Source organism: Vulpes lagopus, chromosome 19 (genome assembly GCF_018345385.1).
Source record: "Vulpes lagopus strain Blue_001 chromosome 19, ASM1834538v1, whole genome shotgun sequence".
Lineage (NCBI taxonomy): Eukaryota > Metazoa > Chordata > Mammalia > Carnivora > Canidae > Vulpes > Vulpes lagopus.
In genome coordinates, this window is record NC_054842.1 from 37,812,582 (window position 1) to 37,914,140 (window position 101,559).

At 46.2% G+C, this 101,559-nt stretch overlaps 2 protein-coding genes across 13 annotated transcripts; one reads left to right on the top strand and one right to left on the bottom strand.

Moving 5' to 3' along the window:
• Positions 1 to 1,265: 1,265 nt before the first annotated feature.
• Positions 1,266 to 34,317, bottom strand: LOC121478685. Its single transcript, XM_041733891.1, has 7 exons — positions 34,218 to 34,317; positions 29,823 to 29,919; positions 29,216 to 29,540; positions 26,995 to 27,143; positions 4,505 to 4,646; positions 2,954 to 3,097; positions 1,266 to 1,740 (listed from the first exon to the last, which is right to left on the bottom strand). The coding sequence occupies exons 1-7, from the start codon at positions 34,315 to 34,317 to the stop codon at positions 1,738 to 1,740; spliced, it is 960 nt and encodes a 319-aa protein (XP_041589825.1). The 3' UTR covers positions 1,266 to 1,737.
• PXYLP1 (2-phosphoxylose phosphatase 1) lies at positions 28,522 to 100,953 on the top strand. Of its 12 annotated transcripts, XM_041734151.1 has the most exons (9): positions 28,576 to 28,615; positions 40,189 to 40,250; positions 48,336 to 48,457; positions 57,814 to 57,909; positions 64,844 to 64,975; positions 82,120 to 82,278; positions 83,231 to 83,357; positions 93,355 to 93,494; positions 98,636 to 100,953. In XM_041734151.1, the coding sequence occupies exons 5-9, from the start codon at positions 64,897 to 64,899 to the stop codon at positions 99,574 to 99,576; spliced, it is 1,446 nt and encodes a 481-aa protein (XP_041590085.1). In that variant the 5' UTR covers positions 28,576 to 28,615; positions 40,189 to 40,250; positions 48,336 to 48,457; positions 57,814 to 57,909; positions 64,844 to 64,896; the 3' UTR covers positions 99,577 to 100,953. The 12 variants fall into 12 exon arrangements, with proteins under 12 accessions (XP_041590083.1, XP_041590092.1, XP_041590088.1 ...); XM_041734149.1 differs by lacking the exon at positions 40,189 to 40,250 and having other exon boundaries at positions 28,522 to 28,615; XM_041734148.1 differs by lacking the exons at positions 28,576 to 28,615; positions 40,189 to 40,250 and adding an exon at positions 28,964 to 28,983.
• Positions 100,954 to 101,559: the final 606 nt, after the last annotated feature.

Below are 101,559 nucleotides of genomic sequence, written 5' to 3' on the forward strand. Positions count from 1 at the left end.
TTTTTTTTTTTTTACAATGTATTTATTTTAGAGAGAGAGGGAGCTGAGGGGGGGAGAGAGGGAGAGTCTCCTCAAGCAGACTCCTCGCTGATCGCTGATCGCAGAGCCGTACGTGGGGCTTGATCTTGCAAACCATGAGATCATGACCTGAGCTGAAATCAAGAGTTGGACCCTCAACCAACTGAGCCACCCAGGTACTTGGGGGTTTTCTTAAAAATGCAGATTCTGATGGAGGGAGTCTGGAGTGGAGCCCAAGATGCTGCATTTCCTTTGTTTTCTTAAAGAGTTTATTTATTTATTCATTAGAGACAGAGAGAGAGGCAGAGACATAGGCAGAGGGAGGAGCAGGGTCCCAGTGGGGAACCCCATGAAGGATTCAATCCCAGGACCCCAGGATCATGACTGGAGCGAAGGCAGATGCTCAACCACTGAGCCACCCAGGTGCCCCAGATACTGCATTTCCAATGAGCTCCCTGGAGAGGCCTGTGCTGCTGGAGCAGGACCTTGAGAGCTGGGTTTTGACTGAGGAGTAGTGGTGTATTATTTTGGAATCCATAGCTCTGCCTGAGGTGGAAGGAATCTGGGGATCTGTGTGGGATCTGTACTGGGCAGAAAGGAGAGTAGTGGAAAGGGCAGGAGGGTGCCCTGTGGACTGGTATCCTCAGCTCTTCAGATTGGGGCAGAGAGGAGGAGAAAAGGAGCGGGCTTCTCTTCCTGGGGCCTGCCCTCCCCTCAACAGATGGACAGTCACTGTCCTCCCGCCCCCGCCCCCCCTATACATGTGTCCGCCTGCCAACTGCTACCTCCATCTGTCCTCAGGGAGGAATGCTGGGACTGCGGAACGGCCCAGGGGCTGGGGGCAGCTGGTCCAGCACGCAAGTAGCCCTGGGTTCCTGTTCACTGAGCAAGAATGACCCTGCCACTGGGTTCCCCAGCCCTACAGCCCAGCTGGGGCTGTGCAGGAGCTGTGGGATGCCCGAATGTGGTCTGGTGCCTGTTCTGCCGCCCACAGACAGCACATGCACCCCATCCAGACAAAGGCCTTCAATCCCCTTCTGACCTCAGCAGTAGCCTTCCACCTTTGGGACCCACCACACTTGGTCACCTCTCCTAGACCTCACTTGAGGAAACCCAACAGGGGGAAGAGGGCAGGTTTTTTAGAGAGTCTGAATCACAACAGATTTTTTTTTCTTTTTCTTAAGATTTTATTTATTCATTCATGAGACACACACGCACACAGAGGCAGAGACATAGGCAGAGGGAGAAGCAGGCTCCCCACGGAGAGCCCAATGCGGGATTCGATCCCAGGACCCTGGGATCACCCCCTGAGCCAAAGGCAAATGCTCAACAACCATAGACGCTCAACTACTAAGCCACCCAGGTGCCCTGACAACAGATTTCTAAGCAAAGCAGGTCCGTCAATACATTTTAAATTTCAAGAACCACCACCTAAGGGGACTGCCTGATCATGACAAAGCTCCTTTGGCTGGTTTTAAGTTTTTAGCCAATGCACATGGCTGATAGAATGTCAAGGAGCACAGAAGAGCTTGGAAGGGAAGGCCCAGCCACCCTTTCCACCGGTTCCCAGTGAGGCCATTCTGAACTCTTCCGGGTACTTTTGCTGGCGGCTCATTCCACATCTTCAGACGGTATGATGCTCTTCTCTATATTTAGTTGTGGAGTGTGTCCTGCCAGTCTTCGGATTGCTCTACGGTTCACTTACTTGGGTGTGAGTGATCACTAAGTGTAAACATGGGACAAGGTGAGCTCACTCTGCCATCTTCCCAAGCCTCCTCCAAAACAACATGACTTTAACTTGCTTTCTAGCTTACCAATCTTAGGCATTACCTGCTACCTTCCTAATTAACCCGAATCCAAATAATCACATGCATTCCTCATTTGGATGTCTTTGTAAGTACTACCTTTATTTGTTGACTCTTAGGCTCACCAGCCCTCCGCAGTGTATTTTGACTCTCCGTTTGTCAGATGAAGATATTAATTTCTCCCCCTCCTATTCCTTCCTCCTAACCCTGATCAGGTTTACTTTATGTTTTCAGGACTGATGTTCTACTGCACAACTACAAATAAGGTTTCTGTTCTTTGTTTACAGGCTGAATCTAAAAATTGAAAATCAGGAAACAGTGTTTACATGATTATGACTAGGCAAATATTGAGGGTGGCTCAGCCAATTATGAGAACCTACTATAAGTGCACTGTCTTTCTTGGAAGTTGTTTGGGAATTTCTATTTGTTTTTCCTTTCTTTGTCTTATTTGCCTAACTCATATTCCAGTTTACCTTCAAACTTCCCATCATATCAGATATTCTAACAAGCAGAGAAATATACCAAAAATATTTAATCACCCACCAACCTAATTGAATTCAGTGTGTGGGGATGATTCATACAGAGAGCAATCAAAATGGACTAAGCACTAGCCATCAAAGCACAGGGCGGTCCTTGAAGCCCCCTGCTGTGCCAAGCATTAACTCTTCAGGCTCTGGACTGTGGTGAGGTCCAGAGGACCCAACTGGGCAGTGAAAGAAGGGTGGCTCATGTTAACATTTCAAAAGTACTTCAACTGGCACATCCTGGCTAAACATCAGGCCTCCGAATCATTCATCCATCAGTTTCATCTAACTGAGCTGCTTTCCGGATCTGCTGCCCATCAGCCATTCTGGACCTTGTCCACCCTGCTGTGCTGTGTGGTCCCCTCTGGCCTGGATCCCACGTGTCCTTACTTGCTTCACCCCCTTGTTTTATTAAATATAATACCCAGTTTTGCCATTGGATCTTAAATTCAGGGGATGGTATTAACCATATTTAACCACCAATGAATTTAAAATGCCTAGTCGCTTGACATCTTGTTACAAAGTCACACAAAGACCCTGATATTTGAAAATCTCACTTTTGTAAAAATTAGCATCGGTGGACATACTGTAGTTGAAGTAACACACCTGCAATTGCTTGAAAGCCAGCAAATGAGAGTGGGGGCTTCTGAGGTCCATTCCCAGTGTAGGACTCCCATTGTCCTCCCAGGATGCCTCATGGGCCAGGAGCAAGGCAGGATTGTCCGATCCGTCAGCTGCCTCATGATCAATCTAGAGATAATTAATTAATTATTATTTAATTAAAAATTAAATGCAAATGGAAGCTCTAAAATTGTCCTCCTGCATTCCAGGGGATCGTCTGGCACACACCCTGAGGCGCCCAGCTGCCACTTTGGGCACCACTGCTCTGTGCAACAAGCATGGGGGGCCTCAGTCTTTCCATGGAAGTCAAATAGGAAAATACCCACCACCAGAATTTATAATGCTGCTGGTGCTGCCAAGGGAGACTGCACTCAGGGACCCGTTTTGGATTTAGCATCCTGTACTTCACCCACCTGAGTGCTCACATCTGTGCCACTCCATGCGCATGATCCTTTTCAACAACCGGCATAGGTATTGTCATAATCACGCCCCTTTAGCAGATGAGGCTACTGAGGCTCCCAGGGGCTAAGGCACTTTGAAGGGGTGGGGGGAGGGACAAACAAACAAAAAGAAACTTTGAAGGCGTTTGATTGGGATTGCGATCTTGTAAACTTGGGCAAGGCATCTCCCTTCTCAGAACCTCTCAAAGATGTAAAGATAAGATGAAATTAAGCCTGGAAAGCATCTGCAGAGGTAATGGGGGTGGGGGGTGGGGTGATTCTCTTTGCTGCTCCAGCCAGGAGTTGCAGAGGGGATAGTGTTGATGTTATCCATCAAGTTCTGCTTGGTAGGCTACGGTGCTGTGACATATGGAAGGAAGACTTCAATAGCACATTTTGGAGCTTGTAATGTTTAGAGTGACCAACATAATCAGTGAAGAGCTGCGGCCTGCCCCAGCTCAGAGGGAGCAGGGCTCCCGGCCCCTTAGAGCTCCCCTCCTCTGTGCGGCCCTACAGGCCTTTGCCTTCCCCCGCCTGCCCCCTGGTGGTGAAGGTGGGCTCGGCCTCCGCCCCGCCCCAGCTCCATCCAGGGGAGCCCGGCTCGCAGCTGCCTCGCGACACCATCTGGTGACAATTGCTAACACTGCAGAGCAAGAAAGGGATACCAGGAGCTGAAGAAATGATTGAAAAGGCCGTGCCCTGGACCTCACTCCCCTGCCCTATCACCCCCCAACTCCCGTGCCATCTTGAGCGCATGGCTCCTTAATTTCCACATTGGCAAAAAGAGTAATGCACCTGCCTCAAAGAGGTTTTGCCATAAATAAGGTAGCTGGGGTAAGACACCTAGCCAAGAGACAAGGCTGCCTGAAATTTGGCTCCTCTCCTAATAAAATGAAAAATTACACCGCATGTTTAGATTATTACAAACCGGATCCTTGGTTTCATAGCAGAGTAAAGGGTCATAAGGCAGGCAGGTCAGTTCTGGAGGCAGGGAGGAAAGGGCAAAAAGGGAACTGGTAGGACAATGCAAGGCTTGGGCCAGGGCTCAGGAGCGCAAATGTGGAGTCCAGGAGACACTGAAGACCCAGCCGATGACCTTGAGAAGCAACCTGTGCTGTGTCCTCAAGGACGCAGAGGTGTGGAGGTCACAGGACAGAGCAGAGCAGGAGACTTGAACAACAGCAAATGTTCCAGTGGGGCGAGGAAGGATATGGACCAGGCCAGTCAAGGAGGGCTTCCTGGAGGAAAGGATATTTAGTTAGGGTAGGAGTGAGGAAGGGTAGGGGATGAGGTGCTGGCTCTAGATCAGGGAAGGGGAGAAAGAAAAAGCAGGAGCAAAGGGCCAGGGGCTTTGTGAAGGAGACCAGCCAGAGAGAAGCAGGAACGAGAAGTCAGGCTAGGCCACCCTGGGACCAGGAGCTTCACCTGGACCCTGTGGGAATGGGAGAAGCCGTGAAAATATTTGAACACAGACTGACATAGGCAGATGCTGGGCACGAACTTGGCCTCTCTGCGCAAGGTGAATGGCAAGAACAATTAGATGGGTCAATGCACAGCGTTCAAAGTGACAGTCCCTGAAACTGGCATTGTTCGGTGGGAACAGCTGTCTCCTGGCACCAGCACTTCTCGGCAGGCTCTGCTGGGCCTACTGCTGGGTGCGGTTCTTTCATACTCAGCCAGACCCCCATGCAGGGCTGCAGCTGCCTCATCAGGCTCCCTCTCCCTGTGTGTGTGGGGGGGTTGGTGGTGGGGAGGGAACAGAGCAGGGGTGAGTGGCAGCTCCTATCTCTGAGAGCCAGCAGGGCTTGATGCAGTGCCAATCCTGGACCCGCTGAGCCGCAGAATTAACTGGGAATCCAGGGCACCTGTGAAAAAACAAACTCCCCGACTCCAGCCCAGAGCAACTGAGGGAGAATCTTTGGGGTTTGACTCTAGAATCAGAATTTTAATTTTTCAAAAGGTTTTACTTATTTGTTTGGGAGAGAGAGAGCACAAGTGGGGGGAGGGCCGAGGGAGAGAGAGAAGCAGACTCCATGCTGAGTGTGGAGCCCAATGCCAGGCTCGATCCTGTGACCCTGACACCAGGCCCGAGTGGAAAGCAAGGGTCAGACCCTTAGCTGACTGAGCCACACAGGCACCCTTAGAATCAGATTTTTTTTTTAATATTTTATTTATTCATTCATGACAGACACAGAGAGAGGCAGAGACACAGGTAGAGGGAGAAGCAGGCTCCATGGAGGGAGCCCGACATGGGACTCGATCCTGGGACTCCAGGATCATGCCCTGGGCTGAAAGTAGGTGCTAAACCGCTGAGTCACCCAGGCGTCCCCAGAATCAGAATTTTTAATAGCTCTGCAGGTGATGAAGATACTTATCCAGGCTTAAGAGTGCTGGTGAGCAGGGAAAGAGCAGGGATTTGGAGTCAGACAGGCCCAGGGCACATCCCAGGCCTATTCCTTTTCGGCTGTGCTGCCCTGGGCCAGTCACTTTACCTCTGTGATTCCCAGTGTCTGGCCTATAAAATAGGCATGAAAAACTCTCCCCAAAGGTTGGTGGGGGCTCCGAGCACAGTGCCAGGCACACAGCAAAAGGGGAAAGGGGGAGGTAAGGGTACCTGGGGGCTGGATGGAGGGAGGAAGAGCCCTGAAGGGGCATGAGGCCCCAGGGACAAGACCTGTCTACCCCGCTGTTTCTTCCAGGGCCAACCAGCTGGGATGGTGTCATGCGCAAGGGAAGACTCAGGTCAAATCTCAACATTTGCTTTTTGGAACTGCTGCAGCAGTGCCTTCCTGGGGACTTCCCTTTTCCCCCAAAGCCACTTCCAGCCACTTCTTGGGGAAACTGAGTTATCAACTCATAGTCTGTGTGTGTGGCTCAGGTAAGGACAATCAGGGCCCTCAGGCGTCCCTGGGCTTAGTCTTCCAGCTACTAAGCACCTGCTGTGTGCCTGGCACTGTGCTCGGAGCCCCCACCATTCTGCCCTGAGGCACACAGGACAGTGGCCTAGACACACAGCCGTGCTCTGTTTTTTCTTCCCTTAAAGAAGTCCAGGTGGGCATCCAGGGCACATGTTGAGGCTCTCAAGATCCAAGATCTACCCAAGATCCAGACTGCTCCCATCTTTTTGCTCCACTACATGTGACTGCCATCCTTAAAATGACCTCATGATCCAGGATGGCAGGGGAGTCAGGCATTACAGCTCCTACCAGTCAGTGGAGAGGAGGAAGGGGGAAAGCAACATGGGATGAGACTCTGAGTCAAGTGACCTTCTTTTTAAGTCGTCCTCTCAGAAGTTCTCCATGACATGTTCACATCTCCTGGCCAGAACCAAGTCACGTGGCCACAGCCACTTGCAAGGGAGGTTGGGCGGTACCTTCTTTATTGTGAGCAGCCATGTACCCAGTTAAACACCGGGGATCTGCTACTATGGAAAGAGGGGAGAATGGATTCCAGGAGGCACATTGGCAGTCCCTGTTATAATCACCACCCCAAATGCCCAGAACTTTCCAGGGAGAGGTGAGCCTTAAGAAACAATGGTTACTGACTGCAACCTTGCTCAGAGAAAGTACAGAGTGAGAAGGTGCCTGAAGACAAGCCTTGCAGAGGGACCATTTCAGGGACAGGTGCAGAGGAGCATGAGGAAGAGCTTGAGGACGAGCAGCTGGGGAGGCAGGAGGGCCCTCAGCGGAGGAGGAGGAGGCAGGCTAGAGAGGAAGAGGGGCACATGAAACCCAAGGCAGACCTAGAGAAGCAGTTGCTTCAGAGCAGAAGCTGGCTGTCACTACAAAGCAGTCACTCGAGATGGCAGAGATGGCAACGGAGCAGGTCTCACTAGGGTGGCACCAGAGGAAGCCAGCTGGAAGAGTTGGAACTGAGAATGCCTACACCAGGAGCAGGGACGACTTTCCCACATCTTGGTGGCAAATGAGAGGAAAAGGTAGGGCAGTAGTTGGAAATGGAGGAAGAGATCTGAAGAGGATTTTGAGGGGTTTTCTTTTCCTTCCCCCAAGGATGGAAAGGGAATTGAGAGTATTTAAATACAGATGGGAAGAAGCCAGTGGAGAAAGCAGTTAAAACCTAGAGAAAGAGGAGAAAAGTAGAAGAGTGAGGCCCCAAGAAGGCAGGAGGGGAAAATTCTAGACCTCTGTGGTTTGCTTCTCAGAAAAAGGGATCTCTCCCCTGGAAACTGGGTGCAGGGGCAGACCTAGGGCAGGGGGATATGGACACAGATGTTACAGAGAAAAGAATGGTTTTGTGTTGTGGTTGTTTGTTCTTTTGAAGATTTTTAAAATTTATTTATTCATGAGAGACACAGAGAGAGAAGCAGAGACACAGGCAGAGGGAGAAGCAGGCTCCATGCAGGGAGCCCGATGTGGGACTCGATCCCGGGGGCCCCAGGACCACCCCCTGGGCTGAAGGTGGTGCTCAGCCCCTGAGCCACTCAGGCATCCCCCCAAAACCCTCTTCTGTTAAGTTAACATATATAAACCTTCACTTCAGGCTATTCTGTGTTTTTCCCATTACTGGGAGCTCCCCTTGCATGGGTGAAAATGAGCCTTGCCTTTTCTTCTGTTAACTCACAGGCCCCCAAGCACTGGCCAGAAGGCTGGAAGAGGGAGGGTTTTCCTCCCCATGTTGTGCACAGGCCTGGAGGCAGCAGCAGGACCGGAGGGGGTGGGGGTAAGGCCAGGAGGCCCCCTGAGGCAGGCACTGGGGACCAGAGCCATCCAGGTGGGGGGAGGAGCCCCAGGAATGTGCACACACTCTTGGGGAGAATGTGGGGAGGGGGCAGGCTGCATGTGATCCCCCTCGGACACTTGAGGAGGTGCTGGCAGGATGCTGAAAGAGCCCCTCTGGGAAGTGGGGGCAAAGCCACCTGCGGAGTGAGGGGTGCAGGACTGGAGTCCACAGAAAGGCTTGCAAAGGACTGCTGTGGGCGCTGGGGAAAGAATTCCTGCTGGCATTGAGGCCCTCGCTGAGGTGGAGCCCAGAGACCTAAGGTGTCTGCCCTCCCGAGACCTCAGATGTTCTTCTGCAGCTCTAGGCCCCGTGGAGGCGGCACACAGGAGCAGACAACCGGGATTCCTCAGGAACTGGGGAGTTGGGGGTTGGGTAAGGTAGCTTGACAGAGGGGCAAGGAGGTTGAAGTCACTGCAAGAGGGTGGAAAGCTTGGCATGAAGAGCAATGGAACCTGGAGGGGTTGCCAGGGAGAAGCCCAAGTCACATCAAATGCTTCCAGGTCTCATGAGGAGGTGCAGTGAGAGTGAGGGAGGGAGAGCCAGACAGACAAGGACTGTGTCTAGAGTGGGCAACGTGAGGATTCCAGATGCTGATCGCAGGGCCCTGTGGCTCTGTGAGGGAGAGGTCCGGATTGTGGCTGTAGGAACCAGCAGCTCAGGGAAAGACGAGGGAAGATTCTGGAAACACGGCTGTCTCCCATCCTAGAGGCCAGGACACCAGATGGGTCAGGCCTAGAGGCACTGGAGTGGGCAGGGGGTGAGGAGGAGGGCAGTGAGAGAGGGAGGTGCTTGGGAGGGTAACACAGGTCAGCTCTGAGCTGGGGAAGAGGGTGACGTGGTTATAGAGCAGAACCCCCAAGGGAGAGGAGGATTTCATGCCAGGTGGTTTGGGAGTGGCGTGGGGATTAGGGAGACCTGGGGCATAAGGCACGAAAAGGGAGGCATCCCCAGGATTGAGTGGCGTCCTGGGGACCAGTGAAGGCAGATGGTGGAGGAGGCCTTTGGTAAGAGGGTTAAGGACAAAGGGGTCTTTTCCTGATGAAACAAGGCCTTGCAAGGGCTCATTTTGAGGGACTGGCTACTCCTCGCGGCCGAGTAACTGCCTGGCTGCTCTGTCCCTCTCTTAAGACACACATAGCTTGGCATCACTACAGTCTTCCCTGGGGAACTCTGAAGGGGCCTCCGGGTCCTCAACACAATTTTTCTGGGAAGTGGCCTCCAATGGATTCAAGCAGGGGTGGACGCACTACAGGCCCAATCCGATCCGCCACCCACTTTTGTAAATGAGGTTTGATTAGAACACAACTACCCCATTCATTTACTTATTGCCTGCAACTGCTTTCCCGCTACAAAGGCAGAGTGGCGGAGTTGTGACAGAGACGATGCAGCCCAGAAAGCCTAAAGTGTGTACTATCAGGGCCCCCTAGGAAAAAATGTAGCTCAATTAGAGTCTAAGATGTTAAATACCCCAGCTCTCCCCGATTTTGCTCTCCTGCTCAAGACTAGCTACATTCTTTATATTTTTCCCTATTTGTTTTGCTTTTTTTGATATTAAAAAAATTATGAGTTGTAATACATTGCAAAAAAGTGCACTACTTTCCCATGTACAGCCAAGGAATTTTTACATATTAATATACTCATGTAGCCACCACCCAGATCATGGTAAAGTATAAACTCAGCCCCCAGAAGATTCCTTTGTGCCCCTTTTCATTCAATGTCTCTATTCTGAGGTCACCTCCACTGTTAGTTTGTCTCTTCTTAAACTACATATGAAGGAAATGACACAGCATGTAGCCTTTTGTGCCTGACTTCTTTAATCTAACGTATGTCTGTGAGATTCATCCACTGTTGCTGCATGCACCAGTACTTATTCCTCTTTACTGCTGTGTAGTATTCCGTCATATGGCTATCCACAGTTTTAGGGGAGGCTTTTTGTTCTTTTTTTTTTCATTTTTTTAAAGATTTTATTTATTTATTCATGAGAGAGAGAGGCAGAGACATAGGCAGAGGGAGAAGCAGGCAGGGAGCCCGACATGAGACTCGATCCTGGGACTCCAGGATCATGCCCTGGGCCAAAGGCAGGCGCTGAACTGCTGAGCCACCAAGGGTCCCCCCCCCTTTTTTAAAATAATTTGTTTATTTATTCATGAGAGACACACAGAGAGAGAGAGAGAGAGAGGCAGAGACACGTTTTTTTTTTCATTTTTATTTTTTATTTTGTTTGACTTTTTTTTAACCTACAGAATTTTTTTTCTTCCAAATTTTTACTTAAATTGTAGCTAGTTAACATAGAGTGTAATATTGGTTTCAGGAGTAGAATTTAGTGATTCCTAACTCACACACAACACACGATGCTCATCACAACAGGTGCCCTCCCCGGTGCCCATCACTCATCTAGCGCATCCTCCACCTGCGTCCCCTCCAGCAACCCTCCGTTTGTTCTCTACATGAAAAGTCTCTTATGGCTTCTTTCTCTCTCTCCTTTTTTTAATTTCCCCCCTTCCCATATGTTCATCTGTTTTCTTTCTTAAATTACACAAATGAGTGAAATCATGGTACTTACCTTTCTCTGACAACTTATTTTGGTTACCATAATACCCTCTAGCTCCATCCACATCCCTGCAGATGGTAAGATTTTATTCTTTTTGATGGCTGAGTAATATTCCATTGTGCCTATATACACTACCACTTCTTTATCCATTCACAGGCTCTTTCCATAATTTGGCTATTGTGGATAATGCTGCTATACACATCGAGGTGCATATACCCCTTTGAATCTGTATTTTTGTATCTTTTGGGTAAATACCTAGTAGTGCAATTGCTGGATCATAGCATAGTTCTATCTTTAACATTCTGAGGAACTTCCATACTGTTCTCCAGAGTGGCTGCACTATTTTGCACTCTCACCAACTGTGTAAAAGGGTTCCCCTTTCTCTGAATCCTCACCAACACTTGTTGTTTCCTGTGCTGTTAATTTTAGCCAATCCATTCTTCTATTGACGCCCAGTTGCTGGGTTGTTTTTTGTTTTTTGTTTGTTTTTTGTTTTTTTTTTTCAGTTTGGGGCTATAATGGAAAAGGTTATGATGAACATTCATGAATATACATCTTTTGCTAGATGTATGCATTTATTTCTCTTGAGCAGGTGTTTATCTTAAGTAAATATTCCCAGTTTTCCAAAACTGAATCTGTTTATACTGATCTACAGACTGCATTTAAACAGCACAAAAGCCTTAGCTAATGGAATGATGGCTTCTAAAAGTGAACTTTCAGATATTAGTGAGTAAATAAGGGAAATGCCAGACCCAAAAGTCCTAGGAAATCACAGCATGAACATGGTCATGCCCAACTGGTACAAATAAGAATCAATTGAATCTCCTTAATGCCATACAAAATGGACGGTGCCTCTCTAGGCCACCATAACCTGGAGAATCCAGGGTTTAGCGCCGCCTTCAGCCCAGGGTGTGATCCTGGAGGTCTGGGATCGAGTCCCACGTCAGGTTCCCTGCATGGAGCCTGCTTCTCGCTCTGTCTGTGTTCTACCTCTCTCTCTCTATGTCTGTCATGAATAAATAAATAAAATCTTTAAAAAGAAGAAGAAGAAGAAGTGTTTGAACTCAACTAGGATACATAAAGCAGAAGGCTAAGAAGTTAACCTCAGGGAACACATCAAAATTTTAAGGCAGAGGGAACAAAGTAGCAGGATCTAGAAAGAAATATTTCCTTTTTGAAAATAAGAATATACTCCTCAATCCTGCCAGCATGTAATACTATTCAACAGATTGGAATATTTATTTCAGAAGGCTTTGTGCTATTAGTATTGGTACCTAGAAGATCTTCCCCATGACTTAGGTATCAGAAGGACTTTGCACCAGATTCTGAGATCTCTGATTGTCTACTCTGACTACAGCCATCCCAGAGAATTCTTTGAGGGAATCTCTTGGATTCTGCTTCTGCAAGACCAGAGAGCAACATTTACCTGGACATCGCCCAGCCAGTGTGAGATATGTGACTGCAGAAATGAGACCTCAGGATAGTAGAGGAGATGGTGATTTAGGGATGGTACCCAACTCTGTGTGGAGAATGAAGATTAGACCATATGAGGACAGTGGCCATGGCTGCTTCATCTCTACTTTTCTATTGCGATGTTTGGCTCTGTCAGGTGCTCAACAAATATTTGTTGAATGGATGTATGATATGAGTGGATAGATAAATGAATGGGTGGGTGGATGAGTAGATGGATGGATGGATGGATGGGAGATGGATGGAGGGTAGGCAAGGTTTCAGTCACTTGTTTCCCGATATTGTTACGTCTGCTGCCCTCCCTCTCCCTCTCCCATAGCCCAAGCCAGCAGGACCCCTCTAAGAAAACACAGAGGTCTTATACTCAGTCTCTCAAACTTCAGGGATTGTAATACAGATTTCTCTTCTAACCCTGAGGTTTGTGTTCACTTAACAAAAATATTGTAGGCGCACCTGGGTGGTTCAGTGGTTGAGCATCTGCCTTTGGCTCAGGACATGATCCCGGGGTCCTGGGATTGAGTCCTGCATCGGGTTCCCCACAGGGAGCCTGCTTCTTCCTCTGCCTATGTCTCTGCCTCTCTCTATGTGTCTCTCATTAATAAGTAAATAAATAAAATCTTTTAAAAATATATTGTACATGTAGACTCAAATCTTACCAGATAAAAAGGTTGAGGGATTAATATATGTGAATATATAAAACTTCTATTATATTTAAGTGGCCTCTACTAAAACACAATACAGAGAGTACCATTCAAAAAAAGAAACTACCATCTTAATGGCAATTAAAACATCTTAGATTAGCAATAATGTGCCATATATAATTCATTCACATTAAAACATATTTTAAGGATCTTCCTTCTCTAAAATTAAAAAAAAAAAAAAAGTAGCAGTGGGAAGATTCCCACAGGTCCACTTACCTTGCTGCAAATACTGTGCATCTAAGAAGCACTATTTTTCATCTCCAGACAAATATTTAAAACTTTTCTGACATTATGATCTGGGTGCCTAAGTCATAGCTGGAGTGACTCACCATTCATCCTGCCTCTGTTATAATGGCTCCTGAGTGTGGAAAAAGGACCTAGAAATCCAACCACATAGACCAGCATTTTCAACTAGAGAAATGCAAAGTTGAGGAGGAATTCCTGTAATGGCTCCATCTATTTTACAGAGTTTCTGGGAGAACCCCTGGGGAAAAAAAATGGATGAGGAGCTCTTTGCAACTTTCGAGACTCTGTGTAGCTTCATGCAATTCATATTGTATGTACTAGAAGAGGATCCTTCCTGAGAGATCCATAGGTCAGATCACATCACTCACTTGCTCATAAGGCTCTGGCACCTTCTCTCACATGGCACATATAAGCAAGCCCTACCCACAGCCTGCAGGGCTATCTGTGATTCAACCCCACCAACTCTCTGAACTCAGCTCTTACAAATGCTACCTCTACCAAGGGATTCAACTTGCCAAACTTTATCCTACATCAGGACCTTTGGACTTGCCATTCCCTCTGCCTGGAATGCTCTTCTTTCTGATATTCCCACTTCTTCAGTTATCTGTTCAAATGTTTCTTCTGCACAGAGGACCTTCCTCCCCAACTCTATCTGAAATACCATCCATGGGGAGTTCATTTGGTAGAATGTGCGGCTCTTGAGCTCGGGGTTGTGAATTTGAGCCTCACACTGGGTGTAGAGACTACTTTAAAAAAATTTTTTTTAAGATTTTATTTACTTGAGAGAGAGCGTGACAGCACAAGCAGAGAAAGAGGAGGAAGCAGACTCTCTGCTGAGCGGGGAGATCCCCCAAATCCTGGGGTCATGACCCAAGCCCAAGGCAGACATCCAACCAACTGAGTCACTCAAGAGCCTCCTAAAAAATCTTTTAAAATACCACCCACCTCCTGTTCTATTCCCTCACCTGGATTTTTTTTTTCATGGCAATAATTTATTAATTTATTTATTTTCTATCTCCTCAACTAGGAAGGAACATCCTTAAAGGCAGGGAATTATCTGCCAGGTGTCTGCATGGCACTTAGAACATTAGTAGGGTTTCAGTCAGAATGGCTAAAACTAACAAGTCAGGAAACAACAAATGTTGTCTAGGATGCAGAGAAAGGGGAACCATCTTACACTGCTAGTGGGAATGCAAGCTGGTATAACCACTCTGGAAAACAGTATGGAAGTTCTTCAAAAAGTTAAAAATAGAGCTACCATACTACCTACCAATTGTCCTACTAGTTATTTACCCAAAGGATACAGACATAGTGATCTGAAGGGGTATCTGCACCCCAATGTTTATAGCAGCAATGTCCACAACAGCCAAAATATGGAAGGAGCCCAGATGTCCACCAACAGATGAATGGATAAAGAAGATGTGGTATATATACATACACACATATAATGAGTATATATATATATATATATATATATATATATATATATATAAATTCTTACCATTTGCAATGATATGGATGGAAGTAGAGGGTATTATGCTAAGTGAAATAAGTCAATCAGAGAAAGACAATTATCATACAATTTCACTCAAATGTGGAATTTAAGAACCAAAACAGAGGATCATAGGGGAAGAGAGGGGAAAATAAAATAAGACAAAATCAGAGAGGGAGACAAACCATAAGAGACTCTTGACTATAGGAAACAAACTGAGGGTTGCTGGAGGGGAGGTGAAGGGAGATGGGGTAACTGGGTGATGGACATTAAGCAGGGCACATGATGTAAGGAGCAGTGGGTGTTATATGCAGCTGATGAATAACTGAACTCTACCTCTGAAACTAATAATATACTGTATGTTAATTAAATGAATTTAAATTCTGAAAAAAGAACATTAGCAGGTGTTTGTATTAGTTATCTATTGCTGCATACACAAGGTAGTGGCTTAGAACAATATACATTTATTATCTCAGAGTTTGTGTGAATCAAGAATCCAGGCATGGCTTAGCTGAGTCCTCTGCTTCAGGATTTCTCACGAGGCTGCAATTAAGGATTTGGCTAGGGTTGGAGTCTTACCTGAATATCTGATTGGGGAAGAATCTACCTCCAAGCTCTTATGGTTATTGGGAAGATTCAGTTCCTTGGGGCTGTTAGACTTAGGGTCTCAGTTCCTTTCTGGCTGTTGGCTAGAGTCTGCCCTCTAGCTTGCCAGCGGGTCTCTAGACTCATTGCTTGCCAATAGATCTCTCCATAGCTTAGCTCACAATATGACACCTTGCTTCATCAAAACCAGCAAGGGAGGGCAGCCCCGGTCGTGCAGGGGTTTAGCGCCGCCTGCAGCCCAGAGCGTGATCCTGGAGACCCTGGATCGAGTCCCACGTCGGGCTCTCTGCGTGGAGCCTGCTTCTCCCTCTGCCTGTGTCTCTGCCTCTCTCTCTCTGTCTCTGACTCTACGAATAAATAAATAAAATCTTTAAAAAAAAAAAACAGCAAGGGAGAGAGTCAGTTAACAAAAGTTACATTTTATGTAATGTAATCACAGAAGTGTCATTTGTCACCTTTACCATATTGGTTAAAAGTAACTCACAGTTCCTGCTCACATTCGAAGTAAGAGGGTTACACAAGGTTGTGAATACAAGGAGGTGGAGATCACTGGAGGCTAATTTAGATTCTATCCCGCCACATTACTTGCTCAATATACTTGATCTTAGCCCAAAGGCCAAAAGTGATTATTACTTGCTCAATAAACACTGAATATTTTTAAACCAATGTCCAAAGTTGACACTGGGGAAGGAAAGCTGTAAGATTCAAGATTCTTGCAATTTATTTCTTGCACTACATAGAACTTCTGTGAAATTTACTTATTCTTTTTCCAACTTCCTTCTGATGTCCTGTGACCAGCCTAGTCTGTATGTCTGCATGAGCTGCCCCAGGTTTTGAGGATTCAGCCAAGAGAAGAGACCCGCACACAACCTAGACCCTTCAAGAATCTACAATCTGAAGATCACCATTCATAGAGCGTATTCCTTATCCACGGGGATCCCTGGAATTGGTGAGTTGCATCCTTATATATTACAAGCTGGAAGGAGTGTTCTTGAATGGGCACTTTGCATTTATGAGGTCTTATTGTTACCCAAGTTAATAATGCATCTAATAAAAAGAAAGAAAGAAATACATTTTTCAGTCAGGTAGATATTATTAATATGAATCCATTTTAAAAGGCCATTACTTCAGAGTCTTGATGTCTGGGATGCTGTTAAAGATTTTTTTAAGAGTTGCCATGACAACAGCAAGAGCCCTGCTTCCTCTGAATTGATTGCAGATTTGTCCATATAGGACAGCTTATTGGGAATTCTCTTCTGTTTTCTTTGGCAAAAGCCCTGGCTTATTGTCCAGAGTGAGCAGAAGTCTCAAACCCATCAATATTCACTGATGAAGTCATCACCATTCATTAACAGAGACTTGATCAGCAGGCATTTATTGATCGCCAGCCACGTGCAAGGCACTCTGGATGATTCAGAGACATTTGCTGCCTGACAAACTGACATGTCTACTGCATGACAAGTTCCAGTCCCTCGAGGCATCAGGAGTATGTGAGGGGAGTTCTGGGTGGTACAGACCCTGCCCAAGGACCTGGGACCTGTGCAAAAGACCCTGGTGAACAATTGTGATGTCATGATGTGTACACTGGAGAGTTCTGACTTGTGAGGGGGTTCTTGGTCTGCGGGGTAGGGTTGTAGGGATGAGAGGCCTAAGGAAGGGAGTGAAAACCTACTCTGGGCCTTAATTTTATACAAACTCAAACACCAAATTGCTGGGTCATCTTGGGCATGTCACTGGACCTCTCTGGCCATTACTTTTCTCCCTTACAGGAAATAGGATAACATTTCTTCCTCTGAACACAAAGTGATCACAGTGCAATCTGTTGCTTGTTAGACCATACAGGTCCCCAGACAGGTCTTTGAAACTGCTCAGGCAGTGATGATTCAGTGTTATCTTGCTTCAGTGATGCCAAACACAGGGCTGGGCATGTCCTAGCACTCAATAAATGGATGAAAGAGAATTGGAGCCTTCTTGCAATCACTTCATTCTTTGCCCACCCTTCCATCCTGCCACTGTGCTGGCCTATCACTCTTTCAAAGGAGCTTGGGTTGGTACATCTTTGGTTCTCCAGGACAGCAGAGAGCACCTCAGTTGTCCCAGACCTGCTTCCCACCCCACCCCAGCGTATGGCTCAACTCAACTTTTCAGCTTCCTCTGAAACTTTCCACCTTCCTCTGCCTTTCTCTTTCTGTGTGAATAAAATCTTTAAATTTTTTTTTAAATTTATTTATTCATGAGAGACACACAGAGAGAGAGAAAGAGAGAGAGAGAGAGAGAGAGAGAGGCAGAGACACAGGCAAAGGGAGAAGCAGGATCCATGCAGGGAGCCCGACGTGGGACTCGATCCCGAGTCTCTGGGATCATGCCCTGGGCCAAAGGCGACGCTAAACCGCTGAGCCATCCAGGCTGCCCTAAAATCTTTAAAAAAAAAAAAATGTATAGCAGTAAAAGCCTATATTAGAAAATAAGGGAGGTCTGAAATCAATGATCTAAAAAATTTTACATTTAGTAATCAGGTGGACAAAAGAGCAAAGTAAATAGAAGAAAGTGAATAATAGGTGTAAGAGCAGAAGTGAATGAAACAAAAAACCAACAGAGTAAACCAACGAAATCAAAAGCTCATTTTTGAAATGCTCAATAAAATTAATAAAATATGGCAGAGAGAGAAAAGGTAGACAAAATACACAAACCACCAATAACAGGAATGAGAGAAGAGAAATCACTACAGATTCTACAGATATTAAAAAGATAAGGGTGAGGACACATGGGTGACTCAGTGGTTAGGCACCTGCCTTGGCCGGGGGGGTGTGATCCTAGAGTCCCGGGATCAAGTCCCACATCAGGTTCCCTGTGTGGAGCCTGCTTCTCCCTCTGCCTGTGTCTCTGCCTCTCTCTCTTTGTGTGTGTCTCATGAATAAATAAATAAGATCTTTAAAAAAAAAAAAAAAAAGATAAGGGTGGGACAACCTGGGTGACTCAGTGGTTGAGCATCTGCCTTCAGCTCAGGGCGTGATCTCTGTCTGAGGATCAAGTCCCGCATCCGGGTCCCTGCAAGGAGCCTGCTCCCTCTGCCTATGTCTCTGTCTGTCTCTCTCTCTGTGTCTCTCATGAATAAATAAGTAAAATCTTTTAAAAAAAAAAAAAAAGAGTTGAGAGGCCTGGGTGGAAAAATAGATGTTTAGGAAGCCTAAACATCTAGATAGCATTTTGAGCTATTGGGCTGGATGAAATCATCTAGGAAATGAATGGGAAAAAGAAGGCAGGATACCAGCACTGGGCCTTGGGGCTTCAACTCCCTCCCTAGAGGTCAGGGAACATAGGAAGAACTACAAGGGGACTGAGAAGGAACATCCAGAGTGGATGGGGGAGGGGTGACGTTGGTAGGGTTGGGGGGGGTGCAGGATGGTTGTGATGGTAGAAATCTGTAGAAAGTGGAGTCAGTAGAAAAGGGAACATTGAGAACAACTTCATGCTAATATGTTTGACAACTTAGATGAAATTGACAAATTACTTCAAAGACACAATCTACCATCACTAGAAAAGAAATAGATATTTTGGACAATCATATCTATTTATGAAAGCAAATTCATTGTTAAAAATTCCCACAAAGGAAACTCCAGGTGTAGGTGGCTTTCATGGTGATATCCACCAAATATTTAAGGAAGGAAGAACACCTGTTCTACACAACATTTTCCAGAAACTAAAATAGGAATGGACATTTCCTAATTCATTCTATGAAGCCAGCATGGGTCTGACAGCAAAAACAGAGAATTACTTTATAAGAAAACTATAGATTAATATTTCTCATGAACAAATATATATATATATTACTCATGAACATAGATGCAAAAATTTTAAACACAATTTTAGCAAATCAAATCCAGCAATGTATTAGAAGGATAATGTATCATGACCAAGTGGAATTCATCCCCTGAATCCAAGACTAGCTTAACATTTAAAAATAATGAGTATAATATACTATATTAACAGAGATAAGAGAAAAATTATTTATCTCAATGGACGGATAAAAAGTATCTGACAGACTCCAACAATACCATTGTTGATAAAACCTCTCAGCAAATTAGAACTAGAAAGGAATATCTTCACCCTGATAAAAGGGGCTGAAAAGCTCACAGATAACATCATACTTAATGGTGAAAGAAAGACTCAAAGATCCTTTAAAATCATAAACATTCTCAGCACTCTTGTTTAGCATTTTACTAGAAGTTTAAATCAGTGCAGTAAGAAAGAGATAAAAGGCATCCAGTTGGAAAGAAAGAAGAACTCTTTATTCACACATGACATTAAGATTTTCCATAGAAAATCTTAAACGGATCTACCAAAAGCTACTAGAACTAATAAATGAGGTTAGCAAGTTCACAGGATACGAGAGCAATATACAAAAATCAATTGTATTTATATGAACTCTACTATCAATGAACAATTGGACTTTTTTTAAAGATTTATTTATTTATTTATGATAGACATAGAGAGAGAGAGAGACAGAGACAGAGACAGAGACAGAGACAGAGACACAGGAGGGAGAAGCAGGCTCCATGCCAGGAGCCTGACATGGGACTCAATCCCAGGACTCCAGGATCGTGCCCTGGGCCAAAGGCAGGCACCAAACCGCTGAGCCACCCAGGGATCCCCACAATTGAACATTTTTAAACAACTCCATTTATAGCAGCATTAAATATATGGGACCACTGGCAGTAGATTCAACAAAAACTGTGTATAACACCTGTACGTTGAAAACAATAAAACATTGTAAGAGAAAGTAAGGAAGACCTAAACAAATATGGTGCACATGTTTCAGAAGACTTCATATTAAGTTCTTCAACCTCCTCAAAATGATCTATACATTTGATGTAATCCCAATCAAATTCCCAGCAAGTGTTTTGTAGAAATTCACAAGCTGATTCTAAAATTTATATGGAAATGGAAAAGATCTAAAACAAAACAATTCTGAAAAAGAAGAACAAAATCAGAGGATTGTGCTACTTAGTATTAAGACTCATTATAGGAATGTGAACTGGTACAGCCACTCTGGAAAACTGTGTGGAGGTTCCTCAAAGAGTTAAAAATAGATCTGCCCTACAACCCAGCAATTGCACTGTTGGGGATTTACCCCAAAGATACAGATACACTGTTGGGGAGACCCCAGATTGAAACGCCGGGACACCTACACCCCAATGTTTATAGCAGCAATGTCCACAATAGCCAAACTGTGGAAGGAGCCTCAGTGTCCATCGAAAGATGAATGGATAAAGAAGATGTGGTTTATGTATACAATGGAATATTACTCAGCCATTAGAAATGACAAATACCCACTATTTGCTTCGATGTGGAGGGACCTGGAGGGTATTGTGTTGAGTGAAATAAGTCAATCGGAAAAGGACAAACATTATATGGTCTCATTCATTTGGGGAATATAAAAATTAGTGAAAGAGAATAAAGGGAAAGGAGAGAAAATGAGTGAAAATATCAGTGAGGGTGACAAAACATGAGAGATACCTAAATCTGGGAAATGAACAAGGGGTAGTGGAAGGGGAAGTGGGTGGGGTGACTGGGTGATGGGCACTGAAGGGGGCACTTGGCAGGATGAGCATTGGGTGTTATGCTATATGTTGGCAAATTGAACTCCAATAAAAAAAAAAAAAAAAAGCTTAGTAACAAAATCAATCAATCAATATAAAAATAAAATTAAAAAATACAACTCATTATAAAGCTATTATATAAGTAAAATCTTGGAAAAAAAAAAAAAAGAAAGAAAGAAAGGGCAGCCTGGGTGGCTCAGTGGTTTAGCGCCACCTTCATCCCAGGGTGTGATCTTGGAGACCCCAGATTGAGTCCCACGTCAGGCTCCCTGCATGGAGCCTGCTTCTCCCTCTGCCTGTGTCTCTGCCTTTCTCTCTCTCTGGGTGTCTCTCATGAATAAATAAGTAAAATCTTAAAAAAAAAACTCCTATAATAAAGACTGTGTGGTACTATCATAAAGATAGATATACAAAATAATGGAACAGAGTATAGAGGTCACAAATAGACAAACATGTATAAAACAATTGATTTTCAACAAAGGTGCCCAGGCAAATCAATAGGGAAAGGATAATGGTTACACATGATGACAATACAATTGGAAATCATATGCAAATTTCAACCTCCACTCTGACCTCACACTCTCTACAAAAATTAACTTGAAATGGATCATAGACCTAAATGTAAGAGGTAAAACTTCTGAAGAAGTTAGGAGAAAATCCTACTGGCACTGGGTTTGGCAAAGATTTCTTAAGGAGAACACAAAAATCAAGAACTAAGAAGTAAAAAATCAACAAATTAAGCTTCATCAAAATAAAAAAATTTTGCCTTTAAAAAACATTGTTATGAAAATTAAAATGCAAACAATAGGCTTGGAAAAAAACAATAGGCTTGGAGAAATTGTTTGCAAAATGTATGTCTGATGAAGACTTGTGTCTAAAATATATAAAGAACAATCATGACCCAATAATAAGACAAACAGCCCAATTAAATAAGTTAAAGGTTAAACAGACACTTCACCAAGGAAGATATACAAATGGCAAAAAAGTAGATGAAAAGATGCTCAACATCTTTAAACACTGGTGAAACGCAAATTTAAACCACAGTGAGATACTACTACAGACCCACCAGAATGGCTAAAATTTCAAGTACTGATCATATGTAGCAAGCATTGGTAAGAATATGGAGCAGCAGGAATTTTGATATACTGCTGGAGAATGTAAAATGATATAAACACTGTAGAAAACAATTTGGCAGTTTCTTTAAAAGTTAAACATGGGGGCACCTGGCTGGCTCAGTAGGTAGAGCATGGGACTCGTGATCTCAGGGTTGTAAGTTCAAGTTCCATGTTGGGTGCAGAGATTACTTAAAAAAAAAAAAAAAAAAAAAGTTAAACATATGCCTACCATATGACCCAGCCACACCATATCTAGACAGTTACCTAAAATCAAAGAAAACCTGTGCCCACTAATACAAGTACCAATACTTGTCCCCAAATGTTTATAGCAGGTTTATTTGTAATAGCCCAAACTGGGAACAATGCAAATGTCCATTGGAAGGTGATCTGATAAACAAATTGTGGTATATCTTTAAAAGGGAATAACATTCAACAAGAAAAAGAACGAATTTTTAATACACACATTAGGACAGCCCTGGTGGCGCAGGGGTTTAACGCCGCCTGCAGCCCAGGGCATGATCCTGGAGACCTTGGATCAAGTCCCACGTCAGGCTCTCTGTACGATGCCTGCTTCTCCCTCTGCCTGTGTCTCTGCCTCTCTCTCTCTGTCTCTATGAATAAATAAATAAAATCTTTGAAAAAAAATACACACATTAGAATGGATGAATGTCAAAATAATTATGCTAAGTAAGTGAAAAAAGCCAGCAACAAAACAAAAAGCATGCATTCTGTGTGGTTTAGTTTACATCAAATTCTAGAAAACGCAAGCTACTCTCTACTGATAGAAAGCAGATGTGTGGTTTGGACGATGGCAATGATGGGGAGAACCACAGTGGGCAAATGTGGGGAATATTTAAACAGGGTATGATTAACAAGAGCTGGAAAAGGTAGATGTAGGGATGAGGGAGAGAGGGATGCCTCCCAATCTCTAGTTTTCACACTAGGAAAAGTGGCTGATGTGTTATTCCCTAGACAGGAAACACCAGGTTGAACATCAGACAAAGTTTTCCCTTTTAACATGGTGGAGTTTGTGGGACACCTGGGTGGCTCAGTGGTTGAGCATCTGCCTTCAGCTCAGGGCGTGATTCCTGAGTTCCGGGATGGAGTCCCACATCAGGCTCCCTGTGAGGAGCCTGCTTCTCCCTCTCTGTGTGTCTCTCATGAATAAATGAATAAAATCTTTAAAAAAAAAACATGGTGGAGTTTGTGGAGATTCAGGTGGAATCACTGAACAAATATTGGATGTTCTTGTCTGTTGCTCAGCAGAGAATCCTGGGCTGGAGGCAAAGAATCTCAGAACCCAAGTCAACTCAGCCAGTGTTAAAAAATATAAGTAACCTGAGTATGTTGAGAGAGAGTATGGGTGACCCCAACTGGCTTTGGAATGCAATTTCCAAAAAAAAAAATCAAACTGAAGATAAACTTTTTCATCTCCTCTCTCAATAATATTGAGATGTCTTGTTTTCTTTTCATTCAGTGCTTTAAGACATATCTATGGAGCAAAATAAAACAAAACAAAACAAAACAACCCACCTGAAGGACCCTGAAATGTTCAGGAAGCCTTGATTCTAGTTCCAGATCTCCCCTTTTCTCACCATGATTTTGGACAAGCTGACTGTTCTTAGTCCCTTGTTCTTTGGGCACAGAATTCTCCATTGGCAATGACTTTCTTTCGACATTTTTTTTTCTTAATTTGAGAGACAGAGCATGCACTGTGGGGTGGGGGGGTGGTGTGGGGAGGAGCAGAGGAGAAGAGAGAGAGAGAGGTACAGAATCTCCAGCTGTGAGCACAGAACCTGATCTGAGGCTCCATCCCACGACCCTAAGATTATGACCCCAAGCCCTGAGCCAAAACCAAGAGTTGGTCAGCTGACTGAGCCACCCAGGCACCCCTCTTTTGGCATTTTATTTATTATTTTTAAGATTTTATTTATTTATGTGAGACAGACAGAAAGAGAGCAGGAGCAGGGGGCAGGGAGAAAGAGAAGCAGGCTCCCCACTGAGCAGGGAGCCCAACGTGGGACTCGATCCCAGGACCCAGGATCACGAGCGGAGGACAGATGCTCAACTCACTGAGCCACCCAGGTGCCCCTCTTTCGGCATTTTAAGGCTGTTTCCTAGCTTCCATCTTTTCTGTTTTGGGTCCTCACTGGAAGTCTGGGGTGTTACATGGTCCCACCTCTCAGGAACACGAACCCCATGAGACCATAGAAAGCTTCACCAGGCTCCTTTCTCTTGTCCCCTGATTGGCTTCTAACTGAGAGGGAGGGACTCTTGGTCCATTCATCCATTCATCCAATTTTTTTTTTTTTGACAGAGAGGGAGAGCACAAGCAGGGGGAGGGGGAGACAGAGGGAGAAAGCGAGAAGCAGGCTCCCTGCTGAGCAGTGAGCCAGATGCAGGGCTCCACCCCAGGACCCCAGGATCATGACCTGAGCAGATGCTTAACCAACTGAGCCACCCAGGCGCCCCCATTCATCCAATTTTTATGAAATATGTGCCAGGCACTGGCAGATTAAATAGATTGCCAGAATCTTTGTTGTCCCTTTACGATTTATAAATGACATTCATGTGAGTTCATCTAGTGCTTGTTTGTTTCCTTTTTTTTCTTAGAAACATCTTTCAGTTGAGCTCAGCATTTAGAAGACAAAAATGAGTATTTAGATCTATGATTCAACAAATTACTTCAGTTCTTTGTGATCTTTTTTGGCGCTAGGTCAGGTTCAGAGCCATCTCTTATTTTTAGTTAACGTGGTTATTTTGTGCTCTGTTCGTCCAGATTTGCCTTTCTAATTAAATTTCACCCAGATAGATGGTCAAATGGATTTGCCCTCCCTAGCTGCTCTCAGGAGGGGAAGGGGTTTATATAATAAGCCTGCGGCAGGGAGAAGGGATTGCAGCGGTAAAATGAATCATGCATACATAAATAATAGAGAACAGACCACCCTGAAGCTGAGAAGCTCTCACTGCATTTTTTTTTTTTTTAAATATGCAAGTGTTAGGGAGAGTACAACACTTTTGCAAGAACCTCTGAAATGACCTTTAGCCTTTTGTAAGATATTTATCTCCTGAGGCCCGGTGTTGTCAGCAGCGAGGTAGAAGCTTGCATCTGACAATCTCCTCTCTCGGTCACCTAGTATGATATTCTGTGCTAGAGTCATCGACAGAAATATATTATGGGTATTTTTTATTTCCATGTTTATTTTTGCATCCTGTGTATTTTTCCAAGTTTCTACGGTGAACGGGCAGTCCTTTAATCATCAGAGAACCGAAACCTATGATAAATGGAATTTAAACATAATATTTGTAACCTAGATACGGTGGTGAGCACAAGGGAAGTATTTTGTATGGATGTATAATTCTGTTGGAAGGCAGGATTGCAGGCAGCAGACCTTTGGAACTTAGGACCTGGTGTAAATAAACCACCCACCCCCTCCTCTGGTATTGTTAGCTTATCTCAGCTTCTGTCCTAGACTACTTGCCTTCCCCTGTAGTTAAGTTCCCTTAAGGGTGAGGCAGCAGCCCACTGTTTCTCTAAGGCTTCAGTGCAAGACAAAGGCGGCTGGACAAATATTTGTTCAATTTTTGCTTAATGAATTGAAACTGAACTAAAGATGGGCACCTGCTCCTGGCTGCTCTTGGTCTGGGCAGGGATTGCGTGTGTGAAATGGCAGCAAATGTCAGCAGAATATTCATTCAGCAAATGGCAGCTGCCTAGCAGAATATTCATAACTTGGGGGAGCCTGAGACTGTTTTTATAAGATGGATGGGTTCAGCTTTCACTGAATTTGGATAGTTTCCCTGCGGGCCAAGACGTATGGGGAAAGGACAAAGGAACAGACTGGGGAAAAAAAAGGGGGGGGGACCAAAGTTGTGAACCAATGGCATCACACATTTTCATCTCTACTCTGTTTTACACTCTTCACTGGGCATCACTTGCTCCTCTATCAGATAAATAACGACAGTTATTTATCAGTTCCTATTCTGTGGGAACCCACGTGCCAGGCACTGTGCTATGGGTTTGTAGTACTCAGGACTTTTTGCTTGCAAGTGACAGAAAATCTAATTCTAACTTGTTGGGGGGATGTGGGGGATTTATTAGACAATGTAATTGAAAAAATCCAGGTCCTGGTTTCAGGCACGACAGAAAGCTGCCTCTCAATTCTGCTTCCCTCTCTGTCAGCTACAATCTCTGGTACAGCTTTCCCAGGTGCTGGCCAGATGACCACTGGTTGCTTTAAGCCGATGACATCCTGCCCTCTCAGCAACCACAAAGGGAAGAGGTTGAATGGGAATAATGGTCTTGAGATTATTTCCTCATATATTTTTTTCCCATAGGAATCTTTTCTTTTTCTTTCTCTACAGCCCTTCTTCCATAAAGCTCAGCCATGAGGTGTTGCTGTCCTAGAAGCAGGGCAGCATGGGTACCACTCAGAACTAAAGTCCACAGGCAGGAGGAAGGGGATACCTCCTCCAGAATGGAAGGTGGCATGGAAGTCCTCAGGGAATAGGCAATGTGAGGAAAGAGACTGAAGGTGATGAGTCTGCCCAAGTTCCCTGAGGGGCCTGAGGCCACCTCTGTGCCAAGTCTTGATCTAGGAAGAGGTACGGTACGACAACAGAAATCCTAGGGTGCCTGGGTGGCTGGCTCAGTGGTTGAGCATCTGCCTTTGGCTCAGGTCATGATCCTGGGTCTTGGGATTGAGTCCCGCAGCAGGCTCCCTGCCTATGTCTCTGCCTCTCTCTCTGTGTCTCCCATTATTAAATGAATAAAACCTTTAAAAAAACAAAAAGAAAGAAAGAAAAGAAAAAGAAATCCCAGCAGGTTAAGGAGAAAGATGAAAGCAGAGAGACCCTGTGCCTACTTCCTCTTTGGAACTCTGCCCCAGAATGCCATATGCCAAAGTGAAGTGGTGGTGCATCATATTTCACGGAAATGGCTCCCGATCACCATCAGGATCTGTCACCTTTGCCCCCCTGTGGCGGAGAAGGGATCCAGGAGCACCCACATATTCCTTGTGGGGGACAAGAAGGCAGCTGAGAGACAGAGAGGAAACCAACCTACCTTGAGGTCACGGTGGCTGGGAGAACAGGAGGGACAGGTGGCCCAGTCCTGCTGATGAGAGCGGCCTGGTGGGATGGTTGACAAAGAGAAGCTCTTTCTCTGCTGGACTTGTTGCTGTGAGGTTGTGAGCCTGCATCTGCTGGGGTCCCCTGCAGAAGGAAGCAAAGCTGAGAGATGGAGACTCTCTGGATTCTTCAGTGTCTAGAACTAAATCCAGACCCGAGGCAGCAGTGCCTGGGCTTTTCATTTACGTAAGCCAACCAATTCTTTTTGTCTATTTGTTTAAGGAAGTGGGAATTGCACTGTCTGTCATTCACAGCAGAAAGTGCTCTTAATCCATGTGAGTGGAGGGAGACAAGCGCCAGCAAAGGAGCGGGGTCGGGAATCGGTGTGAGGACAGTCAGAGGGAGGAGTGCTGGGTGTTATGGGTGGACTGAGAACCAGGTGAGTCGGGGGTGATGCTCCAGGCTCAGCGAAAAGATGTTTGTCATGAGAGATACGGGGCCCTGGCTTCATGAATGGAAGGGGTTGCGTGCCAGTCGGGGCAGGAAGGAGTCAGGATGGCAGGGGGGGGGGGTCACAGGAATGAGGTGAGAAGGGCAGCCTAGCAGAGTCTGGAAGCAAACACCCAGTGGACCGTGAGCCTTGGGGGGAGGAAGGCATCCTGGATGGGCTGGGGAGTGATGACACCACATGGGGCAGATGGGGTTGGGAGTGGGAGCAGAAGGCTCTGGCGTGGGAAATTCTGAGCAGTTCTAAACAGAAAAGCAGAGAACCGGCAGAAACACGGATAAAATATCTGGGTGTGCTACAGTGCAGGAGCCATCACCACGCGGGTGCAGGGAGAGGCCAAACGAGGAGCTGCCCCAGAAAGGGCTTCTTGAAAGGGAAGAGGAGTGAAACCCTCACAGTGTGTTTGTCCTGGGCCAGCTGTGCGAGGACACGGGGTCACAGGCACCAAGGCCCCACAGGCATAGTTGGTGAGATCATCTCCCACAGAGAACACGTTAGTCCTTCCCACCAGCTGGAATCCAGCACTGGACAGAAAGGAGCCCGCCGGGCTGGATCGCGTCGGGGTCGGCTGCCCCGGGCGCCTGCAGGTCTACGGTTGGCGGGGCCGGATGTGGTCGGTGCCGGAAGGGAGACGCGAGGAAGGCGGGGGGGGGCAGGAATCGTGACAGTTCGGGTGCACGGTCGGGCCCCCCCGCGGCCGGCCGCCGAGGACGCGGGCGCAGGCCGGCCCGTGCGCGCGCGCAGCCCCCGAGGCCAAGTGCGGCTGCGGGAGGCGCGCGCGGCCCACGCGCCCGGGACGCCCCGGACCCGGCCTCGGCCCCGCGGGCGCTCCGTGGGCCGGCTCGGGCTCCCGGGGCAGCGTCCGCCCCGCAAACCCTCCCGCGCCCTCCTCCGGGCGGGTCGGCCCCGCATCGCCGCCTCCGGGGCGGAGCTCGAGGGCGCCCGGCGGGGCGCGGGGCGGCGCGGGCCGGCAGGGGGCGCTGCGGCTTGCGGTGCGGCCGGGCGGTCGGGGCGCGCCGCCCTCGCCTCCCCCCGCACCGGGCCGAGCGGGCGGCGGGCGCGCAGCGGCGGAGCGGGGCCCGGAGCCGGGCCGGGGCCATGGAGGAAGGTGAGTGGGGGGCGGAGGCTCGCGGCGGGCAGGCGGCGCGGGGCCCGGGGCCCGGGGGTGGGAGAGTAGCGCGGGGGGCGGGGCGGCTCCGAACCCCGCAGCCGAGCGCCCCCTCCACGCCCGCTCCCGCCGCAGACCCCGGCCCCCGGCTCGCGCCTTCTCCCCCCGCCGACTCCGCGCAGCCCCGCGTCTCCGAGCCTCTGCAGCCCCGTCACCATCCCGACGACCCGGGAGCCCTCGCCCCCCCCCCCCGCCGGCTCCAGCCCCTGCCCCGCCCCCGCCCGCCCCTGCCCTGCGGCCCCGCGCGCTCCTGCGCCTCCTTCCAGCCCGAGCTCCAGCTCCGGGATCCCCGACCCCGCGGCCTCCAGGTGAGAGGGCGGCGGCCCCCCCGCTGCCAGCGCCCCGCGCCGCAGGGAGTCCGGGGACCGCGCGGGCTGCGGTGCCGGGTGCCCGGGTGACCCCGCGGGGCTCAGCCCCCCCCCCCCTCCGCGGCGTTGCTTCTGCTCGCGCGTCGCGGTCTTCGTCTTTGTCACACGCACGGACGCGGAATTGGCCTGAGCAGGTGCTTTCTTTGTGGCAGCAGCGGGCTTTCGTGTGTACCTGTGGCGGCTCAGAGGACGAGCGGTGCGGGAGGACGCGGAGCCCGGTGTTCCCGCCCCGCCGCGCGGCCCCGCCAGGCCCCTCCCCGCGGCGGCCGGGCCTTCCCGGGCTCGCAGGGGGCTTCTCTGTAGGCCCTCCAGGAGACGGGGGTGTGGGCTTCGGGCGGCACGCACGGGAGGGTGGGGCGCATGGCCGGCGGGGCCCCAGAAGGGCTTCGCAACTTGGGGACCTCGGTCGCTTTTTGCAGAGCGCGCCCCCCCCCCCTCGCCCCGGGTGAACCCGAGTGCAAAGCCGTGCACGGCCCAGCCTTGTAAACGTGACCTGACTGCAAACGGGGAGCTGGGCAACTGCTCCTCCTCCTTACCTATAGGTGCTGTCTGGACATCTGTGCGAAGAGAGGTTAAAGCAGATGGTTTGAGAAGCCTCGGGTTCCCCAGAGAGAGGTGGAGATGTAAGGGTCACGGCCTGAAAGCCAGCGCCTGAATCTGCCCCGGCCCTTCTCCTGGCTTCCATTAAGTCTTGGCTTAAATTAATTGCGTGTTTCAGAGAAAGGACGCGTGGGGGATACTTGGCTTCCAGGATTAACTCCCGGCCAGGCCGCCCTCACTAATGCCCCGGAGGCTGCTGCGGTGGGGCACCTTGGCCTCTTGCAGCCCAGCACTCGGAGCGTTTGTGAAGCTGCAGGATCAGTGACTTTTTTGTTCCTATTGATTAGCCCGAAGAGGAATCGGCTCAGTATTCTTTCAGCGTTGAAGAGTGAATTAATAAGTCGTTAGCCCAAGGTCGTCCGGGGGCACAGTGGGCTCCCTCTGAGTGCCCAGAGACTGCTGCGGGCATCTGCTCTGTCCTCATCGTACTGCTGGGTGGTGAGTTGTTGACTGCCCGCTGCCCCACTGGCCAGGAGTGCCTTCAGGCTGGAGCCGTCTCTGTCAGCACCCAGCCTGGCACCCTTTAAGTGATAAGTACTAGTGTTGAGGGAAAAAAATGGATCCCCCTCTTGAATCTAGTCCAAGTCCATGACTTACATTTTTTTCCATTGTGCTGCTCTGTTTTCAAAACATTATCCTTGAATTGATCGATTGTTTTTAAAGTACGGAATGTCACTGGAGACAAACTCTTTTTTTATTTTTATTTATTTATTTATTTATTTATTTGAGAGAGAGAAGAAGGGAGAGAAACTCATTTTCATGCCTATTTGGGGCAGAGAGCTCAGTTAATGGGTCAGGCTCTGGTAGGTGTGTCTCTAACCTCATTGGGAACTCCATGAAGGAAATGAATTGTCCTTATCCTAGAATTGGGGTGAGGAAGTGGTGGGCACTCTGGTGACCTAAGGCTGTTTGCTGAGTGAATGAGGCCTGCAGAGCTTGACCTATAAGACCCTCTGAGCTGTGGCCTAAGCCACACCCCCTTAAGGCATCCCTCATCCCTGTCTCTGATGGGAGGAAGCACTCAGGGAGACCAGGTGTCACTTGCAGAGCCCTGCCGGTTGCTTCAGATTGCACCATCCTCAGTCCAGTGGTTGCTGTCCACTCCAGAGAACTTTCCCATGGAGAGCTAAGAGTACCACTTCTCATTGCTGGCAATATTGTTTGCAGCTCTGGGGGTGTGGGGGGGGGGAGAGGAGAGGCTGGTGTTCTACGATGACGTTTCTGTATGTCAGAGGTGGTTGTGACCCACTGACAGATTGAGCAAAGTCCAGCTTTTCAGCCTCTGTCAAAGGCCAGCCCAGGGGAGTGCAACCAGAGGCTGACGGAGTGGGAGTGCCTCATGCCATCTTTTTTGGGGAATCCAGGAAGGGCTGGCGTTCAGAGTGTTCCTTGGATGTGAGAACCTGTACTGCCCACAGGTTTGGGGTTGTCAAGGGCTTATCTTTCTTACCCAGACTGTCTCTGTCTCTGGGTCTGGCTCTTACCCAGAATTCCCGCTGCTGGTGAAAATCTGTTTTCTAGAAGAGGTTTAATTAATGCCTGCAGTTTGTGAGTGAGACAGAGAGGGAGAGGGTGAGGAGGGTGGTGGTGCCTGCTATTTCAAGGTGGGTAGGGAAAAGGATGGGAGGCTATCCAGGGTCCTGGAAGAACAGAAGGGTCAAGGCTTTTGGTTGGTGGATAAGGACAGGTGCCCACATTCTGGTAGATGAGTGACCATCAGAAGCAGAGTCACTGAGATGGGAAGAATAGCCACCACAGTAATCTGAAATATGGTTTCCTGGGCCCACTGTTCTGGTTTCTAGAAGGCGCTGGCCTTAGCAAAGTGGGAGAGCCCAGGTTTTGTTTTGTTTTTTTTTTTTTTTAGAGCCCAGGTTTTGAAGGGAGGGCTGTGCCCCTTTGGAAATGGCTTGAGTGGTGTTGGTCTGGGGTTTGGCTCTGGGGAGTCACCTCATACCTGAGATGCTGAGGGGGGAGCAGAGAGGAGTGGAAAAGGATAAACAGCTGGCAGGGTCTGTGCACTCTTATATGGGGGGTGAAGAAGAGGTGACAGCTGCCTTCTGATAGGATGGTGCTTTTTGACAGAAGCAGCCTTCCAGGGACCTTTCTTGAACTTGCTGGGTAGCCTGACAGATGGATTAGGGCCTGCTGAAGCCCCTCAGCCTTGCAGATCCTGCCAGGCAGCCACGAGGAGGCACCTGTGGACCAGGAATGACTCACAGAGTGCCCTGAGTTCAGAAGGCAGGAGGGTCAGGATTATCTAACTGAGCCACAGACTCCAGCCTGCTCGCCTCCACCCCCAGAACCGGGAGGCTGCTCTGAGCGTTATTGGGCCTTGGCTGGGGAGACCCCTGGCTTTTGGAAAGGAATGGTTCAGTCGGTAATGAAGAGAGGAGCAGTCCCAGGAGCATGGAGGGAAGAGACATGATTAAAAAGATAAAATGACTGAAAAATGAACTTGGAGGAGCTTGGTGGAGTCATTCCTGCATCCAGGAGGCAGCCTTTCCCACATGCTCTTGGCTGGCTCATCCATGTACGCTCCCTCCTCCACCCTGGGCCCGGTCTCTTCTTCCTGCACGACACACAGCACTGGAACTGCCTCTGTGCTGGGGTGGAAAGAGAATTTGGGGAACTCAACAGTAGGAACTTAAAAATTCTATTTGCCCAGTCACTTCCCCAACTTATACATTCATGTTTGCATGTTAGGGGGCATCCTTGGTCATGTGCTTACCACTCTGTGCCTCTGTGTATAACTGACTTCCTTAGAGAGAGCTGGAATCAAGAGCGTGGATACCAGAGCTTTAAAAAATAAACTAAAAAAAATAAAATTAAAAAAATAAAATTAAAAAAAAAAAAAACCGAAGATGAACATTATTGCACCTGGTTTTGACACCCCCCCCACACACACTCCCTTCCTCTCTGCTCATTTGTGGTTAGAGTCATAATTTACACCAAATTTACAAATAGTTTGAATACTATCCATCCTACCCCTCAATTAGAAGGAGACATGTGTCTTTCCAACTAACAAAACCACAATTTACTTTCCTAGACCTCCCTCATTCTTGGATCCAGTACCAAACATTAGGCCTTCAGAGATACAGCCGTATCATTTTGAGCTTTTAAATTATAAAAGAAAATGAAGCTCTTGCTCTTGCTTGCTAATTTTGTCATCTAATATAGGAAAATCTGAAGTTAGAATAAAGCATTTACCGCCTTGTTAACTCTTTTATCCTTCTCAAATGAAAGAAGCAGTTGGATTAAGGTGGAGGAATGCTATTATAGTAGAGATGTCTGGAAGCTCAAAAATAATAATGGAGGGACACCATCTTATAAAAATAAGTTACTGACTTTTAAACTTTGTTATTAAAGTGTGCAGAGATATAAATAGGAACCTCCACAGAAGTATAGACAAGTATGAAATTCTGGTGAGTATAGATATTTTAAACAGTCATTTTGTTAAAATTTATTAATGTGATCAAACATGCTTATGCAGTACCTTACCATATAAATGGGCGACTGAGTCCATGATCTCCTTCAATCCTTCCAGCAAGTCTGGGGTCTTAGAGATGGGAACAGGGGACCACCGAGAGTTTCAGAGGCTTCTAGAGCTCAACTCTTGAGCAGGGAAATACTATGTAAACCTAGATATTCCTGCTGCAGTTGCTTGATAACCAAATGTGGCTACATAGTTATTTGAAAATTATAGGTAGTCTCCTGCTTAGGGGGTGAAAGTAGGCTTTCTTTAAAATGTTCTACAGGTCAAAGAGACAAAAACAACGTATGATTAGCACCACCAGAAACTTCCTGGAAGGATTTCTCAGGGTTTGAGGATTTCAGAGGTTCTCCCTAGTGATGACTTCCTAATACTGGAGTACCTGAGTCTGTATATTCACACTAGTGCAGGAGTGGAGAGTGTAGACTCTTCACTCTGAAGCCAGGCTAGCTTTGAATCCTGGATCTGCCATTGCCGGCCCTGTACACTTGGGCAAGTTATTTAAGCTCTCTGTGCCTCGGTTTCTTCATTTGTAAAATTGAGACGATGATGATGAAAATTGAGAGGCTAGTGTTGTAAGGCTGAAGTGAGATATCTTGATGAGGACTTAGAACGGTGCCTAGCACACGGTCGGCTTTAAAAATATTCGCTGTTGTTACAATTCCTTAAAAATCTGTTTATGGTGCCAGCCAGCTGCACTGAGTTGATGGATATAGGAGAATGGACAAGACACACCTAGTTTCTGTCCCCCTGGAACAGAGGACACTATATTCAAGTTCACAGTGAAGGACATGAAGTGTAGTACAGGCATTTCCCAGGCATTCACCTGGCTCTTGGCCACGTACTGTGGTCATGAGAGCCTAGAGCAGGCCTATAAAGGGTTGACTATGGCAGGTGGGGGAGCTGATGATCTTCAGCAGGTACACACTGGTGTAACTTGGCCTTGCCAGCTGTTCAAGGTAGGCACGCAGTTGATTGGTCTATGTCTGACACATGCTGATTATTAATCTTTTCACTATAACTCTTGGCCTCAGGTTGGTAGTGGGAAGTGTGATAAGAGACCATAAACTCAGTATTTACTCACCTGATTTGCCAGCACTGTTCTTGGTCCTGGTGGACAGCATATTGCCTTGGCCACAGCTCTGGACTGGTCTTTCAGCAGCCCTAGAAGCCTGCAATACCATGAGGGACCCGTTTCTGAGTGCAACTCAGCAACTCAGAAAAATGGCACAGCTGTTCCTCAGGGTGGGTAGGGGACTTGTCAGAGGCAGGTGGCCAGACGACTATGCTTCTCCTGTCTGCCATAGCCAGAATCGTGAAGATCTCTGGGAAACTGTGTTGATAGGCTTGTTTTTTGTTGTTGTTGTTGTTGCTTAAGTTTTTATTTATTTGAGAGAGAGAGAGAGAGAGAACAAGAGCACAGAAGAAGGGGGAGGGGCAGAAGGGGAGAGAGAGGCAGAAGCAGACTCCCTACTGAGCATAGAGCCTGATATGGGGCTTGATCCCAGAACCCTGAGATCATGACCTGAGCTGAAGACAGATGCTTAACCAGCTGAGCCACCCAGGTGCCCCAATAGGCTTTGGGTTTAATAACTGGTTCTGGAGAAGAGAGGTCCCTCACTTGCTCTGTGTGTCTTACAAAGGAACTCCCACTGGAAGCCTGCCCGACTAGCCCCAGCCATCAGGGCCTGGCAAGGTGCTCTAGCCGTGGGCCTTGGATTAGAGAGCCTGGGATTGCCGCCTAAGAAACGTGAGCCCCTCTGCCTGGTGTGAGTGTGGTTGGTACACCCTTGGCTCTGCACTGGAGCTCTTATGTGAATAAGTTGGCAGTCAGACTGGAAACCTGACAGCTCTCTTAATGAGGAGCCTGCTTATTTGTATTCATTTTTAAACTACTGGAATTTGAAGTAAATGAGGTTTTGTCATGTTATTATTTTTTTAATACTTGCCCCATGCTTGGAAAATAAAAACAGAGCAAATAATGTCATTCATTTTTGAAAACCATTTGTTTGTATGTTGGCAGAACTGAGTTAAACAGAGTGCTCTGACTTTTCTGGTCTTGGTAGCCTCTTGATTTCCCAGATGGGGTCATCTTTTGTCGCCAATTTGTCTGTCTCCATCACAATTCCTAATGGAAACGCAGACCCAGAAATCAGAGCCTGGACATTTATGGTTGAAGGTCATGGCATAGACAGTTGATTTTATTTTGGCTCTTGTCTTCGAGGTGAAAAATGACCATGTCTTTTTCGAGAAAGAAGGTGTATTTGAGGAGATGACTAACATTCAGCAGGCAGGAGGATGTCGGCAAGGCTGCCTGGTTCATCTAATTTACAGCATTTCTATGTTAGTGGCATATGATTTTTTTATTTCCTCCTCTGTTGCATCTTGCTCTAAGGACTGCTGATTTGGGCAGCCTGGGTGGCTCAGCGGTTTAGTACCGCCCTCAGCCCCGGGTGTGATCCTGGAGATCCGGGATCGAGTCCCATGCTCCCTGCATGGAGCCTGCTTCTCCCTTTGCCTGTATTTCTGCCTCTCTCTCTCTCTCTCTCTCTCTCTGTCTCTCATGAATAAATAAATAAAATCTTTTTTTTTTTAAAAAAAAGACTGCTGATTATCTTGGAACAGCTGCATTAATTGATGCAACATATAGTAACAATTCCACATACAGTAAATAATTGCAGTTGGCCTGGTTGAGCATAGTGTGTTCTTCTTACTTGCTTTTTAGCTTGGGGAGTGTTTTCTCTGTGTGCTGAATGCCAGAAAGGGAGTTGGGAACTCGTTGCTCCAATGCCCACCTGCCACTCAACCCTCACACTCCCCTGGGACACTGTGTGCCCTGACGGCATCTGCTGCCACTGTGTGTGGGTTGTCTGCTTGTGGACCTGTCTCCCCAGGTGCTAGGGAGCTCCTGGAGGCCAGGGGCCACATCCAGCTTGTCTCTGACTCTTCCGCCCTTAGCACAGGGACTGGCATGAAATAGGCCTCAGTAAAGGCTGGGTGAATGAATGAATGGGTGGTTGCAAAGCAATCAGGTTTGCTTTTGACTGCAAGTAACAGAAATCCCTGCTTTAGTGGCTAAAGCAAATAATGGCTTATTTTTTTCCTATAACATGATGTCCAAAGGTAGGTGGTTGCTAGTTTTAGTTTCAACAGCTGTCTGTCTGGACTGATACTTCTATTGTTTTCTTGGCCTGTCCTTCACAGTGGCAAGATGATTGTGGCAGAAAGCAGGTACCAACAGCATCAATACCTCTTATCAGGAAAGCAGACATTTTCCCCAAAACCTCTAGCAGACTTCCCCTGACTGTTCATGTGTCATATGACCACTCTCAGTTTAAAGGGTCATGTGAGTGTTTAGCGGGGCACATTGCTGCCAAGAATAGTTAGGTGGGCGCACTGCTAAACAAACAACCCAGATATGCTTAAAGACCCAAATAAGATAGTGTCTACTTTTTGGTCACACAAAATCCAAAATGGCTATTCCTAATCTGTGGGGAGTAGACCTCCAAGAGGTGATTAAGGGACCCAAACTCTTAAGACTGCCATGCTTGTTTACATCAATCAGAAGAGGAAGGAGCATGGAGGATGGTGTGTGGGAGAATTTTATGGGCCAGGCTTGGAGGTGGTGACTTAATTCCACTGACATTCCACTGGTGGGGGCTCAGACACACGGCCACACCTCCTGCAAGAGAGGCTGGAGCACGTGATCTGGTGCCTAGGAGGAAGAGGAGTTGAGTTTCATGATTAGCCGATAATCTCTGCCACACCGCCCCGCCCCCCATCAGAATTCTCTTAGCAAGGGAGAAGGAATGAATAATGAGGGACAACTCGGGGTGTCTGTCTTACAAGGAAATATTGTGTTAAGAAGGCTCTGGCCTTGTCTTAGATCCCGGATTATCTGTCTTAAATCCCTGCTTCTATTCCTACCTTTGGGGACTAGGCCAGCAGGACAGTAGCAGGTCCTCATGATCCCTGTTTCTTGACCCAGGACACATTCTTAACAGCTTTATGGGAATGAGTCATCACTGATCCCCCTCAGCCATTGAAGATTACCCCAGGAGAAACGGCCTTTGGCACCCCTAGGCCAGAGGAGCTCCAAGCCCATGAGAGCTCCTTGCCTGTGAGCCTTTCAAGTGCCTCCACTCATCTAGCCTTCCAAAGTTTTCCTTCCCCTTCAGCCTGCACCCAGCCCACATCCGGAAAGGAGGAGAGGATAGAGCAAAGAGTGACCTCTGCCTCCCACTTCAATGATTTGAGAAATATTTCCCCAACCACTTCCTGCTATTTTTTTCTCAGTAAGCATTGACAAATGATCCATTGATCTGCTGGGTTTTAGTGTTCTTGTTCAGTTTGTTGTAGGCTTTAATGACAGGTGCTTCCCCATCCACAGCATCTTTCTTGATGCCTTCCCTCCCTCCATCCCTCCCATTCTTCCTACGCACCCCTACGGAGCACCTGCTGGTACTCAGCCCTGCATCCATCTAGTGCATGAAGGGGGTGGGGGGGGGGTGTTAGCTAGGGAAGCAAGCTGACCCAAGCCTGTGCATTGATGAGTCTTATGGGAAGGCTATGGTTGCCCCATGTTGGGAGGGCCTCACCTAGCATTGGGGTCAGGGAAAGCTTCCAGGAGGAGCTGGCTTTTGAGCTGCATTTAAGGATGAGCATGAGTTGGGGCACTGGTGACTCAGTGGTTGAGCATCTGCCTTTGGCTTAGGTGGTGATCCCGGGGTCCTGGGATCAAGTCCCACATTGGGCTCCCTGTGAGGAGCCTGCTTCTCCCTCTGCCTATTGTCTCTGCCTCTCTGTGTCTCTCATGAATAAAATAAAATCTTTTTTTTAAAGAAAAAAAAAAGATGAGCAGGAGTTAACCAGGTCAAGAAGGCACCTGGACCAAGAGAGTGAAAGGGGTTCAGACACTGAGTTATGAGAAGGGTCGTGTGGGGTTTCAGGAGGAATGGTGCGTAAGTCCAGTGTGCCAGTCCTGGGCTGGGGTAGCGTGGACATTCACTCATTTAACACAGCGGTAAACAAAGCAGATAGGGCCCTATCATCCCCACAAGTCTGGGCTGTAAAGGGGAATGAAACTACAGGAGAGGGTGGGCAGGAATCGGAGGAAGGCTTGGCTGCTGTCCCAGCCTCTGCCCTGAAGGGTTTGCTGTTGGAGATCCAGTAGGATATGGGCCTGTTACTTGTGCCATCACCTCTCCTGCCCTGTCCCTCTTTCCGATTCTTGTCTGGTTCTTTGCCCGGGCATTACTCAAGCTATAAAAATAGAGGCTGGCACCAGAACACCAGCATGGAGTCGGTGAGGAAAGTTGAAACTGTCATTACATGTCAAGCTATGTGGCAGCTAGATTTTTGTTGAAGGACTTTCTTGGAGCCCCAAGGATGAGATTCTAAAGTTGGTTTACAATTTTTTTTCCCTCTCCTTTCAACTCATACCAATACTTCTGGCCACTTGGCTCAGAATTTGGCCCGCCTGTGCCTATTCCCCACCCCGTGAGCACATTGAAATCCACTGAGATTTGGCCTTGTCACCGGCTGGCCTCTCGGGAGAGGCTGGATCGCCTCTCTGGGCCCCTTCCATGCTGCCACACAGTCGTTGAGGGTCTTAGCGTCCAGGCGAGAAGGATGAAAGCACTGCCTGAGAAGGGACCTGCTCTCACCAGCCCACAGGTTTGCTCAAGTCCCCCAGGAAATGAGGGCTGTGCCAGGGTATAGCAGAGCTGTCCCCTGCCATCATGATGATAAATAGCCCCAGGGTGGTTTCCTTCTTTCTCCTTACCCAGTCCTGTGTATTAAGGTGGAATTGACGGTGCTGGGGGGTAGGGTGCAGAGAGGAACCTTCCTGCTAGTCTGAGCACAGGGCTGAATGTATGGCACTTTGTTTCCAGGTAAGGAAGTTTCGATCCATAGAAGGAAACTTAGACCAGTCCCTTGTTTAGCAGGTGCCTTCTCGATGCTAAGGGCTGTAGGAAATGTGCATAATAACAAAATAAGAAAAGGAGGATCCTTACAACCTGTGATATGTTTTATAATAAAAAACACAGAATTGTTGGTCCTAGTTTCTGGCACAGACCCCCTAGAACCTTTGGAATTTCCTGTGATGGGACCAATAAAGATGTCTTTTGTTATGTTAATGAAGCAATGTTTTTGAAAGCCCCCAGGTAACCTAAGGATGGGGGCTGGTTGCCAGGGGAACCATCCAAGCGTTTAGAAGGTTAGAACTCTCAGTCCTGGCCCCAGACCTCCAGGGAGGGGAGAGGGGTTGGAGGTTGAATCAGTTGTCAGTGGCCCAAGGATTTCAAGTCATGCTTCTGTAATGAAGCCTCTGTAGAAACACAAAAAGGATGGGTTCTAAGAGTTTCCAAGGCAAACACGTGGTGATGCGGGAGACTGGCACCCTGGGAGAAGACATGAGAGCTATGTGACCTTTCCCACACACATGCCTTGCCCCATGCACCTCTTCCATCTGGCTCTTCCTGAGTTCCAACCTTTTGTAATAAACTGGTGATCTAGTAAGTAAAATGTTTTTCTGAGTTCTGTGGGCCGCCCTAGCAAATTAATTGAACAAAGAGAAGGTTGTTAGAACCTCCAGTTTGCCAGTTGGTCAGAAGCACAAGTGACCATCTGGATTTGCAGTTGGCCTCTGAAGTGCTGAGGATGTGGTCAGTCTTGTGGGGCCGAGGCCTTAATCTGTGGGATTTGATGTTATCCCCAGTTAGGTAGGGTCAGAATTGAGTTGAACTGTAGGTCACCCAGCCTGTGTCAAAGAACTCCTTGGTGATGGGGGGAGGGGGTTGATCCCATACACACATTGGAATTAGATACAGAATTCTTAATACTCTAAATGCTTTTCAGGGAGTACCTAATCCCTTCCACAGCCCCATGAAATGGGTAATTTTACATTCCACTAGAATATAAGCTCCATGAGGGAAGAATTTTGGACTGATTTGGTTACTACTTATCCCCAGCTTCTAGAACTCTGCTTGGCATATAGCAGATAGTTGTTTGGGAAATATTTGTTGAATAAATCATCGAACCACCACTCACAGGTGAGGAAACCAGCTCAGCGGGATTAAGTAACCCGACTGGAGTGCCTGGAGTGCCGCAGCTGGTAAGTGGTGGAATGAAAGGCCTCGATCTCAGTTCCACGGAAGCACCGTGACCTGTGACTTGGGATCCTAGCCCCATTGTCCTTGAAATGTGGGTGACTTCCAGGATAGCACTGGAGGAAGGCCCGTAGCCTGTCTGGCTGATAGTCTGACCAAATGCAACACAATCTTGGCAAAAGCCAGCATTTGGATAGCGATGAGCCGCAGGCCCCCAGATGCCAAGGCCCAGAGAATTGTCTGCCTGCCTGGCTGCGGGTGCCCTGCTATAAACTCGAGTGGGATGGATATGCAGTAGTGTATCCATCAGCGGCTCGGGAGTGACGTTTCCGTATTGCTGCCTGTCACGCATGTGTTCAGGAACCTTCTGTGGCTCCCTCATCCTCCACCCTGTTCACTGGTGAGTGACTGCGTAAAGCCTGTCATCTGTCAACAGTGGAGGGAGGGGTATCCTCTGCCTCTGCACCGCTGTGTACATTTTTTATCCTTTCTGAAATGCCAGCCACCATCCAGCATGCCGACTGGTGTCCTCCCTGCCCTTGTAGCTGGAACAGTTTCTTTTTTTTTTTTTTTTTTTTTTTGCTGGAACAGTTTCTACCTCTTCCTTGAAGCCCCCTCAGACCAGCTAGTACATGGCCCCTCCTCCATCTGTCTGTGCAGTGCATTTCCTAACGGCATTCCCAGAGCCCTGGCTTCTGCACCTTCTGCACCTTCCTTCTGCCCACTGGGGTACCCGGCCCCTCCCAGTAAACTCTGATTTTATCTTTCTTACACATCAGGTTTCACGTTGCATTAGTTTTGAAAGGAGATGCTCTTTCAAAACCACTGGTCTCTTTATCACTTATCATGTACCCAAGAAGTCTTGTGACTTCTTGCTTAATTGCGTGGTTTAAGAAATAATTTAAATAGGTTTTACAGCTTTTTTTTTTCCTTTCTAATTTTAAAAGTAACAAATGTTTGCTTCAGAAAGTTTGGAAAATACAGAAAACTATAAATTAGAAAAGTCTTCCAGGATCTCACTACCTACTTAAAGAGTTGTAAACTGGTCTTCCACCCTTCTGTTTGTTTGTTTGTTTTTTTCTTCTGTTTAAAAGAAAAGTAAGATTACTTGTAATCCCACCCATAACCACTCATAACATTGAGTCAACTTTCTCTTTCCAGCGTTTCTTTAAAAATTGTCACTTTTATTGATTTAAAAAAATAGCAATAGGTTCAAAATTCTAAAGAGTGTAACAATAAAAAGTCCCACTCCCAACCCTGTTTGAAACCACTGAGTCCAGCTTTGTATATCTTCCTTATAACGTAATTGAGCTCAAGCTGTGTAGGCTGTATCATAGCTTGCTGTTTTTTGGTTTTTTTTTTATAGCTTGCTGTTTTGACTTAACATAACAATTTATGTTGTCAGTACTAATATTTTTTTATTATTTGTTTTTTTGTTTTTAGTTAGTTCTTTTTGTTTTTTTGTTTTGTTTTGTTTTTTTTTATGAGAGAGAATGAGCACCACCAGGGGCAGGGGGCTGCACAGAGGGAGAAGGAGAAGCAGACTCCCTCTGAGCAGGGAGCCCAATGCAGGACTTAAGTCCAGCATCCTGGAATCATGACCTGAGCCGAAGGCAGACACCCAACCAACTGAGCCACCCAGGCGCCCCCTTTTTTTGTTATTTGTACATAATACATTGTAAAAACAAAGCATTAAATACATGAGTAAATATTGAAAAGTCTGCAATAGAGACAACCACTATTAATTTGGAGGTTGTCTCTTTCCAGACCTTATTCTGTAAGTTTACATGTTTTCTTCAGATTTCCTTGTATGTTGAGATGTGCAGATGTCTTATCTACACGAGATACCTATGTAGTAGATATGCACTGTATCTATGATGCTGCCACTTGCACATTCTCTCTCATTCATTTTTAACTTGCAGAATCTGGAGGTCTACCCACATCCATATCTAAGCCTACTTCTCTTTCTTTTTCTTTTTTCTTTTTTTTTAAGATTTTATTTTTAAGCTATCTCTATACCCAATATGGGCCTCAAACTCGCAACATTGAGATCAAGAGTCATATGCTCTACCAACTGAGCCAGACAGGTGCCCCCCTCTTTCTTTTTTAAGAAAGAATCATGTTCCATTGTGTAAACAAACTGTAATTCTCCAAGCATTGCCGTATGGGTGAACATTTTAGTTTTCAGACTTTTATATATATTTCCTGTTGCTGCTTTGTACACGTGAATGAGCATTTTTTGAGAATAGATACCCAGAATACAAATTCTTGGGGCAAAGGGTATATGTGTTTGCTGTTTAAATTAGACCATCAATTCTTCTTAACAAATGCTGTTCCAGTTAACCCCTCTTACTGACAGTGTGTGAAAACATTGGTCCCCATTGGGACTAACATCCACTGGAGATGAATGATCTTTTTATTTTATTTTTTTCCCAATCTGAAGGGTGAGATGTGCCATGTCATTTTAAAATTTGTATTTCTTTCCATCCAGCTTTTCCAAGCATATATATATGTATATATATATATATACGCATTTAAAAAAATTAGAGTCGTGCTATGCATGACTCTGTATCTTTTTTTAGTTTTCACATTAAGTCACATTAAAATGTTCACATTTTCTTTTCTGGGTCATTGCATTGTCTTCAAAAGCTCAGTTGTTCAGGGGTGCTGTCTTACTGAAGTATTGCAGATCACCTGGAGTATTCTTTATCTTCATTTCTTTATGTCTTTAATCTCCAACGACTTGGGGAATGACAAGTAATAGAAAAGAAAGGAAAGCAGAATGAACACTTTCTGCAGGGGATTGGCATGGGGTCTGTCCAGTAAAACAATCAAATTAAAATCTGAATTAGATGTTCGCTCAGGGCCTCATTCCTTAGGTATTTGGCAGGGAGGTGCCTAGAGTAAATATCACCATGAGCTCTTGTTCTATAGATGATGTGAGAAACGAAGGCAGAAGAAAAATTATTAAATTTCCTTACTACCTAGAGCCTACTGGCAAGTTCTTGAAAGAGACAGAGTGACATTCCTCTAGGGACTCAACTGCCTGGATGTTAATACTTCGCCCAGGGCAAAAGGCAATCTTAGCCTGTCCCCCAGGACCCTGTAAATCTACCTTAACATATAAAAATTCCTTTAGAAATTTCCTTTATCTCTAAATCTCCTGAGAATACGGGGAATCATCCCCCCAAGCAGACGGCCCACGATAGACATCTGAAGGGTCTCATGACTAAGGTTCTATTAGACTGTAATAAATGACCTTTTCCCAACAATAGGCAGCCCCTTCAAGGTCCTGGAAAACTTGCTTCCAAAATTCCACAGAGACTTACGCAATCACTGACCCCCTCCCAACTTGAAAGTATTTAATGGGCTAGTCCTCATAATCCCAGTGCAGCTCTTTCTGCTCACGGGTCCTGTCCCTGTGCTTTAATAAAATCCCTTTTTGCACCAAAGATGTCTCAAGAATTCTCTCTTGGCCCTTGGCTTCGAACCCTAATGGCTTTTCCTACATCATAGAGACATTGAAGACCAAATATGAAATATTAGAAGCTTCACGTATTTTGTGTGTTCCGTTATGAAAAGTGTACAGGTTTGTTTGTTGTTGTTTGGATGGAGGGATTATGACTCTCCCAGAGCTTTTCTTTTCTTTTCTTTTTTTTAAAGATTTTATTTATTAAAAAAAAAAAGATTTTATTCATTTATTCATGAGAGACACAGGCAGAGGGAGAAGTAGGCTCCCTGCAAGGAGCCCGATGTGGGACCTGATCCTGAGACTCCAGGATCACTCCCTGGGCTGAAGGCAGGTGCCCAACCGCTGAGCCACCCAGGGGTCCCTCTCCCAGAGCTTTTCACATCAGTGAAAACATCCAGGAGGCAGTGTGGTGTGATGGACCTCATGATGAACTGGCAAGTCTGAAGAGTTGGCTTCAGATTCCAGCTCTTCCCACTGACTGTACCTGAAGAAGACACTCAGCTTGGTTCCCTGGGGTCTGTGTGGTGAGAATGAGCAGGGTGTGAGTGGGTTTGGACAGCCTGGTAGAGGGTGGGCTAGCAGTTAGAGGCCAATTCTAGCTCTGTATTATTGAAACAGTAAAAACACACACTGTCTAATAACAGGATGGTATCATAAAAAAGAAATATTTGGTCTTTTTCCTCCAATTCTTGGCACACAGCTCCTAAAACCAAGGCAATCTTTAGAGTGCTAAGAGTGTCTTTTATATGCTAATGACTGCTGGTCCCTGAAAGGCCAAAAGCACTATTGGAGGGTTGGACTTTCAACCCTAACCTCTGACCTCCAGGGAGGGATAGGAGGCAGGAGGTTGAAATCAGTCACCAAAGGCCAATGATTTAATCAACCATGACTTCATAAGGAAACCTCTATAAATTAAAAAAACAAAAACAAAAACAAAAAACCCTCTGAGCAGCAGGGGTTCAGAGAGCATCCAGGTTGGCAACACATCAGGGTGCCCACATCCAGGGCAGCATGCCTGGAGAGAGTATAGAAGCTCTGTGTCCCGGCCCCCATACCTTGCCCTACGCATTTCTTCCAGTTGGCTGTTCTTGAGTTGTATCCTTTATAATAAATCTACAGTAGTAGCAATAAAGTGCTTCCCAGTTTTGTGAGCTGTTGTAGCAAATTATCAAACATGAAAGGAGTAGGGATGTAGCCAGATCTGACAAAAGTGGGTAATTCAGGGAGCCAGTGCTCATAACTGGCTACTCAGGTGGGGGCAGTCTTTGGGATGGAGCCCTTCAACTCGTGGGGTCTGACACTAAGTTGGAGTAGTCAGTGTCAGAATTGAGTCGAATTGTAGGACACCCAGCTGTTGCCCACAGAGTTGGAAAATTGTTCATATGGGGGGAATAAAAGTGCTACACATTTGTGTCAGAAGCTTTGTGAGTCAAAGCTGTATGTTACCACTCCCACTCTCCAGAAATGTTCTGACACATAGTCAGCCAGCTCTGTGCCAGGCTTTGTCCAGCACAGAGACACACTTGTGAGCAGACACCATTGCTGCTGTCTGGTGGCTTCTAGTCAATCACAGGAGACAGCATTTCAGTGTGGTTCTTAGATTATGTAATGATAGTTCTGAGAAATGTCATGAAGGAGAAAGACAGGGTGACTTGAGAGTGTCAGACAGGATGCTGATCTAGACAGGGGAGTTCAAGCTTCCCTGAGAAAATGATCTGTGAGCTGGGATCCAAGGGCCAATCACGAGTTAGCTAGGTGGAAAAGGTAGAGGGACAGAGGAGAGACGCCAGCGTGCCGGCTCGGGGAAGGCAGAAAGAATGGATTGCTAGTGGCCATAATGAGCCTCTCCTCTGTTCATTCATTCTTTCCGTCATCCAACAAACATTGATTGATCACCTGATCTGGGCCAAGTACTGTTCCTGGTACCAAGGACAGAAGAGTAGGGAGCAAGACTGACAAAGTCTCTAGCCTCATCACTACTGCTGTGTAACAAATTATCCCCAAACTTGGTGACTTCAAACAGCTGTCATTTTACTGTTATCCTCATGGTCTGGAGGTGGACTGGGCCAGCTCGTGTTTATCACTCAAGTCTCTCACAATTATTCAGGCACTGGCTATTCTGGAATCACCCGAATGTTCCCTCACTCACATGTCTGAAGCCTGGGCTGGGAAGCCTCAAACAGTTGGGGATGCTTGGGCATCCTTGTCTCTGGATGGCCTCTCATATGGTATCTCTAGTATGATAGCTTCAGGGTTCCTGAAGCAGGTGACCCAAGAGAGACCAAGCCAGGTGGAATCTCATGGACTTTTCCAGCCTTGTCCCAGAGCATTCCTGCCCCATTGTTTTAAGGTAGCTCCAAGGCCTGCTCAGGGGACCTAGGACCCCCTCTTGATGGGGGATGTGACGAAAACTTGTAGATGTGCTCTAGAACCACCACACTCTGATGCTCTGCTCTCTCTAGCTTCTCACCCTTGACTTTTTTTTAAAGAAAAGATTTACTTATTTATTTGAGAGAGAGAAAGTACATACATGAGTGGGGGGAAGGTAGAGGGAGAGAATTTGCAAGCAGACTCTACGGTGAGTGGAGAGCCTAACGTTGGGCTCAGTCTCTGAGATCATGACCTGAGCTGAAAGCAAGAATTAGATGCTTAGTTAGGTGCTTAGGGGCACCTGGGTGGCTCGGTTGGTTAAGCATATGCCTTCGGCTCAGGTTGTGATCCCAGGATCCTGAGATGGAGCCCCACATCCGGCTTCGTGCTTCCTCTGCCTGCCACTCTCCCTGCTTATACTCTCTGTCAAATAAATTAATAAAATCTTAAAAAAGAAAAGGAAGGAAGTTAGACACTTAACTGACTGAGCCACCCCGACACTCCTTATCCTTGGCTTTAAACCTACCTGCCTGCTTTAGCTTACCAGAGTCTCCCAGAGGAGACAGTTTTATGGCCTGCGTCCTGACTCCAGCATGCGCCTTGGGAGTCCCACCTTCCTCTGCCCCAAATAGCTTCAGAAAGGCATAGTTTTCTTTACCTCTGGCTCTTTCTTGTGGGGGCAAGGGGGCTTGGTGCCCCTTGAGGAGTGGCACTGCAGGGATCTTCCCAGCTGACCTACCTCCTATTTGGGTCATCAGAGGACATACATGGACACAGGTGCTAAGTCCCCAAACAATGAGACTCTTGTGGGACTAAGAGATGCTAGGATGACTGGAGGGCTATAGTGTGGGGCTGAGGTGAGCCTGGGGCCTTGTAGGCCATGGGCAGTGTTTGATCAGCACCCTAAGAGCATTATAGGAAACTGCTAAAGGCCCAAAGTTTTGATGACCATCTGCCAGGGAGATTATAGAATACAGTCCTATGATCTTACCTATATGTGAAATCTTAAAAAACAACAACAACAACAACAAAAAAAACCTGAGGTCATAGATATAGAAAACAGATTGATGGTTGCCAAGTGGGGATGGGCAAAATGGGTGAAGAGGGTCAGAAGGTACAAACTTGGGGTTATAAAATAATTAAGTCATGGAGATGTAATGCAGCATGGTGACTATAGTTAGTAATACTGTACTGAATATTTGAAAGTTCCTAAGAGTGGATCTTAAAAGTTCTTATATAAGAAAAATATTATAACTGTGTAGTGATGAATGTTAACTGTGGTGAGGATGTTAACTAGACATATTGTGATGATCATTTTACAATACATACAAATATTGAATCATGATTTGTGCATCTAAAACTAATATAATATAATAGGGACACCTGGGTGGCTCAGTGGTTGGGCAGATGCCTTTGGCTCAGGGTGAAATCCTAGGGCCCAGGATCAAGTCCCACATTGGGCTCCCTGCATGGAGCCTGCTTCTCCCTCTGTCTGTGTCTCTGCCTCTCTCTCGCTCTCTCTCTCTCTCTTTCTGTCTCTCATGAATGGGTAAATAACATCTTAAATAAATAAATTAATTAATTAACATAATATTAAATGTAAGTTATACCTCAGTGAAAAGAAGACGATCAGCACCTCTGGGAAGAACAGGGTTTTGCATCATGCTTTTAAATTAATCTGTTAGAATGATTTTTTTCTTACAAAAGAAGATTTTCAAGTGTGTTCCTAATTTCAGAAGAGGAACCATAGATCTCCATCCTGATTAATCATGTTATAATAATATCAGTGATTTGGCAGTCTGTGGTTAGTTATCACAGGTTGGTGGGCAGAGTCAGTCTTCCATAGCCGACAGAGTTCACAACACTGTTAGCTGAACATAGTCTACAACAAACATTCCTACCATCATGATGTCCTATAACACCCAAATAATAGTGCAACAGTTAACAATGAGTAGTGCCCAATTAATAACACAGTAAACCTTGGAAGATGACTATTAAAAAAAATACAAATATTATAGGATAGCGCTTTGCTGTTTAGTAAACATACTCAAACTCAATTTAGAAACCCAATTTCATGATGATAGTACAAAATAAGTATTCATTTAGCTTAAGTTTGTGGAAACTGATGTGTAAACAAAGATCAAGGCCATCCTCATGCTTTGCATCCTCAAAAGCACTTGTATGAATAGCTTCTTCCCCCACATTTCTCATTAAGTACCATTGACTTATTTATTTATTTTTTTTTTAGAACCCCTAGTGATTTACAGGTAAGCATGGCCTCTCTGGAAAACTTGAAAGGGCCTAACATCTACCAAGTGACATCTTTGTTTCAAATCCTCTACCTCTCTCAGCTTCAAATTAGGTTTCAAGGTAAGTACCATATTCCAGATGACAGAGTGATATAAGATGTCAATGACCAGAACTTTCCTGAAAATGTTGCTTGATAATCTTTGGGGTTAGTCCCAATCTGTGCATTTAAATATTCCTAGAAAACTCTTGCTCCAAAGCAAAAAATGGATTTTATTTGTGTATTTTCAGGTGGTAGCAGACAAAAAATGGAAAGGGATTAACCATTATTGAACTGTTATGACTCAGGTGTTTTTATATGTATTATTTTGTTTAATCTTTATCCGTAGCCTATATACACAGACAAGTATTAGAATTAGTGTCAAGCTACTGTAACAAATTCATGAAGTTCAGTGGCTTAACACAATACATTATTTCTCCTTTATAAAAACAGTCCAGTTTGGGTCCAAGACAGTGGTATCAAGGATAGGGTTTCATGAAAGAGGTGGGACCTCTGCTCCACCCAGAGATTTGGGGACCCAGGCTGGTAGAAGCTCCCTTCTATAATCTGTGCTTTTTTCTTTTATTCTTTGTATTATTTTATTAACACTGTGCATTTCTATTTACTCAACATCAAGTTATATCCAGTCTTCTTTCCTTTACAGTTTTGTTGAGATATAATTGACATATAAGATTGTATTAAGATGTACAATATAATGATTTGATGTATGTATATATTGTGAAATGATCACAAGTTTGGCTAACATCCATCTCACACACTTACAATTTTTTTCCTTGTGATGCAGACTTTCAAGATTTACTCTTTATTCTTTTTAAGATTTTAATTCTTTGGGCACCTGGGTGGCTCAGTGGTTGAGCGTCTGCCTTTGGCTCAGGTCATGATCTCTGGGTCCTGGGATGGAGTCCTGCATCAGGCTCCCTGTGGGGAGCCTGCTTTTCCTTCTGCCAGTGTCTCTGCCTCTCTCTCTCTGTGTCTCTCATAAATAAATAAATTTTTAAAATCTTTTAAAAAAACTATTTCTTTGACACAGAGAGCGAGAGGGAGAGCGAGCATGAGCAGGGGGAGGAACAGAGGGAGAAGCAGACTCCCCACAGAGCAGGAAGCCCCATGCGGGGCTCCATCCCAGGACCCCAGGATCATGACCTGACCTGAAGGCAGATGTTTAACCCCTGATCTACCCACACTATCCTCAAAATTCACTCTTTCAGCAATTTTCAAATATGCAATAGAATATTGTTAACCATAGTAACATGCTTATCCATTATATCCTCAGGACTTATTTATCTTGTAACCAGAAGTTCATACCTTTTGACCACCTTCACCCTTTTCTCCTAACCCCCACCACTGCCTCTGACAGCCACCAATATTTTCTATGAGATGGGTTTTCTTAGATTCCACATATAAGTGAGTTCATACATTATTTGTGTTTCCCTGTCTGACTTGTTTCATTTAGTATCATGCCTTCAAGTTCCATCCATGTTGTTGCAAATGATAGGATTTCCTCCTTTTTTTAATGACTGAATAATATGCCGTTATATATGTGTGTGTGTGTGTGTGCCATTATATTATATATATATGTGTGTATATATATATTCCACATTTTTTTATCCATTTATCTGTCAGTGGACACTTAAATTGTTTCCACATTTTCTTACCTATTAAAAGTAATGCTGCCATGAACGTAGGGCACAGACATTGCTTCAAGATACTGACTTTCCCTCATGTGTATACCCACAAGTGGGATTGCTGGATCATATGGTAGTTCTGTTTTTAATTTTTTAAGGGACTTCTCTACAGTTTTCCACAGTGGTTGCACCAGTTAGTCTTCCCACCAACAGTGCACAAGGGTTCCCTTTTCTCCAGGTTCTCACTAACACTATCTCTTGTAAAATAACATTGTTATTGATAACAGCCTTTCTAATAGATGTGAAGTGATATCTCATTGTGGTTTTGAATTGTATTTCTCCGTAGATCAGTAATGTTGAGCATCTCTTTATGTACCTGTTGGCCGTTTGTATATCTTTGGGAAAATGTTTATGCAGTTCCTCTGCACATTTTTTAAATCAAATAGTTTTTCTGTAGTTGAGTCGTGAGGTCTTTATCTATTTTGGATATTTACTCCTTATCTGATAGGTGATTTGCTGATATTTTCTCCCATTCCATAGATTGCCTTTTCATTTTGTTGATTATTTCTTTTGCTGTGCAGAAGCCTTTTAGTTTGATGTAGTCCCATTTGTTTACTTTTGCTTTTGTTGCCTTTGGCTTTGGTGTCAAATCCAAAAAGTCATTGACAAGAATGAAGTCAAGGAGCTGAGCCCCTATCTTTCCTTCTAGGAGTTTTATGGTTTTAGGTTTTACATTTAAGTCTTTCATTCATTTTGGCTTAATTTTTGTGGATGGTATAAGGTAGGGGTTCAGTTTTTTTCTTTTCAGGTGCCTGTCCAGTTTTTCCGATACCATATATTGAAGAGACTATCTTTTCCCCATTGTATGTTCTTGACTCCTTCGTCATAAATTAATTGCCCATGTATGCATATGCTTATTTCTGGGATCTCTATTCTATTCCATTGATCCATGTTTTTATGCCAATACCATACTGTTTTGATTACTATCGCTTTATGATATAGTTTGAAGTCAGGAAGTATGATGCTTCCAGCTTTGTTCTTTTTCAAGATTGCTTTATCTGTTTGGGGTTTTTTTGTGGTTAAATACTAATTTTAGGATTTTTTTTTCTATTTTTGTGAAAAATGCTATTGGAACTTTGACTCTGGAGATTGCTTTGAATAGTGTGAATATTTTAGCAATATTAATTCACTTACACCATGAACACAGAACATCTTTCCATTTATTTGCGTCTTCTTTAGTTTTCTTTTTTTCTATCAATGTCATAGTTTTCAGTGTAGAGGTCTTTCACCTTGTTGGTTAAGTTTATTCCTAGATATCTTATTCTTTCTGATGCAACTGTAGATGGGATTGTTTCCTAAAGCTCTCTTTCTGAGATTTTGTTGTTAGTGTATAGAAATGCAAATGATGGGATCCCTGGGCGCATTTGGCCCAGGGCGCCATACTGGAGACTCGGGATCGAATCCCACGTCAGGCTCTTGGTGCATGGAGCCTGCTTCTCCCTCTGCCTATGTCTCTGCCTCTCTCTCCCTCTATCTCTCTCTCTCTCTCTCTGTGACTATCATAAATAAATAAAAATTAAAAAAAAAATAACTTAGAAATGCAAATGATTCTCCTACATTGATTTTGTATCCTGCAACTTCACCAAATTCATTTATTAGCTCTGACAGTTTTTTGGTGGAGTCATTAGGTTGTTTTATATCTATATACATACATATATAAACTTGCAGGGATATATATAGATATAATCTATCTATATATCTGTATCTATATCTCTATATATCTACAAATAGAGACAGTGCTATTTTTTACATTCTGATTTGGATGTCTTTTATTTCATCTTACCTAATTGCTCTGGGTAGAGTTTCTAGTACTACAGTGAATAGAAGTAGAGTGGCCACCCTTGTCTTTTCCTGATCTTAGATAAAAAGCTCTCAGCTTTCCACTATTGTGTATGATGAGTACCATTGACTTTGAGGCTTATGTTTAATTACAGCTTTAACCTAAGCTGAATCAAAGTTTTGGAGTTTATAACAGTGTTAGTCCATACTTTACCGGAAGGGAGTTTGGACCAGATAGCAATTCACATTCCTTCCCAAGCTAAATGTCTGTGATTCTGTGTGACAGTACTCTTAGCTCTGTTTTTATAGAGTTTGTAACTGCAAAGGAGCAACAAAAGTTTTGAGAGCTTATTTTGGGATCTGAACCAGACAATCCTTGGATCTCAAGTACATGGAGGGCTCCTAGAGGTCACCTGTGTCAGCCCCCTCACAGCATCACCAGCAAGTGACTACTTACACTTGACTACCTCCTTGAGCAGGAGGGCTCATTTTGTACTGACACTGATGTTGCCAGCCTCTCACTGAACCATGCAGAAGTTTTCTAAAAAAACATTTTAAGGACATGGAGTTCCTGCCGTGGATACTGGCAGTGATTATCTATAGGGGACCTGATACTCCACGCCTCATCATGATCAAGTCATCGACTGAACTGCCACTGAGCACGGGGTTTAGTCAAAGCTCTGTAGTAGGTAAGGGTGCTTCAATCCTGAAAAAGGCCTCATTGGGCATGCATCAGTGCTCCCATCTATGTGTTTGCCCAGAACAAAATCTTGCTTCTGTGTAGTATTGCTAACATAGGAAACACAGCTTTCAGAAAGCGAAGATGGCCACAGAAAGCGGCCCTTCAGGTGGGCCTGATTCACAATGCACACCTGTGATTCACGGGCCCTCCCTCCTGAGCTCTTTTTATTTTTTTACCTGTAAAATTTGGCTTTTGCCATGCAACCCTTTATTGTCTATTTGTATTTCTAGCTTTACAGCCCTGCCTATTTAATGTTTCGTGCTTCCCTTGACATTGTAACAAACTTTTAACTGACACAGCTTGCTTACAAAAATAAAAAAGAATCAGCTATATTTTTTAAGTAGCTTTGTGATGAGTAAATCATGCCAACTGCACAGTCTCCGGTCTCCTGTTTTTTTGTTGATGTACTTAGAGTTGCTCTTGAGATTCTGAAGTCAGAATATGCTGATTTCAGACTGGCACATTTCGCTACTTCTCCAACTTTCAGAAAGCAGAGCAGTGAAGTTGGATGGAACACAGGCTTCTCCCAGAATGTCAGAAAGAGATCACTGAGGAGTATGTAAGATCGAAAATCCTGGCTTGATGAATTAATTATTTCAATCTGTTCTGGTCCTGAGAAATGATCAGACACATTGACAAGTTTATCTTTTGTAGAGCTAGGGAAGAAAAAAAACCTCAGAAGAGAGAGTGGCAGGAATGTATAGTTCATAAATGGGGAAAAAGAAAACTAAAAACCTTTACTATTTCAGGGATTAAAAATACTAAATCCATAGATTATCTGCCTCAAATCCTTTTTGGAAAGCAATGGTAGGTAAATAATTCATGTTGTATATTTAAACACATGTAAAATATAGAATAAAAGGTCTTGTTGGTAGAACATGGGCTGTAGTCAGTGCTGAGGGTTACTACTCTGCCATTTATCACTGCTGAATCATACCTGAGCAAACCAGCACTGATGTTTCTTAAACATATAATTATGACTGTATGTGCTTTGATTGCTAGGTTTGAAAAGTACTGGTACTGTCATTATTTTTTAGAATAATTGTGTGTGTTGTCAAATCTTCTGCAATTGTGGGTTATTGCAGGCATCCCCTTGCTCCCTTGTTCCTAACAGAACTCAATTCTGTGTGGGCCTCCGCTCCCTCCCTTCCTCCATGGGCCTCTTTCAAGAGGTGAATCCTTTCACTCAGTCCTTGTGGTCCATTCCTGGTGTCAGTGATGAGTTGGGGCATGGGCTTGTGATGCTGTTCTGGCAGTTAGACATTAGGGGAAGTCCTCTGGAGGGTTTCAAGGAAAGCCTTCCTTGTTTCCAGTAGGAATGTACAGGATTGTCCCTTCTCCCTCTGCAGATTGGCCAGTGTGACAGTGATGCTTGTGAGTGTGGCCACCATCTTAAAACCCTTGAGGGACAGTCATCCTAGGAACAAACAAAGACAGGATGGCAGAGAGTCCAGAGATGGAAAGAGCCTGGCTTCCTGATGATGCTTTTGGGCTGCTGAATTACCTCACATGGAGCCACTGTTCCTCACACTGTGACTCATTATGTGAGAATAGGGTTGAGAGCCTTTGCATTAAGTGAGGGTTTTCTGTTACTTGCAGCCAACCCATCTTCATAGATGCATAAATAATTCAAGGTAAAAGAAAAGATAAAACTCAAAAAGAACAAAAGTTATCACAACCGTGACTCATTTATATCCTACCTAAGAGTGGCATTTTAAAATGTGTGAGATTTTTCTGCCTAATACCATTTGTCATGAATGTGTATGTTTTTATTCATCGCTGCCTACAGAGGGAGCCCCCATGAAGAGGACCAGTGGCAGGTTCTAGTTAGGTTATTCGTTTGACTGCTTTAACAGAAGTGAAATAACACTGATTTTAAAAGGTTGTGAGATTATTTATTGTCTCCCAAAACAGCTTGGGTGGGTGACAGTCAAGGAAATGGGTAGTCTGCCCCCTGTGGTCATCCAGGGCTCTTCTCTCTTATCCACTAGGATATTGTCTCCATGGGCTTCAAGAATGCTGGCTTACCCCCATGCCAGTGATTCAGAGCATGGGAAATGGTGAAGAAGGAAGGTCAGAATGAGGTAGTCCTTTTGACTCAGAACTGCACATAAGGCTTCCAGTCATAACTCATTGGCCCAAACTTGATCATATGGCAACAACTAGTTGCAAGGGATTCTGGAAAATATCATCTCTAGCTAGGTGACCACGTATCCAGCTAAAACCTAGAGGGTTCCCTGAGGAAGAAAAAGAGAGCAAATAGATACCAGGAGACAGAAGTATCTGCCACACAGTATGTCCTCTAGAGTGGAGAGGAAGCTTGTAACAAGGAGAGAGAGAGTGCTGGCTGCCACTCTGATTGTGAAGCAAGGATTTGAGTCATAAGAGCCAGTCTCCCGAGTAGCCTGGAGCCTTATGCCAGTTCTGACCTGTCCTGACCTCTCTTCTGGTTAACCAAAGGACTTGAATCAGGTGATCTTTAAAACCTCTTTAAGCTCTGACCTTCTCTGGCATGGTCCCACAGGCATTCTATTTCTAGAGTGGGGGAAGAGATGAAGGGGAAGCAGGGTGAGTACCTCATACATGGTATTAAAGTTGGTATTAAAACCATAAGAGAGAGGCACCTGGGTGGCTCAGTGGTTGAGCATCTGCCTTTGGCTCAGGTTGTGATCTTGGGGTCCTGGGATCAAGTCCCACATCAGGCTCCCTACAGGGAGCCTGCTTCTCCCTCTGCCTATGTCTCTGCCTCTCTCTGTGTGTCTCTCATGAATAAATAAATAAAATCTTAAAAAAAAAAAAAAAAGCCATAAGAGAAGTCACTGCTAGCTCACTTGGCACTTATTAGGAGCCAGGTACTATTCTGGGTCTCTTACACCTGTTAACCTCACTATCCCTACATAATGTGTGAGGTGGAGACTCTGGTTTTTCCCTTTTCATAGATGGGGAAACTGTGGCTCAGTAAGGGTTTAAGAAGGGCTTTAGACCTAGCCAACTGATCGCTGAGCCCACACTTAACTGTGTTGTGAGAAGGACTGGAGCCTGAGGTGGGATTGGTGAGGTGTGGCCAGATCATAGCGAACTCTGCAAGTAGGGCTAAAGAGCCTTGGGCCTGCTGCTACCCTTTACCCAGGGCCAGTTTGGAGATCCATCTGCTGTGTTGATTGCCTCCCTCAACCCCTCATTATTACCCCAGAGCCAGGAAATGGCTGTTGCCACTCCTGTCACATCGGGGCATGATGTTGTCATGGGTTACATCACCTTTCACTATCCCGGGGTAGAAGACAGCTGTTCTTTAGGAGGAGAGGACCCTGGTGAGAGAGGAGCTCTGAGGGGGGAGGGGGGTTAGCCATGGGGCAAAGTGCAGGATGTTCAAGGAGAACCACACCATGTACCTAATAGGCGTCCTTCAAGGTGTTGTCCCCATGAGAGGAGCACGGAGGCTTCTGGCCTTGCTCCTGTCCTGTATTCCCAAAGGCTGCGGCTAGGAAGACCTTGGCCCCAGAAAATGAGGGTCCATCCAGGAAGTTGGACTGTCCCTTAGGCTAGCCTGGCACTGATTGATGGCATGGATCCTGGGATCACACTCCTTCTGCTCCAACCTGGAAGTTAGTGACTTTGGGCCCAGAGGGGGCTCCTGGGAGGGAGTGGCCATCAGTGCATGTATTGTCTGGTGTCCTTGGTGATGGGACTCCTTGCGATCATCAGGTAGGCTGGCCTAGATAGGAGGAGTGTGGCCCTTGCAGCTCACCTGCCTCTGGGTGCCAGGCCACGGGCAGACTCTCCCCAGGGAGGAGCAGACCCAGACAAAGTGAGGCCTCCCTGGCCAAGCCCATGTGGGGCCTCTGGGTAGCCAGCTTTCCCCGGGCACAGCGCTTCACTGCATGTGCAGCTGTTGCATGGTGCTGGACTAACCCACTCCCATGAGTGGCTCTTGACGCTCATGAACAGTAGGATGGCCCCCTCCCTCTTGCCCCCAACAGTCAGTACAGTCTTATTTGGTCCTATCTTTGGTTCGTTCTGTTTTCCTAAAAATGCAATAATAAATGCACCAGTTCCAATCTACTCAAGATTGAGCTCCACTGAGTGTCTCCCAGGAAAGCTGTGCTCCCTCTCTGCGCCTAAGTGGGTCTCCTCTTCTCCCCATTCTTCTGCCTGATGGCACTGGTTTCATAGGGTATAATGGCCATTTTACTCATTGTTTCACTGACCAGACTGTGAGCTTTCTTCCTTTCTTTCTTTTTTTTTTTTTTTCCAGATTTTATTTATTTAGGAGAGACACACAGAGAGAGGCAGAGACACAGGCAGAAGGAGAAGCAGGCTCCACTCAGGGAGCCCAGTGCAGGACACAATCCTGGATCCCAGGATCACACCCTAAGCTGAAGGCAGATGCTCAACTGCTGAGCCACCAAGGCATCCCCCTTTTTTTTTTTAAACTATTAATTTCTAACACACTCAAAGGCAAAAAGGATCATATGATACATCCTCAAGAATCCATTAACCGGCTTCAACACTCAGCAGTTTGCTGATCTTGATTTATTAATTCTTCCTCAACCTACGCTCCCCCCCCCCCGAATATTTTAAAGCAATTCCTAGATCTTGAATCATCCTCCCATAGATATTTTTATACATTTTAGCTGTGAGCTTCAAGATGACGGAACTGCATCCTGTGTTTTGGGTCACAGCACTGTGGATGATGCCCAACACATATTGGCTCTGGAGAAATGTTGTTTTGAATGGACTGATTGACTGGATGAATGAATTGGTTTCACCCTTTAGAACTGAGTATGCAAACTAGCTGGAATGTGAATAACTGCTAGGAGCCCACAGACTCCTTGGGGCCTGTCCTGATGCCTGGGGATTTCTTGGAGGTTCTGAAATCTGTCCATCATTCCTCAGACTTTAAGGTTGGTTTATTTTTAGCCAAGCGTCTTTGATTTTGCAATTAAACTCTACGTTGAGGTGACATTGGATACAGAGGGCTATTAAGATATAGCTTTTACCTTTGCGTGGTTCATATTTAGTCACAATTATAGCCTTGGGTTTTTTTTTTAAATTGTAATACAGTATTTACTTAGGCTAAAGTGATTAAGACCCAAAAAAATCAAAGTATAGAATACATCTAAAGCATTTTCTTTAATAACATCTTTCTATTCCTGGTAATGGTATTTTAACTACACAAATGAGAGATAATTAAATACACTTTTTTTTTCAGGCCGTTGTGGTCATGTTTAAAACCCTAAATTCTGTACACTTTGAAGGGGACCCTGAGACCAGAGTCACCAGACGTGGCATTTTCCACTCTTACAAGGTAAAAATCGGACCAAGGCTTGGACTTTTAGAAATCTCTGGTGGTAGAATGGTAGTTTATAAAAATACCTTTGACATGTTCCTTTTTCCTCTTAATTCAGAAGTGGTACTTACCATAATGGGAAGTACCTATCAGCTAGTCCTTTTTTCAAAATCATATTCTAAAATATTTTCTTTGACCATTCAGATCTACTATGAAGTTAAAGTTGGCTGCGTTTTTCTGTGTGTTTTCTTTTTTGCTGTTTCATCAGGAATTCAGAGTAATCATTTTATTTCTGGATTTAAGATATTTTTACTGTGTGGGTTTAGCACAGGGACTAAGACTGTGCCCAGTAGACATCTGATGACTACTAGCCACTGTTACATTTCAGCCTGGAACATAAAACTGTTATTTTTACAGAAGTATTTATAGGAGTCAGATTGGGTCATGATGCCATATTGAGTCTAGAGCGTCTTTTCCTTGGAAGGTGATGGGCTTGAGAGATGTCAGAGGACAAGGAGATGTGAGTCCTTTGCTGAAGGTGGTCATAATCCCAGCATCTCACCCTGGTGCTGTAGCAATGACTCTTCACATGCACTTATTTTCTGGGCTGAGAGTGAGCAGGCTCTGGGGTTTCCCACTGTGGATCCAGAGACCTGGCTATCACTTGGCATGACTAGGACAAGTGTGATGGGAGTATCTGGTGGAGCCAGAGCAGACCCCAGGAGTGTGCACATAGAGCCCCTGTGGAAGGAATATGCAGCAAGATGACTGGAGGGAACCCACGGATTGCATGACTTCTTGAGTGGCTGCACGAGCCTCCTCCCTATGGATGGAAAAGAGAATGGACTCTCTGGAGAATGGGCCAGAGCTCAGGCCACAGAGACAGAGCCCATTGGCTGGTAATCCTCGTCTTCTTAGGATGGGGCCCAGCAGAAGCTGACACAGATGTTCCAGGCTGGAAAACCTGTGGTGTGTGTAGGGAGGGCTGGGGGGAACACCACAGATGAGTCAGCCAAGGGGAAGACTCTTCGTGGTGAAGGAGTCGGGAATGGGGCTGCAAACGTGGCTGACTGCCCTGACGGCTGGGGCTGGGGCTGGTGAGTAGAAAAGTGGCCAGTGGTCAGGATTTGGAAGAGGAGCCACAGTATGGGGAAGAAGCAGTAGCTCAGGGGAAAGGACAAGTCTTTTTGTTCAGGTGATGATGCAGGGATCTGTAGGATTCCTCTGGAGCTGGGCAGACACGGCATATGCCCACTGCCACTGCTGTGCACCTCACTGCCTTCCTGCTCTCTCATACTCTTATTCACACTCTCACTGAAGGATCGAGATCCTGGACTCAGAGAAATGAAGTTAATTAGTTGTCAGAGGGGCATACAGAAACTAAGTGACAGAGCAGGGAATTGGCCCAGATTGGCCGGTCTCTGGAGCCTTGTCCTTGCCTTTACGTCAGGGCTCCTCTCTGTCTCTCACACTGAGGAAGGGTCTCTGCCAAAGGCATCTTTTCTCTGACCCATGCACCCTAGGTCCCACTATGTGATCTGTGCTTGGCTGTGCACACACATACACATTGGGGTTCTAGCTCCAGCTGTAAACACAAATTCTTCAAATCCATGTGAATTTTAGATACTATGTTTATGTAGCCATTAAAAAAATTAAGAACAAAGCATGACTTTTCAAGTTTTCTAGGAAAATAGGCTCCAGAAGAAGGCGTGTATTTTTCCTGGGGCTTGATGTCACCACCCCCATCAGGCTGTGTGCTCACCCCCACAGCCATGATCACCCCAGGCCGGTTCCTAGCACAAGTGGAAATAATGAGACTATGACCACATCCCTGGCTTTTGGTGTTTGATGGTTCCAAAACCGATTCTGAAGGGGGAGTGCAGAAATCCTGAGAGTATTAAGGGGAAAAAGGTGGGTGTTCCCAGATTAAGGCCTGTGTCAAATGACAAGCTACAGACGTATAGAGATGTCAGTAGCCTAAAAACTACAAGCAGTGAGGCAGGCACACAGTCCCTGCCATCTGGTTAACCCAACACATCCCCAGTATTTTAAATCTGGAACTAAATATAGCCCCTGTCCAAAAAGCACTGAGCTTATTGAGGGATGTAGTAGACAAGTGGAGCTTTGCATGCTTTGTGCAGACCATGGTAGAGAGCTCTAGGCCCTGGCTTAGAAATCCCTAGTGAAGATACAGGCTGTTTCCTCTTTGTTGTATCAGTTAGCTTTTGTTTTGTATGAAGCTCTCAAAACTTAGTGGCTTAAAAGAGCAACCGTTATACTTGCTTGTGATCTGTGGGTTGGCCACGCAGTTCTTTTAGTCTGGGCTGACTTTCCTGGTTGTGTGGCCGAGCTGGAAGAGTCTGGGATGGCCTTGCCCACATATGTGGTGATGGGCAGGCTGGTTATTTGAAGAGAGCCTCAGCAGGGGCTGCTTGTTTGGGCTCCATGTAGTTGCGCATCCTCCACCAGCTAGCCTGGGTGTCTTCCCATGGTGGTCTCAGTGTTCCAGAAGCTGCAAAGGAGGACAGGCCCCAATGCCTAAGTACTTTCCAAGCCTCTCCTTACAGCTCAGTTTCTGTTGTTCCCATTGGCGAAAGTAAATATACCTTGTCCAAGCTTAGAGTCCATGTAGGAGGAAACTACACCTGCCATGGAAACAGAAAGGCATGAACAGATTGGGGACTGTCACTGCTACAAATCCACCATGCTATAACCCTGTGGTCTAACTCAGTAAGTCGCGGTAGTTTCCACCTACTGCCCACCAGAAGACAACTCTGGACAGTCTTGTGGTTCATCCTCGTGTGAAAAGGCAGTGTCACGTAAAACCATAGGCAGACTACTTAGTCATAGTTCTGGTGGCCTCACCTGCCAGTGAGTGTGGTGGAAAATCCCCTAAGAGGCTGGAGGCAAGAAGTAGTTGAAGGACCAGGTCTGGCCCCAGTACAGGGAAAAAAGACCCTCACCTTCTACACCCAAATGCAGAGCAACCAAGGTGGCAGGTCTTGTCTCTGCGGTACCGAAGCAAAAGACACCACCGGGCTTAGAAGTCAGAGGTGGGTGATTTCCCAGGGCCAGCAAGATTGTTTCCCAGGCCCAGAGTGAGAAAGAGGCTGAAGACAGCATTTCCACGGAGCTACAGAGGGAGAGGTGGACAATAATGTGTCAACCTTCAGTTCTCACATACCTGGAGGAACCAACAAAGAGGTGAAGAGACTCTTCCTGTTGAGACACCTGAGTGTTTTCCAGGAGGAGGGAAGAAGTGGCCAAGTGAGCTGAGAGAAGATGAGGCGGTAGTAATGCCAGCAACAACCATTGTCCTTTGAAAGTCTGTTGTATGCTGTGGATTGTACGTAGACTTTTAATTTAGTCCTCACAACATCCTGAGGTAATTAGCCCTTATTCACAGATGAGGAAACTGAGTCTCAGAGAGATTAAGGAACTTGGCCTATGTCGCTGAGCTCAGCATTCTGGCCAGGTCTGTCTGGCTCTGGAGGGCTGCTCCTGTGCACCACTCTGCTGATGTGACCCCCAAGAAAGAGCATTTTCAGGCAGCCAGGACTGCAGAGCCCTCTGAACTGGCGAGCTCTGAAAGACCCCAAAGGCCATCTCCCAGGCTGGAACACAGGAAGATGTGCTTGTAAAGGAAAACATGGCAGACTCAAAAGAAGGTGCCATGGTGACAGAGAGGAGGAAGGCATAAAGAAAAGCCCCAGCATATTTATTGTCGGGAGTATAGAGATACCCCAAAGGAGACCGATCCTCTGAACCTGCTCCCCATTCTGTGATCCAGTCTCCACCCACACACCCCACTCTCCCTCTGCAAATTAAAAGGATCTCCTTAGGCCACCTGGGTGGCTCAGTGATTGAGCATCTGCCTTTGACTCAGTGTGTGATCCTGGGATCCTGGGGTCGAGTCCCACATCGGGCTCCCTGCAGGAAGGCCTCTTCTCCCTCTGCCTATGTCTCTGCTTCTCTCTCTGTGTGTCTAATGAATAAATAAATAAAATATTAAAAAAATAAAAAGGAGTAATCTTATAAGAAAATCATTAATGAAATAGAATAAATTCAATCAGGAATAACTGAGATAACAAGAGGGTTCTGAAACCCACAGGCAGAGGTGCGGGGCAAGATGGCGGAAGAGTAGGGTCCCCAAGTCACCTGTCCCCACCAACTTACCCAGATAATTTTCAAATCATCCTGAAAACCTACAAATCCGGCCTGAGATTTGAAGAGAGAACAGCTGGAATGCTACAGAGAGAAGAGTTCGCGCTTCCATCAAGGTAGAAAGATGAAACCCACAGGCAATTTAGTGAGGAGTTGCCAGCCGTCTTCAAGGACCTAAGAAGCTGGCACAGGCCAAGAGCTCACTTGTTCTGCGTTGATCCACAGCTTGCAGCTAGAATTCAGTTGAGCAGACCTATTGGGAAGACATGACAACACATAAAAACGAACTGTAAAGGCACAGAGATCTTGTTTTACATCTTATCACTGCGTCTTAATAACCTGTGCTCTTGAGTTTTGGTTTTCTGCCTGCATATTAGAAACGCACATGTCTGCCCTGGAGAGAATAAAAGAGGTTGTGTCAAGGGCCCCGCATGGTGGCTGGTTGACACTGTGCTCTTTGAATGGAAACCCAGGGAACAATGGTTTCTCGCAGTTAGAAGCTCCTGGGTCCTGGAGAAGCAGAGCAGAGGGAGAAAGCTGCTGAGGGGCTCCCACCCTGGGTGCGAGGGTAGCTGATTGTTATTCTGTCCAAGTGGGGTATGTTTTGAAAACACTGTGGCAGGTGTTTGCGGATGAATGTTGTCTCCTTCCGTGCTCATCCTCTGGGAAGTTGGGCCCAGCAGTAGAGGCTGTCTAGGGGGTGGAGGACAAAAACTGTGACTTGGATTTTACTGAGGTTGTTTTCCTTTGGCGAGGTTTACTATTGAGCCACCAGACAAGCAATAGCAAGGGTACCTCCAAGGTCACCTCCAGAGCCACCCAGGCTTAACACTCTGTATCTGGGATTGGATTTGTCAGCATCAAGGGTTCACCTGCCTTGTTAGCACAGAAGGGACTACCTGCAGTGCCACAGTCAGGTGGACCCATGCTCTGTCTCATACTGTGACCTCAGCCTCCTTGGGGGTTCAGTGTAGAGCCCCTCACCAAGGAGAGATTCTGCTGAGCTGCTTTCAGATCTGTGTGTGTCTTTTCAAACACTCTCAACTGGAGTTTATGAGGAATTTGAATTTTGAGAAAAAACATTTATTTGGGGTCCCAAATCCATTAAGTCCTGGGTGGGATCATCCAGGGTAGTGTGCTGTCTTAGGATGCGAGAGAGCTTGAGAGGCTAAAGAGTCTCCTCCAGGGCAGGGAGGGGGTGTCCGCAGGAGGAGTTACAGGCCACCTTGGGACACTAGGCACTGGTCCTTGCTTAGGGGTGGTGACTAAAGGGACAGAAGCAGTGATTATTTGAAGGTGTAAAATTGGGATCTGTTTGTCCACAGATTTGCTGGTGATCAACGTACAGGCTCAATTGTGAGATGCAAGCATATTTTTGTTAACCTTTCAACAAATATTCTCTTTGTAGAAAGACTGACAAATCCCTTTAAAGGAGTGGTTCTCAGACTCCCTTTGCTAGGACTACAGGCTGGGAAACAAGAGACTCCAAGGCTCTGGATCCTGCTTCGTTCCCTACAGATAGGCTTAAAAAAAAAAAAAGATAATATGAGATAGAATTCACATAACCATTCAGTTCCCTCAAAGTGCACAATTCAATAGGTTTTAAAGATTGATTGATTTGAGAGAGAGCACATGCGTGTGCACACACGAGTGGGGGAGAGGGAAAAGGAGAGAATCCCAAGCCCCCAAGCCGACTCCCCACTGACCTCGGAGCCCAAAGTGGAACTCAAGTCTCAAGACCTTGAGATCAACGACCTGATGCAAAATCAAGAGTCAGGCACTTAATGAACTTAGCCACCCTGGGAGCCCCTCAATACACAGTCACAAAGTTGTGCAATGGGAACCCTCACCACGTGAGCAAATGACCTTTTGTCTGATTGTGGCTCCTAAGGAGATTGTATTTGGAGGAAAAGATGCTGCCCCTAAAATGAGCTTTGAAATTAGTGTCCTCTTTGAACCATAACGGGTTGAACCTTTTCTGAAGAGATTGTGATTTTCAAGTTCTATTTTAAACCCCAGAGAGAGCCGGGAGACAATCTTGATATCTAAGACTGATGGGGTTACACCCTAGAGCAATCAATCACCCAATCATTCACTGTTCTCACAGAAGGACCTCATTCAGCATTTTTTAAAGTCCTTTTGCAGAACTCTAACACAGTTAGAGGAAATCGGAAGGGGTAGAGTGGGGCTGCAGGAAGACCGGCGGACACAGCAGGAATAGATAGGGTCACCAGCCCAGATGAGCGAAGGTCTTCAGCTGGCAGATGGGGCCACTGAGTATTCGGACAGGTTCTCTGGCATGCCCCAGCTGTCCGTAAAGGTGTTACTGTGGGACACAGGGCAATGATTGGCATTCAGGTGAATGATCAACATTTTAAAATACCAGAATCCTATTAGCAAGATATTCACCAAAGGAGGTTGAAGATTTAGAAGTTGGTTGTCAGAATGGGGTGAGCGTGAGCTGGTCCATAAAGACTTCATTGTCGGCACCCTGTAAGTGCTCCATCAATCTCCTTACATTTTTCTTTGGAAAGGTCGTGCTGGAAAGTACCTCATTCTCTGTGGATGTCAGATAGACGGAACCCTCGTGAACTGGTTTCCTCTCATTAATCTGAAGGGAACATTCTCGGCTGGGCTTATTTGGGGGGCAAAGACATAACCAACTATTGTTCTCCGATGAGGATTCACGCTTCCCTGCTGGAGGACTGGGCTAATTGGATTATTTTCAGTTGACAAACTTGGTTTTCCACCCCGGAACACATGTTTATTGCCTCTGTCTTATTCACAGGATATGTTCCCAATTGGAGGTGAAACCATGAAGAGAAAATAGAACAAATAATAATGCTTTTCCGCAATCGCTTCTTGCTGCTGCTGGCCCTGGCTGCGCTGCTGGCCTTCGTCAGCCTCAGCCTGCAATTCTGTGAGTATTGCCTGGTGTCACTGGGTCGCCGGAGGGGAGAGGGCTTCATTCTGGAATAGAGGGCCCTTGTGGGGAGGAAACAAGTAGGCCCCAAAGCCTTTGTTTTTCAAATGAACAATGCAGTTTAAAACAACTGAGTCTTTTTATTGCTGGTACTGATGGTGGATGGTTGTGAGTACAAATCCTAAACTGCAGAGCTTTGTCCTGAGCGTCTTTTTTGGCCATAACGAATGAGTGCTCACTGGGCCTCACGATAGGTTTTTGACTTCTGCATAGATTCCTAAACTACTCAGTTATTCTCAGATTCTTAGGTCCCCAAGGGGGAGACACTGAGTGGCCCAGTGTGAGCAGATGTAGTTAGCCTGCTGCTTGGTTCTTTGAGGGTTGGGTGTCTGTTTTATGTTCAGTGAGCTGTGAGGCTGCAGTTGTGTAGGGGAATGAGGTACCAAACTCAGTTTCCTGGGCAGCAGGGACCATGCCCAGGAAATCTCGTGTGGCGAGGCAAGAGCACAGCTGATGAAGCCAGTCCACAGATCTTGCTGCCCAGCACTTTGTCCTTCACTGGGAGCCTGTGCTCAGGTTCAGCCCCAAAGCCTAAAGTACCACCACTGCTCTGCCAAAGTGGCTGTCCTCTAACACAGGTCTGGCCCCAGCATCTCCTTGGTTGTAACCCTTCAGTGGTGGCCCCTCCAGTGGCCCCTCTCTCATGCCGAATTGCTTGGTATTCTCTACACATTTACCCTGTTCTCTGGGCCCAAATCCCACCAGCCCCTCTGCCATCCTCCTCAGCTCCCTCCCATCCTTTACTCCCCATGGTTCACTCAGTCCTTTTCTTCTCTAGGAAACTTCCAGGACTTACCCCCACACCGGCGGACACAGCAGGAATAGATAGGGTCACCAGCCCAGATGGGTCTGATGCTTCTTTGATGTGCATCCAGGATGCCTTAAACCAGTCCCCTCCCATACACTAACCACTTACACTAACTCTAATGTTGAGTTCTTGTGTCTCTTGCTTTTTGTTTTTTTATTTATTCATGAAAGACAGAGAGAGAGAGAGGCAGAGACATAGGCAGAGGGAGAAGCAGAGGACCCTGATGTGGGACTCGATCCCAGGACCCCAGGATCACGACCTGAGCCAGAGGTAGACACTCAACTGCTAAGCCACCAGGCGCCCTTGTGTCTCTTGCTTCTACAAGACTGTTCTCTGAGAGCAGGGGCCATGTCCTGTTTCCCTCTATGCCCCGGGAACTGCACTGCCAACCACACAGTAGGTTTTTCATGACTGCTTGTTAAATGAATGAATCTACACCTATTCTGAAAAGCAAGCTGACCCGAATTCCCTCTCCTTCTGGTGCTGTATACTTGAAGCTGAGAACATCTTCTGTATGATGCTGGAAATTGTGTGTTTGCTGTCACCTGCCTTTTCTTCATATTACCACCTCACCCTGGTGGATGGGAGATAAGTGGTTGGCACCCATCACTGCTTAGGATGGCTCTGTGAGGAGGTGGCGTTTCTGTCGCAGTTTGAATAATGGGAAGAAGACCAGGTGGCTCAGCAAGTGGGATGTTCTGAGTGCGCTGGGGAATGTCGGAAAGACTTGGCATTTGGAATAAGTGGTTTGAAGAGAGGCTTTGAACAAGCTTCCCTCATACACCTCCAATTTGTGACATACTCCATGCACGTGTCTGGTACATATGACAGGCTATTTCTAATACTAAAGACAATTAAAAATACTCATTTTATCCTTCCAGAATAGGAAATGAGGTCAAGAGTAGGTAGGCATAGGAAGTTTAAAGATACTCCAGATGGTTAATGAACCATAAAATGCGAATCCATTCCAGAAAAATATGTTAGGACTCTCACTAGTTTAATTGTTCATAACTTTTCATTAAAAATTTTCCATCCTTTGGCTGGAGAGTTAGGAGGTTACAGTCAACCTTGATTTTTATTCTGAGAAGCTGACAGGATCTGAGATGTGAATGTGGGTTACTTGTGTTTGCTGCGTTTCTCTTGCATGAGGTGGTTTCCACGTCACTGAATTGGCCAGTGTGTTTTGCTTATTATATAACTCTTCTGAAAGTACCTTCTGTTTTAGGAGAGCCAATTTTCAGCCATACTTTTTTTAAGGGAAATTTTGCAGGGTAAATTAGCCTGCCTGGGTTGGAGCTCTTTATTCTTGGATACGTTGGAGTTCGGAGAGATATTAAGATATGGATGTTCTTACTGCTCTTCTACTTCTAGGTAAACTGTAACTTTGGAATTTACCCATTTCTGTAGAAATAGAGTTTAATTGCTTTATTTAATTGCGTTGTGGGTTGCTGCTTATTATGGTGTAAGGAACTGCGCTAATTGATACCACAAAGGTATACGTTTAACTAACATTTGTGTTTTCATTTTTACCCTAACATATATGGACTTTTTTTTCCATCATCTCTTCAGAGTAATTTTTAAATGCCAGATTTGCACATACAACTATTTTAGGTAACCTTTGTGAGGTAATCAAATATAACTTGGTTTTCCTCAGGCTTTAAGTGAATCAGTATAATTTTATTTGCTTTCTGCAGTGATCATGTATTTTATTTTGTCTTGTAGGCTTTTTGGATATGAGAAAGTTATGATCCAGGTTACAATTTTAAAAATCAGGTTGTTTATTATTATTATTTTTTAGGTTGTTTAAATAAGCATTTCTTCCTCTTGGTATAGAAAGTGGGTCTGTGAACCCAGATATATTTATTAAGTGCTTATGTGTGTTGGGCATTTTTTACAGTGTCGGGGTGGGGGTAGGTGGAAGGGATACAAAAAAGGTTAAGATACAGTTCATAGTTTCTCAAAATATGTTTATTTTAAATGGTACTAATGACTTGCTGTATGGTAACAGCCTTTAATGGAAATCATTCATTTTGTATTTTCAAGCCCTTGATATTTTTGAGTTTAAAATAGGGAAACTCTGAAATTCCTGATGTCTGAATTATAGAAGGGAACAAGCAAGCATAGCTATCTTTAGTTATTCTAGCTGAAATGTCTATGAGTGGAAAAATCATTTCTCAGATTAAGGGACTCCTTTAATGCCATAGGGCAAGACCACCAAGATATAAAGACTTGATTAATTACATTTCTGCTGCTCTCTTGTAATCGTCCATTTTGCTGCTTCAACCCAGCCTTTCCTTAATTCGTATTTTATGCTGGTCCTGCCATGTTCCAACGGGCATTCCCAAAATGGCAGCGTGACGGAGCCTGCGCAGGCTCTGGAATGACAGCCTTGAATTTGAATGCCGCTCTGCCACTCAGCAGCTGTGAGCCCTTGGGCAAGTTGCACCTCTCAGAGCCTCTCTTTCTTCTTCTGTAAAGTAGAATTAGTTGCTGCTGCAATGTTGGTGTGAGAACAGAGGCCTTGTTAGGAAACGCTTGGCTTGTAGGAGCATAGTCAGTGTGAACCTTTGAAGCAACAGCACGGAGTCCCATCACCAGGCACCTTCTTCAGAAGCCAGGACTCTTGGTGTCCTGAAGGCTGCCAAGGCTTGTGTTCCTTCAGCCACTTGTCAGGGAGGAGGCTTTATTTGTTTTTGATCAGAGCTCATTGGCATGAATGTGGCCAGTCTACACTGGGCACATGGCACTATATCTGGGGGTGATCTTCCCAGGCAGGGCAAACCAGTTGACCAGAGCAGGTTCTGAGGAAACTATCGAAGATGGACTGGAGGGAAGAGGGAAGATTACCCTGCTGCAGTGAAAGCCAGGGCTGCCCTCAATATCGGAAGAGCCCTTTCTGCAGGAGTCAGACTTATTCTGTGTGGCCCAGGTGACCATGGGGACACATTCCAGCTAAGCGTAAGGTGGAGTGTCCTAAGAGTCCATGTCATGCAGAGGTAGTGCAAACTCTGGAGCATTGCTCTGGAGCATTCTCTGACCTGAGAAGGCAGGTCATTGGGCCTGATTCTATTTAAAGCCTTTTTAAACTCTGAGATTTTATGAATTTTATCTTTTCTTGTTGATCCAGCGCCATGAGTACGTACAGCTTTGACCTTCAGCAAATGTTCCTTGAGTTTCCATCATAGACCCAAGGAGCTATCTGTCCTACTGGAGGAAAATCATGAGCAGACACTTGGAATAGAGTGTGCGGTACGCTAGGATAGGTAAGAGGTGATATCATGTAAGGTGAGCCGGTGAAAGAACATGGCTCTAAGAAAAAGCCAGACTGCTCAGATTGAATCCCAGCCATTTACCAGATTGGTGACCTCAGCCATGTTATTTACCGTCTCAGTTTTCTCATCTGTAGAGTGGGGATAAAACAGTCCCTATTTCATAGGGTTAGTGAAGTATTCAGTGAGCTCATATTTTGAAACACCTAAAACAGTGCCTGTTACACAGTGATCAATGTATGTATGTTTGTTTGTTTTTGTTTTGTTTTTTTTTGTTGTTGTTGTTGTTAAAGATTTTATGTATTTATTCATAAGAGACACACACACACAGAAAGAGAGAGGCAGAGACACAGGCAGAGGGAGAAGCAGGCTTCATGCGGGGAGCCCGACATGGCACTCGATCCTGGGACTCCAGGATCACACCCTGAGCTGAAGGCAAACTCTCAACCTCTGAGCCACCCAGGCATCCCTGTTTGTTTGTTTTTAAAGATTTTATTTATTATTTGACAGAGAGAGAACCAGAGAGCACAAGCAGGGGGAACAGCAGAGGGAGATGGAGGACTCAATCCCAGGCTGCTCAGATCATGACCTGAGCCGATGGCAGGTGCTTAACCGACTGAGCCACCCAGTGGTCCCTGTGTATTTGTTAAATAAAATGAATTAGAGATCATTTATGACAGTGTGATATGGGAGGATAGAGGACAAGAAGTTTATCCACTCTGGAAATTCAGGGACAGCTCCTCAGCAGAGGTGACGTATGAGCTTCATCCTTGAGGGGTGAGTAGGAGTTGGCCATGGAGGAAGGTAGGAGGGGCATTCCTACAGATGGAGATGGGTTTGCAAAGACAGATTGAAAAAGTAGGACCAGGTTAGTCACCTGTGTGTAGCTATGAAGTTGGACAAAAGCTGGGGCCACCTCTATCACCACATTATATCCTGAAGGCTGTGGGGAGCCACTGAAGTAGGGAACACACCAGGAAATTTATGGCTCAGAAAGACCACAGTCTAGGATAGTGTTTGCCCAGGTGTGGGCACCTGAGCACCTTGAGCAGAGTGGCTCTGCAAACTTGTAAAGAAGAGTGTTCCAGGGCAGCCCGGGTGGCTCAGCGGTTTAGCGCCACCTTCAGTCCAGGGCCTGATCCTGGAGACCCAGGATCGAGTCCCACATCGGTCTCCCTGCATGGAACCTGCTTCTCCCTCTGCCTGTGTCTCTGCCTCTCTCTCTCACTCTGTGTCTTTCATGAATAAATAAATTAAAAATCTTTATTTAAAAAAAATAAAGAAGAGTGCTCCAAAACCAAAGAAGAGCATGTTTTGTGCTCCTCCCTACAGAATCAGAATTTTGACAGGAGTGGGACCCAGAATCTGCACTTTTGACTAGCTCCCTGGGTGAGTCTAATAAGCACAAATTCTGGGCACTCTGCTTTCAGATTCTGATGGGAGGGTGAAGCTGAGTGGCAACTCAGGCTGTTTTGCCTGAGTTTGCCATAAAAGGCTGAGGGGACACCAAAGCAGCAGGTGATGCTGTGGGACTTTGAGCTAATTGGGTGGTAGAGTGGGCCAGGGTGATGAGAGAAGGGGAAGACCACCATGACAGACACAGGAGTCTGGCTTGGGTAGTCCAGTAGATGCCTTGGTCACTCGTGTGTTTGTGTGGTTTTTCATATAAACGTCTCAGCGCCGCCTGAGTTAAATAGGGTTGGGGGGTAACCATGTGGGACCCATGGCTCCCCAGGCCTGCATCAGGCCCAGACAAGTGGACAGGCTGGGTGTGGAGCAGGACAAGGAGTTGGAGGTGTCGGTGAGGTCCCTGAGGGCCAACTGGGTACCGTGTCTTGCGGGAAGGTGGTTTTGGGATCTGAGCCTAAGAGAGACCCTGTCCAGAGGCAGTGCCGGGGGACTTTGTATTCACTGTTCCTGAAGCCATGACCTGGAGAGACCAAGTCTCCCAGGAGCATGTGGAAGCCACTCTAGACCGACAGTTTTGTTTGGCCCAATGTGTGTTTTCACATTTCTTTACCAATGTTTTAGAACTTGGGCAGTTTCACATAAACTTCCAGCTCCTCTTTAAAAAACAAACAAAGAGACTATCTAGCAAGCCGAGACCCATAGTCCCTTGCAGGGACAGTGTTGGAGCTAGCACCTGGGTCCTGGCCACCCCCTTTGTGGGCAGTGCAAGCTCTTCTTTTCTCCTTGGTCTCCACTTGCTGAACCCTGTCACCTTGAGAGTTTGAGCTCTGTGGTAGAGGTGGAAGGAAGAGAGGACAGGGCAGAGATGAGATCTGGGCAGACAGAGGAAGGGAGGCCGTGAAGGAGACAGTATGGCAGCAGAGAGATGGGGCCCCAAAGCCAAGGAAAGCAAGTAGGAAGCTGAGGAATTTCAGATTAATCAGCTGTGTGTGTGTGTGTGTGTGTGTGTGTGTGTGTTCAGTCGGCACCCCAGCCGAGCCAGCCTGTGTGAGTTGTGTGTATCTGATGTATACGAGTGGTGGTGTGCAATATGTGTGAAGGGTGGTGTTATGTGTGGTGTGAGTGGTGTGTGTGTTGAATAGGTAACCCATCTGAACCAGCTTAGTGTGTGAGTGGTATGTATACATGTGTATATGAGTAGTGGTATGTATGTGATGGGTGCGTGTGTTCGGTAGGCACCCCAGCTGAACCAGCTTTGCATGTGAGTTTTGTACGTATGTGGTGTGTGAGTAGCGTTTGTGTGTGTGTGGTGTCTGTGAGTGGCAGTGTGTGCATGTGGTACATGCATGTGGTGTCTATGAGTGGTAGCATGTGTATGTGGTGTGTATGTAGTGTGTGCAAGTGCTGCATGTGAGCCCTGTGTGTATGTGGTATGTGAACGATGCACATGAGTGATGAGTATGTGGTGCGTATCAGTGGCATGCGTGAGTGGTGTGTATGTGGCATGTGTGGTACATGCATGGGAGTGGCGTGTGGTGTGTGTATGTCTTCAGTAGTCTCCCTGGTACCTCTCTTCCTGCAGAGCCATCATTTTCCCACAGTCTCCAGCCCCCACTCCCCTCCCCTTTTATATGCTGCTTTGGATTTGTTGTCCTCTGGGAAAGAGAATAACCAAGTTGCTAGAACAGCGTGTAAATTAAAAGAAAATTGCCTCTGAGAAGGAGAGTGAGGAGCTCCTGAAAGGTGCCTGGGGGTTGTAGCATTCGCCTTGGTTGTTCAGCCCCTGGCTTCAGCCTGCTTTCGTGGTCGGCTGTTGGCATTCACAGCTCCCACTCTTCACAGGCACCCTGCACCCTGGTAGAGATAGATGATGGCAGGGATTTTGCTGAGGCACAGACTTGGATAATAATAGCTGGGAGCGAGCCGGCCACGAGGCTTTGTCACGCTCTGCTCTTCATCCCATGTGTATGGTATGGAGAAAATCATGTGCCCCAATTGTGTGTGTGAATTGGGGATTCATGAAGATTTTAACATTTTCATGGAAAAGGTTTGGGGATGCAACCCTTAGAATGCCAAGGGTCTTAGGTAGTATGTACTCTATTTTATTTATTTATTTTTAAAGATCTGTTTATTTTAGAGATAGAGAGACCACACTTGGGGGAAGGCAGAGAGAGAGAGAGAATCACAAGCAGACTCCCCTCTGAGCCCAACACCATGGTGGGGGGGGCTCCATCTCAGGACCCTGAGATCACAACCTGAGCTGAAACCAAGAGTAGGATGCCCAACCGACTAAACCCCCCAGGTGCCCCCATATACTCAATTTTAAAAGTCACAATAAGGTTCCTCCTGGGATTTTATTTTGGTGAATTGGAGTCAGAAAGAATGAGGAATTAAACATGAAGGCTTGTGTTTTTAACCTCGGAAGTTCTATGTATAATAGCCTAATCTCATTATTATCACTATGAAGTTTTACGTTTGTTTTTTTTTTTTTTAATTTCAGTCCTTTTCTTGGAGATTTATTTTCTGTTTGATCTCTGAGAGTTTTAATTTTGCTTTCTCTCTGAATGCTTCGTGCCCAGCTACCACACAGAGTTAAATGTCTGTGGTTGAAAAAATTCTGTAGGTGTCAAAATTAAGTGTGACTAATCAGCTTTCATCATGTGTCTTCAGTTTTTGTAGTTACATGGGGGAGGGGAGAGAGTATCACATAGCAGGCCCTTCCATGAGCTAAAAATGGATGCATTTATGTGTGGGGGTCATTTCCAGGATTCTTCTGGGGGTGTGGTGGCACATTGTTTCTCTCCTATCTCTCTCTTTCCCCTTCCTCTCTCTCTCTCTCCCCACCCTCCTCTCCGCAGTTTCTGATCTTAGAGAATTTCTCCTAAAGGTAATTAGATGAGAAGATAGAAATATGTGTTCAAAGATGTTTATTGCAGCATAGCTCACACTAGGCAAACGGGGCGGGGTGGGGGGAGAGGCCGCCAAAGTGTCCAACATTAAATACTCCTGTAGCCATTATGCCGTGATTACACAGACCTTTCTGTATTCTCATACAAGGTTGTCCATAATATGGTAACTACATGTGGTATCTTATATGGGAGTGTGTGTGTGTGTGTGTGTGTGTGTGTGAACTCAACAGGATTGGCAAGAAGGGAGTCTCCTGTTTTAGAGAAGAGAAGACTATCAGGGCTAGCTAGTAAAACAAGAAAATATTAGTAGAAGTAGCCAGTGAACTCAGAGTATCTGCATATGCCAAGCCTATGTGAGGACAGGGACAAAATAGGAGAGAAGGCTGCAGATGTTTACGTTGGAGTAGCTGCAGAATGGAGGGGAGCCAAGAACATGGTGGGAGTTGGCCCAGGTGGAGTTTGCTCCAAGGTGATGACATTAAAAGAACACAACAACAACAACAAAAATGAGAAAGTCCACCTTGACTTGAGGTCAGTGGTAACCAGAGGTGGAACCCCATGGTCTTGATGGCAGCTCTGCCCTGGAGGAAGGGTGGCCTGGCTGTTCTGAAACTTATCAGGAATGAGGTCTTGAGGGGAGAATCTGAATCTGAATCTGGAGTGAAGTCAGGCTACACCCAGGGAGAGCTCTGCGACTGTCTCACTGTTGGCACCCAGTGCCTCACCGGCCCAGCAGAGCCAGGCTGCCCGTGGGTGGGAGGGACAGGGAGTCAGCCATGATGCATGGTCCTTCTCTCACGTCTCTGGCTCGGGCTGTGGTATCACGCTGAGCCTCTCCCTATCTCCCTCCCTTTCTTTCCTGTGTCATCTGAGAGGCTAGACCCTAGACTGCCCAGGCGTCTGCCTCTTGGGGAACCTGGAACCCAGCCTGGCCCCAGGTATCCACCAGAGGGTGGGCTGGCCGGTCAGTCCAGGTACCTAAGGGGCCCAGGCCCCAACCTCAGCATTGTCTCTCAGTCGGGGGCTTCCCCAAAGTGCTCCCTCACTCCTGACCATCTCTTCCTTGTGACCCTTTCCACAGAAGGCAGATGACCAGCCATCTTCCTGGGCAGTTGGTTTGGTGGCCTTCGTGAGCTTTAGTGCCCTCAAAAGGTAGACCTTTGAGAAACAGAAAACGTACTTGTTCCTCTTGAGGGGAGAGGAAACAATCCTCAGAGCGTGGACAGAAGCACAGATTTCACCTCTGGCAGGACATCCAGCCACACATAGGCAGTAAAATGTAGACTGGGGTTGTTCTGGGTGATAAGATTATGGATGATTTTCACTTCTTTTTATACCTTACTGTTGAAAGGCTATTTTAGGATGAACACATGTTTATGTGAGTTGTAAAGCTCCCTCTCCATTTTGAATAAAGAAAAATCTCCTCTATCAAGGGTGTCGAAATCAGAAACCTATTTCCAGGCATACTGGGTTGTTAGCCTCAGTCCAACAGATATCAGCATCGTCTTGTGGTTTCAGGGGTCCTGTGAACCCTCAGAATTCAAGCGCAGAAGCTTGTGTGTGCAGTCCTTTTTCAGGGTTGAGAAGCAGTAACTTTGATCATATTCTCAAAGTTGAGATGGGGGAGCCAGGCTATGAGATGGTTAAGGGTAGCTGAGGTTCTTGTCACAGTTCTTTCTGGGGGCTTGTCCTTGGATGGCTCTCTGATTTCTAGTTTCTGTCATCTCATCCAAAAGGACCCTGTTTGAGCCAGGCCAGTTATCAGCTGCCCCAGGGGACATTGAGATTTCCTGTCCTGCCTGGGAGGCCACAGCTGGGCTCCAGCTCAGGCCACCGTGGGAACCCTGTCTTTGTGCTCTGGCAGTCCGTGGACTTAGGACTCTGTGGCTGACATCGGAGGGAGGGACAGACAAGTAGGAGATAAGAGCTTGAGAACAGCTTAGAGCAAAACCTCCAGCCTAATGGGATATGTTGAGTCCTAACCTCGTGAGCCAGACCTCCTGTGGTTTACTGGCTCCCTAAATGGGACCAGGCTTATCACTGGCACCAAAAGCACTTATTAGGTTCTTAACAGTAGTTCACCATGATGTAACAAGCATGAGGAATGAAGAATAGTTAAGAATGAAGAGAACAGGAAAGGTTGGTTTGTATTGTGGCCCCAAGTGGATAGGTCAAAAAGGATAGATTCAGCTGTTTGATCCATCTTGTCCACATAAAACCAAGTCTCTCAAAGTTTGCAAATGTGGGCTTGATTTTCACCTTGCACCCTCAAGCATGATTTCTGCTGCCTTTTATTAAAAGCAAATGGTCAGGGGGGCTCAGGTTATGATCCTGGGGCCCCAGGATTGAGTCCCCACATCTGGGAGCCTGCTTCCCTCTCCCCCTCCGCCTGTCCGTGTGCTCTCTCTCGCTCTCACTCACTCTTTCTCTCTCAAATAAATAAAATCTTTTAAAAATAATAAAATAAATGGTCCAAGGCAAATAACAGAATTGGTCTCCAGTTGTGATTCTGGTTTATATTTGAGAATGACACACAGACATTTTTATTTTCAATGCAGGGTAGAGGCACAATGGATCTTTAAGACAGCTTGATGGATTGAGCAGCACTGAGGGAATTGTGGGAATTGCCTATAGAGCAAATCATTATTCTTTGGCAGGCCTGTGAAGGAAACAGAATTCAGGAACCTTTGGATTACTGGGGGATAGTAGAATCAGGGGTAGTTTAGCTTATAAGAAGGTAATGCTCAGTAGCTGAGCATCTGCCTTTGGCTCAGGTCCTGATCCCAGGGTCCTAGGATCAATTCCCACATTGGGCTCTCCATTGGGAGCCTGCTTCTCCCTCTGCCTGTGTCTCTGTCTCTCTCATGAATACATAAGTAAAATCTTTATTAAAAAAGAAGAAGAAGGTAACATCTTGGGGGCATCTGGCTGGTTCAGTCAGTAGGGTGTGTGACTCTTGATCTCAGGTTCATTAGTTCAAGCCCCACATTGGGTGTAGATCTTACTTAAAAAAAAAAAAAAAGGAAGATGCTATCTTGGATAAGCTGCATGTATTTAAAGGAGTCAGAAAAGCTGCTAAAATTGGGTGGTCGAGAGGCAAAGGGAGACTGGTTCATTATGCTTCTGTGAAAGGTGTGGACACAGAGGGTCAGCATCCCTTCCAGATCCCGAGTTGAAGGCAGCACCTTTTAAGAGCCTGGAAGTGGCCGGAATAATCACATCAAGGGGACAGATGTGCAAATAGCACTTCTTTATCCCTTACCATGCTGCAGGCACTATACAGTGTTCCACAAGTGACACCTCAAGTCATCCATGCCACCACTCTGGTAGAGATGCCGTAATCTTCATTTTACAGGTAAAGGGAATAAAGCCTAGTGAGGCAGGAATATTTGCCCAACGTCATGCACCTAGGAAGTAACAAAGTCAGGACTTGAACCCAGGCTTGTGACTCAGTAGCCCCCAGCCCCATACCACCTGCCTGCATTCAGAACCATGGGTAGCCTGGTAACAGAGGTGACTGAGGACAGGCTTTAGTGGTCCTGGAAATGAGAAGTTCCAAGGAAGAGGTGACTACAGTCTGCTAGGGAGATGACCAGCCTAGGACTGATGGTGAGGCAGGCCCTGGAGCTAGGAAGGTAAAAAGCAGATGGTGGAGCCATGCCTTTGACCCCATGAGGTTCTTTGCTGATGTGGTCAGTGGTGTGACTCGGGCAGCTGAGCCAGTGATGGAGAGGTGAGTCGACACTTTAGCCCCATTGTGCTTGTCTTCACCAGGACACTTGTGGATCCCTGACACCTGATTTGGATCTGCCAGGGTGTCCGTGTAATAAGAGGAAGAGCTGACAACAACTAAACTTCAGAGGCACAGGGACAGTAAGAGATAGCCTACAGCCTTGGGTAGGGATTGCAGGAGGCCACCTGACTTCCTATAAAGTTGCTTCTACATGGGGAAGCCTTTCTTTCGTGGAAAGAGCCCTCGTTGGCACAGGTGGCTAGACTTGGGCCCCTGTCCCTAGACCAGTCAGTATGCAAGGACGGGATCCTGGAGGAGCAGCACAACAGCCCCCCACCAAGCCAGGCAGTTGGCCTGGGGGGAAGTGCCACTCTGCAGAACAAAGGGAGGGGTGGTGATCTGACCCAGGGATGGGAGTCAGATTTGAGGCACCTGTAAAGGGCTTACATACAGGAGGTTCTTACAGCTAGAGCTAGGAGGAAGGCCAGGTGTGCAGGTGGATATTTGTTTTCTGTCTTGGAGTGCAGCACTTGGCTCAGAGTAAGCCTCCAGTTCAACAAGCATTTATGGGGGGCCTGCCCTGGGTTGGTCAGAGGGGGAATATAAAGATGAAAAATACATAGCCCTGAGCCTCCAGATGTTTAGCGTGGCCAGTTGAGAAACTGTGGACACCCCTGTTTATGGCTACTGTGTTGTGAGCTAAGATGGCAGCAAGAACCAGGGGCAGGACAATAGAAGAGGGATGCTAGGGTGGGCTTCCTGGAAGGGGTGACCCCAGGATTATCATGGAGTTGGCCAGATTTAGAGAACAATGGTGAGATGAGGGTACTTAGATACAAAGGGAGGAATGTTGGGCAGTGGGGGCGGCTCCAAGCCGTTCAGGGACAATGAGGACCAAGTTGGGGGTGAGGATGTAGAAGAGTGGGTCTGGGGGAGACGTCTCACTCCCCAGCCTCTTGTATCAGAACCTCCCCCGAATGTCTGGTGTTTGGAGGACCCATCAAAGGGCCTCACATGGGCGGGCCCTGCGTTCTGGTGATTAGGAGGGTGCAAACAGCACAGGGTGATCTCAATAGCTAGTGGGTGAGGCAGACAGGCCCAGATGCCGAAGGAAGCAGCAGATAAAATCTTTCTGGACAGAAGGCCTCTAATCATCACCCAGTTTTTTGTTTTTTTTTTTTCATCACCCAGTTTTTATCTGAGTTTCAAACCACTGCTTCCTTGGGGCATGAATGGGTCATTTGGGCCCAACTACCATGGATTCCTTCTTACTCCATTGAGCCACTTAATAAAAATACCTTAAATGAGGTAGCTTGTAAACCACAGAAATTTATTTTTTTCATTCCTGGAGATTGGGAAGTCCAAGATCAAAGCACGAGCAGATTCGGTGTCTGTGAAGACCCGTCTTTTCTCTGTAATCTCAGATGGCAGAGGGTCAGGGAGGTAGTTACTCTTTGCGGTCTCATTTATAAGGATGCTCATCCCACTTGACCTCCATCTTCCAAAGACCTCACCTCATCTTCCAAAGGCCTCACCTCACATTGGGGGTTGGAGTTTCAACATGTGAATTTTAAGGGGACACAAGTATTCAGTCTATAGCAGTTCCCAAGTGGTAGCCTCCACAGACCTTACCCAGTGTGCTTACAGATAAACTAGCCAACTGTGGGGACTATGGGATGTCTAGAGACCTATACCCTTATGTCCCTGTGTCACTCATACGATCATGTGTCCTTAGCTTCACCTGTGCCTGGCCCAGACTCAAATGAAGGGTGCCCGCAGGCATGGCCAAGGGGCTGGAATCCGGCACCATTTCATAAAAGAGCAGAGTTAAGGACTGGGGGTTGCCACGTGCCAGAATTGCTGGGTCATTAAGATGCTGCCTTCAGACATATACTTTTCTCCTTCCCTTGCTCTGGCATGAATCCCCCAGTGGTAAATTACCTCTATAGACACCTGAGCTTATGGTGTTAGCAATTCTGGCTCCTTCCAGCTGCTGGGAAGAAAGTGGCTGTAGGACCGATCAAAGGACTAATTTTGAATTGGTGAAGTTCCGACCAATTTTATAGCTCTGTGATTGTTGTTGTAAAACAAATAATAAAAGTAATGAATGAAAATATGCTAATAAAAAAGTGTATCTTTTTATCTTTTATCTTTTTTAAAGTGTACATTATAGAAAGATACATCCATGTCTGTACATAGAGAAAGTATGTAACATGCTTACTGTAAACGTGTATGTATGTAGATCTGTAAAACAATGTAGACATTTATGGGAAAACAAATAAAAATACTACTTCATACCCCATTCCACCCATTCCCCAGAGGAAACCACTGCTGCGTTGTAGTGAATGTCCCTGTAGACATTTCTATGCATTTACATAATAAATGCCTGTATGTTAGTACGTTTATAGTTTTTTTCTTAGCCAGTAACTTGGTTTGTTCATTTCATTTATCTTTGATTCTTTTACATCTTTTTTTTTAAGATTTTATTTATTCATGAGAGATACAGAGAGAGAGAGAGGCAGAGACACAGGCAGAGGGAGGAGCAGGCTCCACGCAGGGAGCCCGTTGTGGGACTCGATCCTGGGACTCCAGGATCACACCCTGGGCTGAAGGCAGACGCCCCACTACTGAGCCACCCAGGGATCCCTCTTTCACATCCTTTTTAACTTTGGCAGAATATTCCCCAATATGGATGTAACATTCTGTTAGTTAATGATGGATACTTAGTCCATTTTCCTTTTCTGTTATTACAAATAACGCTGTGGCCAGTCTCCTTGGCCATACATCTTTGTGATTGGGATTGATTTAAATTCCAAGAGGTAGGATAACAGGATTGGGGATAAAGCACATATAACATTTTGGTGGATACTGCCAAATACTGCCAAAAGGTTCCTGTTTCCACTCTCACCTCCAGTGTGTGGAAGTGAGTTTTTACAGCCTTGCCAGTACTGCTACTGCTATTATTATTATTAAAACATGAGATTCTAGTCTGATGGGGAGGGATCAGATGCTATTGTTTTATTTTGTATTTAAGTATGAATAACGTTGAACATCTTTTCATACATTCATTGCCATTGGTGTTTGTTTTTCTGTAATTAATCTGCTCATATACCCCCTACTGATTTTTTAGTTGTAGAAGCTCATATGCATTTTGGCTTTAATAATTTGTTACTTATGTTGCAAATATTTTCCTTTCAGTGGATTGTCTTTTAACTTTATTTATAACATCTGTTTGCCAAAGGAAAACCTTAAGTATTTATTTAGAGGAACCTATAAAAGAAATAAGGGAGGGCAGCCCCAGTGGCGCAGTGGTTTAGCGCCGCCTGCAGCCCAGGGCGTGATCCTGGAGACCCTGGATGGAGTCGCACGTCAAGCTCTCTGCATGGAGCCTGCTTCTCCCTCTGCCTGTGTCTCTGCTTCTCTCTCTCTCTCTCTCTCTCTCTCTCTCTGCATCTCTATGAATAAATAAATAAAATCTTTTTTAAAAATAAATAAAAAATAAAAGAAATAAGGGAATTTAAATGGATTTAGACTGGTGGTTGGGCCCTATTTTAGCTATTGTTCAAATGTATGTATGTGTATTCTGGTGATTGATAAACCTTTTAGAAATTAAATGATGCATGGGCACAGCTATTTCTGTGTGTTTCCTCAGTTGGTGGATGCTAAAAATAAAACTATCATTTTGTAGAGAGTTCCAGAAAATCTGTTGTGCTGCAAAGAGGTGCCCCATATATGGACCATTGACCCAGAAGATGGACTTACCTCTGCTTCTAAGTAATTGATAAAAGTCTGTTCATCAGGATTCATTTGGTTGAAAGTAACTGAAACCCAACTCAAACTAGCTTAAACAAGAAGGGTTATATATGATGTATGTAATTGGGACTTTTAAGAGAGGTTCTGGCTTCAGCCACATCTGAACCCAGGGTCTCCAAGAATGGATGTCCTCAGGTCTCTCTCTCTCTCTCTCTCTGATTAGGTCTCTGCATTTGTTTTTCTGCCTTGTTTCTACTCGGCATCATTTTCTTCCTCTGCAGGCAGAGGCTGTCTGAGGAGGAACATGTAGCTGGGGCAGCCCCAGGTTTCCGTTCTTAGAGCTCAGCATACAAAAGAGAGCCTTTTCTAGTGCGTGCACAGCGCCTCTCAAGGAGAAGGAGACTAGTTGCCCCATAACTATCCTCATTGACTCAGTCAGAGGTCCATCTCCAGCCAGGGGCAGGGACCCTGTGATTGACGGTTCAACCAGAACCACATGAGGAGGGGAAAGAGCAGTTCACCAACAGAAAGAAGGGTGCTAGATGGACAGACAGATAGACGGCGGGGCCCACGCATGACATCCAGAAGACTGGTGGGGAGAACCAGTAGAGGCAGAGGAGTGAGCTTGAGATGGGGTTCCACCCGCCACATCCGCCTTGGGTGACTGCCTCAATCTCCTCCCTTGACACTAGGCTCTCTTCTTTGTAAAGTGGTCTTGTGAGGATTAATGAGTGATACCTGTGTTTGGACTCTTGGGGACCCCAGGGTGCAAAACAGATGATATCAAATGACATCTGTTAGCACATCTAGCACTTCAGAGGCACCCAAGAGGTGCTGGCTTTCCTCTCTAGTATTTACTAGAATTCAGAGGGTGCTAGGAATGAGGTAACCAGGTTGCATGAAGTTCTTCCTCTACCACCGAGCGAGGCAGGCCCTTTTCTCTGGGGTGGCCCACCTGCTGTGGCACAGCTAATTATCAGTCAGGAGAAGGTAATGGCGTTGAGAAAGAGGCAGGGCCCAGTAGGGGCTTAGGAAACAGTGCTTGATAAGAAGCTGACCGCTTGCTGGACTGAAGTCCACCCTAATGCTAAGGGAGAGAAGGGTTACTCAGTGCAAATCCAGCCACGCTCTGGGCCCCTCCTGCTGGCCTGGGGTCCCCCACGCTGCACCTGTCATGATCTGCCTTGCTTTCCTTGCAGTCCACCTGACCCCAGTGTCCACAGCTAAGAATGGAGTGAGTAGCAAGAGTCGAAAGAGAATCATGCCTGACCCAGTGACCGAGCCCCCCGTGATGGACCCCATTTACGAAGCTCTTTTGTACTGCAACATTCCCAGTGTGGCTGAGCGCAGCATGGAAGGTAGGCCTGCCTGCCCTGCCCAACTTGGTACCAGGATGGACACCCCTATGGGAACGAGTAGATCTTCAAGCAGCGCAGCATGGTAGGAAGGAACCTGATGGCTCAAATCCTGCAGTTGCCACTAAGCCGTGCCCTTGAATGAGTTCCCAAGTCTTAGCTTCCTCATCTGTGAAATGGGGGTAATGAGCAGTCTCTGCTCACAGGGCTGCCCGGAGTCTTAAGTAAATGCTTCAAACACGTGGCTCACGAGAAGCCCTGTGCACATGTTTGCCATTATGGTTTTCAATGGGATACCAGAGATGGAAAGGTAGGATTGATGGGCTCTAGGGCAGCATCCCCAACTACCCCCCCTCCCCCGCCTTTCCAATAAACTCTCTTCGGGGCTTACGATGTCCACAGGATGCTGGATGCTCTGTTGGTATCCTGCAGTAAAGGTGTAGGAAGATACGATTTTTGTGTTGAGTGTTGCTTTTTTTGAACATGGATCAAAATGATACTGAATATTTTTATCAGTGTTTGCCCTGATTTGTTTCATAGAGCTTTATTTATTTTGTTGATCTTTTTAAGGAGGCTCCACACCCAATGTGGGGCTTGAACTCCCAACCCTGAGGTTAAGAGTTGAGGGAGCCAGATCCCGTTTCATGGAGCTTTGAAGTAGAAGTCATTGTTTCTAGCATTTCTCCAGGCCACTCGCTAGACTGTGGATTGTGAGTGAGGCCACTCTGGCCTCCAGCACCCAGCCACACCCCCAGAGCCTCCCTGTCACCTCTGGGGTGTCAGAGACCTAACCAGACATAACCAGTCCTGTCTCTCTCCTCCACCTGCCTTGTGGCCACCCCGCTGCCTGCAGCACAGCACCTTGCTGCTGGGCTCATCCCTCCCCACTTCTGTGAAGTGGAAAGGCTGCTCACCTCCCGAGTGATAACCAGGCCATGTTACTCCTCTCCCACAGGTCACGCCCCCCATCATTTTAAGCTGATCTCAGTGCATGTGTTCATTCGACACGGGGACAGATACCCACTGTATGTCATTCCCAAAACGAAGCGACCAGAAATCGACTGCACTCTGGTGGCCAACAGGTAAATTGCACTTTTTCTAAGAGTCGTTTCCAAGCGTCGGTTCTCTCTGTCCCAGTCAAAACGCTGGCTGGAGAATGACAGGCAGGGGGAGTAAGCTCAACAAGCGAGTCCTGTTTGCCAGAAGCCTGATCTTCAGCACAATCCTGCGTGTTAATTACCATTTCACAGTTGAGAAGAAGGAGGCCCAGAGAAGCGAGGACAGCCGTGTAAGGCCGCACAGCAGACAAACCGAGACTTGGGTCCAGGCCAGTGTGGGGCCTGCTCTTCCCTCCTGTGTTCTGCAGTTTGAGAAGGAGCAGGGACCTAGTGCAGTGAACACTGGGCCCAATGTGCTCAGGCCCTGGCTCAGCTGTGTGGTTTGGGGCAGCAGGTGAGTCCCGTAGTCTTCGAGTCTCGCCCTCCCATCTCTGCAGTGGGGATGCGGTTGCTGACTGTGTTGGGTCACGAGTAAGTGAAATGATAGAGGAGAACATGTCCCACCAGCTGTAGAGCCATGTACATGTAAGACTTACTTCAGCCTTTTAATTTTTCATGGGAATAGGGATAGCACGTTCTTGGTTGAGAGCCCTTAGGATGCAAAAGAATTCAACAGAGACTGGAAATTGTGCATATGGGTAAGGCACAGCTCTAAAATGAGAGGCCGAATTAGCCCTGAAATGACGGGCGAGGCCTCCACGACGTGTCTGGGTGCACGTAACAGCCCTCGCAGAATTGACTGAAGGAGCGAAGGAGACGGAGGGAAGTGCTCACGGAGGAAGATGTCATGTGGATGGAATGCTTCCGGGTGCCAGTCTGCCCTGGGCAGGCCCAGTCTGGGGGACCAGGCCTCTTCCTTCTAGTGGATGGTGGTGTGAACCCCAGGGAGGGAGTTTCAGGGTAACTTTTTGGGTCTCCAGGCTTCTCACTGTCCAGGATTATGGGGAAAAGGAAGTGAACCATTGGATGTAAACACATCATGAAATAGTGTGTGACTATAGCCTATCATGCACTTTCTCCTTTCCTGCTGGAGGTCACGAAGCCTGCAGCCTGGGTGCTTATGTCTTTTTCTGTGTTTAGCAAGCATAGGTGAATGTCCCAGTGTCCCACAGGTTGGAAAAGCCCCTGGGTCAAGGTCTCTAGCCTTCTGTACCAACCTTCTGAAACCTTCTCCCCGCTGCCGTACCCACTCTTGTTGGCTCCCCACCCCTCAGACCTTTGCCCCTGCTGTTTAGCTCTCTAAACCCACTCCTACAGCTCCTCAGAGGCTCCCCTGAAATGCTGCCCCTTCTGGGCAACCTCTCCTGATGTGTGAGGATGGGTACTCTCGTTGTATCGGGCATTGTCACTGCCCCACTCAAACTGCAAAGGGCGATGTACAGGAAGGCTCTCCGAACAAAATATTGAATGACCGGACCTAAACTGGCCTTTGAATTAGGGGAAGGAGAGAGGCCTCTTGCTGGGCTGGGTATCAGCCCTTTGGTTTCTGGATCAGAGGATGGTCTAGAGTGATCTAGGATGGCAGGAGAACATGGGGTGCAAGGAGGGCAGCTCAGAGAAGTGGCTTTGCTCCACTGGCACAGTCTGTGGATATCTGCCGTCTGAACTGCTGAGGAATAGATAGGCCAGGAGGCCTCTCAGTTCGCCAGCCTCAGGGCAGCCTCAAGGACTCTGACAATACCATGCATCAGCCCTGGCAACATGTCTTCTGCTCCCCTTTCTCTAGCTGGGCTCTATATTCCCAGACATGAGAATTTTTCAGTGGTTTGGCCCAGACCAGGGGTCCATCCCCAGACCAGTCAGCTGTTACTCAGGTCCCTGAGCACCTCCAGGCTCTGGAGGTTACCCTCACTGTTTAGCTAGAGAAGGTGCCCATTGGGCATGGCTGCCTGCCAACATGCAGACTCCCCCCCCCCCCCCCCGCCCGCGCATGTACCTGCATGCTTTGCAGCTTATCTTCCAGCATGATTGTGCCCTTCCCACACCACTGGCTCCTTAAAGGCATTGGATCTCTCTCCTTTATCACTGGTGTCCAGCCTGAGCCTGGCATAAAACAGTTGTCACACTAGGTTGGTTGCAGAGTGAATTTAGGACCTTAGTGAGAATCACAAGTCCTATTGCTGATCAAGTGCCTCATGATAGATTTTAGCCTCTGCCATGGAACTCTCTGAAGCCTTAGAAACCCTTTTGGTAGAAGGCCAATCACTTTAGCTTTGTGGCCCTCAGTACTTTGTCCTGGGCTGTGGGGACAGTGGTCCATCCCTTAGCACAACCTTGTGAATTCTAACTAAGGGGCTGCACTAATGCACTGATCTGGTCGTACTGAGGGGTTGACAAGCGTTGGTGTTCCATTTACTACAGTGGCTTGCAGGCTCTCTGGGCCTAGGCTCTTTCCCACTTTGAGTGGTCGTGGTCAGGAGGCCAGGCCCGGTCCCAGGGCCCCTCATCCATTACAGCCATGGCAGGATCCTGCGATGGGGCCGTTTTTGGAGCTCCCAGTTGAGAGGTGCAGCTCCTGGGGACCAGCTGCTCTGCTGCCCCTGCCCCCGTTTTCCCTTAATCTTCCGACCTACTTCTGTTTTATTGAACATTCTGTGTCTTCAGGAGCTGCTTTAAGTCCTTGGTGGAAGGAGGGAGAAGTATGCATGTTTAATTAATTGCTGACATTTAATTAATTCCATGCTTAAAAAAATGAAGTGGACCTGTCATAAATGCACACTTAGAGTGAGAGTGAGCAGGACTCCCGATGATGTGGAGCCCCCCCACCCTCGGGCTTCGGAATCCCCTGGGACTGTGGGGTCTGGGACACCAGCCATGCCTGCTGCCTTCCCAGGTACTGATTCAGGTTCGGGAATCATCCATTTTTACAGCCTCGTAAGGGCGGTGGGTCCTGGAGAGTGGCCTCTCGTCTGGTCTAGTGAGAGGGCGTAGCTGGGCCAGCAGGCAGGGTCGCAGTGAGCTGTGTATGGAGGAGCTGACACCCCGGCACGTTGGTGGCCCCAATGCTTCCCGTCACCGTGACCCATTCCGTGGCTCTCCCCAGTCTTTGTAGCGGAAGCTGCCTCTTCCTGAAGGCCGTGTGCCTTGTGGCAAAGGTGCTGTTTTAACTCTCATGGGACAGCATTTGGCCAGCCGTAGGGTTATTAGCCATAGTTATGCCATGTGTATTAAATGCCTTTTTTGCTTGCATTCATGAATACGAACTAGATACTCTTTTCTACATCCAAGGAAGAGAAAAAGATTTGCTTCAATCAGTATTTATTCAGTACATTGTGTTTTTAAACACTTACTATGTGTCGGGTATTGTGACGTGGCTGGCCCACATACAGAGAGGTGGCATGTGAACAGGCACCTCGATAAAGTGAAGGCGCCAGCCCCATGCATATCTGAGGGAAGAGGGTTCCAGACAGAGGGAACAGCAAGTGCAAAGAGCCTGATGCTGGAATAAGACCAGTATGTGGCTGGACTGGACAGGGAAGGGGGAGGAAGGGCTTCTAAAGACTCATAGAAGAAAGGCTGCTCCTGCCTCCAGGGGGCCCAGTCCCGCCTGAGAGGCAATCTGGTGGCCAGCACCCACCGTGGCAGCCGCAGTATTAGAGAAGCAGTGGAAGAATTAGAAAAAGTAGAGGTAGAAGCAGTTTGAGAACCATATTTGGGGCATGAACCACAAGAGGGCAGCCTGCCTGGGCTTGGGGGGGACTGGAGAGGTGGGATGGCAGGTCCAGGAAGGCCACTACGACCAAGGGACCTAGAGGGTGTTCGGGAGCACATCAGGCAACAGCTGGTGATAAATGGTACCTGGGGCAGTGAAACCTACCTGGGCAAAGGTTTGTGGAGGTGGACAGCTTGGCCCATAGGCTGGAGCAGGGAGCGGAGAGGTGGAAGGGTGGGGAGGGCCTAGGTCATCTGATGCTATGAACGCCCAGCTAAGGAGAGTGGCAGGCATCAAGGCAGCGAAGGAGCTGGGAAGGGGAGGGATGGAATTATCAAGATATCTGGCTGCCATGATGCCAAGGACGGATCAGAGGCTGGCTGCGATGTTTGCGTTCCTATGGCCATAGTGATCCAGAAGAGAGATTGCCCCGCAGAGTCCCACCCAGGTCCTTAAAATGACCTACAGGACTTCCTGTACTCTCTCCCTTCCCCTTGCCCTGCCCTGGGGCTCTCCTCATCCTCACTCACTCCACCTCAGCCACACCGCCCCTAGCCCTCCTTCCCACTGACGGTGTTCTCTCTGCAGACAGCTCTTCCCCAGCAGCTTAATGGCCAGCAGGTCCACCTCCTTCAAGCCTTGCTTAAATGTCACCTTCTCAGAACACTTCACTTACAATTACAATGCACTTCTTCCATCTAAGTCTCCTGGGTCCCTCTTTTCCTGCTCTTCTTTTTGAGAAACACACCAACGCTTCATAGCATCTGTTACCTTCTAGGGTGCATGTGCGCACAGGCACACACACACTTTTTTTTAAAGGTTTTATTTGTTTATTCATGAGAGGCACAGAGAAAGAGACAGAGACATAGGCAGAGGGCATAGCAGGCTTCCTGCAGGGAGCCCAATGCGGGACTCGATCCCAGGATCCTGGGATCATGACCTGAGCCAAAGGCAGACGCTCAACCACTGAGCCACCCAGGTGCACGCCCCACACACACTTTCTGGTGTTCATTGTATGTTGTCTGCTTCCCCAGGCTAGAATGCGAGCTCTCTGAGGGCAGTGTTCAATGCTGCTATATGCCAAGGGCCTAAGAGGATGCATGGCAAATGGGAGGAACATGATCAAATATCTGTTGAATGAATAAATGGATAGAGGCCAAAACTCAGGGAGTGTCAGTGGAGTTGGAGAGAAGGCTTGGGTCTGAGAGAAAGTCACAAGGTGAGAGCAAGTCACAAGGTAGGACTTGCTGACAGGATGAGGGTGAGACAGAGACAGAGAGGATGGTGGCCAGATTTCTGATTGGGTATCTGGCTGGTGCTGGTGCCCCTGCCCAGAATAGAAAGAGCAGAGAAAGGGAGGAAGGGGAGGGAAGTTAGGAGGACAGGTCTCGGTGCTAAGTATGAGCTGTCATCAGACATTCCAGTGATAATTTCTAGAAGGTCGTATAGGGATGTAGGTGTGGGGCTCTGGCATGTTGTCCTGCCAGGGGACAGAGGTTCATTTGAGAGTTGATGTGTCGATGGCAGCTGACACTGTGGGTGTGACTGGTATCACAGAGCCTATGGAGCGAGGGAAGGCTGAAAACAGAGTCCTGGCAAACAGGAGCCAAGAAGTAGCCCAGAGAGGGAGAGGATCCCAGGAGGAGACTTTGCAAACAGGAGTGGCAATGTTAGGAGAGCTAAGAAAGGAGGAAGTTTTTAACAAAGGGTGAGGGGCAATTAATCACCTCAGGTAATGCACAGAGGTCCAGAAAGCCAAAGACGGAGAAAAGCATATTGAGCTTATCTGTTTAGAATTTCATTTCATTAATAATATAAAATAAAATCTTTTTCATAAATTGTAAAAGTCTGTGGAATGAACTCATTCCAGTTTCCAGCCACATGAGCTTTTTTAAATTGTGTTTTCTGATAACAGTATCACTGGCACTATGCTTCTTCTCTGTCTTAACGTTCTATGCAGGACTCAGTAATTGCTCAGATTATAGCGAAAGCACAATACATTTTCTCATGGGTGTGTAGATTAGCCTCGAGGTTCTGTCTCAAGCTTTGTGGCATAGATGTAAACAATGCATACAAAAATGTAAATAAGAACTCTGGAAATGAATAGTTTGAAGCCTTAAGATAGCAGCACCTTTAATTCTTCCAATTTTCTTTCTTTCTTTTTTTTTTTTTTTTTAGATTTCTATTTATTTATTTGACAGAGACGGAGCAGGAGCAGAGGGAGGGGCAGAGGGAGAGGGAGAAGCAGGCTCCCCACAGAGCAGGGAGCCCAACTCAGGGCTCAATCCCAGGACCCCAGGATCATGACTGGAGCTGAAGGCAGACACTTAACCAGCTGAGCCACCCAGGTGCCCCAGTTCTGTCGATTTTCAATAGGAAAGCAGATTTCCAGGGAGGTTGCAATGACATGAGTTTTTCCTGAAGAAAAATTCATCATGACAGATAGAATCATTTCTGTGTTAGAGTTAGTCTAGCCTTTTGTAACCAAGAGACTGAAGAATCCATTGCCTCAAATACCAAAGTTTACCTTTGCCTTGCATGAAGGTCTGAGGTAAGTGACCCAGGTCATATTATGTGGCTGTGCTTGGTCATTTAGGGCCCCAGGTTCCTTCAGATCATGGCTCCCATCATGCCCTAGGGATGTCTACATGATTGAACCTGGATTGCTTCCATGTCTACCTAGTGGCTGGTGGGAAGGAATGCTAAAGAGCATTCCATGATCTAAAAACCTAAACTCAGTAGTGGGATACATCCTTCCATTCCATTAGTGAATACTATGTGGTTCTAGCTAACCACTAGGGCCTCAGAAATGGGACCTAACCAATTCCCAAGAAGAGAATAGATTTTTTTTTTTAAGATTTATTTATTTATTTGAGAGAGAGAGAGAGAGAGAGAGAGAGAGAACGTGCTAAAGGGGGAGGAGGAGCTGAAGGGGAGGGAGAGAGAGAATCTCCAGATTCCCCACGGAGCATGCAGCCCAACATGGGGTCCATCTCCCCATCTTGAGATCATGACCTGAGCTGATATCAACGGTTGGACACTTAACCAACTGAGCCACCCAGGTGCCCCAGAGGAGAATAGATTTTAGTGTACAACGTTTAAAGAAAAACCACAGCTAGATAGTAGTTAGTAGCAGTAAAAACAGATTGTATTCCGGAACTAATGCAGTAAGGGAAAAGAGATCTCAGTGTAGAAGTGGGCTCAATTCCAAATACAACATGGGCTGTGGGAATTTATAGCCAGGGAGCAGGGTGGAGGTCAGTGGCCAGAATAGGACTAAGAGGAGACTTCAGGGGTGAATTTCTGGCCAAAGGCAGGCCAGGGTGAGCAGATACCACCTGGGAGATGAGGAATTTGATCAGATAGGAAGAGCGGGAGATTCTGGCTAAATCGACTTAGCAGGCTTTTTGCTAAAACTGAGTGATACAAAATGGACATAAGTCCAAAGAACATAGAAGTCCAAAGGTTGAGGCCTAGCTGGAAAGAGGGTTCAGAGGAGCCTAACTATAGTTTACTCAAAGAGAGTCTGTCACAATTAGCAGTTTCACTCATAATTTCCATTGAAATCTGAGTATTTTAGTAAACCAGTATAGGAACTTGTCATATTCATTGCTATAGCTTATGGGAGGCTTGGACTTTTCGTAAAGCATCTAAGGATGGGGTACTTCCCAGTCCAATTCATTTACAGGTGTTTTGGAGTATCTGCCATCAAGCTAGGTACCCTACCCTCTTGGCTACAGAGGGAGGAGTGGAGCTGTGGACTGGGTAGCCAGGACCTGGACATTTAGATCCAGGACAGGCCCAGGGACTCAGGTTACCTGGTCCTCTTCTTGTTAAAAAGATCCAGCCACGGGACGCCCGGGTAGCTCAGTGATTGAGCGTCTGCCTTTGGCTCAGGTTGTGATCCCAGGATCCTGGGATCAAGTCCTGCATCAGGCTTCCTGCATGGAGCCTGCTTCTCCCTCTGCCTGTGTCTCTGCCTGTCTCTGTGTCTCTCATGAATAAATAAATAAAATCTTAAAAAAAAAAAAAAGAAAAGATCCAGCCATTTGCTATCTCTCCTGTTAAGTGAAGTTTTCCTTCCAGCAATCGCCATCTTTCCGGACCAAAACCAAGTTTCTATCTATACAGTTAGATATTAACATATCATTAAGCCGTCAGATGCTGTGAAAACGTGAGATAAGCTCAGCAAATACTTCCACATCCTGTTGATGGATGGCTTTTGTTTCTATTAATTCAAATTGTCAGCCCTTATTGTCAGTCTGGAAATCTTATTTCCCAGTTTGCAAATATTTATGTGTTTTAGCCTTGGGAATAATAACATATCCTCTGTTTTTGTGGAAAGACACAATGCCCTACAGCAATCCAGGATGATTAGACTATATATTGTGTCAGTATTAGCATTCTCTAATTTTAAAACATTTTTTAAAGATGGGCTTTCTACTTTTTTGAAAGATAATAAAAGCATTTTACCTGGGGCACCTGGGTGGCTCAGTGGTTGAGCATCTGCCTTTGGCTCAGATTGTGATCCTGAGTCCTACATGGGCTCCCCATGGGAAGCCTGCTTCTCCCTCTGCCTATGTCTCTGCCTCTCTCTGTGTGTCTCTCATGAATAAATAAAAATCTTAAAAAAAAAAAAAAAAAGCGTTTTAACAGCCAAAGTTAACCGGGCTCTCAGACAGGAGAGGCCTGCCATTAGAACAACTTATCCTTGCTTCTCTTCATGTTGATTTAGCTTAGCTGGGAACTCATCTTATCTGTTCACTTTCATTCAGCCGGAGAATGTACACACATTCATAGGCCATTTCATTATTCATAGAAAAGCTGTGTATATTAGGTTATCTCATTATTCAGAGAAATGTACATTTATTTATAGGTCATTTCATTATTTAGGGAGATTGTATATTAGCAACTAGAAGAATAAATTAAATCTTGATTTACCCCATGTATTGTGGCAGAAATATAAGTAATGTCAGATATTATAAAAAAAAATGTTTTTTATCTCTTCATTACCACCGCATGTGAAATGAGATACTATATGTGCAAAATGCAAAGCGAATGGTAGAGAGCTGTAGAGATCTTGGTTACCTTAACCAATTAATTTTTCTCAAAGGAGATTTTCCAGAGGTCAGTTAAGGATTACTGGGGTGAAGGTTGAGGGTAGGTTTGCTAGGAGGAAGGGGCTGCATGTGTAAAGTCTAGGATGTGTGAAAGAACAAGGTGTGTTGGGACAGAAGGCAGTCAGTTACCTGTGACCAGAGCCCAGTATTCAAATGGAAAAGGTGGGAATCCCTGAGCCTCAAGGTGAGGTGGGGCCAGAACAGATTGATAGGCCACGTGGGTCCGCGGGTCCGGTGGGAAAGAGGAAGTGTACAGGAGCAGGGCCAACTGGCCTTGCTGTTAAGTCGATCTGGATCTTGGGCTGTGGAGGAGGCAAGATTAGATTGCAGTTAGGCCAAAGAGGAGCCCATGCCATAGAGACAAAAGCTGCCTGAGCCAGAACCAAGGGAGTGGCTGCAGAGAAGTGGCTGTAGAGAAGCCCCAGGAGGACACATCTAGGATTGGGTGGCAGATGGCATGCATAGGAGCAGGGGAAGGAGAAATCAAGGAGGACTTCCAGCCTGGGCATGACCACCTGGTGGGAGTCAGTAGCCTCCTGAGGAAGGAAACGGGATCTGGGTGGTGGGATCTGAGTGGCAAAGCTGACTCCCCCAGTGCCAGGAGTGATGGGTGCTTCAGCAGAGGTTAGGGACTTGGCCTGGCCTCATGCAATATTAGTGGTAGAGCAAACGTGATCCTGGAATTTAAAAGTGATTGAACTTGAAGCACCTGGGTGGCTCAGTTGGTTAAGTATCTGATTCTTGATTGGGCTCAGGGTCGTGAGATCCAGCCCCATGTTGGGCCCCAAGCTCAGCAGGAATCTGCTTCTCGGGAAGCCCCCGTGGCTCAGCAGTTTAGCGCCGCTTTCAGTCCAGGGTGTGGTCCTGGAGACTTGGGATCGAGTTCCACATCAGGCTCCCTGCATGGAGCCTGCTTCTCCCTCTGCCTGTGTCTCTGCCTCTCTCTCTCCCTGTGTCTCTCATGAATAAATAAATAAAATCTTTAAAAAAAAAAAAAAAAAGGAATCTGTTTCTCTCCCTCCCCTCCATCCCTTCCGCTGCTCCAGCACACACTCGCGTGCTCTCTCAAAATAAAATCATATAAAAAAAAAATCAAAGTGACTGAGCCCAGTACCTGTTCTTATGGGTGAGCAGGGTAGGATGCACCTTGGATTTTACTGGCTGAAGTTGAAACCTTTGTGGACTATTCTGGAGCATAATGACGACTAATTCTCCATCTAATTCTCCATTCTCCTTGTTGTCTCCTTAGGAAACCATATCACCCTAAACTGGAAGCTTTCGTTAGTCACATGTCAAAAGGATCCGGAGCCTCTTTTGAAAGCCCTCTACACTCCCTGCCTCTTTACCCCAATCACCCACTGTGTGAGATGGGAGAGCTCACACAGACAGGTATGTGTGACAGCCATTGGCTCATTCCTCCTCCCATGTCCTCTTCTATGTGGCATACGTCGGAGCAGATGCTCCTGGGCAAGGCGCTGTGTGCTCATGGGGATGAATAAGGACCAGTACCACAGGTGGCTCTGAGCCCACCAAGGTATCTAAGTAAACATATGATTCCTAAAAATTAAAAAGAGCCCCTTTCTTTATTGCAAAACCAGTATATGTCAATGGAAGAGAAATTAGGAAAGATGGTCAAGCAAAAGGAAGAAGAATTTAAAGTACCCCCAAATCCCAGCCCACGGAAGAAATGAGTCCTTGTTTCATTTGTTTATGTGTGTGCACACATGCACACACAGTGGTATCTTACTACACAATTTTGTAATACACTTTTTCATTTAACAGTATGTTGTGATAATCCTTCCCTGTCGATAAATATTCATTAACAGCATCATTTCTTATGTCCACCTACTATCCCACTATTGCTGGGCCATAATTTATGTAACCAATCCCATGTTCAAAGAACATACTTCAAAGAAAACAACCTGATAAGTTTTAATGCACGAGATCTCAGGAACAAATATGTATGGCAGATCCCCAGTGAGCATGGAGCTTGTTTGACTGAGCGTGTTCCTCACAGAAGCCCACCTTTCCCTCTGAGCCCTGTTCATACCATTCATTACACAGCCTGTTCCCTGTCAGGGTGGGTTGGTGAGTTAACTGTGGAATTACCTCTGTTAGGAAGAGAAGGAACTGGTAGCTCCCCAATAGCCTCTAGTTCCTTCTTACTTCAATCCAGGACCTCAGAGGGCCTTTGCAGGGTCACCAGCCTTTTTGGAAGAATCCAGAGGACCTGCTGGCCATGTTGTCCCACCACTACTGTAAGACCTCAGCTTTGATGAAAGGAAGGTTTCTGTCCTAAAGTTGGCCCTGTGGAGTTTTGCCATGTTTTAAAATCCATTATTATTGGGGAAAATGATAGTGACAGAGTGGGCCAAGCTGAAGGTTCTAGAAGACTAGTCTTGAATAAGGAGGGTTGTCGAAAGCTTTTGGTTGGTAATGAGTTCCACGTACACAAGGTAGGCAGTAGTTTAAAACAGGAGACCAAGTGCCTCCTTTTGTTAACAAGTATTTTATGGTGCTTCCTTAACTCTCCTGAAGTGAAATTCAAATATAATAGAACCTTTCTTAACTCTCCTGAAGTGAAATCCAAACATAATAGAACCTTCCATAACTCTCCTCAAGTGAAATTCAAATATAAGAGAATCTTCCTTAACTCTCCTGAAGTGAAGTCCAAACATAATAGAACCTTCCTTTACTCTCAAGTGAAATCCAAATATGATAGAACCTTCCTTAACTCTCAAGTGAAATTCATATATAATATAATATAAATTCAATATAATAATATATAATAGAACCTTCCTATACATATATGATTTTAAAGAAGAGCAATTATATCAGGTACCGTAACTATAATAAAAGGGGAAACAAAAGGAAACAAATGTATTATATAATGCAGTGTGTCTCAGTGTAAAAGCTTGAGCACACACTCACTAGCAGAATGACATCCTCAGTTGTTTACACTTAAATGTGGGTTGGTGACTGTGACTACTACAAATGTAGACTGACTGAGGGGTAACATAATGGGGACTCTGACACCATGTTTTGGGACATAATTGTTTTGACAAGTTCTGATCAAAATAAAATACAGATGTCCCTTAATTTCTGTCTCATCTCTGGAAAAATCAGTGGTTTTCATGGTATGCCAAAATGGTTTTGTATTGATGACACAAAGAAACAGGTTCTAGGCTAAAGTATTTTTTAAAATAGTCTATTTAGGGATCCCTGGGTGGCGCAGCGGTTTGGCGCCTGTCTTTGGCCCAGGGCGCGATCCTGGAGACCCGGGATCGAATCCCACATCAGGCTCCTGGCGCATGGAGCCTGCTTCTCCCTCTGCCTGTGTCTCTGCCTCTCTCTCTTTCTCTCTGTATGACTATCATAAATAAAAAAAAAAAAAGTCTATTTAAATTCAATTTGCCAACATACAGTACAATACCCAGTGCTCATATCATGTGCCCTCCTTAATGCCCGTCACCCAGTTACCCCATGCCCCACCCACCTCCCCTTCTGCAACTCTAGGCTAAAGTATTTCAACAGGTTTTTCACATGTGGGAATAACTTGTGGTACATCTAAAAGTTATATGGGTCAGAGAACAGTTCTTTGGAGAGACTGTCTAGCTCCATGGCCCTCACCCACTAAGTGTCAGGAATCTTCCTTTCCATATTGTTGTGACAACTCAACCCCAAACCCTCTCTGAGAGCAGAGCCAGGCTTACTGAGAACCACTGACTAAACCTCTGGTTGCAAGTGACAGACACTAAGTAAAGCAAAAGAGGGACACTTATTGTACCGATTCAGGATGACTCAAAGACTCTGAGGGCAAGAATTATGACCAGGCCTCCAGAGACTGGAACCAGAAAGAAGAAATTTGTCTGTCTCAGCTTCTGTGGTTTAGGTCTGTGTCTGTCCACAGAGTGACAGTCCTAGCCATACCCAGAGATGAATTGCAAGTCCAAATTCTTGACAGCGAGAGAAAGTCTAATAGGGTCCTTTAACGTCAATGTCCATTGGTTGACTCCGAGGTCAGGGTAACTATGTATTGAGCAATGGGGGCCTCCCCAGCCTCTGGATCCAGGGGCTGTTCCCTGAGAAGAAGCAGGGGAAGGTGGCCTTCACATACTTGTAGACACTCATTCATTCTGATCTCTCTTCTCAGTTGTTCTATTATCTACATCATCTTCTCAATCAGCATTACTCTAGAAATTATTTTCATAGTACTGTTTGCTCCTGTTCCCTAATTCTCTTTTAATGCTCATTTTTATCTTCTATTTTAAATTTCATTAAAAATGCATAGCTGTTAGAATAACCACTTATAACTGAAACACTTTTGGCACCCCACTGTAACTATGTAAGCCCACTCATTAGTGCCTACTCTATTCAAGATGCTTTGGCAGCTGCTGAGTGTAGGAGGGTAGGGAGTGGCTGGATGAATAGATGCTCCCCCTGCTTGTCCTAAAGGAGCCTGCAGGTGCCATGGGACAGCGCACACAGAGGCAGCTCTCCATGCTGCTGCAGGCTGCGCAGTCCTACAGAAGAAATTCAGGCTGTGGTGTAGACAGGCCTGTGAGATGGGCCTGTTGATGTGACCCCCATAGGCTGGTGAGGCAGTGAGTGAGATTAGCTTGTGTCAGGTGCCTGGCACAATGCTGGCATAGGCTAGGCTCACTGATCGCAGCTCAAGTCCCAGAGATCCAGCGGTATGGGCACAGGAAGGAATTCTTGATCTGACCTGGGGGAAGATGAGGGAAGAGTACAGAGAAGGCAATATCGGAGCCGGGGAACCAGATGAAGACTTCCCTAGGCAGAGAAAGGGGAAGAAGGGCATGACCAAGGTCACGGAGATAGGCTGTGTTTGGAGAGGCCAAGAGGCCCTAAAAGGCTAGAACTTAGTATTTCTGCCTGAAACTACAGGGAGAAGGTGTTACACGCAGGGACTAAGAGGGCAAGGGGGCCCCAGGTTGGGGCTTGAATTTCAGCTCTGCCACTTCCTAACAGTGACTGGTCAGGGCCTCAGGTTCCTCAGCTGTAAAATAAAGAAAATGGGGATAATTATCTGCCTTCTTTATCGGGTTTTTGTGAGGACGAAAGGAGAAAGGCCTGGCACACAGGAAGCACTCAACCTTAGTATACATAGCCTCGAAATATAAGGCAGGCCCAGAGGTAAACCAGAGCCAGACACAGATTCTTATTGTTTGTCACTCATTGTTTGCTTCTTTTTGCAAATCATTTTGGAAATGCCTAAGACCTGTGTCAGCCCAGATCTCTGAGGGAACTCTGTGCTCGATACTTTTCCTTCAGAGTGGGACACAGACATCCATTGTGATGTTTTCCTGAGCTGTACCCCTTCCTGGGCCAGTGCAATTCCCCCTGATGCATCTCAGCCTCGAGTTGTCTCAGGTTTTCACACTATTTGGGCATCTGAATAAGTGACATTGGTCATGAACTGGTCGTGGGGCCTGTGTGTGGTTGACCCTCAGAGAATTCATATCTGTTACTGAGATTCCATTGCCCTACGTCCTGTTGCCTGAAGGGTGAGCTTGCTTTCATCTTGGATTGTCTTCTCCTGCTTGAAGATAAGGCTTTTTCTTTTCTCTTTATTTTTTTTTCGAGATAATTTGTTACTGTACTATGGCAGTACAAAACTAAAACTTGGTAAACTTTTAGTTAACAGGTAAATTTAAAATTCTTGTTCCTACCTCTGTTCCATGTACCCCATTTCTGTGCCCCCATCTCCCCAGGTCACCATTGGTATTAGTTTCTTACGCATCCTTCCAAAGTCTCTTTATGCAAAACACAAACAACTGCAAATACACTTCTTATTTTTCCCTCATTTTTATTTAAGAGGAGTATAATAAGATGTACTATTCTGCGCTTTGCTTTTTGTTTTTTTTTTGTTTTTTGTTTTGCTTTTTTTTCTGATATTCCTCTGAGTGTGTGAGAGATCATTCCATATCTGTGCAGACAGACTGTCCTTGATGAGCCAGTGATGAGCCAGTAATGCCCCGGTAGGATTAGATGGAATGTACCTAGAAGGTTAGCAGCCAGCCTTCACTTGGGAGAGTAGGGAGAATGAGGCGAAGGAGAAAAGCATCCCAACAGTGAGGGGATGAAGCAGCCAGCAAGCACCTTTTCCTCTTTACCCGACCAATTTCCATGGGCCCTTCCTGAATGCTAAAGAATGCCGTGTCCCTGGGCCAGAGGGAGAAAGCTCTCCTTAGGCCCATGCCAGTTACCACCTTGACGTCGACCAGGAGGCCCACCAGTCCCAATGCCCCGTCCCAGGGCAGGGGGTTTGAGCAGATGGTTCTCGTGCTCTCCTCCTCTGCTCATCCCTTCATGGATAACCCCAAGGGGCTCCCCTCGTGAGTTGATGCCAACCCATTCTTGTAGCTTCCACACACTGGGGAATGGTTTTGATGATAGTGATCTAATAAATAAAGCATTGCGGACTTGGCCACTAACTCGGCCTCCCTTTGCTGCCCCTTTTGTTGAGCTGGTAATGAGGACGCGGTTTGTGTGCCCATGTATTTCAGGAGTCGTGCAGCATTTGCAGAATGGCCAGCTGCTGAGGGACATCTATCTGAAAAAACACAAACTCCTGCCGAATGACTGGTCCACAGACCAGCTTTACTTGGAGACCACCGGGAAAAGCCGGACACTACAAAGTGGGCTGGCCTTGCTTTATGGCTTCCTCCCAGATTTTGACTGGAAGAAGATTCATTTCAGGCACCAGCCAAGTGCCCTGTTCTGCTCCGGAAACTGCTACTGCCCGGTGAGAAACCAGTATCTAGAAAAGGAGCAGCGTCGGCAATACCTCTTACGTTTGAAAAACAGCCAGCTGGAGAGGACCTACGAGGACATGGCCAGGATCGTGGACGTGCCCACCAAGCAGCTTCGAGCTGCCAACCCCATAGACTCCATGCTCTGCCACTTTTGCCACAACGTCAGCTTCCCATGCACTAGGAATGGCTGCATTGACATGGAGCACTTCAAGGTGATCAAGATGCATCAGATAGAGGACGAGAGAGAGAGGCGGGAGAAGAAACTATATCTGGGCTACGCACTTCTGGGTGCCCACCCCATCCTGAACCAGACCATCAGCCGGATGCAGCGCACCGCAGAAGGCAGGAAAGAGGAGGTCTTTGCCCTCTACTCTGCACATGATGTCACCCTGTCACCAGTTCTCAGTGCCCTGGGCCTTATGGAAGCCCGATTCCCAAGGTTTGCGGCCAGGTTGATCTTTGAGCTCTGGCAAGACAGAGAAAAGCCCAGTGAGCATTCTGTCCGGATTCTTTATAACGGTGTCGATGTCACATTCCACACCTCTTTTTGCCAGGATCACCACAAGCATTCTTCCAAGCCTATGTGCCCCCTCGAAAACTTAGTCCGCTTTGTCAGGAGGGACATGTTTGTGGCCCTGGGGAGTAGCAGTAGTACTAATTATTATGATGCATGTCACAGGGAAGGATTCTAAAAAGTAAGCAGTGCAGTGCTTATAGAATCTATGCCAATACAGAGGGACGGGAAGGGTCTGCTTCTAGTTCTGTCCGTTGCCAAGAGTATAAGATTATTGAGCTATAAAGGCTAGAAATCACGATTGAGCCACGTAGATGTTTGGGTTGAACAGTAAGTACGTTGCTATAATTGGGTACGTGAGTTACTTGGTACATAATGGCCAGTTCACAGAGAGAGGAAGGTACTTTTATCACAGCCAGACTTTGCTTACGATACCAGAATAGTATTTCGATACCCAAAGTTGCCAATCCACATGTGTATTATTTCAGTCTGCCATGGTACTCTATTGATGGAACCAGCAAACCTCAGCTAAAATTTTCTTCATCTGGGGCAATTTTACCTTGTCCCTGTTCAGTGAAACATTTCCTGAAATTATTTATCTAAAATAGGGGTTGGCAAATTTTTTTCTGTACAGGGCCAGAGAGTAAAGATTTTAGACTCTGGGGACCCAAAGGCCACAGACAGTCGTAACTATTCAACTTCTGCTCTTGTAAGGTGAAAGCAACCATAGACAACATGTAAACAAATAAGTGTGGCTGTGTTCACAGGGCCTAAGTTTGCCGACCCCTGATCTCAAAAAACAGGCCCTACTACATTTGCACTTTCAGCACTTTGAGAACCAGGTGGATACAAAGAATTACTCAGTGGTGCCTCCAGTAACTTCTGCGAGAAACACCGAATTTGGTCTGTATCTGGTGTTAGAACAAACCTTACGGGGAAATAAACATTGAATCAGAATGAATCATAGAAAAACTACTAGAATAATATTTGATGTTCATGAGGATTACGGTAGAAGATAGTTTTTGGTATGTTTTAAATATTTGTCTGCTGTAGTCTGTTTGCTGTATATGCTGAAATTTTTGTATTCCATTTAGTATTTTTATAGTCTAGGAAAATATTTTCTAAGACCAGTTTTAGATGTGCTCCTATTCCTATGTGATACTCAATTTACTGTACCTGCTTGATGGTTAGAAGGAAGCCAGAAGCTGAATTCAGGCACTTTCTTCCAAAATAACTAATTATGGCTCATTCCCTTTGACAAGCTGTAGAATTGGATCAATTTTTAAACCGTAAATTCTAATTGATTTTTAAATAAGTTTTTGGAAGAACTTTGTTACTAGATAGTTAAATAATCTTTATAAGATATTTTATATATTAGAAGCAATTATAATTAAATCTGTGGTTTCTGAACTAAAATGGTGCTAGTTCCACGTGAAGAAATGTAAAGTGCAAGTGAGATTCTCTGGTGTCATTGGCATTCCAAACTTTTCTCTTTGTTTTTGTCTAATGTTGCCTTTGGATACGTCTGTTTCTATAAATAAATTTTTGAACAATACTCATACATACAAGTCATGATTTGTACCTACGAGTCACTCTCACTCTAGTTCTTTTCAAGTAAGTGCCAATATTTTAGAAATTTCTTTTTTTTTTTTTTGTATAAGTAAAAATGTTTTAAATTAGAAAATTCTCCAGTATGCATGACCAGCTGTAGGCTGCACTGGGCCCAGGAGAGATGGCGGAAAGGGCCAGCAGCCCTGGACCTGGAGGGGCCACAGCTTCCTGTTCTGACAGCAACATGAGGGCTCCATGGGCCAGGTGGACTGGTTTAAAATCTATCTTAATTGCTCCTTTTATTGCTGAAAATCATGTGTTGTCTCTTGAGTATTTAAAGCCTAATCAGTTGGGTTTTTTGTTTTTTGTTTTTTGTTTTTTTTTTTTGCTCCCACTCACAGTATATCTGAATTAGAACTGCTAAACACAGCTTGAAGATTTAAAACTAAAAGTGAATCAGAAGATGGTTTAAAAATCAGTTTGAGGGGCTTCCGGGTGGCTCAATTGGTTAAGCATCCGACTCTTGATTTTGGCTTAGGTCATGATCTTGGGATCATGAGATCTCACCCTGTGTCAGGCTTTGAGGTCAGCAGGGAGTCTGCTTGAGATT

What these genes read in the sequence shown, in the direction of transcription:
- PXYLP1 (XM_041734149.1), top strand. Translation starts at nt 64,897, where the DNA reads ATGCTTTTCCGCAATCGCTTCTTGCTGCTGCTGGCCCTGGCTGCGCTG. An exon ending in GGCTGAGCGCAGCATGGAAG is followed by an intron (nt 82,279 to 83,230) that starts GTAGGCCTGCCT and finishes CCTCTCCCACAG; the next exon opens with GTCACGCCCCCCATCATTTT. An exon ending in TGCACTCTGGTGGCCAACAG is followed by an intron (nt 83,358 to 93,354) that starts GTAAATTGCACT and finishes TTGTCTCCTTAG; the next exon opens with GAAACCATATCACCCTAAAC.
- LOC121478685 (XM_041733891.1), bottom strand. Translation starts at nt 34,317, where the DNA reads ATGGTATTGCAGGCTTCTAGGGCTGCTGAAAGACCAGTCCAGAGCTGT. An exon ending in GAACAGTGCTGGCAAATCAG is followed by an intron (nt 29,920 to 34,217) that starts GTGAGTAAATAC and finishes GCTAATCAATAG; the next exon opens with GAACAAAAAAGTCACTGATC. An exon ending in CAGCAGCCTCCGGGGCATTA is followed by an intron (nt 29,541 to 29,822) that starts GTGAGGGCGGCC and finishes CCCCGTTTGCAG; the next exon opens with TCAGGTCACGTTTACAAGGC.